The sequence below is a fragment of the Ruditapes philippinarum genome, unplaced genomic scaffold (assembly GCF_026571515.1).
Source record: "Ruditapes philippinarum isolate M1 unplaced genomic scaffold, ASM2657151v2 ctg5859_1_1_1_1, whole genome shotgun sequence".
Taxonomy (NCBI): domain Eukaryota; kingdom Metazoa; phylum Mollusca; class Bivalvia; order Venerida; family Veneridae; genus Ruditapes; species Ruditapes philippinarum.
In genome coordinates, this window is record NW_026862582.1 from 15,426 (window position 1) to 157,484 (window position 142,059).

The following is a 142,059-nucleotide window of genomic DNA, read 5'->3' on the forward strand; positions in this document are numbered from 1 at the left end:
AAACAGCTGTAATTGATTGTGTTATTAAAAGCGTGTGTCACCGCTTCTAAGGAATGAATTGCAATAACCCTTGCCGTAAACAAATTAACCAAGACTTAACATTCTCAATATAATCGTACACGTCTCGATATTTTATTGTTGTGATGACTTTGAATATCATCATTTTATCTTCACAAATAGAAACAAAACATTGCATTGAGAGAATGTCGCGTTTTTATTTGAAATTAGGGTGGAAACTTATCGAATGTTTATTTATTTCGTATAAAAAAAAGAATAGGTAGAGGACATGTTTTTATATAAATACCAGTTTCATTTTCAAGTGTTATGGAATATGATAATTTACATTACAAGAGATGACAATAAATTGTATGTTTATCATATACTTATTAACCTTAAGATCCGACCGCAAGATAGCAGTTAAAATACGGAAAAATAAGTTTCACTGTAATGGAAAAATAAGTGAAAAATAAGTAAAATTAATATATGCATTTTTCAGCAATATTTTAAATTCTTCATAAATAAGTGTACAACAAACAATTTCATTATTAATTTTACCAGTCAAACAAAAGAATTTCTATTATGTTTTACATCACTGACTTGTAAAATTAAATTGTATTAAAGCGATAATTATTATATGACTACCAAATGTCCCCAATTGCAATTGATGGTCAATAGAAGTGACACTAAACACTGTTGGAGCACCACACTGTATACCGTTTCCCGGCATATACCGGACAAGGAGCTTGAATAATTAGATACTTAAATCTCGCCTTTTCACCCGACAAAATGCACTTTAAGAAGTTTACTTTATCTCCTAATGCCGATTTATTTACAAATATTATGACTGAACAATGTAAGAAAGGCCGAAATGGGTGTTTTTTTCTACTTTTTGCTGATTATTTCTGCTAAGCGGTTACAGGTTCTGCTCTAACATTGTAAGAAGTGACTTAAATCCAATAGAAAGAGATTTTTACATAAGGATATTATTGCAAACAAACTTCATGAAGAGTTGCGTTAAGTTGCAGATTTATTCAACGTTCTTTGTGATAAAATACAAGGATAAGGTAGCACACCAAAATAATTGACGCCACAGCCTCAAATTTCCAGGGAGGATTTCTTGGATATTGTGACCGGATTTCAAAAATGACTGACTGTCTTTCAAAAGCATTTTCTGCATGAAATTTTTCTTGTGACATCTGGGTTGATCACTGCAAATTCGGGGAAAAAAGCCAGAGACCACATGCTGTTGATTATAAATGTCAAGTCCGCAATTTGTTGTAAACATTTCTTTTAAACAGCATGGTTGGTAAACAAGTCATTTTACAGGCGGAGGTACAACTTTTAAGCAGTGGCAAACAATCTACAAGGCAAAGTACCAGTTTCTTTGTGATACTTTGTGATATTTTTTCTCAACTAAACGTGTTTTCTTTTTCAGGTTATGTAGTTTGGGATGTTTCAGTATTGCCATTTTGTACTTCAGTGGTATAGCACAATGGTGTGGCATTATCTTATTCATATTTCTGTAATAAGTGCTCATGTTGACCTATGTGAAAAATAAAATTTTTATGTTTTTAGGCTTATTTACCTCAGTGGAGTTCCTTTAAAGGAACCGAATGTCAGCGATGGGATTCGAAAACGCCGCATAAACCATATGATAGTTATACAGTTAACGAAAAATTTTCAGAAAAATCAGTGCACGCAGTAAAGAACTATTTCCGTGACCCGAGCAATACCGGAAGGCATTTGTGCTACACGAGTTATGTATATGAGCGGTGGGGCTACTGCAATGTTCCGTCTAGTACGTAAGAATTTTAGTCTAGACCATTGTAATGATATTGCGTTAAAGGTTGACAGGAAATGATTACGTTTAAAAATCCTGTAAAATATTTTTGTATGGTTTTATATCATAAATATAATGCTGAAATTGAGATTTATCAATATTGTAAGTTCCGAAAAGCATTATTTGTACAGATATTACCGTATTTAATTGGAAATTCATATTCTATCAAGTATAAGTCACATTTGCAATAAGAAAAGTCTTTCGAAGATGCAGAAAACTTCTGCCAAAATCCCATGGTGCTACACGACCGGATCTAAACGATGGCAATATTGTGATATTGAGCAATGAAAGTTATTGTACACTAATGTTATTATAGTTATAATGCATTAAATGGCATTGGTTCATTGTGGAAGGTAAACAATGCATTAAATGGAATTGATTCATTGTTGGAGGTATGTAATACCATAAATAATCATGTTTGTAGCTTTTTGTTTTCACACTAGACAACTAAACACGAAAGAAGTATAGAATTATGGTTGTTGTTAGTAAGTGTGAGGTTATGCAGGTAATAAATTGTTCTCGATCATTTTGTTTTGTTCTTACTTTCAAGGACACAAAGGTTGAAAAAAGAAAATGACCACTAAACTTAAAAAATTTGTATTGATGTTTTTTAGTTTACTTAAATCTAATTGTATTAAAATTTATAGTGCGACAACTTTTAGGCCCATTTAAATATTACTTCGACACAGACCTATCTGAAATTGATGTTAGAATGGCAAGAGCGCAGAGTGGCATAAACTGTCAGCATTGGGATTCCCAGTATCCGCATAAGCCCACATACTGCAAACCCGAGAAGTTTCCAGAAGGTGACGTCAGCAAGGCAAAGAACTACTGCCGTGATTCAACCGGACACGGGAAACCCTGGTGTTACACTACTGATCATAGCAAGCGATGGGAGTTGTGCTGCGTTAATAACTGTTCAGATTTAGATTAATGCTTATATTTGCAAACAACAAATTATTATGCTGATGACTCACACAAAAAATAATAACAATAAACATAATTAAAGCGCTGCGATTTGTCTGTCGAAAATGTTTCTTTCTTATTCTTTTATTTTCATGTTTCTTTAAAGCTTATAGAATGTTTCAATATCTGGCCATCAAATTTCTAATAAGCTTATAGAATCATTGACATATTTTAACAACTTTCTTGCCGTAAATCATCGTGTTCTCGAGATCATATATATGTATATATAAACAATAACATAGTTTTTGTTTTGATCATATCAAACATAGTAATTACAAGATAAAGCCATTAATAAACACTATTCCTATTCATATACTAAAAAAGACGTTTTCTTTTAAAATATTATTTTGTGCATTTGTGTTTTCTTTTCATTGACGTTGTAATTTTTTTTTCTTTTGTGTGTTATGAATGAGGTTTTTGAGAGTACGTGTGTGCGTGTGTGTGAGTTCACATTATCATATTTGTTCACATTATTATATTCGTTCACGTTATTTCATTTGTTCATGTAATTAGATATGTTCATGTTATTAAATTTGTTCACGTTATTAGATATGTTCACATAATTACATTTGTTTACGTTATTAGATAGTTCTACAGCAGGAGTGTTCATGTTATCACATTTATTTCGGTTATCACATTTTTAATGATTACGTCCCGTGTCTAAATATAGAACGTCAACAGCGATTTTATTGCATAATAACATGCGGTCATGTTAGAATCGTTTACATTGGTTCACATTATACCTTTAGCATGATTTCCTATAAGGGGTTATACCTTCCACTTCAACGCGCTGATTTGCATGTTTGTAAAAAGAAATGTAAAGTTACAGGTACAGTTAATTAATCCAAGACATACACTTTATTTCATGCAATTGTTGGTAAGAAATAAAATGTGAAGATCGAATCATTCATATATATGTGTTCCCGAGCTGTTTTAACATATTACTATTAAACAGCGTACTCAGAAATTAGTTTGTTTATTAATGTTATTGTTTGTTGTTGTTGTGTTTTTTTTTTTTTTTTTTTTTTTTTCTTGTTGTTTCTGCTTCGATAAACATCACTCAAACCGATTTTATTTCATAAATTTATTTCTATAATAGTATTTAGATTAGATTCTACGGATAATAAGTAAACATATACAAAACCTTTACTGTTAAGAGTATTCATGAACACGAAGAATATCAATACTGCATTGTGATGGCATCATAATAATTTACTTTATGATATCTTAATCATTTACTTTATTACATCTTATTAATAATAATATATCATGAATATAAGATTTATTCATAAATTCTTCACAGAAAATTGCCAATAAACCATTACGCTTCGTAAATTCATAAAGATGCCAGATCATATTGAATAGTTTTGTTTGTGAAACATGAATCATCTGAATAATAAAGAAAATGATATATTCTAACATAAAAATAGCTATTTATTTCAATGAAAGCATTTTATATATATTATAATTCCTTATGTCATGTTTTACATTATAACGGTCTTTCTATAAAACCTTTAGTTGTTTAATGTTTTTCTCAAAGCGTCCTGAATTCTAATTATAACAGGTGCATGACATAACGTAGAAAGACATTTCATAGAATACGACACAAAAGTTCAAATACAAAGAGTAGAAAGGAAATTTCATAGCAAAGAAAAAATACGATACCATATTTATTAAACCTATCGGCGGCTGTACGCTTTTAAGTACACCTTTACTTTACAGTAATGATTGCCATTATTGTTTGTATAATGACATCTTGATTGTATCAACCCGTTAGATAGCATAATTCACTAAAAACAAATTTCGGAAATAATAATTCCATTTCGGGAAAAGGATATAGCGAAAAGGTAATGTTCCTGAAGTTAAGGGGGCAGGCGACCTAAAAATGAAAATATTTGTATTTCAGTGTGACCAGAAACACAATTCCAAATATTTCAAAATCTGTTTCACAGTCAGATAATTAGTTGCACAGCATTATTCAATGATATATGACATACATTGAAGAAAATAATAGTTTGCATGCATTGCTCCGTCACAAAATGACTGACAGCAATTTATATTTACCCCCACCCAGCCAAAATCACACATAAAATATACCAATATGGGCAATCTTCATGAAGGTGCAGCATACTCCAGAATCCGCCCGATTCATTAAAAAAATATCAGTAACACACAGTGCAAGCTATGGCATTTTCAGAAATGACCAATAAAGTGTCTATCATACGTTTAGATTTTTTACAAAATTTATCTGAAATTGGCGCCAACTGTCAAAGCTTGATTTTTTACTTTTTCACCTCCATTCGGAGAGTCAGAAATACATACAAAGCTACCAAAATGCTTGGTTTTGGGTAAAAACCCAAAAGTACTTCTCATTTCCTACACACAAACAAGAAAGAATTACAATGACAGAGAAATATCAGAAGTTATCAGTACCTCCAAAACACCATGTCTGAGTTATTAAAAATATTGACCGGGGCCATCATTCGAATATGTCCCCTGCCCCTTATATTGTCGCGGCGTCAATTTCTAGCTTTTCTCTTTTTTCTGGATAAGGTGCGTATGAAAGTCTTTTTACTGCAATTTATCACAAGAAGTGCTAATTACTTGAATAAGTCAACATTTTACGTACTTTATGTCGTGAACGCGCTTAGAGAGTCCATTTTCGAGAAAACTTAAGTTCGCGAAACTTTGCATTGGTTGAATGGTAATTGGTAGAAACTCCGAATGTCAATTTGAATGGGAACCATAATGAGAAAGGAAACCAGAAAAGCTGTTTCCCGATTTGCTTTGGTTAACAATAGTACAGGTAAGCTGTTTGTCGAAAACACATCAAGAATAACAGAGAATTTAAAACAAAAGATAATCGGCGTTCAGAAAGGTATAATAAAGATTAGCTACACTTATAATTCGCCCTAATTTATATTAACATTATAGTTGAAAAAAAAGTATTTGGTTGCTTACATTTGGTATATTTTAATAGACCAGTATTTCACTGCAATATTCTAAATCAATGGGGTATCAGGTGTCTCAGTTCTTGCAATTATTAAATCGTGGAAGATAATTGCTGCACTGTGATGCAGGCAAACAGGAGCTACAATTTACAGTGTAAAAAAACAGGATGAAATTTTGGCAGAAATTATCTTCCATAATTTATAGACGTTAATGACTTACATCCTTTGTGTTTAAGATGCTGTGTAATTGATGGTTACTTAAATAAGGATATATTAATACATGTATCTGAAATAGCTGAATTACAAATTATTTCCCGCTTGATAATTTAAGCTCCAGATTAAAGTTGTGGCGGGAGGCGTGATTGACCGCAGTGATATGTGTCAATTCAACCTGACAGATAAATCCCTAATCAGACCTTTGATTTGAATAACAATAGTTTTAACGACAAACATTTTGTTGTGAAAATCTTATTGTATTCACTAATCTGATCATTATAATTTGACAGGTCAGGGATCTGTGCATTGTTGCGTTCAGGGTGTAAAACCCGACAAACAAACAGACAAACAAGCAATTAAAACGTGATATTTTGTCTCGAAATTTAATATCTGCTCTGTTAACTGGTTACCATTGTCAACATTTTAGATGTTCATATATTTGTTTGTTTTTTTTTTCAATAAAAAGTATAATGGATGATAATAACAGTAAGTCATTTGTATTTTTTATCTTATCTTACTTAATATATTTATTTATTGAATCATTTATTTTATTTATTTATTTATTTATTTATTTATTTATTTATTTATTTATTTATTTATTTATTTATTTATTTATTTATTTATTTATTTATATATATATTTATTTATTCATTCATTCATTCATTCATTCATTTATTCATTCATTCATTCATTCATTCATTCATTCATTCATTTGTTTGCTACTTAATCATGGAAAACTAAATAATGTCTTATGCATCTTTTTTATAATTTGACTTTTGTGTTTTTCTTAAAATAACAAAATTAGCCGAACCCTTAAATTTGAAATATACATTTTTTAGTTATCACTCACTGCTTCTCATTTTTTTAAACTATTAACGATATATTTTACTTAAAAGCATGATTTTTAAACTCGCATAAACGGTAAAGAGATTGAAAAATTAACATATTTTCGTATTTTTTATTTCTTATTTCTTATTCATATAAATTAAAAAATGTATGTGATTCCTAAATAATCTTATTCAAAAAATATATGAGCCGCGTCACGACAAAACCAACATAATGTGTTTGCGACCAGCATGGATCCAGACCAGCATGCGCATCCGTGCAGTCTGATCAGGATCCATGCTGTTCGCTTACTAACCCTATTACAAGTAGAGAAACTGATAGCGAACAGCATGGATCCTGATCAGACTGCGCGGATGCACTATGTTGGTTTTGTCGTGATACGGCTCAAATGGGTAAGCTGAAGATGTATTCAAGGTTTTAAACGAGACTCGCTAGTGGTATACCCTTATTTGCGTCAATGCACATGTTTATAAAAGTATAAGAATATTATAATGTTAAAATATATCGTCAAAGGAATTTAAATGTAACATCCATTCATGGTCACGCTAACAAGGAAACAAAACAATACAAAACTAACACCACATGGTCATATATAAAATACCCGCTTATTTCTTGTATAATTGTAAAATGATAAAATGAGGGCACTCCACTATGGCTTGTTGACACTATCGCGTGTTTCAAACGCGCCTTTTATGGATTAATTGCGTTTTTATATGACGTCATTGTGCTATTATAAATGAAATTGTACCCATACGCTACAAAATTAAAATATTGTTTTCGTATTTTGTTTTCGAAAATATCCTTAATTTGTAATAGGCAAGAAAAACAATCTAACACCGGCTTTGGTCTATCTATCATACTATCTAGATCTCGGGTAACTGTTTAGTGGAAACTCGATAGAGCCTATGTAAGCAGGCAGGCAGGCAAGTATGTTTGCGTGCGTGCAGGCATGTATGTGTGCGTGCGTGCGTGAATGCATGCATGCATGCATGTATATATGTATGTATGTATGTATGTATGTATGTATGTATGTATGTATGTATGTATGTATGTATTTATGTATGTATGTATGTATGTATGTATGTATGTATGTATGTATGTATGTATGTATGTATGTATGTATGTATGTATGTATGTATGTACAGTATGTATGTATGTATGTATGTATGTATGTATGTATGTATGTACAGTATGTATGTATGTATGTATGTATGTATGTATGTATGTATGTATGTATGTATGTATGTATGTATGTATGTATGTATGTATGTATGTATGTATGTATGTATGTATGTATGTATGTATGTATGTATGTATGTATGTATGTATGTATGTATGTATGTATGTATGTATGTATGTATGTATGTATGTATGTATGTATGTATGTATGTATGTATGTATGTATGTATGTATGTATGTATGTATGTATGTATGTATGTATGTATGTATGTATGTATGTATGTATGTATGTATGTATGTATGTATGTATGTATGTATGTATGTATGTATGTATGTATGTATGTATGTATGTATGTATGTATGCAAACATGTCTACTACACCAGAAGAAACATAATTGTCCACACTTCTTTTTGCAGCATCATCTTCATCATTTACTTCTAAAATATCTAAGATATACATTTGCACCTTAAAACCACCATTGTTACAAGGAATGTCCATCAGATCTGATTTTTCTTCGTTTGATAAAAAGGGTAGCAATGTGGTAACTGGTATGAAATTTCCTTTTACAGGTGTTAGTTTCAGCTGTAAGCGAATATGGCTCAAAAACCATTTAAGTGCAAAATACCTGCAACCAATTTGAGTTCTGGCCATTCCTTCAGGACAGTTTACTTTCAAACGAACCATCTGTAAAATTGACAGTACATATCTATTCAACCTTTTTTCTAAAGACATATTTTCTATACAGTGTATTGATTATTATCTGTCATAATTATTGTTTACAATCATAAATATATAAGTCGCTCCGTTTTAAATTTTTCGAGCAATACACGACATACTTATTTTATTAAAAATGTTCAATCTTCAAATTTGATAATTATCTACTACACAAACTTTTCTATCTCCAACGTTTCGAGGGGTTAAACCCCTCTTTTTCAAGGAGTTTCCAAATTGAATTCAAATTTGATATTTGAAAATATTGATTATTGCTTAACTAATCTTTATGATTAAAAACAAAAATTGCAGATAAATATAGATATCTTATTTTTTCGAAGTTTTTTTGACATCGTTTAATAAGTAAATTATCATATCGCTTTTTCGGGGTAGCATTTTTTTAGGTTTTTTTTAAGATGCTATTAGACCTACAAATAAATCTGTTAAAAGCCACAAATAAAAAGATAAATATATATCCCAATAAAATTTTATCATGTCCCTGTACAACCCTAGTGTTCACTAAGAAAAGTATTAGTTCCTTTTGTTATATTGTCTATGATACATCATTTGTATTTTCTTTTTATTCTATTTACTATCGCCTTATCACAGATTATTGTCAACATGAAACTGCCTTCATCAACTTTCCATGACAGTCTATGCGCTATGCTTTAGCTACTTTGTGATAAAAATGCAACAAAAGATTAGAAATTTGAGTTAAATTTAGAGTTTAATATGTTTGTATACTAGAGATAGCTACTAACACGACCTGCATTTTTCCCTATTTTTAACCTATTGAATAGAAGAACTTGAAATATTTGCTATAAAATCACTGTTGATGTTCTATATCTAGACAGGTGACGTAATCATTATGAATGAAAAATATATCCAAAACAGTGATTTTACCGCTCAATAAAACCGCTGTTTGGAGTTCGGATGCGTGGAATAATATTAATGAAGCGCATTCGAATGACAATCAGTGATTTTATCAAGCGATAAAATCACCGATTTGGATACATTATTAAGATTCTAACACGACATCAACAAATAAATGTCGCCGTACCCAATATTAAGCAAAATTGGGCCTTATTTGTTTCCGTGCTAATTTTCAACGTGTCGAATTTTTATTGGTAATGCACATGTATAATGATGACGTCACATGTCCTTATATATAACGTCAGACAATGATTCATCATCATCATCATTATTATTATTATCATTATTATCATATACGTATTATAACCAGTAGATAGGGATTAACATTACATACGTTCGATGTAAGTACGTTTGGCCATGACGTAGCAACTCCTGCCTTCCCTTCCAGTGAACTTGAATCATAAATCACCGTCGAATCCAGCAGTAACATCATCTCTTCTTTTGCCCCTTTGATTGATTCTTTTGGGCAAAAAGTGTAACGTGCAATGTCACTGAGAGATGGCATTTCGCAAAGCCAACAGAAAACATTCTTGTACGGTGGCTTAAAGACAAAGAAAAATGGAGCATTGAGATTATGACATAGCTGAAGCCAGTCTTGGCGTGAACATTCTGACTTATAGTTATCAAAACAACGCTTATGTGACCAGTTTTCGTCCTCTGGCGGAACATACATTCGTCCCCATAATATGTTCTGGCTCTCGTAAATGTTCACGTTCTTTACGATGTAATTCCATCGTCTCATTTGTGTCGTACGTACTCCGTTGCACATTGCACATTTCGTGTTTATAAATATTAAATTAGTGTCTATTGAAGAAACGGGCTCAACCAAAGATTTGCCATTCCTGTCAGTTTTCTCACAATAATCAACTTCATTTACGGTATTATTTGCATCTAGTGTCATTATATTACACGCTTGAATCATATAAAAACCTTTTTTCATGATTGCATTCTTTGATCCTCCGTCATATTTTATTTCCGTGTCAATACATGCGGCTTTTTTCTGATCAACAAGTTTGTATTTATCAAGATGGTCAAAGCAGCAATCTAGGCGGGATCCACACTTATCATCACAGCGGCATGGTGTGCAGCAAGGAAAGGAATCTTTCGAAATGAATTTTTGAGAAGCTTTGGTGTAGCATATGTCCGATGATGGACAAAGCTCGTTAACTATTTCCGGAATTGAAATATTTTCCATTGAAGAAGCAGTATTACATTGGAGAAATATTTTTAGTGTTAATAATAGAAGAATTATTTTGATATCCATGTCTTCACTGAGACGAACTTTACTTGTGCACAGATGTATTCTAGAACTGTTTTTAAACTGCGTATACGCTACCTTATAAAAGCTCGCTAGATTATCAATTTATCCAAAAGTTATGCTGTTAATGGCATTGTAATTATTAGATTTATCTTAATATAATATACAATGTCTGTAAATTTATGAATTGAAACAACCAATGACAATAAAACACCTCTAGATAAACAACAATTTAGAATTCTTATACGTAATTGACTCCATTGTACTAAGATAAAGAGAAATTTTGAAAAGGGAAGGGAATAAAGAGGACCTATTGCAAACATATATATTACAATTAATGTTAGTTTCAATCTTCTTCTGTGACGCCAATCAGTCAAGTAGTATTCATATTAAAATTATTATTAAGGAAAGATGCTCATTTCGAATTCTTTATCATACATCTATTGTACATGTCTATATCATTTTATTCGAACAATGGTAAATAGTACCTTATTGTGTTCATTATACTTTGAGAAAAAAAGAAATTTGAATGGATAACAATTGATTTACAATTTGCTCTTTGAATTATTAGCAATTATTATTAAATCAGTGAAAGGAAGGAACATAATAATTGAATCTATTTTGATATGTATAAGGTATTTTTATGTAAATACGTATTTTTGTAGTGTTTTTCGACATGACAAAATTCAAATTGGTTCCGACCGATTACAGAAAACTGTCAAACTGATGTTTTAAATCCGAAATGCTGTGAAACATGCTGCGTGACCCCTAGTTTGTTTAGACTAAAATTGTTTGTCTTGGATTATACTATAAGCACAAATGACTTTGATTTGGATGGAAAGTAAGTAAAATTGTCACTGGGTTTAATCTTTATATAGAACATATAGCAACAAAATTGTGGGCTTAGGTCGGATTTGGAGCTTAGTTGAACGTGCAGTACATTCTCTTTGACAGGTAATGAATTTATCATTTTTGGAGCAACTTTAATGAAATTTGGTCATGAAACAGAAATCTGATGTACAAATGATTTTGTTAGTAAATTTCAAATGTTATTTTATTTCTGTGTATTATGTAAATATATATAATTATAAATATATTTGTTAAAAAGCTCACAAAATCTACATTCAGTTTGAAATTTCAGTTTAAATATAGCAAAGAAGTCATTTTTTGTATATGTTATTGCCTTACATTCAATAGTTAGTGCAAATGGAAGCATTTTTCAATAAAATACGTGGAAAATAAACAGGAAAATCTGCGAGGAGTTGACTGACTTTTGCCGCGAAGAGTTGGCTGACTTTTGCCGAGAAGAGTTTACTGACTTTGTCGCGAAATAAAATGTCCATAGGAAAAAAAACGTTTTAAAATCTGTCATTTTCTGTTAGTGTGTGGAACATTATAATTATTGTAAAACAATGCTGTAACCATACTATAATAATCTGTAAATAAATTCCAGGCCTTATATAATACTCTTGTTCATACTTAATCTTATTCTCTTTTGTTTTTAAATGATTTACTTGATGTTGAGTTGGAATTTAGCTCAACTAATTTTTTAGGGATATTTGAAAACTTTCTTAGCAACATAAATATATAGAAAACTCATTAATTCGTTGAAAATGTTGCTTTAATTCCAAAACGCCATATATAGTTCAGTACGATGCAGATAACCTTGTCATTTTGCACGCTTGATTCATGAATGACAAGAAGCTATAAAATTTATAGGTACTTAAGCGGTTAGAAATGCAACGTTTCAAAAGCGATTAAACATTTCCTATATAATTATGCATGTTTGTGAAAAGGAAGGTAAAGTTACAGGTACAGTTGCTTAATCTAAGACATACATTTCATTTTATGCAATCGTTGGTAATAAATAAAATGTGATCAAATCATTCATATATATCTTTTCCCGAGTTGTGTTAACATATTACTATTAAACACTGAACTTAGAAATTAGTTGGTTTGTTGTTGTTGTTTTGTGGTTCAAACTCAAACCGATATTATTTCTTAAAATTATTTCTATAATAGCATTTGGATTAGATTTTTTGGATGATAAGCGGCTACAAACAAAACCTTTAATATTAAGAGTATTCCCGAACACGAAGAACATCAATACTGCCTACAAATGGCATCATATTTTACTTTATTACATCTAATTTATAAAAATATGTCATGAATATAAGATTTATTCATAAGTTCTTCACAGAAAATTGCCAATAATCCATTACGCTTCGTAAATTTATAAAGATGCCAGATCGTATTGAAATAGTTTTGTTTGTGAATCATAAATCATCTGAATAATAAAGAAAATTATATATTCTGATATAAATACAGCTAATTATTTCAATGATATCATTTTATATAGTATTATCCCTATTGTCATCATTCACATTATTACGGTCTTTCTATAAAACCTTAAGATGTTTAATGTTTTTCTCAAAGCGTCCTGAATTCTAATTATAACAGGTACACGACATTACGTAGAAAGACAAGTTAAAGAAGGGAAAAATGGTCAAATACGACAAAGTATGAAATGAAAATTTGATGGAAAAGAAAAAATACGATAACTACATTAATTAAACCTATCGCCGGTTGCACGCTTTTAAATGACCTTTACTTTACAGTAATTGTTACATTATAATTATGTCAATACGGCCATTTCATGTTTTATACGATATCTCTACACTATTGTATGTCGAACGTCAATGGTAAAGCTGAAGATTCATCAAGTTTAAAAGACATCGCTAGTGGTATACTTAATTTCGTCAATTGCACATGTTTATAAAAGGTATAAGAATACTGATAATGTTAAATATATCGTCAAGATATTTAATGTTAATTCTCATTATGGTCACGTAACAAGTGAAAAAAACTATACAAAACTAACACACATGGTCATCATATAAGATACCGCTTAATTACTTGATAATTGTAAAATGATAATGTAGGACACTAGCTGTTGAACTATCGCGTGTTCAACGCGCCTTTTATGGATAATCATTTTATATGACGTCATGTGCTATTATAAGAAATGTAACCATACGCTCAAATTAAAAATTGTTTTCGTATTTTGTTTTGAAAATATCCTTAATGTTGTAAATACGCAAGAAAACAATCTAACAACGGCATTGGTCTATTATCATAACTAATCTAGATCTCGGCGTTTATAAACTATTTAAATCATTTTTTTAATTCATTAGGGTTAACGAAAGTATTTACGTTTGTTATTTTTCGCTTACTAACCCTATTACAAGTAGAGAAGCTGATAGCGAACAGCATGGATCCTGATCAGACTGCGCGGATGCACTATGTTGGTTTTGTCGTGATACGGCTCAAATGGGTAAGCTGAAGATGTATTCAAGGTTTTAAACGAGACTCGCTAGTGGTATACCCTTATTTGCGTCAATGCACATGTTTATAAAAGTATAAGAATATTATAATGTTAAAATATATCGTCAAAGGAATTTAAATGTAACATCCATTCATGGTCACGCTAACAAGGAAACAAAACAATACAAAACTAACACCACATGGTCATATATAAGATACCCGCTTATTTACTTGTATAATTGTAAAATGATAAAATGAGGGCACTCCACTATGGCTTGTTGACACTATCGCGTGTTTCAAACGCGCCTTTTATGGATTAATTGCGTTTTTATATGACGTCATTGTGCTATTATAAATGAAATTGTAACCATACGCTACAAAATTAAAATATTGTTTTCGTATTTTGTTTTCGAAAATATCCTTAATTTGTAATAGGCAAGAAAAACAATCTAACACCGGCTTTGGTCTATCTATCATACTATCTAGATCTCGGGTAACTGTTTAGTGGAAACTCGATAGAGCCTATGTAGGCAGGCAGGCAGGCAAGTATGTTTGCGTGCGTGCAGGCATGTATTTGTGCGTGCGTGCGTGAATGCATGCATGTATATATGTATGTATGTATGTATGTGTGCGTGCGTGCGTGAATGCATGCATGCATGCATGCATGCATGTATACATGCATGTATGTATGTATGTATGTATGTATGTATGTATGTATGTATGTATGTATGTATGTATGTATGTATGTATGTATGTATGTATGTATGTATGTATGTATGTATGTATGTATGTATGTATGTATGTATGTATGTATGTATGTATGTATGTATGTATGTATGTATGTATGTATGTATGTATGTATGTATGTATAATAGGCTTAGTCCATCCACCATTTCAAGCACATGTATGAACATCATTGTTAAGCGGCCAAAATCCTGCTTTAAAATATAGCAGCATAATATCTAATTCCGGAACATTATACTGTTAACATAAAATATAAATGTGTGTTAATTGACAGAGACGTTTTATATCTCTTTTAAAATCTTTCATAGAATCAAAACTATTCATCAAAAACAAATCATGATATTTATTGTTAAAATAAATATTATTATTATTAGTAGTAGTAGTATTGTTATTATTATTATTATTATAATTATTATTATTATTATTATTATTATTATTATTATTATTATTATTATTATTATTATTATTATTATTATTATTATTATTATCATTATTATTATCATCATTATTATTATAATAATTATTATTATTATTATTATTATTATTATTATCATTATTATTGATATTATTATTATTATTATTTCTAATTATTATTATTATTATTATTTTAAATCATCGTCATCATCATTTTAATCAAACAGTTTGATTATTATTTATTGCGGAGTATTTATATAAAACGAATAACCCAACAAGTTGAGAATTGCAATTGAAATCGATTTTACTAGCTATCTTCTTTTCTATTCAGCGTCCATTGTAAACGTAAGTCCTTAAGTATCTACGAACGGATATTCATATATAATAAGAGGAGATCTTGTGAATTGTTAATTAAGAAAACCATAAGATTTATCTGAATGAAGAACAAATAGCCTTCAGAAATCAACAATTCTTCATGTAACTAATCTATGGCGAATTGGAAATAAAATGGTTTAATTTTTAGTTTCCAAAAATGTATTTAATTATTTGGAATCAAAATATTCTCAAGGTACGTCATAGATTAGCTTAGTGTTACAGTTGAATGTTGATATATTTTCTTGGTACTTCTTCATCATTAGACCAAATACTTAAAGCCGGTGAACATGGGCGTAAGACTTATTGAACCTTCTTCTTTCATTAGTACATTTATACTCATATAGTATGGGAATATTTTCTTATACTTGAACAGCAACGCACTAAAAATTTGATGTTTATTTCCTGAATATTTCAGATATTGGCGAATATAAAAATTCTAAGTTTGATTGAATGTGTTCATAGGAGTGTTGTTAAAGTGCGATAGTTTGTCACTGCTACAGCACCGGCTCAAACGTGACTAGTTGAGTACCGCTCAAGTCGGTGCTAGGGGGAGTGTGAGTTGCGCTTTTTATTATCCCTTATGTAAAGACTAAATCAAATCGAGTCTGCAATTTTAATGTATTTTTGTTGTAATTAGTGCTTCAGAGGGATCACTGTTTAAATATATATCCAGATTTTAGTACCAGTATTCAATCTTTAACACTTGTTGATGAAGATCCTGAAACACTATTGTCAAACGTCAGTCTTACAATACGTAAAATATCACAAGTTATAATGAAAAGATTATTTTCATAAACAAACAAAAAGAAACTTACAAGCAAACAACAAATCGATATTTTTCCTGACATATACAAATGAAACATATGTTACTTAAGCGTAAAACTTAACATTACATGCACTTTTTAAAAAAGCACTCTTTCAATAATTTTATTTGACACAATTAAAAGGCACATTATGCCTCGGAAATGAATAAATATTTACTTTTTTATAAAGTATAAACACGAGATTTACAACGTTACAATTATGTAATTGTAAAATTATATGTCATTAATGCAGCAAAATGTAAACAAAGTAATGAAAGTAGTACACGTATTTCGACATCCATACACAATACTAAATCACTATAAATGTACTAATTGACAAAAAGCAACAGAAGAACAAAGTTCAGGTAATTGGACAATGAGTAACTTATCGAAAACTATGAAAAAATACCAAAAATAAATAGATTTTGGGAAATAAAAATGAAAACATTTGTGGGGCATAATTGACCTTTAAAGTATGTACAATATTGTTATATAGCAATGCATTCAGGGTGCATGCACTTTATATAGATTCTTTAAAAAAAATGAAAATATTACATTCATACACTCCAGGTAATCAAAACGATTTCTATTAAATAAACTTATAAGATAATATTCTTAACCAGCGTTGATCAATTTATAACAGCACAACATTAACTTTATTAACAGGAAAATTCAATTAATGTCAAAACAAACATACAACGAATGTTGATCTATTATTTTTTACAAACAAAAATCGAAAGTAATGCATGTAAATTAATTGAATAAAACTTAAAAAGATATTAAATATATATCGATTTGCTCGATCAATTTATAGGTGAAATATCCCGCACTTATTCTATGGTTGAAAACATTTTGTATTATATTGTTTGGCAACATTGACCTGAGACATTTGAATATTCAATGACATTTTGTCGTAATTATCGGATTCCAAAGTAAATCATACGGATGGCATAACGGTTAATTGTACATGGTGTATGTATAACTTAATGTTACAGTCACAACACTTGCCGAAGTAATTTAGTTTTTAGTTTACAATTGAATGTTGTAGGTTCGAATCTTTATGAAATGTGAAAAAATATGCATCCACTTATGATGTATATAGTAAAAAGAAATGATTAAAGAAATGTGAAAAATAGTTTGTTTAAGATTTAAACCTGCAAATTTTGGATTTCTATGCTATAATACTTACCACTTTGCCTTAAATTTAGTATCGAAAACTTTCCTATCATTAACACTCAGTTAGTAAATCGTTATAAATTACGGAAACTAACGAAAGGGCTTACAAAATTAATGAGTCTCAGGTCAATATTGCAAAAACTAATAAATATATAAAACGAATTAATATTTCAATTAAACGTCACAATATTCGTTCACAATAACTTACATTTACAACAAAATTCGGCTCACCTATGACCTCCTCGTCCTCATTATCGCATGTTATGTGTACCCAACATTTATACCTTTCTTAATGACAATAATAGTAATAACTGCAGATGTTTCACAGGATAATGTTTCTTATAATTTATTGTCAACCCATAAATTGCTTTTAAAAAATCCGATTAGTTTGCCTGTTACACGTAGGAACACATGTTAGTGACGCCCATTGTTTGTAAATTAATCTACCGGTTTTCTTGTAAGTCATTTACCAATGCTATAAGTTTTAAATGGAGGGAAAAGTCATGTGTGAAAATTGACGGAGACGGATAAAATAATTTAAAATGCGCTTGAAATTATTGGAATAGAATAGTTTTAACAGTAAAGAACTATAAAAACTATAGGTAAGAAAATCAAATTTTTAATCATCATTTTCTTGCTATTTTATTATTTCTTCAAAAGCAAATAATGTAATATTACTAAGTGTTTAAGCTTATTTTTTGTCCTATAGGATTGCAGTATTTCATAGAATCGTAACACATTCACTTTAATAAATCGGAAAACTGTTAATCAGTCTAGGAAATCGACTGTTTGTAAATAAAAATTAAAACACTAAGCCGATTAAAATTTATTAGTACTAATTTACAAAATTAAATTGCTCGCGACGCTGCGCCGCGCCTGGCCAATTTAATTTTGTAACTACGTACTTATAAACTTTAACCTATACTTAAAGGCCCAAAATGCCTTAGAATATTTTTTGTTCTTTATCAAGAGCTTTTTATTTTTGGTATTCTTTTATAGTTTCCCAAAGGTTATTCATTACCTGGACCATTTTTTTGTAGTTACTGGTTTAGATAGTTTGTACAATTATAATGATATAGATTATTGTATGAAGGTCAAAATACTTCATTGTTTACATTTTGCTTTTTTATGGCACATTTTTTTTGCATTTATCATTTCTTTCCTCGGGTTACAAGCATCTAACTTGCTCTTAAATCAATTAGATGTTATAAAGTTCATGCTTGCCTTTAATAATTTATGCTTATTGTATTGCTTATTTTGTTTATGGGAATCAAATGCAAACAAGTATGTGTTTCTTACTTTTGTGAGCCCTCTCTCTCTTGTTTGCGGGGTTTTTTTTGTTTTGTTTTTTTTGTTGCTTTTTTGTGCGGCGCGCTACTGACCACATTTCTTGTGGTCCTGTGTCGAGGGCTGTGTTCTGTGAACGTGGCAATATCTGGGCGGTGTTTATTCGGCCTTTTAGAAAAGAAATGATTATATATAGAGACCAATTTAAGAATCCATTGCTTGACGTTATCTGATGATCATGTACAGTGTACATTATTTCCATCATGATTTACACGCACAACACTTTACTATAATATTGAAAATTTCTTTTGATAAATAATTACATTGAATATTTTATATTTTTGTCTGATTTCATTTATCTATAGAATAGACTAAAATCGGACTATTTCATTTAAAAGAACACCAATAACGGAGATATTGAAATTATTGCATACCTGTTCATGGTTGGTAAAGGTAAATTAAAGCAACAGTCCACGCCCACTAGCATCTAATTTGAAAATTTATTTGCATTTCGTATCAAAACGTCCTATTTAATTAATGAATAAGCTACACTGAAATGAAAAATGTTCATTTATTGCATTCACTTTTATTAAATGTGTTCAAGGTGAACAAATGTACAGTTGGTAAAGTCAAAGTAACGGCTTTGTTTAGGAAGAAAATAAAACAGCAATTGTCTTGTATCAGGAATACTGTAAAGCGCTTAAAATATGCGATATCAACTTTCAGCGGTTTTTGTCGTTCACAAAGCCAATCTTATCTATTCTATTTTATTTGAATGAAATATCTTCTGAGGAATACGCGATTCAACACTTCAAACGTTCAATGAGGTTGATTCAAATGTCTTGTCCAAAAAAATGACCTACTGCTAAATCACACATGTGTTTTGAAACAGCGTCGACAGGTATATGTAAATTGTATATTTTTATGTTCACACTTATGAATTTTGTCATTTTTACACACATTTCTATCTTTGAATATAGTTAATTTTCATATGTTAAATAATTTACAGACAATCAAGAACTTCTTTGACAATATGGCTGAGATTGGTTTCACGAACTACTTTACCATGCGTAAGACTGGTGTAATAATTGCAGGACTGCTTTGTTTGGCTATTCCATCTGTTTATATCGCATCTGAGAGACAGAGACTTGTATATTATGATCCAGGTAAGAGATCAGTTATTTAAGGTAATCTACACATGCAATATATTCCTAAATATTATAGGCAGGGACCTAGAATAATAAATTTTGCTGAAGAAAACGGAGAACAAACGATTACTTCATAATATCGCATAATACTTGTTTTAAAAAAAAAGACAAAAGTATCTAAACCATGATCAAAATATAGTATATACTATATATATAACAATTTTTTTGTCATGCATTGTGTGTACGTATAAAGTGTTTGTATATGTAAATATGGTGTATCATGCATATGACGAAATAAACTTTATGTTCTGTTCTGACGAAAGAGATTTTGCCGAATAAGAAGATATCGCATGAGTAATTCAGATGCAGATTGTTCGGTGATGGTGAGGGAAATTTTTTCCTTGAAAAATGACCCCGGGTTTTAGTCGAACCATCATTTTATCTCTCTCCTCTTATTCATAAATCTTATGGGATTAAGCAATCGGTCACATGCAGAAACAAATGCTACTATTTGAATATTAATCTAGCAAAGGCCGTATAGTTAGGCCTACAGCAGAGATATAATGACAAAAGTAATTGAATTAAAGTTGGCGTAAAAAGCAAACAAATAAACGATTAAATATTCATTGCCAAATAATAAAATGTTATCTTGAATTGACAAAATGTCATGCAAGTAACAACATCTCAATTTATAATGAAAATATGTATATACTTGCAATCCTTGCAGATATTACTATTTTGGGTGACAAGACGTATGGGCGACCAATGCAAAGGACACAACTTATGAGCAACTCTCAAAAACGAAAAGATAAAACTGGCCAAGAGGAAAGAACTATATCCGATTTTACAGAATACATATCTTCAGCAAAATCATCTGTTTTAACAAAAGAGTCGCTGCCAGAATTGTCGAAATCAACTTCTGTTATTTCTACAACAGAATATGAGTCCAGTAGCTCACTCTCTTTGGCAAGTGTCAGCTCTGTAGTAGACTCTAAACGGTCTAATATAGAAAATGGCACCACGAGTGAGAAAGCCGAGTCCAGACAATTACAAATAACGAAAAAGAGAGAAAATGAAATATTGTACAACAGAAATTATTTAAATGTTTCACAAGATTTCATTCCTGTTGTCATAGATTCAAATAAAACTATTGTTTCGATACGTACGGATTTTGAAAACATAGCTTCGATAAATATGAAGGACGAAAACTTTGCCACTTCGGAGGAAGTACATAAGGCTCGTATCAAAAGAATACAAGATATGTGTAAGAAGAAAGACTTCCCCCCGAGGGGGAAAAAGAATTTGGAAAAACAAAGGGGTTTTTTAAAAAAAATTTTTAAATTGGAAATTGGTTTTTACAAAAATTTAAAAATTCTTGTATTGTGAAATTCCATTTTTTGACAAAAAATTTGGGGAAATTTGGAAAATTTTTAAATCTTAAAAATTTTAAAAAATAAAATCTTTTCCAATACCTTAAAATTTCGAAAAAAAGGGGGGAAATACCCCCGAAGGGAAACGGGGGGTAAAAGCTTTTAAATTTCGTCAATTTAAACCAATTTTTCCCCCTTTTTTTTACATAAAATAAATTCGTTATTTTTTTAAAAAAAACAATTAAACCTGTACAAAAATTTTTTAAAGGGAAAAAAACCTTCCCCCAAAAATTTAAAAATTTTAAACCCTAGCCCTTCCGTGTTTTACAAACTTTCTAAACCAGGTTTCCCAAAAACGGGAAAACCCGAAACAATACAAGGTTTACAAGAACTTTACAGACAAGATTTTGAGTTATTCGGATATAGCAATTTACCACCAACAGAACAAATGGAAATATGACAATAAAATGATATGATAATTAAAGATAACGTAATAACAAGACTTGTTGACTTTCATTCCTTTCCAATAAAAGTAAATGAAATTATAACTCTGACATATCATTTTGAAAGTAAAAATACTAGAAAATAGATTTATCATTGCGTTTTTACGGTACATATCCATATCTGTACGTTTTTGCAAAATCTACTAAAACGGTACTCTTTATGCCCATGTACAGGTCATTCTCTGCAAAATCAATTAAGAAAAAATATACAACCAAGTAAATGTTCACTCTACTTATAAAAGGTGATATGTCGAGTGAAAAAGAAGTATACAATAAACAATATGACTTTCAATGAAAATGTGTCATTTTTTCAATTACTACAACCCTGCACAATCAACAGTAACTGATGTTTCACTTCAACCATCGCCTCGGCATGTTATCTGGGCTAAATTAGCCAATGAATTAGCTGTCAATTGTTTTGAGCAAAGCTGAGCAAAGAGGTTACCGTTTTATTAGATTTTGAAAAGAGGGTATCGATGTGGATGTGCACCGTATATTTCTTATCAAAACAATTTTTCACTTTGATTTTACCATAAAATACGGAAGGAGAAAAAATGATATAACATGTATACAGAACGACCCCCACTGAGCGACCTTCTGTTGATAACTTCCATTCAACAATAGTATCAATTCTTTCCAAAGTAAGTCTTCACAACATATATTTATGGAGCAGCTAAAAAAGAGAAAATAAGATTCCCTAAATGAATAATTTGAATTTAGAAACATCCGCAGATGTCTTCATTCGGCGGTTATCATAGAACCTTCTATGTGACACGTAAGTGTCAATCCTATCAGCAATAGTGCAGCAAAACGATGTTGCTCTGCGTAGATAGTGCTGCACTTTCAATACTAAGGTAACGGGCTTTATTTCAAACATTGTTTTCAGATGTCAAGAAAAACAGAGTTGATATCTTGATTATTTTTGCTTCCTTGGCTTTCAGAATTCTTATATCATACGGTATTATATCAATGTACAATGATCCATTATGCTTATTTAACAGTGTCCAATCTGTCAAATAAAGTTCTTTAATATTTTCCTTTATTATCTTACACATGTTTTGCTGTCAGTAATCCCAGATTAACTCTAATAGCTCATTTAATAGTATCAATATAATCCGATTTCCATTAGAACACACGTTTTTGGGATTGGCTTCATTGATTCTTGGAATAGCATGTTTTATTAGTAAATGTCACTCACTAGTCCTAGTTTTATACAAGTGCCTACGTTGGGACACATAACACATGCAACAATGTATGCTTAATACATCATTTAAAAATGAAAATTGTTTTATTTAAAGCTGGCATTATCGGTTCTTTTAACACTTGAATGCAACGGCCGAATACTTGTGCTATTGGCAAGGTGATGCAAGACTGCATTGATTTTGAAAAGTCATATTTGGGGTAAAATTATATCTTCCAAAAATTATTTCACTAAAAAACAAATATTTCACCAGGGGTTTAGATTTCCTTATCCGAAATGTTAATATACCGATAAGATATGACTATACATTTTCAAATCAACCGCGTTACTACGTACATTTTGTATTGCGGATAATTGTTGTTTTGTCCTTACCGTGGTTTATAAAATTTGGTTTGGGTAATTTTTTTGCTCGACTGGGGGTCGGAGTCACTAAAAATTCAGTTTTTTTTCAAAGTATTTCACAGAATCCCTTTTCCCCTTTTTAAAATTTTCAAATTCACCCTTTTTCGAAAAATTGATGACTTTTTTAGAAAGCATCATGAATAGGGTTTTTAAAAAGCATTTTTTTGTTGATTTTCGTCAGTTTTTAATGTCAGGCCCTTTTTTACAGACAGACGTTGATTTTAAAACCCGGGGGTTGATGAAGGGGGACTTTTTGACCGGAAGATTGCCCCCTCCCGCCCCTGCGGGTTCGTTGTATTTTTATATAACATGTAATTCTTCCAGACGGGTTGCGAAGCCCGCTCGCGGTTAACCTGGTTTGTCTGCATATTATCCGAATGACTGTTGAATATAATGGAGCACTTACAAGTATTTGTGTATATATCATAAATTATTTATACATGTTTATATTTGTACCATGCATATAATTTGCTTATGACAGCCTTCTTCATGCTGTTTCTCTCAATAATCAATTCCCGAAATGCACAACTGTGTTGTTATTTTATATTTAGGTAGAGATGCGACCTATACATAACAATTTGTTATCAAAGTTTTTCTCAGGTTAAATCTTTCTAAATGTATCAGATTAGGTCATAAAGTAAGTCGCCACCAAACTAATACCGTCGTAATATCGTCATTGCAAAATTACCTAATCAAATACACAGAATGAAATTATAGCGTACCATCGGGTAAAACAGTTGAGTTCATCTTTAAATAATATACAGGTTAAGTAACTAAAGGCATATATGATAATAAATGAACCTGATACTTTTAAATCAATATATCATATTTTATAAATCAAAAATCGACATTTCAAATTACAAGTCAGGATTTGCCAGAGCCCCTAATGGTCAGTTTGTGATAATGCATTTACAATTTGGTTGTTTGTATATGACCAAGATTTCAGTCCCCATAAATCATGATGATCATTAACAGTTGTGATTTTAATTGGTTTTTTACCTCGCACAAGCAAAGTATAGGTCATGTGGTGACTTTCCAGCTGCACTGGTAGAAGAAGACCTCAGGTGTCAACCCGTGAAATATTTCAGACACAAACGGATACCCGAGTAGAGAACCACCGACTTTCCGTACGCTAGAGTTCTGATATGTATAAAACATTAAAAGAAGTACATGTATTTCAAAATACTAAACCATGTAACGGAAATTTAAAATGATTTTTTAAAACAGCAGTAGAATACTTAGAAATCAGAAATTCGAAATAAAAACTTACAATTGCATTTAATACATATGCATAACATTTGGTAACAACAAAACTTTATTTCTATCAATCACTGAATCGTGTAAATTGTGTTTACAATAAAAAAAGAAATTTCTTCATCAAGCTTGTAAATGTCATCAATGACCTTTAAAATTTCGAAGCTTATTAAAACCAAACAAACATACTTTTTACCTATACCAAATTGCAACTAGTTGCTCTAATTCTTGTCTTAACCATGGAACGTGATTATATATATCATTCTTTGTTGACCTATATATAATTATTATGTTTCGTGACATATATCATACGTTTATGATATCAATGATAAGCTTATTAACAACATATTAACTGTTTTGCAACACAACACGTGTTAACGGGATTATTACAATAAATATGATGTATACATTTTATACATTTCTTCATATTTTTTATACCGCTTTGATTTTTGCATCTTACCGTCTTGTTCTCTTCATCATTACATTTTCAGATCATGACGTTACATTTTGAAAAATATTTTTAGTTGTTCGATTATGTAAATTCAGGTTGTATTAGGATACATCTCTATGTGTAACTTTGTTATCAGATATTTTTCCTTGCTATTTATTACATGATTTTGTCAAGTGCCTTTCCGTACATTTTTTTAGGTATAAATCTTTTGCACGATTTCATTCCTGTATTCTCCGTAAAATTTCTGGGTTAATACACTTTTCAACAAGTTCTCCAAGATGGTCAAATCAGCAATCCAGCCAGATCCACACTTATCATTGCATTGGCATGGTGTTCAGCGAGGAAAGAATCATTCAAAATATTTTTTGCAAATCACTTGTGTAGCATGTCAGAAAATGGACAAAATTTGTTAACTTTGTTCATAAATATTATAAAAAACTTCTTTGATATCCATGCTACGAGTTTATTCACATTCTTACAAAACCTAAATCGAGCCTTTCTCATACATTAATATGTTTTTGGAACAGCTGCAGTATAAAACGTGCTTAATCAATTTAACATGATCTACTAGTTGTGTTGAAGTTGGCAATGTGAATGTCATTGTAATCCAAACATTCAGAACTCGACAACTTATTACCTGTTTATCAATTGAAACAAGCAATGACAATTAAATTAATCGTGATACACGACTTTATAGCAATATCACACTAATTAATTTCATTGTGCTAGAGAAAGAAAATTTTGAAATCAGAACGAAATTGAACCCTTTAATTTTTAATATCACAATTCAAATTAATTTGATTTTATCTGTCAATACCATTTATGTTGTATTTCAACAAAAAAATGATTCATTTGATAATTTAATTATGGTTGTTTGAATATTGCTTTTTTGTCGGTAATTTCATTATTGTGTTACAGTGGTCAGTGGAGAACTATTTCGTGTGTATTTTATACATACAAGGCTATTGTATATTATTAAAAACATTAGCTATGGCTTAATATGTAATTTTATTTCAAATGTGGTCAACTACCAAGTTTAATGATTTAAACATCATAACGTTTGGATAACAAAAATTTGTTGAGAAATAAATACAAATTTAAAGCTAATCAAATCAGTTAGTATTTCCTTGGCCAAAATGGCATATACCATTATAACAAAACGGCAAATATTTCAAGCAAAAAATACACAGTGCTTAACTGCAAAAGCTAAGTCAGTATTTGAACACACTTTCCCTTTTTCATGAAAAAAAAATTACTTTGGGCCCTGGGACATTGTTTTTAAAGAAATAAATTCACGTTTTTCCCCCCAAAAAAAACGTTTTTAGGGCAATAAATCTTTAAAAAATTTTTTAAAAATACCATTCCCATTCGCCCTTTGGGTCTGTAGTGTAAAAACCATGGGTTGTAGTTCCCCGTTTTTGGCCAGAAATAAAATTGCCCCCGTTACTACCCCTTTGTGTAGGGAACATGGTGTGAATTCTTGGGGTTTCTAGTTTTTCCAAAAAGAGTCAGGGTATGCTCCAAAATCATTTAATTTTTATCATTTCCCACAATACTTTTTTTGAAAAATATTTTAAAACATTAATTTTTCCCTCAAAGAAAAACACCTCGCTTATCTTTTTTGGCCAAAAAAGGAAAAACTTAATTTGGGGCTTTTTAAATTTTAGAAAGCAAAAAAACAAAAAAACGAGAAACCCAAAACTTTCAATTTATGGTCTAATTTTGCATGGCGATCGAAACTTAAAAATATACCTTATAATTTTAAAAAAAACAAAAAATTTAAAAACTGAAAAAAATAATAAGGATTCCCCGAGCTTTCTTTTAAAATCGCCTTGTAAACCCTGCAAATGAAAAGGCCCATTATTTTTTTCCCCTTTATACCTTTTTTTCTTACATTTACATTGAACAAACCTAAATTTTATAAAATTTCTTTTTAAAACCCCGTTTTAACGAAAACCCAAAAAAAAATGTTTAAAAAGCACACCGGGAAAATTTTTATTAAACTGCTTTAACAAAATTTTTTGTTTTAATGACAATTTGCAAAAAAATTTTTTCCATAAAAAAAATACTTCAAAGGGTGCTAACGGTTATTTTTTAAAATAACAAAAAGGGAGGAAAATGTAGACGTTTTTCGATGCGAGCCATTGTTTTGATAAAGATCCCCATATTTATCGTATTAATTTTATAACCATTTTATAACGATTTGAGAAAAGGCGAGGCCAATCAAGGAAGTAATAGCTCTTGATTCCTTCATGTTTCTATTTGATGATGACATATAACTAGGATCATAATCCTCAATGCATACAGTAAATGTTGTCAGGTTCCAAAATGGATGATCCGGATTGCCGTCCAGATCCGGAGAATTTTTAATGAACTGGTTTGACCCCAGCGTAATATTGTTTGATAAAATTCTTATTTCTGCGCCTTCTACACGGACATCGAACATAGGAATTCGCACCTGAAAAACAAAAACACCAATTATTTGTCTTGTAAATTGACATATTGAACAACTTTGAAAATGTTGTATACATGCAAGTGTTTATTGAACTATTGAAGTTTTTGAATTATTTAAATGTGCGAGATAGCATAATACGTTGCAATGCATTTCAGCTTTTTATTTTCAAATTTGTTACCTCTCAGGATTTGACGATATCCAGATATATCGATATAAATTTGGCGGTCTCTTGAATATCGTTATAAACGGTGTTCACGTATCAAAACTAAATATTTTTTCGAATAACTTCTTAAAGCTGTCTTAGTAGTTTACAAAGAAGATAGGGTTTAATACATATTCAAACACTTCTTTTTCTTCTCTATGCACAATTCCTGGTCATTTATTATAAAACTCGTCTGCAGTCCTTTAAAGGAAACAGACATTTGGATAAAATATGAAAACATCCTATAAATATTAACAAAGCTAAGCCTGGTGAATCAACAGGAAATGTTTGTTGCAAATAGCTACAATATTGGAGAAATAACATTAAAAAATAATAACTTTACTTATATTAACAATTTCATCAATGATTAATCGCGGTTAAGTAATTTGAAAAAAATATTTTAACCCCGACAGGAGAAAACGACCAATAACGTCATTTAACATGTAACGTTAAAAGACATTGAAGATGTCTTTGAATTTAAAGTTAAAAAAGTAAATTACTTCTGAAATGTTAAAGATAAATATGAATATGTAACAATAAGCAAATCGCAGAAGATTTTACTAGTTTCAAGAGCAAAATCAATGGATATTTAAAAAATCAAATATGTCAATTAATAAAAGTAGTATACATGACGTTATGGCTTGTTTTCTTAAGCCAGTGGTCAATTTTACAAACGAGAAAGTGATACTTACGTTGTTACAAAAGAAAGGTTTACTCAATTTGAACATGTGCTTATTCAAGGTTCCTGGAAACTGTGATTCATATTTTGAAGATTCGTATCCAGTTAATTTATCAAATGAAGCAGTTAACTCGTATGTTTTGTTTTCAATATTTAGTTTCCAACGATCAGTTATGCACGTTTTAATAACTGGAACAATTCGAGATGGATCCAACCCTTCAAGTCCAAATTTTGCAGACATGTCTAATACAGCAGAAGATACGAAAGTGTTTTTACTTCTATTTGCAGCATCATTTTCATTACTCAGTTCTAAGATATCTATGATATACATTTGCACCTTAAAACCACCCTTATTACAAGGAATGTCCAACAGATCTGAATGTTTCCTGAGAGGTAAATATGGTATCAATTTGGTAACTGGTATATTTCCTTCTACAGGTGTAAGCTTCAACTGTAAGCGAATATTCTCCAAAAACCATTTAAGTGCAAAATATTTGCATCCAGTTTGAGTTCTGGTCATTCCTTCAGGACAGTTTACTTTCAAACGAACCATCTGTAAAATTGACAGTATATATCTATTCAACCTTTTCTAAAGATATAGCAAAATGAATTGCATGATAACGTATACAGTGTATTCCTTACTATCTGGCATAATAAGTGTTTATGATCATAAATATTTATGTAAGTCTGTCAATTTTACATTTGTCGAGCAATACACGACATAATTATTATATTAAAAATATACAATGTTCAAAATTGATATTTGAAAATATTGATAACTGCTACTGTCCTAAGATGATAATTTGGTCTAAATGGTACATGGGAAAGTCGAAAAACGGGGTTATCTGGATTATTATCCGATATCGTAAAGTAAACACTTACATATACTATATAGCATTATTCTTACAGAATCGTTTGTGTATTACCATTATGGCTCTGTCGGTAGGTCGGAGTAATTGTACCTATTAGTGTTTTGTACTCATAGGTTCGAACCCATTTTAGTGTCATTTTATAACCACAGTTTTTTCTTCTTACTCTGTTTTTTATCATTATTCTTTATTTATTTTTCGTTTTCCTTTTTGTTTTCTTCTTAAAATATAATTTTATAGTATATATTTATTTTTTTTAAAATTCCATTCTATTTTCTTTTTGTATTTTTTGATTGCAGTGTAATAAAATATTCGATATCATATTCATGTATGTATATGAAAAAAACGGTCAAACTTGTTTTCTGAACAATTGGCTGTTCTGAGGTAAAAAAGAAGTGTCTTACCAGTAGTCGAACTTTGCCTGCACGGGCAAAAGCGCATTACCGACACGGTTGCTCTACCTACTGCGCTTACAAGTCATATGATTATGTAGTTTTATTTTAATTGTTATAGGTTGTAGCATTGATCTGCCTCACCTATTTTTCGCATTGTTATTGGTCTTTGTTATGTAAACAAAGGCTCAAGTTATCATCCTAGGACAGTACACGGTCTTTTTGTAAATATAGAATATACATGTTTGGACTTCACACAAAGTATATATTTTTATGCTTTAAATCCTACGCACTATAACTAGATATGAATATATGGTGTCATTAAAAACCTGACATGTTTGTTTCTATTTCAGCTTATAATTTATTTAGCTTCACTCACCTTTACGATTTAAATTAAAAAGTCAGATATTATTTTTTCAAAAGTTTTTAGACAAACATTTCATTAGTAAATGATTTGGTCGCTTTTTCAGGATAGTAATTATTCAGTTTTTAAAAGATGTTATAAGACCTACAAATCAATCTGTAAAAATCCACAAATAAATAAATAACCCATTAAAATTTTATAAAATATCCCTGTACAATCCTTATGTTCTATATTGATACAAACTAAGAAAATTATTCGTTCAGTTTCTTATATACCGTCTATGATAACATAATTTATATTTTCCATTTATATTCTATTTAACATAGCCTTATTACAAATTAATGTCAACATCCCCATGAAACTGTCTTTAACAACTTTCCATGACAGTAAATGCACCATGCTTTTGCTAATTGGTGATTAGAAATGTTGAATCAGAGTTAAATACCGATCATACTTCAATATATGAGATAACATGCTAATAGTTTCTTGAATATTTAACATACCTTATACATACAGGATGCGATCGTTACATTCTTGCATTTCTTTTTATTATAATCATTATTTCATTCTTTAAAATGTTCTTTTTAAATGGGTTTTTCATAGGTTTTTGACGGTGTTAGATTTGACTTTGTTAATTGAAGTTTGAAATGATGCACTGAAGAAAGTAATTATGTTAAATGATAAAATGAATGGTATGAATGTTCAGTATGTTAAGGTTTATGTTAACACTGTGAACATTACAATCTAATTATTTCTTTAACATGTTATATTTTCTTTCATTGGGGTAATTTTATTTAGAATGCTGCGTTATAAATAAGGTGCTACAAATATGTATATGTCTTAATGTTGTTTGTTTATTATTATTATTATTATTATGATGATTATTATTTCATATGTATTATAAAAATTAACAAATAAATTTGAATTGATATTACGTACGTTTGATGTTAGTACGTTTGGCCATGGCGTAGCAGCTCCTGTCTTCCTTTCCTGTGAACTAGAATCATAAATCACCGTCGAATCCAGCAGTACCATCATCTCCCCTATTGCACCTTTGATTACTTCTTTTGGGCAATGAATGCGACCTGCATAGGAACTAAGAGAGGGCACATCGCAAAGCCAACAGAAAACATTCTTGAACGGTGGCTCAAAGACAAAGTAAAATGGCGCGTTGAGATTAAGACACAGCTGAAGCCAGTCTTGGCGAAAACATTCTGACCTATAGTTATAGTTATCAAAACAACGCTTATGTGACCAGTTTTCGTCCTCTGGCGGAACATAGATTCGTCCCCATAATATGTTCTGACTCTCGTAAATGTTCACCTTCTTGACGATGTAATTCCATCGTCTTATTTGTGTCGTACGTACTCCGTTGCAAATTGCACATTTCGTGTTAATATATATTAAATTAGTGTCTATTGAAGAGACGGGCTCAATAAAAGGTTTGCCATTCCTGTCAGTTTTCTCACAGTAATCAACTTCATTTACATTATGATGTACATCTATTGTGTCTATATTACACGCTTGAATCATATAAAAACCTTTATGCACGATTTCATTATTGGGTCCTCCGTCATATTTTATTTCCGTATCAATACACGCGGCTTTTTTCTGTTCAACAAGTTTGTATTTATCAAGATGGTTAAAGCAGCAATCTAGGCGGGATCCACACTTATCATCGCAGTGACATGGTGTGCAGCAAGGAAAGGAATAATTCGAAATGAATTTTTGCGAAGCTTTGGTGTAGCATATGTCCGATGACGGACAAAGCTCGTTTACTATTTCCGGAATTGAAATATTTCCACTGAAGAAGCGGTAAAACATTGGAAAAATAGTTTTAGTGTTAATAATAGAAGGATTATTTTGATATCCATGTCTTCACTAAAAATCCTACAATCACTGAGACGAACTTTACTTGTACACAGAGATATTCAAGAACTGTTTTGAAACTGCGTATACGCTACTTTATAAATCTTGCTCATCAAATTATCAATTAGTCAAATAATTATGTTGTTAAAGGTAATGTAATTATCAGAGTAATCTAAATATAATATACGATTCAATGTATCTAAATCTATCAATTGAAACAACCAATGACAATAAAACGCCTCAAGATAAACTACACCTCGGAATTATTATACGTAATTGATTTCATTGTACTAAGATAAAGAGAAATTTTGAAAAGGGAAGAGAACAATGAGGGACCTATTGCAAACACGTATAATACAATTAATGTTAATTTGAATCTTCTTCTGTGACGCCAATCAATTTACGTAGCATACAGATTAAAATAATTATTTCAAATTAATTGTTGTACATTAAAGCTATTGTACGAATATATCATTTCATTCGGGCAAATAATGGTAATGGTAAATATCACCTAATTGTTTCCATTATACTTTGTGAAAATAAGAAAAGGTTTCAAAGAAGAACAAAAAGAAAACAAGCTGAATAACAATTTATTTACAATTTGCCTTTGAATATTTAGTAATTTAATCAAATCAATCAATGGAACATAATCATTAAAAAATCTATTATGATATGTATACTGGATATTTATTCAGCCCTTATCAGTCAATTATGCCACAGAAATGCGTTGTTTTTTATTTTTTGAACTTAGCTCGTAATGCTTGTTGTCCAGCTCTAGTTGCAAAAACGTTACCAAGTGGCCAATATCTTGAACTATTTTTTGGGTCTGTTGATTGTTGGCAAATAGTATACTTAGAGCAATTGTTTTGCTATGGTTGTAAAATACCACTTTATTTACATTGTCCTACTTTTGAACAAATGTACACTGCTTATTTCTCGCTTCAAGTTTTTAACCTGCTCTAATCCCTTTCTTTAGACGTTTTAGAAACCATGTTTGTCCTTCTTATGAAGGAAAGAATATATGTTTCTGGGGCATAATGCCTTCAAGTAAAGGCTATAATGTTTTTTCAAATAGTCATACTAACTTTAAGAACTATGCAAAACAGCTGTAATTGTGTTATTTAAAGCGTGTGTCACCGCTTCTAGGGAATGTATTGCAATAACCCCTGCCGAAAACAAGCACAATTTAACCAAGACTTAACATTCTCAATTTATTATTATATCGGTGGGTGTATCTATATCTGTGTACTCGTCTTGATATTTTACCATTGTGGTGCCTTTGATTATAACAATTTTACCTCACAAAAAGAAACAAACCATTGCATCGAGAAATTTGAAAATATGGTCGAAACTTATCAAATGGGTATTTATTTCATGTCAAAAAAAAAGAATAAATAGAGAACATGTTTTTATATAAATACGAGATTTATTTTCCAGTGGTATGAAATATGATAATTTACATACAAAAGATGAAAATAAATTCAGTATGAACTTGAATTGGTTGTTTGTCATTTACTTTTTACCTTAAGATCAGAAAGAAAGTGGTACCGCAAGATAGCAGTGAAATTACAAAAATAAAATTTATTGTAATGAAAAAAAATTAAGTGAAAATAAGTAAAATTAAGATACTCATTCTTCAGCAATTTTTTCTATTTTTTTTCATAGATAAGTTTACATTCTACAATAAACAATTTCAGTATTAATGCAAGGATAAGGTAGCGCAACAAAGTAATTGAAGCCACAACCTCGAATGTCCAGGGAGGATTTCTTGGATGTAGTGAACTTTTTTGGACTAACATGACTGGTTGTCTTTAAAGTGCATGAAATTTGTTATTGTTATATCTAAATTGATCACTGTCAAATTCGAAAAACAAAGCCAGAGATCACATGCTGTTGATAATTAATGTCAAGAACGCCATTTGTTGTAAACATTGCCTTTAAACATCATGGCCGATAAACAAGTCATTTTACGGGCTGAGGTACAAACTCTAAGCAGTAGCAAACAATCTACAAGGCAAAGCACCTGTTTTTTTATATTTTGCATGTAAAGGCAATTGTTAAAGTAGAGACAATGTGTCTGTATTCTGTGCATTTGCAGGTATTTGCCAGGGGGTAGAATTGTGTTGTTTTTGGTCTAGGACCACGGTAGATTTTGGGCTTCAACAGAATGCATTGACAGACAATTGCAAATGGTATACTTTCATTGTAGATTTGCGATGTTATGTCATATATTTCGTCGACAAAACGTGTTTTTTTTCAGGTTATGTAGTTCCGGATTAGAATTATCAGAAGTTTTGCTCACAATGACGACAGGAACTTACAATTTAGTTTGGCGTGCTACCTAAACTAAAAATGCGTTTTTGCTTTCCTTTCTTATGAACTGTTACTCGCTATAAATTGAACCGAATGCCAAAAATATTCTGCGCAGTAAGTCCGCTTATTCCGGTTCGTTTTCATGAAAAAGGAACACGAGGCCGATGTCGTATTATATTCACTTCATCATCATATAATATTTGTTTGGTGGGCAAAAAAATGTTAAATTATATTTGTTAGCTAAACACTGGGCGGGTAAAACATGTAACAATTGTGGTTTTTAACTATACATTTGTAAACTGGTTTTTCTTCAACTACTAATTAACTAATAGGTCACTGAATGAACAAGCAACAAATATTTTTATAGTAAACCCTTAACGCTTTTATCAATATTCAGGTGACAGAATTATGTCGTTATATCCGGACATACGAGAAGCAACTAATTTAAGATCAATAGTCAGGACCGTTATAAGCATCGTTACAAGCGGTATATCGTTATAAGCGGTATATCATTATATGCGGTGTTTATTATATACGATAATAATCTAACATAATGTCCTCTATGAAGACTTTAAGTATAAAAAATCACTATCGAAAACATAACCATTATACATATTATAAATCTGAACAACTATTAATACAGCACCAATCCCATCTCTTCTTTGGATCTGTAGTGTAACACCATGGCTTATAGTCCCAGCTTGGGCTGCGGCAGTAGTTCTTTGCCTTACTTACGTCGTTCTCTGAAAATTCATGGGCATGTTCCCGTATATGTGCTTATGGGGGTACTGCGAGTCCCAATTCTGACACTCGTAACCACCCTGCGTTTTTGATACTGTTCCAGTATACAGCCAGGATTCTTTTGAGTTATAGCAATAATTGTATTTACCTAGCAAATGAAAGCATGTAAAAATGAATATTGAGACTGTTATGAAATATGCAAACAGTGCGTTGTGGTTAATAAATCTAAAATAGTATGCAAAGGTGAAGTTAAAAGAGGCTTTCGAGTTACTTAAAGCAAACAGCTGTGAAAATATCTTTTAAAAATGTTTATCTTTCGATTCTGTTAAGGCGGTCTATATTCAAAACAACCATTTTGCTTATTCGTTCAAAAATACGAATAATGAATAAAATTAGATAAAAGTAGTAAAAGTTACATGAAGTTTTAAATCAACATTGAAGAACAAAATACAACAACTAACATGTATCAATGCTGCAATATTGCCATTTTGTACTTCCAGTGGTGTAGCACCATGGTGTGGCCGACTTTGAAGGGCTTCGGCAGAAGTTGCCAGCTTCATCCAATGAGGCATCTGGGTATTTGTCTGGGTCTATGTAACTGTTCCTATGTGGGTAACATGCATTCCATCTTTGGCAAGGCACATTGTCCTTTGTCACGCTTGTATGTCCTTCATATAGCCATGCATAGCCTCTTCTAAAACAGTTGAGTCCTGAACCTTATTCCAATAAGAATTAAAGAGATATAAGTAGGACTTGACGCATGACCTTGACCTTGAAGGCACAATTATTTCATTTTTGCTGATTGTTAATTGGTTGTAACTTTGTAATTAATCAATTGACTATTTTTATCCTTGGAAAAAGCAACCTTTTGGACAAGAAATTTTAAAAAGTTTTTAAAAGATATACATGATAAAATTTTATTTAAGAAAATATTGATAATTGCTACACAGTCTCTTTGTAAATATAAAATATACACTTTCTGACTGCACAAATTATACACACTTAAGGTCGTTACAATATGGATATATATGTATCAATATATATATATGTATATATCGTGTCATTAAAAATGACAGTTTCTTGACCTGTTGTAGGGAACGCAGCTTCCCATACATAGTTTATTCATTCTTTTGTTCAAATTAGACATATTCAGTAAGAATTTCAAAGATTCAATAAATTTCTGTGATTAAAATATTTTACTGAGAAGAATTTTGTCTTCATTAACACATGAAAGAGATAGTCAGCAGTGAACGAAAGTAAGATACAATATTTGAAATATTTAAAAACCTATTGCGCCCGTTTAGAACAAGAGTTCACAAGAGCGAGCATCGAAAAAGTAATCCAGAACTTGCTGGTGCGATCTTCGGGTGAGATGAAATATCTTCGTGACATCTGTTTTCGGACATGGTCAAGTGGTTATTTGTCTCGCACCGATAATTGATGTTATTCGGAAATCTGCAATTATGTTGTTTTGTTTTTTCAAGCTTATCCTCCGGTACAAACAAATTTATGTTGTTGTATTTTTTGTTTATTAATCATTCATTACTTCGGTTTTAAAACTAATATCTTCATGGAGTCCCGTTTCACTCACCTTTGTTATATAGACCAAAAGCAGTATAACATGTTTACAGACTTGGGTAGCAGTATGATAATTGGGAACACATTGTTTTATGTCATGTACATGTAATTACTTGTAACGATCTCTATACTAAGAATATGTTATAGTACTTTACGAGATAGAATGAATAGCTAAATCTGGAAAAATGGTAGTCCCTCGGAAGCAATTAAAATAAAGTATTATAATAATTGAAAATGCAGACTTGGTTTGATTTAGTTTGTTCATGAGAAATAAACTGATATTACCATCTCACATGCCCCCTAGCACCGGCTTTAGCGGTATTTAATATTTAGCGAACGGGATTTTAAAACTGTATCGTCTCATTTAAAGATATAGTCTAATCAAAAATAAACTTCATTTGAAAACACATAGAGAAATTATCTTTTAAACCCTGCACACTAAAGAAATGCATAGTGTAACTAAAAAGTGCAATTTCTTTTTTCCAAAGGACCGAACTAACTTGATCAGTAATAAGGAATGCAGTTTTCCAAACATAGCTTTGCATTCTCTCATCCAAATTAAACAATTTCAGTAGAATTCCATTGATTTAAATAAATGTATGCAATAATTGCTTTTTGTACATTATTCATTGGGGTATATTCTTACGTACATGTATATTGTTCTAACATACATTACAGTACATTATTCATCGGGTTATATTCTCATGAATTTTATTCTTAGGGTCATATACTCACATAAGTTATTCATAATGTTATATTCTTACAAACATTATTCACAGGGTTATTTGTTCAGATACATTATTCAGGGATAGGGTTATCTTCTTACGTAACTTTTTCATAGGGTTATATTCTTACGTATATTTTTCATCGGGTCATATTCTTACGTGCATTAATCATGGGTTTATACTCAATTTTTTAGGTACATTAATCATAGGGTTATGCTTTAGTTTGCGTACATTACTCATAGGGTAACCGGTTATATTAAATTTGACGTACATTATTCATAGGGTTATTATCTTACGTACAAGACGGCACTTTGCAGAAGTCCCATCGATCGTTTGGGTCGTTCGTGTAGCACCAAGGTCTTCCGGTTTTGCTCGGGTCACGGCAGTAGTTGCTTGCATCCGCTACTGAATATTCAGGGAACTTATCAGCGCGAATCAAACTGCTTTGAGGTTTATGGGGCGTGTTCGAGTCCCAACGTTGACATTCGATCCCATTTACGGTTTCCGATACTCTTCCGTTGTATAGATGAGCTAACCCAACTTGATAGCAAGTGTCTGTGTAATCTATCCGATTTAAAAGAAAAACCTTAACATTATTCATTGAAAATGTACATTAGTTTCACAAAGAACCAAATCAATTGTGCGGCTATATTAACATTTTCATACATTTGAATGGACTCCACTGAGATTTTTTGACATGGCGGGACTTAAAACAAATTTACGAGATTAATTCTGCTTTGAACAAGGGAGTTGAAAAACTTCTGAACTTAAAAAATAACTTAATGTAAATTGTCTACTCTGTGATCAATAAATTAATAATTCTTCTTTGTGATCAATGAAATTATAATTCTAATATCACCTTACCGCTGATAACGCACACACCGTCGCCGATTTTTCTTTTTAGATTGCACCGATATCCCGGGGGACAGGACTGAAAAATCAACACTTAGTTATTAATTAAAAACGGCTCTGAAAGTAATGCTTAAACATTAGGATATGACATTTCTATGGATATGACGTCATACTGTTGAAATAGATATTTGGAGATGCGAAGAAAATTAAAACGTTCTCTCTTTTGTTTCTTTATTTTAACCACTACAGTGTTGGATCAGTACCTACATTATCTCAAATTAGAAACATGTCGCTTTTTTACCGCCTATTGATACATTGTATCATTCATTATCGTATATAAATCGGTGTGAAGAGATGGGTTAGACGTCTCAATGCTCATTTCATTGGGTGAAAAGGCGAGATCTTAACATTTTATCATTCTAACGCCATTTCCGGTATATACCGAAATACGGTATTTAGTGTGGTGCTCCATCTCAGTCTCTAAAAAGAAGTACTTACAGTTGCCTTTGTATCACTGCATGGCATTAAGCATTTGTATTGTTGCTTATATCGCTTCCAAATGCCCTCAAAAGAGAATCCGTTTGAGATTGAAAAGGTTATGAACTGCAAAATGAAATAAACAAATGTAATGACGAGATGCTTAGTTTATACAAATTGATTTTAGCCCGGTTGTGTTGAAACCTTTAAGCTTTTTGAAACACTCTCAAATCCGGTCCTGTAACCAACAAGTTCAATGAGTGTAAAGTTTCTTGCTCAAACATTGAAGATGTGTCAAATATGTACTGCAAATATGTGTAAATATTATATGTAATCATTACAAAATATGTATTCATTTCTTATTGAAAAAAATTGACTTAGACTTTATAGAAAATATTGTTATTACCTCCCTTTTTTTACAGGAAATGTTCAATTCGGTAAAAGCTTTATAAATAATGCCTTTTGGAACTTACCAATTTGATAAATCTTAATTTGAGCATCATATTTATGATATAAAACCGTATAAAAAAATTGTGTTACAGGATCTTTAAGGTAAACTGGTAAAAATGGTCTCAATCAACTTGTCTGCACCATAACTCTTTTACTAGCGGGTCAATTTCAAATAACCTGGCACAAATGTTCAACATAATGAGATGACGTGTTGCTCGCAAGAACCGTGTGGTTAGGTCAAAGGTCAAGGTCATACTTCAAGGTCAATGCCAAAAATGTGTCTCGAACAGCTTGTCCGCGCCTAGCTTTATCACTAGCTGGAGGAATAACAAATAACAAGGCCCTAATGTTCAGCATCATGAGATGGTGTGTTGCGCCAATGAACAGTATGGTTAGGTCAAAGGTCAATGTCTTACATTAAAGTTAAATGCAAAAAAATGGCTGAAGCAGCTGGTCTGTACAATAAATCTATCAAAAACTATAGGAATTTCACATGACCTGGCACAAATGTTCATCATCATGAGACGGCGTGTCGCGTGCATGAACTAACTTGATATACTGAATTTAACTAAGTCAAAGCTCAAGGTCAGACCTCAAGGTCAGATGTGACAGCTTGCCTATGCACAGTAAGCGGGCTCCACATGTTGCCCTTGGTCATCTTGCGCATTTAACTATGCAAAATAATCGAAAATACACGTGACCCCGATGTTTCTATAAATAACATTCGTAATGTATCGGTAATAATCAATTAAAAGAGGGGAGGGAGAGTTGGCCATACCTTTTAGAATTTAAATAGTTTTTATATTTCATCCTCAATATTTTTCGTTATCAATTATTGGCCAATCACCATTATGGTAGCGGACCTCCTGAATCACATAACATGTAATATTACAAATACATTTGACAGCGAAACAAAATTAAATTAATATTGCGACGAGAATCCTGGAAGTTTGAGAGAACCCTTTTTGTTTTAAAATTACGGAAAAAAATGGATATATTTTCTTTAATATCCAGACGAAATTTTTAGAAGACAACAATTTAACAACATAAAAAGAGTTAAATGGATTACCAAACTCAGTGTAATAAATCTCAATCCCATTGTGTTTTCTCCAAATCCTTGTTCACAACTGAAACTGGTGCAGGAGTCTAAATCACTAGATCATGCAAAGCAAAACCATTATGCGGGGTACACTATTATGATTAATATCGTTATTTAAAGCATATCGTGCGCAGATTAAAGTGACATTTTGCATATCCAAGGGTATATAGTGAATGAATAGTTGAAATCAAAATTTAGTCCTTCCAATTTTATCATTTACTCCGCATGAACATTAAAATAACTCACATGGCACAAGGAAATTTATATAAATACGCATCACGTTTAATTGATACAGACATTTTATATTTTAGAAAGAATTATATTTTATCCTAAACGTGTTCTATACCAACTGTTGGTCAGTCATCATTATAACAAACAATGTTTTGAAATATATATGTAAAGTCAATACAGCTTAACTTAACAATACAAAAATGTGCATAATGTCACTATATTTGTTTGATATAAAGACTGGATTATATTCAATCTATGTAATTATTGTAAAACCATACTATAAAAATCTATAAATAAATTCAAGGCATTATATAATACTATAATACTCATGTTCATACTCATTTTCTTTTATTTTTAAATGATTTACTTAATGAATTGGAATTTTTACTTATCTCAACTAGTTCATAGGGATATTTGAAAACTTTCTTAGCAACATAGATCTATAGAAAACTCGTTAAATCATTGAAAATGTAGCTTTATTTCCAAAGCGCCAAATACTCGTATTTCTGTACGAAACAGGTAACCTTTTCATTTTGCACGCTTGATTCATAAATGACAAGCAGCTATAAAATTTATAAAACATATAAAATTTGAATTAAGCGGTTAGAAATGCAGCGTTTCAAAAGCGACTTAAACATCTTCTATATATGCATCTACTTAAATTACGTCTAAATATAGAATCGCATAGACTTTCTATCATTTTGAGCAGAAAGAAAGCTACAATTGTATAATTTTCATGTATATCATCCACGCATTTATGATTTTAGACCCTGGATATGTTATTTGTACAATAATTTAATAAAAACAGCTTTATATATAATGTAGATCCGGTAACCATAATTACTTTTTTGAAGGCGTTATTTATAATAGACATAAAATTTGCATATTTTGGCATGGGTAAAAAAAGTGTATCCTGTTTGAGTGCATTTATGATGATTTATGATGAGAAAATAAACGTGTGGAATTTAAAAGAAAGATTGTAGGGTGATGGTATGTTATATTAAGCGTCACTTCAGCTTTTCTAGAGGTTAAATATATTTTATTTAGATAAATCGTTTCATAAAATTATCAAATCAAAAGAATTAAGGTGGAAAAAAGGAATTTGCTACCGTTAAAATACAAAAACAATAAGGAAACCCTCGATACCTATTATCTACCGGTTAGCTTTCTAAATTTAAATTAGTAAAGCGGACGATTTGATTTCCAATCTTCTATTTTTAGAAACGATCGTCCTTATGCGTTATACATGTAAATAGATCTCGGAACGCCGTTTTGAAGAAGGCTTAACAGTAATATGGTGCATTTTTCTAAGATAAACTTATTGAAATACTGTCTTTGAAACGACATTGCGACAACATGCCGCAAGACAACGCACCGTTTGGCGTGTTGTCGCTAGCGACATGACGACAAGACTAAAGGCCGACAACGCGCCGTTTGGCACCAACTAGACGGACAAAAGCGTACCAAGTCAGCCACCATTAATGAAGGTCTACGACACATGCTGTTCAATCAGTACATATTTTGAATCAAAGCACTGAATGTACTGATAGGGAGGCTATGACAGAATTTTTCAGACTTATAGTTTCTTTTCTTTTTGCTTAAAATGTGCTGTTATTTCAATTATTACCAAAATAAGAAGATTGCACATTGCGCCATTTATCCTTACTGTTGTGTTCAACCATTCATATATATGGTTAATATAGTTGACTATTCATTTTGTTAATATTCCAGAACATTTCATTGAGGTCTACATTCGGACCGTTAATCATGCAAATTTTGAAAAACCTAAACTGTCAATAATAAATGACATACCAGCAAGTATGACGACTGTTCATTATAAGATAACAATACATTTTACAACTGACGGTTCCTTATCAAAATAATATAGGACTGTTCATCATAAATACTTTATGTCATTTTAATATTATTGAATGATAATAACAACTGCAAGTTATGCAACATTTTTATTGAACATAAAAATTATAAATATTTACATGTACCATAATTGAGATCAATAAGATACTGTCTTGTGATGAGTATTAATATTTATGCTCTACGGACAGAAAGTTGTCTTCTCCCGAAGCAAATTTCGAATAAAATCACGTTTCAGAAAATTATTCCCATTTCATTACTCGTCGCTGACTTTGAGGGCTTCGGATAATATTAAAGCTAAATATTTCTTGAAAAAATACATATTTGCAAAGCTTATTCAAAATTGAATCAACCTAAGTGAAAATTGATAAGGAAGTTATATCTTCTTTTTTTACCGCCAACACTCAACCAACTTATGGTAGTTAATAGATAGATTCTACATGTATTTTTAAACCTCACTAGCTTGAAATATATACTGCGGAAAATCTGTTGTTAACAGGATGTGCGGTTATTACGTACGGTTTTCCCTGTCGACCATTTCCCGCAAATAGATGAGAACATCGAAGCGTCAGTGCTATGAATGGTGTTATAAATAGCGTGTTTTGGAAGTTTTTGTTGAAACTTCTCCAAATCCCTCCAGAGGCGTGCACGTCGCGGAGAAGGCACACGGCAGGTCAAGGTCAAGTCATCTCAAGTACAAGAGGATTGGTTGGGCTGTCGTGATTAACTCTGGTTTGGCGCTAATGAATGCCGTTTTTGTTGTCGTCAGGCAGGAAGTTGATGCCATGACAGTATTGTTGTCTCCTTAACCACCACCGAACGAAGAATGGGCTTCCAGGAAAATTCTGCTTGAAAAAGACGTCCCCGATGCTATAATCTCGGACATATGGTTATTCCGGCGCTGAGTATAAATAAACTTAAAACACACACAATTTTGTTGAAAACAAAACAAAAAACAACAACACATTTTCTGTAGTAATTTTTCAAGTGTTGTAAAATGAAAACGAAATTCCTCTTATGCCGCCGATTATTTTTAGAACACAAACATATAAGTTATTTTGATTTGATTTATTCAAATAAACATCAATCACTTCAGCGTGCGTAAATATCGTTTTCAAATTTAAGTTTCGTAAGATATGTTCCCAGCCAGCATTCTTTATCGGCCCGACATCAAACCGACATGGTTTTCTATGACGGGCCGATGTCGGCTTTAACCTCGGCTGCAAATAGGAATGATGTTGGCCCGACATCGGCAGCACAATATCGGGCCGATATCTTAACGATATAGGCCCGATATTTCTTGCCGACATCGGGCCTACATCAAAACTATAGCGGTGCGATGTCAGCCAACAGTAGAAAAATATTGATCCTATATCGACCAGGTATTATCCTTATGCTAGCATGTTAATGGCATCTAGCAGCAAGCATTTGGCATAATCTGCAAAAACACAAAATAAAAGATAATTATTTTACAAAATAAGATAATAAAGACATATATTTTAACTTAAATGTGCAAATGACAATCTACTTCCATGATAATGCATGTCGCGAAATCATGTGACAAATATTTTCAAACATAATTTAACATCTTAAAAAAAAGACAAACAGATAAATTGTATTTTTCCAATAATTTAAAGTGTAAAAATCGAATTATTAACAGCGTTTACAGATTTGTTGAATCATCATAACATTAAAAAAAAAACATGCTTTTCATCACCTTCCTTTGTTAGCTTTTCTTTTTGGCGCTTAATCTGCCAATTGTAGGACTGCAGTGAATATTTTCAAACTTTTCATTTAAAATATAATAAAAGAGTGTTTTTTATGTAGTCAAAACATAAATATTAAATTTAATTACAAACCACAAATCATTTCCAAACTCAACTATGATTTTTTTAGAAATTCATATCAAAATGTACAATTATTTGCTGCATGATTTTCAATTCAACAGAAAACGCAATATCGTACCGATGTCAATCCGATATACAAAATAGTTGCATTGATAGGTCATGTAGGCCCGACGCAGACCCGATTTACCTTTTTGATGTAACACGAAATGTGGATAATGTGGTTCTAGTAATTGAAATCATACACAGGACAATTTATTCACAGTATTAAGTAAACAATTCCATTGCAATTAGAATTTTTCAAAATACTCAATATGTCGGCACTGCAGCGGCCCGACGTCGGCCAATAGTCGGCATATCTTGCCGACATGCCGACATTAATCCTATATCGGCCCGATATGGTCATGCTGGCTGGGTTGTTTAATTCCCGATGCTCGACTGTAAGTCATTCGTATATACAAATGTATATGCGTTTTTTTTTTTTTTTTTTTTTTTAAAGCTTCTTATTCTTTAATATTTTTTATGTATCTCATAATCTGTATTGAAAATTTGAATTTTATTACGCATGGACTATCAAATTATGATGCGTTGCCCTAGAATTGAATAAACTTTCTAATTACACAATATACGGGATCATTCATTTGTTTGATCAAAGACTGATCTTTGCGTCTTACTCTGAAATAATTATTTCCTCAATAAAACATATTTGACCACATATTTCTGTCATTTAATTGATCACTTTACTTCCAATTTTTACTTACAGTTGTATGATATAGCGGTTTATGAGCGTTTTCCGCGTACAGCCTCCTAGGGTGTACATATAAGTTCCTTAGTTTTCTCGCAAGAATGATCCATGTCTCTGATGTAAGCGACAGTTTACCATTATTTGACTTTAAAAAAATATTAAAGACTATTAATGGTTTATAACAACACAAGAACATGCATGATATTGAGACTACGGTGTTGCAACGTTCTAGTTAATGACCTGTCATAAACAGTTGGTCGCTGCGTAGTAATTGAAAAATTGTTATCAAAATTAATAAAGAATATTTGCCACCTAATTAAAGCATTTACTTATAAATTTTCATTTAGGCTTTTTGTTAAAAAAAATATTGATAAAGATATTATATAGAAGGGTTTTCATACCAGAACTATTTATTACCAACGTACGTATGCCTAAACCTGATTACCGCGGCAGTATGACGTCACGGAGTAGTGATTTGAAAAAAATAACAAACAAGAATCAAGAATTTTTCAGAGAATTATTATCTTTACAAATTGCAGATATGAAATTAAAGAATGAAAATATTTTCATATTGTAAATGTCTGTGATGAGGGATGAGTCAGCTTAGAAAAAATCAAGGTACTATTTTTTTTACCTGATTACCGCGGCAGTAAGATTTGACGGATGGTTATTAACATTGGGGAGGCATAGCCTCCCCAAAAATGGTCCAGATTTTCAGTATGACACGTTTATCAATAGAATTTATCGTCTTCATGATTCAAACGGGGAAGTCAAAGACCGGACCCGCGAAGCGGGTCCGGGCTTTTGCTTGCCTGACTATATACTACATGTGTATATTTAAAAGAAAATCAAATAAAAAAAAACAATTAAAAAATATATAGAATTCTATACCTATCAATGAAATTTTCAGTGACAGTTCTAGTCGGGCGCCGCCATTTACAATGTAACTCAATGATAAAAGGCGGGGTATTCCGATAACGGAACAAATCTCAACTTTTCGGATAAATGATAATCGTCGAGGGTTCCGAGTGAAAACGGAAGCGGTGCATGTAATACCGAATGACACCTTTAAAATAGAAGAATGAAAGGAATTTTTAACAACTTCCCCGTTCATTGGCTTTGCCTAATTTCATATTAAGTATAACCGATGTTCTTTAAAAAAAAATCCAATGTATTTTCAGCGTTTTTAATATCACAATTAGACTAATCTGAATTTTATGAATTTTCTCCATTAAAAAATGATAAAAAAAAAACAAATAATGAAAACATGCTCAAGTAGTGAGAATCACTAGAAAAGAGGCTTGTACGCATCAGTGTACTTATAAAGGGAAGTCAACGCTGCGAGGAGTTTGGTTACTACCTTTGTCTGGATTACCTCTCCAGTAGTCCAACTAATTAGACTTGTCCGAGATGATTCTGGACGGGTGATGTCTTTTTCCAACGGTTCCAACGGGTAACGGTTTGACAATAAGAAAAAAAGTCTGTAAAATGGGTCGAACCGTTCACGCCGAATTAATTAGGCTACCTCTCCAGAAGTAATACTAAGAAAAAGTATGCATTTTACGCTTTAGGAAAGTCTTTAAAATTATTTTCTTTTAAGCTTTATGTTTTGAAAAGCAACTTTATACATGTTACATAAATGTAAGTTTTAATTAAGTGAAATGAAAAGTTTTATATTTTCAAAATTTCACACAGAAACTATAAGTTTTTTTTGTAATTAAACACTGACCTATAAGTAATAAATTAAAGTGACAGCAAGTTTATTTTATAGTATATTTTAACGCTAAATAAATGGTCTATCGGCGGTCCAAGTGGAGTGAGGTATTTATTTGTTTGAGATTCAGTTACACGATGCATATGTTTTAGTTCTCGTTAGCAGTTTAAGCATATATATTTTGTTGTTTTTTCCAGCCGAATCGGTTTAACCATGGTCTTTCAAATAGACTATCAATACCCTGGTTTAATACAACAGCAATGAAAATGTAACTAAAAAAACGTTTGTATGCTGTGCCGTTATTATAGATATAGCTTTAACTGAACTTGGAATCTGGCAAACCAGTGAGGATGTGCGAGTTAAGGCTTCATAACCTCAGATCCCCTCCCAAAATTCCATTGTATTTAGTCCCGCCCATTGTTTTCTCGTTTAGGGCACACGCATTTTTTTAAATTGGGGACCATATGCCGCTTTTCATGGAATGGCACTAACGTGTCACATTGAAGGTTCCATGATAACCGCCATATGAACACATCTGCGGATGTTTCTAAATTCTAAATTTTACCAGTTCATGTTAAATGTTGAATTCTGCTTAAGCCAGTGCTAGGGGGCGTGGACGGTAGTTTGCACTTAACAGTACCGTCCATGAACAGGCTCAATCAAACCGAGCCTGCAACATTTTAAATTATGCCGTGTTGGGCCGTCTTTAGGGATTCTTATTTCACTCTATTTTACATTTAATGAAAATAAAAGTGAAACAAAAATTCGCACATATTGCTTGTTACGTTATTTTGATTATGGTTTAAATGAATCATTTTTGAATGCCTTGGAATTATTGGTCTTTTGTTAGTGATCCAGGTCAATTTAAAAGGCCCAGATTATTGTATATTCTTTATTGATAAAATAATCAACTATACTACATGTATCTTTTTTTTAACTATTTGTTCGTTATGAATGCGGTGAAAAGTAGATCTCAGCAAAATATAATTATTTCAATCCTTAATTATATTCCTTTATTATTGTTGTGCCGGCTCGCCACGGCGAGTCGGTATTACGTTAGGATTGGTGGGGGGAAAATCCCGGGATCGCCTACAGAAAAGCCGGGATCCGGGATCGTATTAAACATATAGTAATCCCGGGAATTGACCACCAGTTCTCGGTGTCGACGATAAATTATCGATTATCTCATGCATTTCGTCAAAGATATGCTTGTGTTATGCTTGTTGACAATTTTAATGATGTTTTTTATTGTTGATTGCTATGATATATTTTTGTATTTGAATGATTTTCGGTACTGTATACATGTTTCTTGGTTGGTTATTTCATATGTTTAATAATGAAAACGTTTAATTAATAACAGCCGTACTTACAAATACTACAATTTGTACGGAAATAAAGTTTAGATTATTATTATTATTATTATTATTATTATTATTATTATTATTATTATTATTATTTGAATGTTTTTGTAGATCTTTTTGAATAAGTTTGATTTATTGTAGTAATAAAAAAAATAATCTGCTAACGTGTTTTTTCACACATGAGAGAGTTAATTGACATCAGAATGTCACACACCTAAAATCTTATTTTGGAAGTACATGTACTGGCAGTGGAAGTCGCTGTGTATTGGTTATCAAGACTGCGGGGCCCCTTATTGAACACGTGACTGTTGGTGTCCATCATATAAACATCATGATAAAAGTTTAATATACGTATTTATACATATATTCTTAAATTTTATCATAAAATGATAATATGTTATAAGGAAAAAGTAAATATAAGTTGTCAATCAATTCATTTATTGATATATACATGTATTTTCATAAATCATTAATGCAGGTGTCATTGGTAAATTATCGATTAGATAATTAACCTCTGCATTTTTTTACAGATGTGTAATGTTATGTCAGTGTTCTTTAAGAAATTATGAAGTAGACTTGTGTATCTTTTTTCTGACGGAGTTGGTTTTGATGGTTTCGAGATACTGACACAAATGACACGTGCCCTTTATAATATTAGAGTACATACACCTGTCTGGTGAACCAAAGTGTGATTGCTACGTAAAGTAAGATTAAGCCGGTTTTTTTTTTTAATTTTATTTAAATACATTTTGTTTGATTCGTCACGGAAAAAGATGACCTTTTATATAAATCTTTTTATTTTCCTACTTAGATATAAATATTTTAATTTTTTAGTGATTTCCACTTGTCAAATCATTTTACTACTATCAATAAATTAGTATATTGTACCTTTTAAAAAATCACAACAAACGAATTATCATTTTCTCTATTAAATCATTACGATACTTGAACAATATTTTTAGAATATCTTTGATCTACCATATCACATTTAGAAAAGCCGGGATTGTATTAGATATATAGAGATCCCGGGATTTGAGCACTGCCGTGTCATATTCAGAAAAGCCGGGATCGTATTTAACAAAGAGAGATACCGGGAATTGACCGTCTGCCATATCACATTTAGAAAAGCCGGGATTGTATTAGATATATAGAGATCCCGGGATTTGACCACTGCCATGTCACATTCAGAAAAGCCGGGATCGTATTTAACAAAGAGAGATATCGGGAATTGACCGTCTGCCAAATTACATTCAGAAAAGCCGGGATCGTATTAGATATATAGAGATCCCGGGATTTGACCACTACCATATCACATTTAGAAAAGCCGGGATTGTATTATCTAGATATATAGAGATCCAAGCTGGATCACATTTATAAAAGCCGGGATCGTTTAAGACAAGCAGTGTCTATCATCACCATCATCATCGTCGTCATCACCATTATCGTCATCACTAATAAATCAAGTTATTTATAATATAGGGGGAATTATTATTGATAGGTATGCGGCATAGTTTAAAAATATATATAATAATGGGTATATAACGAAGGTCAATACAAGTTGGCAATCAATTAATTCTATGTAATTAATATACATGTATCTAAATCATATATCAGTAAGGTAGAAGTAGCTAGTTCATTTTGAACAAACACAAAACAGAACAGAACTTTTATTTCGGATTTAATCACATACATAATAATATTCAAGTAACATGTACTTTCAGTGCAATCAATGTAAAGAAATCATGATATTAATAGTATAAAGAAATCAATAATTGTAATGGATCTTACGTTGATTGTTATTAGCCTTTTTTTATGAACATATTTCAGGAAGAAAATCAATATCAAAACTTTAAAAATAAAAATTTTTGATCTATCATTGAACATTGTTTACTAGTAAAGTTCTAAACAGTCATAGCATTTTTGTAATACAATGTTAATTTACATAGTTCATTTCTATTATTACTTCGCACCAATGCAATAAATTTGTACATACTAAGTCTTGGGTTAACAAAATAATATATTTTAATATAAAGGTTACGAATATTTGCATAACATGGGCATATAAGATCAAAATTACATTATCTAATAAGCAGAATTGAAAAAATATAAAAATATTAAGTTGAAAATATCACAATATAATTCATTGTACCTTTGATAAAATATGCAGTGCATTAATCTGGCGTGAAGTATAATTTTATGATAATGCCTTTTTATCTTTTTCTGAATTAATTCGCTTTGTGACACAATATTTTTATGTTGCAAGACTAAACTTGTTTTTATTGGCAAAAGCATTTTACAGTGTCAAGTTATTTGGTCTTTCTTTTACAATTGCCTTTTTATGGACCGTGTTTCACACTGTGTTTACTTATATCGTGTGTAAAGATAATATATCTTACATGTGTGCACTAAAATATGTTTATTTTACATTCAGAAAGAGAAATTATCAGTATAATATAATATCAATTTTAAGTGTAATTAATCTTTAATGCAATAGCTATTAAATTCGAATTAAGGTGTTGAATTTTTTAATTGCTTCATCATTATATTTTTCATTTACCATGATCTTGCACATATAAATTTTCATCAAGTTATGTAACGTGAATTACTATTTTCAATGTCATAACGAACCGCAAGGCCAGAAAAGCCGGATCCTATTAAAACATATAGGGATCCCGGGAATTGACCAGTCCAAGAATATATTTTCAGATAAGCCGGGATCGTATTAAACATATAGGGATCCCGGGATTGACCAGTCAAAGAAGATATTTTTCAGATAAGCCGGGGATTGTATAAAAACACATAGGGATCCCGGGTAATGACCAGTTTCAAGAATAATAGTTTTCAGAAAAACCGGGATCGTATTAGAACGTACAGATAAGAGTAAATTATTATTCGGTCTATTTGCCATAGTCGGAAGTGTCACTAAACACCTTTAATACACCAATGTTAATTAACACCAGGACGATACGTTTTGGGGTCCTGGTAACTGGACATATTGTTTAAGGAAAATGAGGTCCGTTACAGTTTTCTTTTTCATTCTATATTAAAAAATTGAAAAATAATTTGTTCTTTTTAAAAAAAAATATTCATTTTAGACATTCATATCTGTTTATAAGTGAAACATGTTATTTTTATACGATCCATGGAACTTGATTACTTGTTAAACATCTGTAATATATACCTTATGTTTTACATTTGTATTCTTTCTTTTTTTTCTTCAACGTGAAAGCCTTCTGGTATAGTATATATCATTAGAAAAACAACAAGACATTTAGAGATACTCTACCATAATGGTCACGAAAAATAGTTGATTTTCCTTATTAGAGATAAGAGATCCCTGATGATCGCATTAAGAAAAGCCGGGATCGTATAAGATATATATATCCCGGGAAATTGACCATTACCATCTTGCTTTCAGAAAAGCCTGGATCTATTAAACAGTACAGAGATCCTGGGAATTGACCACCTGTCATACACGTCAAAAGTTTGTTTTTTTTGTTTCCAAGTATACTATACTGTAATTATACAAGTAATGTGATTTCCGCATTTTAAGTGTGTTAATAAATAACTCGAAATATATTTAAATCTTAAGCAAACTTCTTTTACTGTTTATTACATACAATTAAAGAAATAAATAGTTAACATTTAATCGCCTCTCATTACGACAAAAATAAACACAAATATAGTTTATGAGTTTTCCCTATATATCTAATGGTGACGGCCCGGTGAATTTTCGTGTTCTTTGTTCTATAGTAAATCAGTCACATTTGAGGCTTAATTCTGGATTCCACTGTTCTTGATGAATTATATACTGTCTTCAACTTTAAACATCAACACTATTTAAGTCAAATGAGGCCCAAAATATAATAGGTTAGCCATCTACTTTTTTCAGAAATCTTAACTCTGTTTTGTAACACAGTTTAAATTCACCACTTTGAAAAACTCCCGCCTGCTGGTGGGTGGTACATCTTTATCCTTCCGCCAACAAATGAGTTCCTGGAGAATACACAAAAAACAACTTTTAAACACATCATATAACACACAAAAACTACACACATGCAATAAATACACTTTAATTATGACCAATCTAACTAGAGATGACTTAAATTGGGCCACTTCAAAATTTTAAAGAACTACTTTCCGTACCGGGTTGAGACCTAATACGATCCCGGATCCCGGGCGTCCCGGATCCCGGGATTTTCCCCCCCCCACCGTTAGGATTTTACTGAAAAACAAACTAAAACTCCGAATCCATCCAAAAATTTAATCGAAGCTTGGCTTTCAGCTTTCTACAAAATTTATTTATCAGGGTTAGGATCCAAAATCATTTAGGCCAATCAAATTTAATCTTACATAGCGTCAAAAAACCTTCAATTTTCAACGCCATTTTTAAAAAAGCAGCAAGTATTATTTTGAGCGCAAAAATTATAATGATGATTAAAATGTTTGTTTTCATGAATTCTTTTCAAAAATCATATTTACACTGACTTGTTTCAGCGATCTCACCTGTTCCTCTGTAGTAAGTTTTCGTTTGGTTAATTAACATAAGTGTACATCAGGTTCTGTGCATTTTTTTCTTTTTCCTTTTTTCCGGTCATTTTATCCTTTAGGGGGCAGGGGACCTAAAAATGAACAATTTTGTATTTCAGTGTGACCAGAAACACAATTCCAAATATTTCAAAATCTGTTTCACAGGCAGATAACCAGTTGCACGCATTATTCAATGATAAAAGAACATACATTGAAAAAAAATAGTTTGCATGCAATTGCTCTTTTCAAAATGACTGACAGCAAATTTTTTTACCCCCACCCACCAAATAAACCACTAAAAAATACCTTATTGGCTAATCTTATCGAAAGAATGCGCATTACTCCCAAGAATCGCACGATCTCCCCTTTAAAAATAATAAGTAAACCGCAGTGCAAGATATGGGACATTTTCAGAAATGACCAATTTAAAGTGTCTGTTCATACATTTAGCATCTTTTCACAAAATTTATCTGAAAATTTTTATTGCTTTCGGCCGCAACTGTCCAAAGCTTGATTTTATATCTTTTTCGACCATCCATTCGAGAGTTCAGAAAATAACATATAAGGCTTCCCCCAAATCTTAGTTTCGGGTAAAAACCCAAAAATTCTTCTTCTTTCCTAACACAAACAAACAGAAGAGTAACAATGACAGAGAAATATCAGAAAGTTCAGTAACATTCAAAACACCTGTCTGAGTTTTTAAAAATAATTGACCGGGGCCATGCATTTCGAATATGTCCCCCCGCCCCCTTTAAGGATTTTTTATTTGATCCGCTTTAAACGGTTTTCCCTTTTTTTTTCTTTCATTAAAGAAGTTTTTCGCTGAAACGTTTTAAATTCGAAAAAGGGGTTTTTATTGCGGTTAAAAATTTAAAAAAAAACCCTTTTTTCGGGGGAAATAAACATTAACCCAAAGACCCTGCCCGTTTTTATGATTTTTCTTTTAAAAATTTTAAAATGCCAGGAACCCGTGAGGGTGGGTCATTTTTCTGTATTCCCCTTCCCTTTTTAAAAAACCTAAAATATTTTCCGAGTATTTAAAGTTCCCTTTTTGGGAAAGGGGTTTCTAGCAAGAAAAAAAATATATTACAGCCACATTTAATGTCCCAAAATGAATTTTACAGCAAACCAGACCCCATTTACTTTGGCATACAGCTAAAAGTGCAGTAAAGATACCACTGTTGACTTATATGACATTATATACATTTTGTAACAATTGAAAGTGCTCAATTATGCATTATTATGTCAATTTGCACAATATAAAACTGTTTAATCTGGATAAATGTGCACATTCTGTGAAGTACAGTTTTTTGCCAAAATTCCAAATTTTTATTACCTCCCTTGACTTGAAAGTCTACTTACTCTACACAACTTGATAAATCCAACCAGTCGCTTCAAATTTTGACTAACAAGTGTAGAAGGAATGTTTATGGGCACATTTGGTTCAATTCCAACACATTCTATAAATTTGAAAATTTCCTTAAGGGGGCAGGGGACCTAAAAATGAACAATTTTGTATTTCAGTGTGACCAGAAACACAATTCCAAATATTTCAAAATCTGTTTCACAGGCAGATAACCAGTTGCACAGCATTATTCAATGATATATGACATACATTGAAGAAAATAATAGTTTTGCATGCATTGCTCCTTCAAAAAATGACTGACAGCAATTTTATATTTACCCCCACCCAGTCAAAATCACACCTAAAATATACCTATATGGGCAATCTTCATGAAGGTGCAGCATACTCCAGAATCCGCCCGATTCCTTTAAAAATATCAGTAACACGCAGTGCAAGCTATGGCATTTTCAGAAATGACCAATAAAGTGTCTGTCATACTTTAGATTTTTCACAAAATTTATCTGAAATTTCTTACTTGTTTGGCGCCAACTGTCAAAGCTTGATTTTTAACTTTTTCACCTCCATTCGGAGAGTCAGAAATACATATAAAGCTACCAAAATGCTTAGTTTCGGGTAAAAACCCAAAAATACTTCTCATTTCCTACACACAAACAAGAAAGAATTACAATGACAGAGAAATATCAGAAGTTATCAGTACTTTCAAAACACCATGTCTGAGTTATTAAAAAATTTGACCGGGGCCATCATTCGAATATGTCCCCTGCCCCCTTTTATCGGTATTTAGTGTATATATTTACTGGCCGGGGTCCGGGAGGCCCGGATTGGCCGGGATCCGGGATCGTATAAGATATAGAGGAAAAACTAATAAACTTTATTTGTATTGATTATTGTCGAAATGAAAGGACATTAAACGCTAAGTTTTTTATTGTATGTAATGAACGTTAATTTAATCAAACTTAGGATATAAATATATTTAGAGGTATTTATTAACAAACTTAAAATGCGGAAATCCATATACTTATAATTATATGCCTAATTAATTGGAAAAATCAAAGACTACATTCTTGAATTGGTCAAATCCCGGGATCCCTTTATGTTTTAATGCGATCCCAGCTTTTCTGAAAATTATATTCTTGAACTGGCCAATTCCTGGGATCTCTTTATATTTTAATACGATCCCGGCTTTTCTGAAAACTATATTCTTGAACTGGTCAATTCCCAGGATCCCTATATGTTTAATAGGATCCCGGCTTATCTGAAAAACATCTTAGACTGGTCAAAATCCGGGATCCCTATATTTTTTTAATAGGATCCCGGCTTTTCTGACAACTTATGTTTACTTTAGGACTTGTGTCTGTCACTCATTCCAATACTAAATAACATTTTACAACTTAACTTCGTATAAAGAGACATCTTTATGAATTCTACCTATCTAAGATTTATTTGGTCAAGGTCAACAGGCCATACAGTAAATGTGCATAGACATAGGGACTTCATTCTATCTGTTTACATGCATCTTCATATATACTCATATTCCTCTTTGTTAATCTTAGAGAACTGGCTTCCATAACTTTATTTCACTTTTATTTTGATGTTCGCTGAAGTCTCTTCAGCTAACAGAACTATCATTTTTACATTTCAACTGGAAAAGAAAATAAAGAATTACGAAGCGAGTAGCTACTAGCTTTTTTAAAAGCTAACCATGTTAATATTATATCATCATCATTATCGAATATTGCCCCTTTTCGTCTCAATAAATTCGTTGTTGTACATAAAAATTCCTTTCCGCTTATATGACTTATAAAATAAAACGAGTGAGCTGATTGGATAGTTATTTTGATATCGGCCAATTAAAATGAATGTAAATAACTATCTCAGGACGTAATTTTGCCGACAGAAAAGTTTTATTAAATTGAAATTTTAGGTTAGCTAGAACGAAGACAAACATTTTAAACATAATCGGTATGTAAGGTCATTCATTTCAACTTAATCTATTCGTTGATTTTAACACTGTTTATTTATTTGTAATGTAAATTGTATTTGTCATATATATTCGCGATGTTTACCCGAGTCGGACAAAAATCATTTGACTTCTTGTGGTAACAAACTGTTATTTTACTTCATTACTGAGTATCCAGTCACACAAAATATATCCCATATATCGTTGACAAACATTTTAGGACACTTGAACTTTAAATAGAAACAAATCTTATAGTTTCGGGCCCCAGTTCCAGTCACAGACACTTGTGGTTTGGAGCTCAAAACGCCTTTAAAATCCAAATCAGGGATTTTTTTAAGGATTTTGGGAACATGACCCATACCCATGGTATTGGGAATTTCAGCGATGTTTTGTTAAAAATTGGGAAAAAATGCATGACTGAAATTTTACAATTATTTAATGGATGCAAACAAATACTGTCTAGGATGGCATCTACAAACATTTAAGCACTATTACAGTGAATGAGCACTTAAACTTTCAAAGATTTTAGAATTTTTATTCAATATTTTTATTTTGTAACTTTCAATTGGGATTTTTTTTACTGTGGATTGGGAAAATAATATACTATTTTTAATTGGGAATATGACCGAATAACGGCTATAAAATAAGCCAAAATAAATCCCTGCAAATAAAATGCATATTTGTCAATCCCAGCACATGTACTGATCATATATATCAAAAAAACTTAATATAAGCCGTTTTGAAAAAAATTCATATTTCAACATCTATAATAATACACAAGATAAAAATGTTCGCCGGATAAAATCCGCACCCCTACCGTCATAATCACCATGTATTTTATTCCATTTCCAATATTTTCACATAATCCTTTGGTCCATCGACACAGAAGATATAATTCTTCACGATGATGGTCAATTTTTAACTTCAATGGTAATATAAACAACGCAACAGCCGAAATAAACATCAATATTATCGCCGTTTTCCTTCCATGACATTATCTTTTGATAAATTCAAACGTGCCAGTCGGCTATGACAGAAGCTATCTGATTATGTGGCCCCAGCTTTGCCGTGTGCAAAATGCGCAGCGCTTTTAAGTTTGGGAACCAGGCCCCTTCACAATTTTGACAAAAAATGCCCTGGCAGCTTTAAAAAATTTTCTTTTAACCCTAAGAAACAAGATTAGAAATGTATATATAAGCTAGCTGCTGTTACGGTTTGGTTCTGGTGAAGGTTGTGCACAGGTCATATCAGAGAAAAATATAGCATTTTTATTGGGAAAATACCTATAATAGTTTAGATAAGTGGAAAAACCCTTAATTTAGCTGTACAATATAGGAAAAATATTAAATGTAATACACTAAAGATCCTGAATGTTGTAATTATGGTTGTTACCATTTGTGTGTATTTGATTTAATTTATACTTGCCACCCGTTGCCCATATGGGCGAGTCCTCTAGAAGAGTATTAGTCATTTCATATTTTTGGACGATAGTGCAAGAAACTGGAAGGTTCTTTAATTCTGGTTCTTTTACGTGCCAAGTGTTTAAGCACTCATACCATGGTACCTCAAATTCATCCTAAAGACTGATTAGTAATTTTAGTTGACCATTAGGGAATCAAACCCACAAAGTTGAGATTACAAATAGCGCTTGAACCCATTGAGCTATGCGGGCTGGCTTGGTTCTTACCACACTTAAGTGAAATAGTGTATATATATAAAATTATGCTTCTAAAACAGTTTTAAAACATCGAAAAATATGTAAAAAATGTACTGCAAACATTTGGCCACATTATATGTAATCATTAAAACATATGCATTCATTTCTTATTGAAAAATTTGACTTAGACAAGAAATAAATTTCTTATTACCTCCCTTTATTAATATGAAATGTAAATTCAGTAATATCTTTACAAATAATGCTTTTTGGAACTTATAATATTGATAAATCTTCATTTGAGCATTATATTTATGATATAAAACCATGAAAAATTGAGTAACAGGATCTTTAATTTATAACGTTAGCCATGCAGAAAATTAATGTAGCCCTTTATTAAGTTTATTGGAACTTTTGAAAAATAAACAGCACGAAACTTGGAATATTTGCTAATCATGAGAAGGTAAGGGGCATAATTCTGAAAGCAATATTTTGGAGTTATGTCCTTATATATACTGTATTTAGAAGCATGAAACTTGTTTATAAAGGGAGGTAATAAAATTTGTTACTTACGTTAATTATTATGACCTGGTTCAAGATAAAAAAAATATGAATAAAAGAGGCAACACTTTTTAAATAGTACTTTTGTCATGGGTCAATAAAATTGCATTTCTTTTCTTAAATAATGGCAAACTTTTTAGCATGAATGATTAGATATATATAAAATTTGTGGTATTCTACATCATCCGAGGTTTTCATAGAATTTTCACAGAATTTTAAATTCTACTAATTTTGGCGGCTAAAAAAGCCATATTACAATTAATGTCATTGCACTAATTGGCATAGTCCTTTGGGTTTTTGCACATTTTGACAGCAAGCTTATTTCACAGAATGGCCTGTTAAATTAAAGCATCATGTCTCCAGATTCATGCTAATTTTCAAGAAAATTTTGAAAATGTGCTAAAAAGTAAAATATTGTAAAATCAATAAAGAAAATAAAATTGCAAAAGTGCAAAAAGCAATTACAAATTTCCATGTAAATTACCACAAAAAAGGTCAAAATAGGCAAAAATAGCCCTTACTGAGTTAGTAACGTATAAATATGATAAAAAATTCTGCAAAATTGGTAATAAATTGCACATAACATGGAAATTATTACTTTTATTTTGAACCTTTTTACTTTTCATAAAATGTCATTACCTTATTCTCAAGTTTGATTTTCTTGAAATATTTTGGTTCATCTGGAGGCATGAAGCTTTAAACTATCTTATTTTTAGTACTCAATGACATCTGTTGTTTACAGTCAGATATGGTATCAGATGTTGTATAAAAGGGAGGTAATAAGATAAGAAATTTATGTAAATAGGCATGATATTTTACATTAAAAATAACATTTGGTAACATTTTCAGAATGTTTTAAATAGCTTTGTTATAATTTAAACATTTTAAAAAAATGTTTGAGATCATTTAAAGATGAATGTGTTGTTATGTTATCAAAGGTATATATGTTAGATAATGTTCAATTCCATCACTTTTAAACCTATTTAGTAAATATTACAATAATTTTGCCAGCCTTATAGGCTTAATAAGTTTCTTGGTATTTCTTTACAGGGACAATGACTGCATTGGTCAGGGCTGACAAAATGTAATTTTGACCTACTTACCTGTTTTAATCTGAAGCATTTCTGAACTTACCCATATGGTATTTATAACACAAATTCTTCAAAATTTTCTCTGGCCCCAAAATGATAGTTACAAAGTACAAGCTTGTGTGTCCATTGTCGAATTTTGGTCAGGCCCATAAAATGTTTCAAATATTACTAGCCCACAAACTTTAAGAAAATTGCCCACCAATAACCTCTCTGAAGATGAAATGATTTAAAGCTTTCAGATGGGACAACTAATTTATCCTGGATTCAGGAAATAGAATTACCAGATAACTGTATAAGACAATTTATTCTTTAATTTTCTTTCCACTTTCGAAGTTTAACATAAGAAACTTTATAGGGTTAGTAGATATTTCCGACAATAAGGCTTGAATGGCTTGTGGTTTTCTGGTCCTTAAAGTAGCTTCACTGCCCACGACATGTTGTGCCCTAATATAGGGTTTATTTTGCAGCATATGCACTGATATTTAACCTGTGTGCAAGTTTAATACTACTTAAGAGCTGAATTTTGAGTCAAAATGTTTTACAAACGGTCACAAGATCATATAACCCAAGCCCAGAGGGCCACTGCTGATAACTGATAATTATTATATGTTTCATTTAATTTGTAGGGTCGTCCATAGCCAAGTGAAAAAGGTCGTTGACTTCAATGCACTTGCTACTCACCGTTGTAGGTTCAAATCCCACCAGGTACTTTTGACCCTTTTATGTAAGGAAGCTATCCAAAAGGGCCGGCAAAATCAATTGTCCATATTGCCCAGGTTGTCCCACAGTCTGTACAGACAAGAGAAATTTTCAAGAATAAACTATGGTCCTGTCCAACCTACTCAGGTGCTTGCTTGTGCCGTAAACAATGCATGAAAGGTTACCTGAGATCTTCCTCCACCAGTAGAGCTGAAAATTTGCTATATGACTTTTACTGTGTTATAAACTTTGATCATATAATAATTATGATAGTAACTGGTGTTTGTTTTTATGTTTTATAGTTACATGCAGCGATGTCCCTGTCAGGTAGGGAATGGGATGATTTGAAGTCTTTACTAGACAAGGCGGTGAATAAATTTCTAGGATTCAGTGAACCCTCACTAGTGACTGCCGCCCTCAACTGTATAGACAAAGGTTACGATGAAAGGAAGACTTCAGGTATGGAACCAGACCAGCTTCACCTTTAACTAACCCGGCTTTACCTTTTATCAAAACTTTTACCTGAACCGGCTTTAAACTTCAATGGAACCAAGTTAACCTTTTACTGAATTGGCTTAAATTTAACCGAACAAAGTTGACCTTTAACTGGGCCAACTTAAACTTTAATCAAACTAAGGTAACCTATCACTGAATCGGCTAAAATTTTACCTGAACCGGCTTGAACTTCAACTGAACCAAGGTACCTTAAACTCTATTGGCTTACTCCTGAAAGCACTATTTACCAATGTTTCAATCATATCTATATTCAGAGTTTTCAGGGTTTTTTTCTGGCATTTTTAACTTGTATTCTTGAGATTGACCGGCAAAATGACTGTGAAATTTTCAAATTTACAGATAAGTTACAGACAATCTTGAAATTTTCAAATTTACAGATAAGTTACAGACAATCTTGAAATTTTCAAATTTACAGATAAGTTACAGACAATCTTGGACGAGAAGCAAGCCCCACTATTTGCTGAGAAGTTGTTTGACGTCTGGGATCAATACAGGGCAACAAGTAAATCACATCGGAGTAAACGTAGAAAGGTATCTGTAACCCTTAACCTTCTCGATTATTTGAGCCGTGTCACGACAAAACCAACATCAACAGTGCATTTGTGACCAGCATGGATCCAGACCAGCCTGCGCATACGGGCAGTCTGATCAGGATCCATTCTGTTCGCTATTAGTTTTTCTACTTGTAATAGGGTTGGTAAGCGAACAGCATGGATCCTGATCTCATCCTTTCGAACAGGTTGCTTTATTCATAGTTTAGTACATAGTTGTCACCCCGAGAGGGCAATCACAGTGAAGTTATTTGATACAAAATGTAATATATCAATATCTGGAATTGTATACATGCTCATTATTGTCCTTGACCTTTATGTCTATTTATAGATACAAAATTAGAAATTATTACAATGCATTTAATTCCGCGAATTTTGTGAATCGAAGATTTCCGCAAAATCAATATTTATTTTAAAGACTAATACATTTCTATCTTTGTTCAGTTTCAGGATGATAGGGACGATGCCGAGGATGGAAGAAAGAAAGCAAAGTTTGAGGAAATTCCGGTTACGCCTGAGGGGCCAAGCCCGGGACAACTTACAGAAGAAAAGGTAAAACCATGATCGAAACTTTAAAGGCCTCCACAGCCCTGTGGTTAATGTGATAGATGCCTCACCATTCATCACACTGAAAGAATTTGGCCTAATATTTTGAATGTCTTATTAAGATAGCTTACCAAGAGATCAATTTATCTGCTTTGGTGCATGCCTGAACATTCCTTAAAGCTGCTTTTACATTCTCTTAAGCTTATGAAGGTCAATTTATCTACTCCGGTGAATGCCTGGACATTCTCTTATTAAGCTAGCCACAAGGATTAATAGTTCTACTCCGGTGTGCCTGAACATTCTCTAAATTAAACAAGCTTATGAAGATCAATTTATCTACTCCGGTGCATACCTGAACATTCTCTTAATTATACCCCCAAAAACGAAGTTTGGGGGGGTATATAGGAGTCACCCGGTGGTCGGTCGGTCCAGACGTCCGTTGCATTTTCCTTGTCCGGAGCATTACTTGAAAACTAATGGTTGGAATTCAATATAACTACATACAATGGTCAAGCACATTGAGAGGAAGTGCAGTGCACAAGAACCATAACTCTATCTTGACTAACTACAGAGTTATTGTCCTTTGTTACTTTTCCTTGTCCGGGGCATAACTTGAAAACTACTGGTTGGAATTCAAAACAACTTCATACAATTGTCAAACACAATTAGGGGAAGTGCAGTGCACAAGAACCATAACTCTATCTTAAGTTATTACAGAGTTATTGCCCTTTATAACTTTTCCATTGCTTTCTTTTATCCGGACCATAACTTGAAGACTAATTGTTGGAATTCATTATAACTTCATACAATGGTCCAGCACATTGAGAGGAAGTGCAGTGCACAAGAACCATAACTCCATTTTGACTTTTTTACAGAGTTACTGCCCATTGTTTATTTTCCTTGTCCAGAGCATGACTTTAAAACTACTGGTTGGAATTCAAAACAACTTCATACAATGGTCAAGCAAAATAAGGGGAAGTGCAGTGCACAAGAACCATAACTCCATCTTGACTAATTACAGAGTTATTGCTCTTTGTTACTTTTCAATTGCTTTCTTTTGCTCCGGACCATAACTTGAAGACTTATTGTTGGAATTCATTTTAACTTCATACAATGGTCAAGCACATTGAGAGGAAGTGCAGTGCATAAGAACCATAACTCCATCTTGACTAATTACAGAGTTACTGCCCTTTGTTACTTTTCCTTGTCAAGAGCATGACTTGAAAACTACTGGTTGGAATTCAAAACAACTTCATACAATGGTCAAGCACAATAAGAGGAAGTGCAGTGCACAAGAACCATAACTCCATCTTGACTTATTACAGAGTTATTGTCCTTTGTTACTTTTCCTTGTCCAGAGCATAACTTGAAAACTACTGTTTGGAATTCAGTACAACTTCATACAGTTGTCAATGACATTCAAAGGAAGTGCAGTGCACAAGAGCCGTAACTCCATTTTGACAAAATACAGAGTTACTGCCCTTTGATACTTTTCCTTGTCCGGAGCATAACTTAAAACATACTGGTTGGAATTCAAAACAACTTCATACAATGGTCAAGTACAATTAGAGGAAGTGCAGTGCACAAGCACTATAACTCTATCTTCAGTATTTATAGAGTTATTGCCCTTTGTTCTTTTTCTTTGTCTTTCTGGACTTATTACAGAGTAATTCAATTAAACTTCATCAATGGCCAACCACATTGAAAGGAAATGCAACATACATGAACCACAGTTATCTTTAATTGCCCACAACCATAACTCTATGTTTCAATTCTTTTACAAGGTATTCTGTTACTAGTAACATCCTCATTTCCGAAGCAGACTTGTGGGGGTATTAATCACATTTAGTGATAGTTCTAGTTAAGCTAGCTTACTGAAGATCAATATATCTACTCTGGTTCATGCCTGGAGTTCTGTAGTTCTACTCAGATGCAAGCTAGCTTTATCCTGAGTAATTCAAACAAGCACAGAGGATGTTTACTTTCCAATGAAATATCTTTTTGTTGCCTCGTTAGATTTCAATTTCATTTTGTTACCTGTCTAATAATAATAATTTACTATACTCATGACTTCCTTAGATTGCAATTTCATTTTGTAATTTTGTTTATCAGATGCAAAAATTATTGTTTGAATTTTTAAAAGTATCCTTCCAAAATGCTTGTATGAAATAAATATGGTAATTTATTGCCTGAAAGCAATTGGTGCATGCTAAAAGTCATTGGGAAAGCAGCTAAACAGATAAAACCCTACTTATATAAGCAGAATAATATTTTGTTCCAGAACATTTTTTTTTTGTTTACGTTCATAATTCAAGTGTATTAAAAAACAGTGGCATTCTATGTTACAACTTTTTTGGGGAATCAACCATATGAAAATGGCACCAATATAATTTTACTGTTGATCAACTTTATTAAAATATTTCAAAAGATATAGATTTATACCCTTTAAAGGGACTCCACTGAGGTTTTTTGAAGTGAAAAGACCGAAAATATTTTTTCAAGACTTTAGTATAACTAGATTTTACTTATGTCTAGACAAATAACTCATGTACAATATTTCAGATCATTCACTCACTCCATTTCCCAGAAATAATCAATTTTATTGTCCAATTTGGCCAAATAAATGAAAACCCTTAAAACGCTTTTCACTCAAATCGGCCAAAAATCACATAAAAAGTGATTATAAATTTAATACCGTCTATATTTTTATATCATCTATTGCTTGGATTCAAATTTAAATGTATGTACCAGTTGATTTAAAGTGACATTATGCTCATATTTTCATAGTCAAGTTGAGCTGCACTGATTACCGTATATATTTCAAAAGATTGACTGTTTAAATGGTGATTGACCAACAGTTCATATTGGAAAAATGTTTCGGATAAAATTTAAATCTGCCTAAAATATAAAAAGGCTGTCCCACTCTTTTTATGAAATGAATGTTACAGTGTATTGGATATTTACGAAAATTTCACTTGAATGCATGCGTTGTTTATTGTTTATGTGAAATAAATTTGTACATCAAAAGGAATTATGGCAAAATGAAAACCTATTTTGACATTCATTTGTTCACCCATTTATATCCTTTGATGGGCATAATGTCACTTTAAGAAAGAAATTAGAAATTTATTATTTTAGGCTATTGGACCTCAGTGGAGTTCCTTTAACCTCTGTAATTATGATAATGATTTATTTATCACCATGTTAGATTAAAGAGATGATGCAGGCAGCACAGAAAGTAATTCAGGAGAGAAAAGCACAAATGTCAGCACAGTTGCCTTCCGGTCCACCGCCACCCTCGACAAATTCGCAGGTATTTACAGTTTATTTTTAAAATTTAAATTTTAACTTTGAAGGGCTACTAACCTAGGCTTTGTTTAGGACATTGGCAGCTGGTCTCCAGTGAAAGACGAAGTAAAGGTTTAGTGTTGTTATGTACAGATGGGTGAAAAATAAAGTAGAGGTTTCACCAGATAAACCACAAATTTTCTGTTGGTGCCCTGTAATTCTCTACGACATGCATATACTGAGGGGATGCATGATTCAGAGTAATGCTAACTTTAAACAAAGACCAACATATACTAAAGAAAAGTTACCTCCATCTATTCTGTTTCTATTGGACTTATATAAACATCTTCAAAACCCATATAATTGACAACTGCACTGTCATCCAAAAGAATTCAGTATCAAACTCATCATAATATATCTAATTTAAAAGATATTTTGACTGTCTTGTGTACCATCATTATGCATAATGCAGGGTGGGGGTATTTATAAAACTAGACTATCTAAGGTTTAAATTTATACAATTCTACAACACCCCCCACCCCCACCCCATCCCAAACCACCTCCCCCCCACCCAAACCACCTGCATTACATAGTGAATTTTATTGAAATATGAATATTATATTATTTCAAAATTAAAGGTATGTTATTTATTGCTAAACTCAGGATTTGCTACAGCTAAAAAAAAGAACTATAACTATAAAGGGAGGTAATAATATCACTGGAAATCTAAATTAGAGAAAGTACATGGACAGTTAGGAAAGTTATTTGTGATGATTAACAATTAAATAACAAGTTATTTTCAATATTAAAATGCTAAAAATTTGATATGTACATCATTGAAAACTGTGAATGTTATTCTAATTTTTTTGTTTAAAGCCAACTGTGCTGATGTGAAATGAAATTTCATTTGATTTAACAAGAATTTTGGTGCCATGTTTGTTAAACATGGCTAGGGAATTAAAATGGGCTTGTCTCTTTATGGAACTGTCCATTTTCATTTTATAGGGATGGATATTCAAAGCCTCATTACCGCACAAACTGGGGCCCTCACAAACTGGCATCGGCCCTCGGAATTAATGTGTTTCACATGGTACTGTGCATGTAACACAGGCAAAAGTTAAAGATTGATCTCTGGTGCGTTTTGGAGCATTCTGGGTCAAGCTTTTTGACATTCTGAACCTTATCATCTTTATATTATTAATTTTGGGATACATATAATGTTTTGTCTTCGCCGTCCGTCCGGTTGTCCATCCGCATTAAGCTTGTCCGCCCTTCACAAGTTAAACTACTGGTGGGATTTCAACCAAACTTTACAGGAGTGATAAGTACCATTTTTAGTTGTGCGATGTCAAAGTTCAAATAAGAACCCCCTGTCTGGAAAAATAAAAATTTTGGGGCATTTAATAGAGACAATACAGTACCCTGTTACATTAAAGGGAGATAATAGAATTTACAAAATTTAAATTTTGCAGGGCCAAGTAAAGTTCAATGATTAAATTTTAATGAATTTCACTTCAACATTAATATGTGTATCATTAATAAAGAGTCCAAATCATATATTTGACTAAATTATAAACTTTGTGATTATTGATGAGTGTGTTTTTATATAGATTGAATTGAATTTTTGTGGTGGTGTAGGGGCCTCCGTGGCCGAGTGGTTAAGGTCGTTGACTTGAGATCACAGGTCCCTCACCGCTGTAGGTTCGATCCTCACTCGGGTCGACATCTTTCATGTGAGGAAGCCATCCAGCTGGCTTACGGAAGGTCGGTGGTTCTACCCAGGTGCCCGCTCGTGCCTGAAATAATGCCCGAAGGGGCACTTGGGGTCTTCCTCCACCAATAAAGCTGGAAAAAATCGACGAAAAAATCTCGGCGGGACGCTCTAGGATGGCCCGACTTGAGTGTACGGTCGCCCATATGGGCTTTCCGGCGGCGACCTTAAATAAACGCATTAAAAAAAAAAAAAAAAAAAAAAAAAATGTGGTGGTGTATAATTATGTGTGTAATAAAATTATATTTTTGATAAGCCACATTTGGCTAATACCATGAGTTTAATATGCAGGTGTAATTGGCACATTATACCAAGGTGGTTAAGGTTGTTGACTTGAGATCACAGGTCCCTCACCACTGCAGGTTCGATCCTCACTTGGGTCGAAATCTTTCATGTGAGGAAGACATCCAGCTGGCTTATGGAAGGTCGGTGGTGGTGCTCGCTTGTGCCTGAAATAATGCCTGAAGGGGCACTTGGGGTCCTCCTTCACCAATAAAGCTGGAAAAAATTGACGAAAAAATCTCGGCGGGATGCTCTAGGATGGCCCGACTTGAGTGTATGGTATATGGGGCGACCTTAAGTAAACGCATTAAAAAAAACCCAAAAAACATTATACTAAGGACAGGTGATAGACCTTTCCAGTGTTAACAGTTTTATAAAAATTGGTAGCCTACACTGAGATAATACTGTTGAAATTTATTTATTTGAGAACTGTTGTAAACATAGCATGGATCAGTGCTTCTTTAGGATAGGTAAATCATTTGTGTATAGGTAGTAGTGGTAGCGTGCTAGTCTATCAACTATACAAGTGTGGGTTCAAATCCCAGCATTCCCATTTCTTTAAATATATTTTGTTCAATGCAAAAAAGATTTAGCCTCGTTTCCATTTCTACAGTATAAAAATCCATATTAAATGCATATCACACCCCATAGAGCCTCATTTTCATTTTCAGAGTTCATAATGTCCGTATCAAATGCATATTGTACCCAATAGTTAGCCTCATATCAATTTTCAGGGTCAAATAGAATTACACCAATGAAGTAACAAAGTCCTGTCAAAATGTTAAAAAAAGTGAAATTAACAGGTCATTATACTTGTTAAGAACTATGCTGATTCTATTGGACATATATGCATGTACGAAACCTTTAAAATTGGCAACTGCATATTCATACAAAAGAATTCAGTATCAAACTCATTGCCATAATATGATTAATTTAAAATATATTCTGACTTTTTTGTGTACCATCATTATTCATAATGTGGCAAGGGTGTATTTTTAAAAAAATTCAGCTGTTGAAGGTTAAATTTTTACAATTCTGCGCCCCCCCCCCCTACCCACCTGCACTACATAGTGAATTTAAATAAAATATGAATATTATATTATTTCAAAATTTAATGTATGTTGCTAAACTTGGAGAATTTGCTACAGCTAAAAAAAATACTATAACGATAAAGGGAGGTAATAAGTTCACTGAAAACCTAAAGTAGAGAAAGTACATGGACATAAAGGAAAATCAATTGTGATGATTTACAATTAAATGTAAAGTGTATTTTGATATTATAATACTAAAAAAATTTTACATATATTATTGAAAACTGTGAATGTTATTCTAATTATTTTGTTTAAAGCCATAACTGTGCAAAGATGAAGTGAACAGGGGCCTCCGTGGCCAAGTGGTTAAGGTCGCTGACTTGAGATCACAGGTCCCTCACTGCTGTAGGTTCGATCCTCACTTGGGTTGAAATCTTTCATGTGAGGAAGCCATCCAGCTGGCTTACGGAAGGTCGGTGGTTCTACCTAGGTGCCCGCTCGTGCCAGAAATAATGCCCGGAGGGGCACCTGGGGTCTTCCTCCACCAATAAAGCTGGAAAAAATTGTGGCGGGACGCTCTAGGATAGCCCGACTTGAGTGTACGGTCGCCCATATGGACTTTCCGGCGGCGACCTTTAATAAACGCAAAAAAAAAAAAAGATGAAGTGAAATTTCATTTGAGTTAACAAGAACTTTGGTGCCATGTACTTTAATTACGGCTAGGGGAATATCATGAGAATTAAAATTGGGCTTGTCTCTTTATGGAACTGTCCATTTCCATTTTATAGGACATATATTTTTATCTGAGCCTCATTTCCTCACAAATTTGGAGCCTCATGACCTCACAAATTCACCCTTGGGAGGGAAGTTCCTGTCCGAACCACAACATATTTACAGATATTATTAATCTGTTTCTTTTCGTGCCATGCATGTTACACAGGCAAAAGATAAGGAACGTCTCCGGTGCGTTTTGGAGTACTCTAGGACAAGCTTTTTGACATTCTGAATCTTATCATCTTTATATGACATATTGTTCTTGCCTTTGCTGTCCGTCCGGTTGCTCGTCCATCCGCGTTAAGCTTGTCCTTCCTTCACAGGTCAAACTACTGGTGGGATTTCAACCAATCTTTACAGAATGATTTTAATAAGAACCCGCCTGTCTGAAAAAATGCAAAAAAATGCAAAATTTTAGGGCATTTAATTCAAACAATACTGCAACTTTTCAGTGTACCCTATTATATTAAAGGGAGGTAATAGAATTTACAAAAAGTAAATTTTGCAGGGCTAAGTCAAGTTCAATGATTAAATTTTAATGAATTTCACTTCAATATTGATATGTTTACCATTAATAAAGAGTTCAAATTATATATTTGACTAAATTGTAAACTTTGTGATTATTGATGAGCGTGTTTTTATATAAATTGAATTAATTATATGTTGATTAGCATATAGAGTGTGATGAAATGTATTTTTGACGCCAAATCTCATTGGCTAATCACAAACATGCAGCATGATTGGCTACTGTCTTTCCTGCGCCACATATTTTTGACTAAGTCTATTGTTTGGTCTTAGAATGTCAGAAAGGTGAAGGTTGAGAGGTTATAAACCAATTTGTTTTTTTTTTTGTATACTGTAGTGCCACTATTGTCTTCCAGTGATGAAAACCATATAATTCTGAGCTTAATATTTCCACACTAAACCTGTTGTTTTACACAGATGTAAATAATCATGGAGCTTCAAAACCTATATTGGACTAGGTAGCTCAGCTCGACAACTGGGTATTTTCAATAAAAAAAAATCATTTTTGACCTATTATAATAATAATGACCAAATATTAAGATATTTTGGCTTTTATCTGTGCAGATTCATTTTGGGAGTTTAAAAGAATGCAACCAATATTGTTTCAATTCAATTTTTCCACTCTGCACTTTAGCACACAGTTATTTCAATTAAACATATGAAAATCATGTGTTTTTAAAGGTACACTATTTAGCTATAAATAAAGGGAGGTAATAAGCTTACAAAAAAGCTAAATTTGAGAGATTACATGGACAGCCAGGAAAATAAATTTTGATTATTAACAATAAAGTATTAAGTAAATTTTAATCCTAACAAGCTAAAAACTGTAAACATTCATCACTGAAAACTGTTCATATAATATTAATTATTTTGTTTAAAACCAGAAAGGATTAATTCGGGAACGAAATTCGGTTTGCCAATAAGGCTAATTTTGGCGCCACGTTTTTAAACTGGCCATGAACTCCTAGTAATGACATGTCTTAGAATTAAATTGAGACTGTCCTATCTTGACAATGTCCATCAAAAGATTACTGTATAGTAGATGTCAACTTTAATTTGGACAGGGTTCCGAAATTTGAATTAAATAGGAAATGCATCATAATGTATTCTAAGCTTTTAAGCAGTCCAGCCAATTTGCCCACATACCTACAAACAATCCAACAATAGCTTTCTGAGAAGTTTGTAGTAAAGGAAGGTAAGAGAAATAAACTAATTTTAAGGCTGTAAAGGGAGGTAATAAAAATGTGAAAAATTTAAAGAACCTTTCGTAATAAAGGGAGGTAATAATAAATGTCAAAAGTTAATCAAATTACAAGCAGGGAGTCTGTATTTAAAATTTGTTGAGGAAAACTATAAAATACTGGGTAGTTATTCAATATAAGGTTGCTTGATCTACTTTTGTATGTCTTTTTATAACCAGGGGTAATTTATAAATATAGTGTATATAATATATTTGCAAAGGTTGTGTAGGCAAGTCAAAAGTCATAAGACAAATAAGTCATAAAACATTTTTGATGCCCATGCAAAAGGGCCTATGTAATACCACTGAACTTGGGGAATTATGAATTATTTTAAGAATAGAAGTAAATATGCCATTAACAGTAACTGTTGGTAAAATCGACACATGAATTTCATGTAAAAAATGACAAAAGCTGTGGAAAAAGCATCAATCTATGGTATATGGTTTCGACAGATAATTAAGGGTAAGTCTATTAACTCTTTCTCTCATGAGCATTTTGTGAAAAATGGCTGTTTACACTGAAAAGCCTCCTGGTACAAGTTCAAACTGCTATGAAACTGAAAAATGCTTCACCACTAATCAAACTTGGCACAAATGTTGACTGTAAGTAACCATGGTGAGGGGACATCTCAAAACTGCCAAAAATCACTATTTTGCCTCAATTTTTTCCATCAAAATTTATTTCAAAGTGCTGCAACTTCTCAAGGGATTGAGGTAGAGTCAAAGGCTTTTCAGTCTTGGTTACAAATTACCTTATGATCGACCTGGGGTCATTTTTAGCCTCTCACAAGTCCAAAATTCTCTTGGCGATGAGGGGGCATATCCCCCTTCTGGCAACCCACTAATGTATCTTTTGGATGGGGGGCGGCGCCGAAAAGTGCTCACTTTTTTTAGCAACATTTCTCAAACGAAAAACATGTGTTTAGGGCCCAAATGGGACATTTTTGCTTAAAAGGGGGGGGGTGGAAAGTGCGTTGTTTCGCGTATATATGAGGTAAAGGGTTAAAGATATTGGTTCGAAGTATGAATAGTAAAAATAAATAAATAATAGGAAAATATACAACTATTCTTTAGTATAATTATGGTAACATAAAGGAGAAACCTGATTATTAAGGGAGGTAATAAAACATTATAAAAGTTAATCTAATAGCAAGTAGCGAGTCTGTATTTAAAATTTGTTAAATAAGTCTTTAAAATACTGATTAGTTATTTAATATAAGGTTGCTTGAACTAGTTTTGATTGTCTTTTTATAACAAGGGAAAAGTTATAAATATGGTACATTTATTGTATTTGTCAGGGTTGGGATAATTTATAACTATATAGTCATAAGTCAAATAATTATTTTTAATGCCCATGCAAAAGGGCTGAATAAACTTATCTTGGGGAATCATGTAAGTTTTGGGGTTTTCCCAGCTAGGAATTAAGTATAAATTGGGTTTTTGTGCCCCCACGTTCACACCGTACAATCAAATGGGCAGACAGCTGTTCCAGCGTCCACAGCTGTACCAGTATATACATGTCGGCGCGGGGAATACATTTGACGTACGGAAGGTATTCATCTATTTTTAACATATCCCAACTGTATTCGAGTAAATCAATGTTATGGATTCATAGTCAACATCCAAAGGAGCATGCTAATAAATTTCTGGTCCTGTGCAAGCTTTACTTTACATGAATTTAGACTGAAAAGAACCACACTATCCGATGAGATGCGGTATTTTTAGTTTGAAGTCACAAAAACATATATTTTCTCATGATAATTAATCCTTTTTTCATATGATTCGTTAACGTCAACAATTTGTCATTAAACATTCAAAACCATACCTTCAAAAAAGCTTTTCTGTTAAAGTTATAAGGTATTTAACTTTGTGTGTCATCAAAATTTTAGTAACGTTATCAGCTGTTCGCCTCTTTTTAATGATAACATCGACAGCAATTTATCGGCATGAACGAATAACGCTGAAAGCTGTTCAAAGAAACAATTACATGTATTTACCACAGCGCTTTTGTCCTACAGTAACTAGGAAAGAGTAAAACTTTTTTGTGAATTAAGAATATTACTTTATTCATGATACTTTCTAATTATATTCTTTTTATTATTACTTTCTATTATTTGTTATATCTTAGGTTAGAGACCTTGATCTCCATTTACCGCACCGTATTTCAATATAAAACGGTAGAAAAACCTATTAAAGGGACTCCACTAAGGTTTTTTGACATGACGGGACTGGAAATAATTTTTGAGATTATTTCTCTATTTGATGTAGATCTATACTAATAACTTACATGCAAAATTTTCGATCATTAACTTGCTCCGTTTTTCCAGAATATTTTAAAAGTGAAAAAATTGACCCAAAATTGAAAAGACATATGATTTTCAATGTATTTCTCCTATATTTCTTGGTTATATTTTATTAATATTTATGTTTTAGTGCTCATGTTTTTTATGTGAAAAAATAAAATTTCATGTTTTTAGGCTTATAAATTTGCGTTAAATTTGTCTTTACTTTCTTTGAATTTAACATTTCAGAAACATATTAATAGATATTGCTTCCTTTTTATATAATAATAATAATAATAATAATAATAATAATTAAAATAATAATAATAATAATAAAAATAATAATTATCTTTATTTAAAGAAAGTTATACATTATTAACATACAATAACAATCATATATATCTAATTTCCAATGTAGCCTTCTGAAATTGAAAACAACAACAACAACAGGACATGCATAGGAGGAAAAATGAATGTATAATATTATGTAATTTTTAGAATATTACAACTCATATACTTTCTACAGACAATTTGTTTTAAAATATACGAATATTGCATCATTTGTTCGCTTGTTCATTCATTCGTTCATTTATTAATTAATTCATTCATTCATTCACTCACTCATTTATTCATATGAACAATATCAATATTGAAATACAGTGCAGTTAATGGAGATATAGGCCTCTCAGCTAAGATACACCAAATGATAGAAAGTAATAATAAAAATGATATAATTAGAAAGTATCATGAATAAAGTAATATTTTAAATGAACAAAAAAGTTTTACTTTTTCCTAGTGATTGTAGGACAAAAGCGCTGAAAATTGTTTCTTTGAACAGTTTTCAGCGTTATTCATCCTTGCCGATGAATTGCTGTCGATGTTAGCGTTAAAAAGAGGCGAACAGCTGATGACGTTACTAAAATTTTGATGACACTCAAACTTAAATACCTTATAACTTTAACAGAAAAGCTTTTTTGAAGGTATGGTTTAGAATATTTAATGACAAAATGTTGACGTTTACGAATCATATGAAAAAAGGATTAATTATCATGAGAAAATATAAGTTTTTGTGACTTCAAACTAAAAATACCGCATCTCATTAGATAGTGTGGTTCTTTTCAGTCTAAATTCATGTGAAGTAAAGCTTGCACATGGCCAGAAATTTGTTAGCATGCTTCTTTGGATGTTGACTATGAATCCATAACATTGATTTACTCGAACACAGTTCGGATATGTTAAATATAGATGAATACTTATCGTACGTCAATTGTATTCCCCGCACAAACATGTATATACTGGTACAGCTGTGGACGCTGGAACAGCTGTCTGCCCATTTGATTGTACGGTGTGACGTTAGTGGCGGGCATTTAGATTTACCCTTGTCTGTCCGTCCGTCCGTTCACTTTTGTGTCGCATGTAACTCAAAAAGTATTTGACCTAGAGTCATGAAACTTTACAGGAATGTTGATCAGCATGTGTAGTTGTGCACCTGGGTATTTTCATCTGGATATTTTTAGTATTTTCAGAGTTATTGCCCTTGACTTTGTAAAATTTTGCAATTTTCAACTTGTGTCGCATGTAACTCAAAAAGTTTTTGACCTAGAGTCATGAAACTTTACAGGAATGCTGATCAGCATGTTTAGTTGTGCACCTGGGTATTTTCGTCTGGATATATTAAGTATTTTCAGAGTTATTGCCCTTGACTTAGTAAAATTTTGCAATTTTCAGCCTTGTGTCGCATGTAACTCAAAAAATATTTGACCTAGAGTCATGAAACTTTACAGGAATGTTGATCAGCATGTGTAGTTGTGCACCTGGGTATTTTCTTCTGGATATTTTTAGTATTTTCAGAGTTATTGCCCTTGACTTAGTAAAATTTTGCAATTTTCAACTTGTGTCGCACGTAACTCGAAAAGAATTTTACCTAGAGTCATGAAACTTTACAGGAATGTTGATCAGCATATGTAGTTGTGCACCTGGGTATTTTCATCTGGATATTTTTAGTATTTTCAGAGTTATTGCCCTTGACTTAGTATAATTTGGCAACTTTCAACATGTGTCGCACGTAACTCAAAAAGTATTTGACCTAGAGTTATGTATCTTTACAGAAATATTGATCAGCATGTGCAGTTGTGCACCAGGTATTTTCGTCTGGATTTATTTAGTATTTTTAGAGTTATTGCCCTTCACTTAGAAAATTTTGCAATTTTCAACTTGGATTTGACATAGTCATTAAACCTTATGGGCAGGTTGCTCAGCATATTTTAGATTTGCACCTGGGGTTTCGCTTGTGGATTTATCAAATTTTTGTAGAGTTATTTCCCTTGACTTAGTAAAAAGATTGACAGAACAGTGGCGCGGTGGGGGCACCCGTGTCTGGATAAAATCTATTCAGTAGACTGTACTATTCTACATTTGATGATCACAATGTTAATTTTGGGAAATAGTTTGAAATTAGTTATAAGGTAATTTTGATAATTTTTAGAGTAAGGAAATTCATTTTGTTTTCAGTTGTTTGTGCAAAAGCATTATTATTCGTTGAGTACTTATTTCCGTGGTTTCATGAAAAAGGTCAAGATAAGATTATTTTGCATCACATTATTTTTATAAGAACAAATTTGAGTAGACCATGAAGATGTTCGTTGTGACAAATCCAGAAAGTTTCATGTGAAAATGATAACTTATGTGTATTTTTAAATTTTTTGACCTGTCCTAAACAAAGTTTGGTTTGAAATTTTGAAGTGTCCTAAACAAAGTTTGGTTTAATATTTTGACCCGTCCTAAACAAAGTTTGGTTTAAATTTTGATCTGTCCTAATCAAAGTTTGGTTCAAAGACCTAACAATTAACCTTTGTACTACAAAAATTATTTATGAAAAATAGAAACTGGTACTTCTTGAGGTATGAAAGCATGTGTCTTTTTTACCCCACAACAGTACTTCAATTTTCATATAAATATAAGCATCAAATAAATCTGTGATTAATTGTTTCGTCCAGATATGGGTTTGTCTATTAAAGATGTTGGTTTGAAGTATGGATAGTAAAAATAAATAAATAATAAACTAAAATCAATTATTGATATGCATAATAGAAAACTGAATATAAAGGGAGGTAATAAAAATGTACAAAAGTTTAATTTTATTCCAAACAGAGAGGTATATTTATTAGTTTCAGGAATAAAACTTTAATTTAACATACTTTGTAATAGCAGATGTGTTTTAGATATATATGTACACTTCTTTAAACTTGCACTAAAGTTATAATATTTAGTTTATATATATATTTTGTCTACTTTTGATGAACATAACAATTAAAAGCAAAGATTATACTAACTATTTTTGACACCCATTATATAATGGGCAAGAACCTATGACTGTCAGATAAAGCTTAGGCCTGGGAAAAATGTGAAACATGTAACTCGGGGCTGGATGGTGAATGTCATTTTTCTTTGTGATTGGACATCAAATCCTCTCTAACTGAACCTGTGCAATAGCATGTACAGAAGTTATCAGTTCCAGGCAACTGAACTGGTTCTAGTAAATTACTTGGCAGGCCAGTTCAAAGAACGATGTGTTGGCTGAACTGTGCTCTGATTATTTCAATGTGGCTTACTCATAGATGTGATCTGGGGGTAAAAACCACCAAAACCACCGCGACTTGTCAAGCTTGTCCATAAAATTTTAATGGTAAAACAGTCTGATCAAAATGCACAAATTGTGTTTTCTAATGGTCTATAAATATGTCTATGTGTGATAATTACTGACCTTCTACACTGGTGTGATTTATTTCCAGAATGATAACACATTTTGTATTTTCAGAATGATAACACATTTTGTATTTTCAGAATGATAACACATTTTGTATTTTCAGAATGATAACACATTTTATATTTTCAGAATGATAACACATTTTATATTTTCAGAATGATAACACATTTTGGATTTTCAGAATGATAACACATTTTGTATTTTCAGAATGATAACACATGTATATTGCCAGATTTTTTCCCCCCAGAATGAAGACACTCAGATAAAATGTGGCAAATAATTTTTTTTTACTATCATGCTAGGTAAAAGGCCTCTCTTCAGCCTTTTTTTTTTTTTTTTTTTTTGTGTGTTTTTGGTTCTCAAATTTTTGATGTTTTTTAATTTTCAGGCCCAAAAGTTCATGAATGATGCCAAAGAAAAGGCAAAAAGAGCAAATGAGTTACAGGCACAGATTCAGGCACGAATGGCCAGTCTAACTGGACTACCAGCACCTATGAAGGGAATGCCGCCCGTCAAATCATTAGGCGAGAAAGCTGTCGAAGCTCAAACGTAAGTTTTGCCTTGAATTGTCACCCGCCTTTTTCGAAGAAAAAAGGGTGATATAGAACTAGTTTTTTTTTTTGTATTTCTTAAAGACCCGTAAGCCCCTAGAAAATTGTATGTTATCCTAATGACAAAATTTTGTTGAATTTTTAAAAGGACTTTACAACCCCTGAATTAATGTATGTTTTCTTAGTTACGCAATTATGCTGAATTTCTGAAAGGCCTTTTCAACCCCTGGAATAATTATGTTTTCTTATTTAATCTTAAATTTTGTTGAATTTCTTAATGACCCATTAAGCCCTTGTAAGAACGTATGTTTTCATATTTTACCGTTGAATTTCCAAAAAGTTACTAGTCGGCCATATAAATGAAATAAAATAATATATATATCATTTACTTCTTATGCATTTTAAGTAGTTGGTATAATTTGGTATTGGAGGCAAATTTTTTTGTGTGTGCCCAACTTCTACATTTGTAGAAGGATAAAAGGATATGTCAACAATCATGGAAACCCTTCTTTGAACTATTTTTCACCCAAGTTCCTGTGGCACATAATATATTTTGTAAGTTTGATAATATTTTATGGCAGAGTTATTCCAAATTTGATTTGTATTCATTTGCATATGTTTGTCTGAAAACTTAATATGTTTATTTTGTAATTTTGTTGATTATTTTGTACACTGTTGGTCATTTTACTCTAACAATCCTTTTATATTTTGTTCTTCCAGAAAATCGACTCCATCTTCAAAGTAAGTATGAATTTAATTTATGATGAAAGATTATGCAGCAATTTTAAGTTTCTGAAAGAATCCCTTTGAAAATTTCACTATAAAATTGTAATTTATTTTGAGTTACACTTTCAGAGCTATTGATAAATGAAGCTTATAATTGATTTTTAGTGAACAGGGTGAGCTATTGTACTGTCCATTTGGTCAGTGTAACCGTTTAAAATTTTTGCGTGCAATTTACCATCTTGAAAACTACAGAAGGGAGAATGTTGAAACTTCACACACCTGTTCTCTGTAAATATCTAATATGACGGGCTTAGGTTCCGTCACTTTTTATCTCCTGTATTACAGAGGTTAACAGAGGCCGTTGTCTTTCTTTTTTTTCAGTCCGACACCACTGATTTTGGACAGCGAGGGGCGAACCATTGATGCAAAGACTGGGCAAGCCATTACCCTGACCCATCATGCGCCTACATTAAAGGTACTGACTATTTTCATTTATACAGTCTTAAACAATGCTTAAATTTGAGTCCCTTTCTTAAAAAGTGCTTTAAAATTATAAAAAAATTGCTTAAAAGTCCTTGAATTTGATTACTCTCTTAAAAAAGTGCTTAAAAAGTGCTTAAATTTGCTGCAAATATGCTTGAAAATGATTTAATGACATGCATAGTGCCGGTAAAAAAAATAGACAGTTTACAAACCACCACCCACCAAAAATTTTATTGGTGATTACAGGTAAGTCTCAAAGAAATGTTGTGATAGTTATATGAATTTACCTTGAAAACAAGCAAAACTTGTTATTTATGCATTAACTTATTATTATATCTATTTATAGGCAAACATTCGAGCTAAAAGACGAGAACAGTTTAAAGGTTTAATAGACGCACCACCGGAAGAGATCAGCGCGTCCAAATATTTTGATCCTCGTGTTAGGTAAGATCTGGTCTTTAAAATTCTAATATTTTGATCCGCGTGTTAGGTAAGATCTGGTCTTTAAAATTCAAATATTTTGATCCGCGTGTTAGGTAAGATCTGGTCTTTAAAATTCAAATATTTTTATCTTCGTGTTAGGTAAGATCTGGTCTTTAAAATTCAAATATTTTGATCCGCGTGTTAGGTAAGATCTGGTCTCTAAATTTCAAATATTTTGATCCTCGTGTTAGGTAAGATCTGGTCTTTAAAATTCTAATATTTTGATCCGCGTGTTAGGTAAGAATTGGTCTTTAAAATTGGGACATTTTAATTTCTAAAAATAAAATCAGGACCAGTGGAGATCCGTTATGAGCCATGTTAACAAAATGTAAAAATTGAAGACATAGTTTGGTTTATCTAAAAGTGCAACGTTTTCTTATGCCCCATAGCACCAGCTTCAGGAAGATAAATTTTCCATACAGTTTTGTATTGGAAAAGAATATCACCAAGATGAAGTATTGGGCAACATTTAAGGACAAAAAAATGTGCATTTAATATAGGGAAATACAGAGTGATAAATAATTATTTTGCCAAGGGGAGCAACTCAATTAACACTGAAGATTGAAACTGTGTAGCTTATTTCCCTTCGCTGAGGAAAACCTTAACTATGGGTACTGGAGTCAGTTTGTCCTCTTGCCAATATTTCTACACTTGTTATCTTAGGAATGCTTCTGTATGAAATTTCCATTGCACTTATTCAATATATAGTATGCAAATGTATAACTTTATGTATGCCATTCTGTATAAGTGGATATTTCTGCATGTCCAAAAGTCGGCAAATTAAAAATTTCAGACATTTTGAATTATGAAATGTAGGCGAATCATGCAAGGGTAGAATTTAATGACAAGTTGTTTTTAAATTTACAGTAGAGTAAATTTTTGGATTTGTCAATAGACGTTATCCAGAACTCGGCAAATGTGTGTTTTTCCCAGCTTATCTAGGTATAAAATAACTTTTACCGTTAAAGCTTCACGGTGCACTACCCGCCACAATAGATTAATCAACCTGTTTTGCTTATTTTCGAGGCTTTAACTGTAAAAGTTTGTTTGTACCTACATTATTAGCTGGGAAAAATCCAAATATTATTAATTCCAGAGTTAGTCTATTCACAAAAAGAAGTTTTGTGATAAAAATAATTCAATTTCTCAAATTCTGGATTTATTTTACTTATTTTCTCAAATTTGAATGCAATTATATTTTTGAAAGTTTTATTTTTTTTTTGAAGATTTGTGATACTTGTCTTTAGTCATGTGACTTTTAGTTACAAAATTTATTGTTCAAAATTTTAATGTTTATCATATAACAGTTTAATGGGTGCGCAGAGGCAAAAAAGAGGCTTCCGTTTCCATGAAAGAGGAAAGTTCGAACAACTAGCACAGAGATTGAGGACAAAGGTGAGTTTCCATATCTTTCATTATGACCATTACATTAATGACTTGTTTCATAAACAATACAGTAATGCCTTTCCATAGCTTTCATTATGACCATTACATGTTTTATTAACAATACAGTAATGGCTTTCCATAGCTTTCATTATGACCATTACATGTTTTATGAGCAATACAGTATGGCTTTCCATAACTTTTATTATGAACATTACATTAATGGCTTTTGATTAAGGAGCATCTGTTGCCGAGTGGTAATGGTCATTGACTTCAAACCAATTGCCAATCAGATCCAGGCAGAGACTTAATTCTGTCATGTGCTAACTTACGGAACATTAGTGGTTCTACTCAAGTGCCCGTTTGGAAGTCGTACGTCATCATATGACCCATACTGTGTTGGTGTGACGTATATGCCTACCAAACAAACAAACTTTTGATTTATGAACTTTACAGTTATGGCTTTCCATAGCTTTAATTACTAATATTAGAAAATCTGCTTTCTATAACTTGTATTGTATTTGTTACAGTAATGACTTTCCATAGCTTTCATTTTAATGTATTCATTTGATAGCAGTGGTTTATTTTATGTAGCTTAGATTTTTACTTACTCTGTGCAGAAGATAAAGCTTGTTGATGAATTTTTTAATCTCCCTATATGTATAACAGAAGAGTGTCAAGATATGAAATAAAATTCCAAATAAATTTCAAAGGTCACCCTTTATGAAAGTTAAACTTATTAATGCTATATTAAGTAACGAAACAAAATTCTGAACAATTTGCACCATTATGAAACTGAAACAAAGTAATGCTATATTTAGTAACAGAATGACATAATGATGATGTAATTTTCTAAAAATAGGCACAACTAGACAGATTACAGAGTGAGATTAGCCATGCTGCCAAGAAAACTGGGATTGCGTCTGCTGCGAAACTCGCAACCATAGCACCGAAGAAGGAACTGGTATGTCTTAATTTTTTATATTGTGATAAAGGTTTAAGTGAATAGTTCTTTGTGTTACATTATGTTGAAAATGGAAAAGTGGAATTATGTTCGTAAAAATAAAATGGCATCGTGTTCACGACTAAAGTGGAATTTTGATCAAGACTAAAGTGGATTTATGTTCACAACCAAAGTTGAACCCATGTTCATTGGTTTAGAGGCAAACACATTACCATAATTCTTTCGTGTTGAATTATGTTCGCGAAAAAGTGGTATTATGTTTACGACAAATGTGGAACGCATGTTAGTTTCTTGAGAGACAGGCACTTAAATCGATAGGCCTCGTGTCCTGTCTTCTTGACACTTGTTCATATTAGACATACATTTTTTGTATTCAGTGAATATTTCATAGATTTTGATAAATTTCTGTGATTAATATATTTTACTCAAGGATGATCATAGTAAATGTTTTAATAAAGTTATTGTGTCCTTTACAATAATAGATTAACTTTATCATCTTTGTATGGCTATTTTGTTATAGTACTTATATGACTGAAAGTTTTATGGTATAATTGGATTGTTATTTTTTAAGGTTGAAGGAGAAATTCCAGACATAGAATGGTGGGATGCCTATATTTTGAGACAAATTGACTCGTAAGCTATTCAAATTGTTCTTCATTTTCTTTACGCACATTATAACATAAATAATTTATTTATTGGTTATGGTAACCAGGTATATTTGGCCTTTCATCAAGTACTCGAGTTTGTGTAATGGATATATCAATTAGATAATAGACTTTCAATTAGATGCATATAATATTTTTAAAGTTCTTTGATTCAGATTTTGTCAATAATTATACAGCAACTGTTGAACTTCATTTGCTCGAACTCGGATTGCTCGAATACATCCATTCACTCGAACTCATCGCCCAGTCCAGGCAAAATTCCTATATAATATGTATTTTTCTACCTGCGATCACTCGAACACCGATCGCTGGAACCTGATTTCTGGGTCCTCCAGCAGAAATATAGTAAAAATCACACCTCTGGCAGAAATAAAGTGAAAATCACACTTCCCACCACAGGGTATCCGAACAAAGTTTGACTGTTTGTTGTTCCCCCTACATGTATGCTGTTGAACCAGAATATTTTGTCCCTTGAGGAAGGGGACACTTTTTTAGGGTTTTTAAGTGGATCCCTGCTGACTATTAATTTCTGATTATTTCTGAATCATAGATTCGATATCTGAGCTCAATTGTCATGGAGTTTTGCCACACAAAATAATGATGCAACTTATTACTAATTATAGTATGTAAAATGATAATAAGTTTATATCTATTGTGAAGGTATGATGCTCTTTCGGAGAATGAGGATTTGAAAGCCCGATTGGAGGGTGTAACTCATCTTGTGGAGCATCCAATTCAAATGAAACCTCCAGGTAAATTTTTAGCATAGATTCATGAAAAGATGAAATTATCCGTCTGTTAAGCTAAAGTCTTGAACCAGTCTGTTGTTATTTAGAAGGTGAATATATCAGAAAGTTTGTAAAATATTCAGTAACCAGTCTATTTTTTGTTTATTTACTTAAAACCAGTCTATTTATAAAAGTTATGTTCAAAACCAGTCTGATTTTGTTGAAAGGGCTTGAACCAGGCTTTTATTACTTTGAATTAATTTTGATATGAAATTATTTAACCAGTCTAAAAATTTCTTTATTTAGCCGAGCCAGATAAGCCCCCGGCTGTTCCTGTGTATCTGACTGCTGCAGAACGAAAAAAATTACGGCGACAAAACAGGACAGAGGCTCAGAAAGAACTTCAGGAGAAAATACGACTTGGTTTAGCCCCGCCTATGGAACCCAAAGGTTTGATTTTGTCATTGTGTTATTATGCTAAATTGATTTGTATTTCTTCTTAACCATTCATTTTCTTATCTTTTTACTTTTAAACTTTTGCAAAAGATTAAATTTAGTGAGTTAAAGAGTGTCTTGAAAATAAATGTTAGTGAAATATATATGAGAATCAAAAGTTATGAATTCAACATAACTGAAAGTGAAAATGGAAATAATTTAACTTTTCTGAATGAATTTATCTTCTGAAGGTTTGATATTCTTCATTTTGTTACAGTATGTGTGTATTTAAAACTTTTATCTGAAACACAAACTTTTTCAGTGAGAATGGCCAACCTGATGCGGGTGCTTGGTTCAGAGGCCGTTCAGGATCCTACTAAGGTTGAAGCCCATGTTCGAGCACAGATGGCCAAAAGACAAAAGTAAGACTCGCTTACCCTTAAGCTTATTTCGCTGCTCTCTAATTTGTTTTAGCTCATTGCACACAATCATAATTGAAGAATAGGGAAAGCTGTTGTATTCATGTTGACATTGACATCTCACTTTGGTTAAGTTTTTGCAAGTTGGTATCTCCAAATCTGGGGCGTCAATGGCCGAGTGGTAAAGGTCATTGACTTCAAACCACTTGCCCCTCACCGCTGTGGGTTCGAATCCCGACAGGGAATTTGGATTCTCTAATGTGAGCAAGCTAGCTTACAGAACGTCGGTGGTTCTACTCAGGTACCCATTCGTGCCTGAAATAATGCACGGAAGGGCACCTGACGTCTTCCTCAGCTATAAATGTTTACAAATAGTTAACAAGATGCCAGAAAAGGTGTGAAAAATATTTTGAGATCAAAGGTGTCAAATAATCATAGGGCTACAACTTATGTATGGTAATACGTACATGAATTATTCTATTCAGACCATGTAAAATCTTTTATTCGCATTGAAAAATTCACTGCCTAAGAAATTAGGCTCATACATGTATATTGGTTTTTAGCTCACCTGTCACAAAGTGACAGGGTGAGCTTTTGTGATCTCTTTTCGTCCGGCGTCCGTCCGTAAACTTTTACTTTAAATGACATCTCCTCATAAACCACTAAGCCAATTTCATCCAAACTTCACAGGAATGTTCCTTTGGTGGTCACCTTTAAAAATTGTTCAAAGAATTTAATTCCATGCAGAACTCTGGTTGCCATGGCAACCGAAAGAAAAAACTTTAAATATCTTCTTTTAAAAAACCATAAGAGCTAGAGCTTAGATATTTGGCATGAAACATCTTCTAGTGAGTGTCTACCAAGTTTGTTCAAATAAAAGCCCTGGGGTCAAAATTGGCCCCGCCCCGGGGGGGTCATTGATTTTCCCTATATGCATATAGTAAAAACTTAAAAAATCTTCTTTTAAAGAACCCAAAGAGCCAGAGCTAAGATATTTAGCATGAAACGTGTTCTTATGGGTGTCTACCAAGTTTGTTCAAATAAAAGCCCTGGGGTCAAAATTGGCCCCGCCCGGGGGGTCATTGATATTCCCTATATGCATATAGCAAAAACTTAAAAAAATCTTCTTTTAAAGAACCCAAAGAGCTAGAGCCAAGATATTTAGCATGAAACATGTTCTAATGGGTGTCTACCAAGTTTGTTCAAATAAAAGCCCTGGGATCAAAATTGGCCCCGCCCCGGGGGTCATTGATTTTCCCTATATGTATATAGTAAAAACTTAAAAAATCTTCTTTTAAAGAACTCAAAGAGCTATGGCTAAGATATTGAGCAACAAACATGTTCTAATAGGTGTCTACCAAGTTTGTTCAAATAAAAGCTCTGGGGTCAAAATTGGCCCCGCCCCAGGGGTCATTGATTTTCCCTATATGCATATAGTAAAAACTTAAAAAATCTTCTTTTAAAGAAGCAAAAGAGTTAGAGCTAAGATATTTAGCATGAAAGACATGTTCTAATAAGTGTCTACTAAGTTTGTTCAAATAAAAGCCCTGGGGTCAAAATTGGCCCCGCCCCAGGGGGGTCATTGATTTTCCCTATATGCATATAGTAAAAACTTTAAAAATGTTTTTTTAAAGAACTCAAAGAGCTATGGCTAAGATATTTAGCATCAAACATGTTCTAATAGGTGTCTACCAAGTTGTTCAAATAAAAGCCCTGGGGTCAAAATTGGCACCGCCCCGGGGGTCATTGATTTTCCTTATATGTGTATAGCCAAAACTTAAAAAATCTTCTTTGAAAAAACCCAAATAGCTAGAGTTAAGATATTAAGCATGAAACATCTTTTAGTGAGTGTCTACAAAGTTTGTTCAAATAAAAGACCTGGGGTCAAAATTGGCCCCGCCCCGGGGGTCATTGATTTTCTTTATATGTGTATAGCAAAAACTTAAAATCTTCTTTGAAAAAACTAGAGCTGTCATCGATATCGACAATATTGATGTATCGTTGATATTTTTTTGCCGATCAATAATCGATACACATTTTAAAAAATCGATACTTTTGACTTATAAATTAAATGTCTAGAAATTATAAAATTCACCCAAAATATATACAGAAGCAGTAATTTATATCTAATGTTATGCTTTTGTTATATAGTGGAATTATTTCATAGCAATGGTGACAAAAAATATTGTCTGGAAAAAATCATGCAGTGGACAAGACACTGTACAGAACATGTTTTTGACTGAAATCATTGAAACAGGTATGGAAGTGAATGACAGACAAGTGAGTATAGGATATTATCGATATATCGGTGTATTGTTGATTTTAGTCACTTGATATCGATATATCGTTGATATGCTTTGCACTGAATCAATGACAGCTCTAGTTCAAATAAAAGCCCTGGGGTCAAAACTGGCCCTGCCCCAGGTATGTGATTGTTTTTGAATGTATGTGTAAAGAAAAAACTTAAAAAAATCTTTTTAAGAAACCCAACGACTTAGACCTTAGATGTTTAGCATGAAACATCTTCTTATGGGTGTCTACCAAGTTTGTGCAAATAAAAGCCCTTAAGTTAAATTGGCCCTGCAACGTTGGGGGGGGGGGGGGCTATATACAGGTGAGCGACCTCAGGGCCATCATGGCCCTCTTGTTATTTGATAAGATATATAAGGGAAAAACCTGTTCTTTCTTTCTTTCTTTTTACTTCATCACATCAACAAAATGAGCTAATTATTGACACATAAAAGTTCTTGTGTGTCTGATTTTTTAACATCATTTTTTTATGTCCATGTTTTCAGAGCTCATGAAGAGGCAAATGCAGCCAGAAAATTAACGAAAGAACAGAGGAGAGAAAAGAAGATATCAAAAATAAAGGAGGACACTTCATTAGGTGTCCACATAGCAGTTTATAGGTACCTGTTTTTAGCTCACCCGAGCACTGCATATTCCTAGTGTTTTGTAGTGATACCCCTTCACATATCAGTTTATGGGTACCTGATTTTACCTATTTTTAGCTCATCTAAGCACAGCATACTCATGGTGAGCTTATGTGATTTCCCTTCACATAGTATTTTATAAGTACCAGATTTTACCTGTTTTTAGCTCACCTAGGCACAACATACATTTAGTGTGCTTTAGTGATCCCCATTCATTTTGCAGTTTATTGGTACCAGATTTTACCTTTTTTTAGCTCACCTGAGCATAGCATACTTATAGTGAGCTTATGTGATTTCCCAAAACATAGCAGTTTATTAACTTTATAGGTACCTGAAATTACCTTATTTTAGCTCACCTGGGCACATACATTTGATGTGCTTTAGTGATCCTTCTTGAGATAGCAGTTTACAGGTACCACATTTTACCTGTTTTTTGAGCTCACCCGAGCACAACATGCTCCTAGTTAGCAGTTGTGGTTCCCCTCTGTCCTTTGTTGTGCATCGTTCATAATCAACAATATCTTGAAACAACATCTCCATCCAAACACCTGACTGTATATTTATTAGTCACATTTTACAGGAATGATGCTTTAGTTGTTTCATGATATAAACTTTTTTCTGTTGAATTGGATTGTATTGCTTTGAAAGTCTTTTGTCCTCCAGTATCAATTTCAAGGGTGTCAAAATTAATCATTAACAGTATAAAAGTTGATAGTGAGATCATTGATATAACCTTTTTTAAAATGTAGAGTAAAAGTAGGAATACTGCTCTTCCTTTCAGGGTGAAAGATCTCAGTAATCCATCAAAGAAATTCAAAGTAGAAACGAACGCAAAGCAGCTCTTCATGACAGGGATTGTTGTGCTGTTTAAAGATTGTAACATTGTTGTGGTAGAGGGAGGTAAGTTGAGCTATAAATAGATTGTAACATAGTTGTGGTAGAGGGAGATAATTTGAGCTATAAATAGATTGTAACATAGCTGTGGTAGAGGGAGATAGTTGAGCTATAAATAGATTGTAACATTTTTGTGGTAGAGGGAGGTAAGTGGAACTATAAATAGATTGTAACGTAGTTGTGGTAGAGGGAGATCAGTTGAGCTATAAATAGATTGTAACATTTTTGTGGTAGAGGGAGGTAAGTGGAACTATAAATAGATTGTAACGTAGTTGTGGTAGAGGGAGGTAAGTGGAACTATAAATAGATTGTAACAATGTTGTGGTAGAGGGAGATAAGTTGAGCTATAAATAGATTGTAACTTAGTTGTGGTAGAGGGAGATAAGTTGAGCTATAAATAGATTGTAACATAGTTGTGGTAGAGGGAGGTAAGTTGAGCTATAAATAGATTGTAACATAGTTGTGGTAGAGGGAGATAAGTTGAGCTATAAATAGATTGTAACATAGTTGTGGTAGAGGGAGATAAGTTGAGCTATAAATAGATTGTAACATAGTTGTGGTAGAGGGAGATAAGTTGAGCTATAAATAGATTGTAACTTAGTTGTGGTAGAGGGAGATAATTTGAGCTTATAAATAGATTGTAACATTGTAGTGGTAGAGGGAGGTAATTTCAGCTATAAATAGATTGTAACATAGTTGTGATACAGGGAGGTAATTTGAGCTATAAATAGTTTGAAACATTTTTTGTACTAAAGGGAGGTAATTTGAGCTATAAATAGATTGTAACATAGTTGTGCTAGAGGGAGGTAATGGGAACTATAAATAGATTGTAACATAGTTGTGCTAGAGGGAGATAAGTTGAGCTTTAAATAGATTTTAACATAGATTTGGAAGAGGGATATAAGTTGAGCTATAAATAGATTGTAACATTTATGTGGTAGAGGGAGATAATTTGAGCGATAAATTAATTGTCAAATAGTTGGGGTAGAGGGAGGTTATTTGCAACAGACGCAATACGGTTTTATATTACAAATCTAATGCTCAAATAAAGATTTATCAATATTTTCAGTTCAAAAAAGCATGCTTTGTATAGATATTACCAAATTTACATTTCATGTATTTAAAAGGAGTAATTAGAAATCTATTTTTGATAAAGTTTTAGTCATACATTCTTTTCAATAAGAAATGAATGTATATATTTTAATGATTACATATAATGTTCACAAGAATTTGCAGTACATATCTTACAGATTCTTTGATGTTTGGAAATTGTTTAAGAAGAATAATTATATACATATATAAATTCATTTAAATGTTGTCACAACCTAGCCGGTTAGCTCAATAGGCTTAAATTCAATGTGGCTTACTGCTGTGATCCTGAGTGAAAACTACCAACACCACCACTACCACTTGTGACATCCTTTATTGTTAGGGTAAACAAACCCAAACACACTTGTTACATCCTTAATTACAACATACAGGACCTTTAAAAAGAGATATATTTTAAATTTTTCTAATTTTATTTAGGACCTATTTAACACAAATAGAGACCGTATTGTCAAGCAATGTATACCTCAGTGCTTGCAGCGCTTTGATTTTATTTTAGGACCTAAACAACAGAGGAAGTTCAAGCGACTTATGATGCATAGAATAAAATGGGAGGAAGACAAACAGAGAAAGAAGAAAGATGGTATATCTATATTTAGATCTTGATTTATGTTTGAAACAACCTTTTTCATTGGTCGTAAACCTTGCACTATTATAAACAACCTTTTTTAATTGGATCTTCGTTGATGCCTTTTCGTGCCAGAAATAAGGCAAGGAAGGGCACCTGAGATATTTCCTCCACCAGTAAAGCTGGAAATTGGCGATATGACCTTTACTGTGTCGGTGTGACGTAAATTTCAATCAACCAAAGCTGAGTTAGGCTGCACTTATTTTATACAAAGAGGAAAATTTAAAGTTCCCCAACCTTCAGTATAAAGCCAGGTCAGACTGCATTGATAATGCCATAGCGTAATTTTGGTTAGAGCGGGATAAAGGTCTTTTGTTCTGTAATGAAAACTTTTTACTCCCCCCTTGTAGCTGAGGGGTTGCCTTTAAATATTGAGGCATCAGAATTGTAGTCACTGTTTATCCCTGCTTGCTCCTAAGCTGCCAATGAATACATTCAAAATACTGGGGTCTATACATCTCTTTGCTCCAGCAGATGAGGTGGTTTTTGACACCTGGCCTCAAGGTTATAAAACTTGTCCGAGTTCTGTCTCAAATCTCAGGATTTTTATAGGTCAGAGTACATTCTATGACAATTTCTGACCAATCAAATACCTGAGATCTGAGTTTGAGCTCAGAGAATTACTTTATAACCTCTGGGCCTTGTGTTGCTTATAAGTTTATAACGCCTGAGGATAGCCAACATCATCTTTTCCATATGGCACATATAAAATATATTGATGTGCTGTAAAAACAAATCAGAGAAAAATCATTTTATTTTCAGATGACGGTGATGCTGAAGATGCCGATGTTAGAAATAAATGTGTTCTAGTGTGGGAGGTTTGTAATTACGTTTATATATCTCTTTGTACATCATGGTCACTGAAGCAAGCCTTTATAGATAAAATTGTCTGGTCTTCCAATCTGACAATAGTTCAGATCTATTTATTTCTTACATGAAGATCTGATTACCACTGTATATGTTTTGTCTTTAAGATGATTCAGATTTCCTTAGAAAGCTATTTTTTCAGTCATGCAATCAAATCTGTTTTAATAGTCTGTGAATGTTCTGTGCATTTCTTTTATACAACTGTTAGACATTGACCTTCATAAATGGACTTCTTGACTTATGTGTACATTACATTTCATTCATACTTCAATGGCATTGCAATGTTCTATATATATTTGGGATATACTATGAAGTCAAAGTAATTACAGAATCAAATTTTTTGAATAAATCTATTGAATTTACATATCAATTATTAGTATATTTCTAATCCAGTATTAATGGCTTTAACAGGGTACCGCAAAGAACCGAGCATTTGGCGAGATGAAGTTTAAAGTGTGTCCAACAGAGGCGTTTGCCAGAGAACAATTTAGAAAACATAATGTTGAATCATACTGGGATCTATCATTCAGCGGTGCTGTTTTAGAAACGGCAGGAGAGGAAGTTTAAGTCCAGCGCGGGACGTGACAGTCGGACAGGAGAAGCCGAGAGGGCTGTGTAGATGGACTTGGGGGTGGGGGTAGTAGGGGGATGGGAAGTGTTAAGAAAATGCTTGTAATATTTAAAAAAAGATCAAAGTTTTTTGGTTGATGATGGAATATAATTTTTGAAATAAAATAAAGGTGGAAGTTTTAAAGAGAAGACAGAATTTCAGAAGTATGAAAATTCTTATTTTAAATGAAGTTACACAAGTTAATGTTTGTGAAATTTGAAGATGGCCATAGAGTCACTTTAAAAAAAAGATTGGTGGCTCTTCTCAGGTGTCAGTTTGTTTTGTTTTCTTCTGAAATAATGCACAGGTTATATATAGCTGGAAAACCATCTTATGAAGTGCACGTGGTTAATTTGACATAATTAAAAACCTTACCCGGTTCTTATTATGCACGTAACTTTACCACGTCACCTTCACTGTAGCAGGAAACCAATGCAAACAGTATGGAATTAAAAATAAAAAAACTTGTAGCATAATGTTAAACCAGTCTGGAAGAGAGACAGTTTCACTTTTCGATAAAGATAAAAAAAAACGATAAATATTCTATGTATTTGTTGTTTACAAGAATTAGCAGGCTCTATGCTTTATCTCTTATGAAATTATGAACAGTCTAAAAAGTTTTGGAAATAAATATTACATGAACTTCTTTTGTACTGGTCCTCTGCACCAGACATTCTTTATTGAAAATAGGCGATTTTTATCCTTCCGGCTTCGCTTAAGCCAATTAAACATGCGAAAAATGGTTATTTATCAAATATATGTTAATGAACTTCGGGTATCTACCTGGGACATACGATAACGTATGTCCCAGGTATCTACGGAGTTACTCTTGTATGATTTTTTGTGAAGAAGTTGTTTTGTTGATGTAAAAAAACATTGTTGTAAAATACCATGTATTATGAAGTAATAAACGATGAAAAAATATGACGCATTGTTTTATGTGTATATTTTTTGCTAATTTACTTTGCTGAAACCGAATCTGATAAGCCATTGTCACCACTATATAGCCAAGTCAGTCGTCAGTTGTGAATTGGGGTGTCATGTTAGAAAACCCTCAACCGGTAGCCAAGGTTAGTATACGTCAAATTCATTAGATGTTTAATGACAATATATGACGTTCTATTTGTATTTCACTTGTTTTTCTCCGATTGCATGCTAGTTTATCCTGAACAATACTATCCTTACGGAAAAAAATACTTTATAATCGGACTTTTATTGTAATCATTGTTGAGTATAACGAAATACGAGCAAAATGTTATATAAAAACAAAGAAAATGTTGAAAATCTAAGAATTTTATTACAACGGTCGGTTAAACGTTAAACAAGGTTAATAGGATGCGTTAACCGTTCATCATTATTATACACGCCTGTTTCAAAAACGGGTCGTATAACAGTCACCCCCACCCCCGGCGGCCAGCCGTGTTGCGCACATGAACCAGGTCATTGAAAAACGTTTGTCCGGAGCAAAACGTTTACATGCAGAGAGGGATTTCAATATAACTTGGCTACTGTGAGGTGGAGTGTCGTGTGCAAAATTTATGTCCCAGCGGCCAAGGTCAAGGTCGCACATAGGGGTCAAAGTTCAGATGAAAATGTGTATTTGAACCATTGAGTCATAATTTATTGAGGGATTGAAACAGAAATGGTTATTATCATGACTACTGGTGTGAAACATGTAATTTAGTTTAATATATGCAAGGTCAAGGCCACTAAAGATGATAAAGTATAGAGATTTTGTCCAGAACATATCTCCTACACATATCGAGGGATTCTTATGAAACTTATTACTAATGTTCACCAATATGAGAAGCCGTGTCGCATGCATGAACCAGCCATCTAGGTCAAAGGTCAAGGTCACACTTAGAGGTCATAGAAAAATGCTTGTCCGGAGCAAAACTTCAACATGCATAGAGGGATTTCAATATAACTTGGCACACATGTTCACTATTGTGAGGCGGAGTATCGCGCACAAAATTTAGGTCCCCGCAGCTTAGGTCAAGGTCACACATAGGGGTCAAAGTTAAGATAAAAAGATCACTAGAGATAATAATATATCCAGATATATTACAGATATTGTCCAGAGCATATCTCCTATATGCATATATAATGCCCACATCTCTCTCATTAGCTTCTGTGACGGGCGATTCTTGCGACAATGTTGCCCTTGTTGCTAACGGTGAAAACTCTTACTTGTGCAGTCTGACCAGGTCCTGTATAGTATTTGTAGCTTTCACACTGAATCACGGTTGTAAGCCACATTGAATTTATCATAGCACAATTCAACCGGGCAGGCTGTCAAACAGGTTACCAGTGCTAGTTTGCCTTCACTTTTATAAGGACTGATAACTTACTGTACATGCAAGGGTAGAGGTATAGTGTGAGTGACTATAGAAATCAACGTAGAAAGCTCGTGACAACATGACGCACAAAAGTGTTCCAAATCAGCCACCATACAAAACACTTGTAAGTATTATACCACAATACCACATAAGAATAACACGTTTTTAAAAATTTGAATGGTAGTTTGTATTAATAAAAATAATGTGAAGTGTGCCTTGTGCGTTCACGGATACAACCAAAAATACTCTATTCTGGTACGTTTTTACAAGCACCTCTGAAACCATTATTTAAACATTATAAAAATCATGATTGCCCTCTTCTTCTTCCAATATATATACTGGCCACCTTCAACTAACTGAAGTTTACTGCCAGGTTAATGCGCAAGAGGGAAAGAAAGAGTAAAAATAGGAATATATACAGTGGAGGTTAAAAACGGACAAGAGTGTGGTTTAGATATAGAGTTGGGACTGATGAGTACGGAATGACTCAACTGTACCGGCTGACGTAGCATCCGGAGGTAGGCTGTTCCAGTCTTTGATGGTGCTTGGGAAGAAGGATTGTTGACGATATTGTGTACGGCAGTAGGGGATATTGTAGGATAGGTTATGTGTATTTCTTGTAGATGTGGAGTTGGAGGGTATGAGTTGTGAGTTGTCTAGAGCGACCTTGTTGTTGACGACTTTGCAGAGCATGCTCAGTCTGGCCTCCTTGCGACGTTCTTGTAGTGCTTTCCATTCCAGGTCTGCAAGCATGTCTGTGACGCTGGACCTGTTGAGATACTTGTTCTTAACACCGTGCAGCACGTCGTTGGACCATGTCTAGACGGTGTATGTCTCCCTTCTCGTGGGAGTCCCAGACAGTGCTTGCATACTCCACAGCCCTTTCCACAGAAGTAAACATCTATTAGTTTCTGAGTTATAATGTGCTTTGTTGGCCAAGTGGTTAAAGTCGTTGACAAACCACTCGCCCCTAACCAACGTGGGTTCGAATCCCACGAGCAGGGAGTTTGTTTTCTATCATGAGAGAAAGCTAGCCAGCTGCCTCGGCTATTATCTATGATATCCGAAGACTGTCGGAAAGGGCCGAGTAGTTGCGATTGCCCATCGGTATTTCCACCCAGGTGCCAATTTGTGCCTTAAATAATTCACGGAGAAGCGGCTTAATTTTATTTTTAATCACTTGTTCAGGGAATGATTTATCAATTTCTGACTTATATCACGGATTTATATTACATAAATCCGTGCTTATATCTATCTTTTTATTCAGTGTGCGTTAGGTATATTAAATATTTTTTCTTAACTTGACAATTATTTTGCCCGCTTCACCATTAGGCCAAATCTCATCAATTGTGCTATAATTATTCTTTCTTTCTTTTTTTCTTCCTTTCTTTCTTTCTTTCTTTCTTTCATTCATTCATTCTTTCTTTCTTTTGTTGTTGTTTATTTGTTTTTGTTGTTGTTGTGGTGGTGGTGGTGGTGGTGGTGAGGGGGCGGTGAGCGTATAGGTTAGACCGGAATGCTTATTCTTGCTATTGTGCTTTTCAAACAGCAAGTTTTTGCATATAAAAGTGAGGTAATAAAAAGGTGAATTTTCTTTTTAAGTAGATATATTTCAAATTTAATTTGTATTTAAACATTGTAATATCTTTAATTTACTATCACAAAATTAGCATTTCTTACAGAATATTTGCCGCTAAACTGCAGTAAATCAAATTCAACAGAATCGTACAGAGCAAATGTGGCTAAGGCCTATTGTCGTGATCCCATCACCAGTCCACCACCAGTTCACTACCACCGTTCATAGCAAATGTGAAATTTTAACTTTTATTATAGAAATGTAGAGCTGTTATTATAGATAAAACTATAAAACTGTTCCTGTTTGACCTTGTATTTAACCTTTCAAAAGGATTTAGTAAGCTATGAGCTGTACATAGCTAATACATGCATATATGAGAAGAACGAACGACAACTCTGCTACACCAAACTGATTCATATAAAAGGGAGGTAATAAAATATGAAAAATAAAGGTAAATTACCTTTATATATAAATACTTTAATTAATTCAGTTTAACATTGTAATATTTTATTACCATGGTATTATATTTGCATTTCTTACAGGATAAAAAGTATTGTATGAACTTTATATTTTCTATGTATTTGTTGCTATAAATACAAACAAAATTTAACAAAGGTATTGATGAAAAAGTCATTTCCAGGTTTAATAATTATTCTTAATTTTGACGTCTTTACAGACTACAGTACTATTCTATGAAATCAATTTGAAGAATACAGCGCTGCGTAAAACTATTAATTTTTGTTAATAAAATTGTGATGCAAAATATATTATGTTACCATTATTGAAAGAATGTAATGGCAATTTATTTATTAAAGTCTATCAAAAACTTTATTTTAAAATTTGTTTATCATTTTGTCTCTTATATACTTGTATACTTCAGAAAAAAAGTTATGTTGACAATAAACGTGTATGTATCAAAACAAAAAATTACACGCCAGCTTTTACACTTTAACTCTGTTTAAAGCAACACGCCTCCAGATTTATCCTTATTTTCATGAAAATTTGGAGGGGGGGGGGGAGGGACAGACAGACAGACTTCGCAATTGTAAATCAGCTGTTCGGTCTTCTGATTGGCCAATAGCAACGAAATTGAAACGTTTCGCAGAAGATGCATGATGGCGTAGCAAGCAATCATGTACAGAGGTTTGAAGCTCGAATTTCGCGTGTATCAGATGCTATTTGCGGTTATGAGTGGTCCTTATTAATGTATTTAGTAATAAAATGTTGTATATTCAAGTTATTTCGACCCGTTCTTGGCTGACCAACATGTATTAGTCTAGATTTACGTACCGTTCGAACGTTGTGCTACCAGGGTTTTTAGCACCGCTCGTGTCCAAATAGATATTTCATGACCGAGAAGGGAAGCTTAATACAAACGTAAAATAGTGTAATTGTCTGGGGCCGTATTCACAACTGATCTTAAGTTAATTTTTTTACTTAAATATAAGATTTTTCTTATATTTTGAGAAATTATCTTAGATTTAAGATAATAATTCGCAATTTACTTAAGCGGTATTCACAACTGTTTTTAATCTTAAGTTTTGTCTTAAGATGGACAATTTTTGTCTTAAATATAAGTCAGCTACTAGCCTATCTTAAAATTAAGAAATTTCTTAACTTGGCAGTAAATCATCTTAAAAATGGCGGACGGTAAATCGTCGATTCGATTTAAACCTGCGTTTTTTACTAGTATTAGATATATCATTGAGGTAATCAACACCAATAATTACAGCAATAATGATTTCGTTCAAAGTAATTTATACACATGATAAATGTGAGGAAAACAAGGGAGTTAAATCGGCAAAATTTGAAGACGCAAAGGAGACGCTCATTTCACAAACCGGAGTATGATCGTCAGTTTCTTGCTGGTAAGTACTTGTAAAGACAATATTTGTGCACAGAAAAATGTAAAATGTCGGTTTGTGTGTTGTTCTTTGAGAAAAAGATAACCGCTAAACGCTTACGAGTGTTTATTTGGAATGTCACTGGTTTTCGCGAGAATCACTTATGGCTATCACAAGCTACAACTTGCAATGCTTAGCGGATAATTTTAATTGAATAATTTACATATACAAATTGAAAATGTTTTGTATTACCGATGTGTTTATTGAAAACCTGACACATGCTGAATTGATAATGATTTGCATGATTAGAATGATCCTTTTAAACATCCTTTAGGTTATTAAAATGTAGTTCTGGCTTCCAAAACTTTATAAGCCGCTCTTTAACATTTTTGTTAATCATCTGATGCGGCATTAAAGTTTTGGATTAGACCCGTTTCGAAACCTAACCAGAATAACACAAGTTGATTTATTCTTGTTTTTCACTTGCAAATACACTTGACCCAATCAATTCTTGTGCATTTTACGATAAAACAATTATTTTAATATCGTTCTATACCAATTTAAATATCAAAATATTAATACAGTCATTAAAATTGCCTATTTAACTGTAAAATGTCAATTTACGCCGACTACAACTGTTGGCCATGACATTCAGGTGCCACGCGAGATCTCGTATGACGTCATTCGCGGGAACAGATTTGAATAGAGTAATCACGTGATCAAACATTTTGGCAATATGGCGGCCAAGTGCCGAAAATTTTACCTGTCGGAAACTATTAGGTAGTTTATGTTCGTAATAAGATTTTTATTTGTCCATCCTCGGCTTATCAACAGATTATACATGTATATAGTTTTATCAAGGTATGCTTCACTTTACTTCATGGCATGTTCGATGAATAAATACGAGCGTGTCAGATTCCTGGCACGATTATTGGTGGACTTTCCCTATGGGGTTATCTTCAGCGTTCACGTCATGTCATAGTATATAAACGGGTACGCTGAAGACCTTAAGCTAATTAAAATGAAGAGATGAAATGTTTCTTTTGGTAACCGTTTATTTGTGAAATAAAATGTTCTTTGTATTTAGCAATTGTGTTACCTAGTCAAAATATATTGACGTGCCAAAGCTTGATTCTGAGATATTTTCGTTCTGGGGCAGAATCTCGCTGTAGAGGCGAGATATTGCCCAGACACGAAAATAGCACATAATCCCGTCGCGCAGTACAATTAGTTGGACTAGTGTGTTACCATACGCGCCCGTACTGGGTGCCAGAAGTTCTAGCAGTAGCTGTATGTGAGTCACATATATCTAGCCAATACACACTGTTGTGGCTAGCCGTACAGTAGTTTTTCAATAATAGATAAATGCAATGATGAAGTCAGTAATTTGCAGGTCTTATTACATTTTCACACAGAATGAACATACATATTTTTTAAAAATAATATTACCGATGATGTTCGGCCATTATATTATCATGATGACAAGGTATCGGATAGATCCAGCAGGTTTTTTCTCTCTACTTTGGTTATTGGTGCCGGTACCAGACTGATTGGGAAAAATGCGTTATTTTGAGTCAAATTTGACTCAAATTTTATTAAGCATCTTTTCAGCTACAAATAAGATTAGCCATAATGAATAAAGACAGTTAACATCTTCCAGTGTCCAGGTAGAACTATTGAGTGGTAATTAATATAAATATAATCATTTTAGAGAAATATCATGGCCTGCTGGAATTTTGAAAAGTCATTTTGAGAATTTTCTCATTAGAATTTGGGAATTTTCATGTCTTTTTACCATTGGGAACAGTACCTTTTTCGAGTAGTAGTTATAACTTATATAAAGAAGAAAACACTGTGATCTATCAGAAATAAATTCACCTTTAATTGAAGAGTTTTCGTTAGCCAATGGAAATTCTGTGCATGTTATTTACAAGTTTTAATTATTAAAAATACTTTGTCATGATCTACATGTAACTACTGCTGGGTATTGACCCACAGACTTTAAGGTCAATTATACGGTAGTGTTCTTGTGCAGTCATGAAAAACAGACCTGTACGTTTCATCTTGTATTGGTGAGCAAACAACCAGCTTGTCATTTTCAATGCCCGCTATAAGCGTTAGAGATAAAAATTTATTACAAATGTATTATAACTAGAAATGTGTCCATAGGACACGGGTGCCCCCACCGCGCCACTGTTCTGTCAATCTTTTTACTAAGTCAAGGGAAATAACTTTACAAATACTGGATAAATCCACAAGCGAAACCCCAGGTGCAAATCTAAATATGCTGAGCAACCTGCCCATAAGGTTTAATGACTCTAGGTCAAATACTTTTTGAGTTACATGCGACACAAGTTGAAAATTGCAAAATTTTACTAAGTCAAGGGCAATAACTCTGAAAATACTAAAAATATCCAGACGAAAATACCCAGGTGCAAATCTAAATATGCTGAGCAACCTGCCCATAAGGTTTAATGACTCTAGGTCAAATACTTTTTGAGTTACATGCGACACAAGTTGAAAATTGCAAAATTTTACTAAGTCAAGGGCAATAACTCTGAAAATGATAAAAATATCCAGATGAAAATACCCAGGTGCACAACTACACATGCTGATCAACATTCCTGTAAAGTTTCATGACTCTAGGTCAAATACTTTTTGAGTTACATGCGACACAAGTTGAAAATTGCAAAATTTTACTAAGTCAAGGGCAATAACTCTGAAAATACTAAAAATATCCAGACGAAAATACCCAGGTGCACAACAACACATGCTGATCAACATTCCTGTAAAGTTTCATGACTCTAGGTCAAATACTTTTTGAGTTACATGCGACACAAGTTGAAAATTGCAAAATTTTACTTAGTCAAGGGCAATAACTCTGAAAATACTAAAAATATCCAGACGAAAATACCCAGGTGCACAACTACACATGCTGATCAACATTCCTGTAAAGTTTCATGACTCTAGGTCAAATACTTTTTGAGTTACGTGCGACACAAAAATGAACGGACGGACGGACGGAAGGAAGGAAGGACGGACGGAAGAACGGACGGACAGACGGACGGACGGAGAGACGGACAAGGGTAAATCTAAATGCCTGCCACTAACGTGGGGGCACAAATATGTTCCATACAAATGATATAATATTGTTTCAGTTTTTGCTCTTCATTATGTTAGTATGGTTTAGGTTTCCGCTCATTCTCTTGAAAGCAATTTATCACAAAGTCTTCATATTTCTAATTTTGATTGGTCATAACTATTAGATGAACCCTATTGAATTTGGGTCACTAGTTCAAAGGTTAAGGTCACACTGAGGCCTTTTAAGTCAGAATGATGTCTGAATAAATAAAAGCCCTGGGATCAAAATTGGCCCCGCCCCGGGGGGTCATTGATTTTCCCTATGCATATAGTAAAAACCTAAAAAATCTTCTTTTAAAGAACCCAAAGAGCTAGAGCTAAGATATTTAGCATGAAACATGTTCTAATGGTTGTCTACCAAGTTTGTTCAAATAAAAGCCCTGGGGTCAAAATTGGCCCCCCGCGGCGGGGGTCATTGATTTTCCCTATATGCATATAGTAAAAACTTTAAAAATCTTCTTTTAAAGAACTCAAAGAGCTATGGCTAAGATATTGAGCATAAAACATGTTCTAATAGGTGTCTACCAAATTTGTTCAAATAAAAGCCTTGGGGTCAAAATTGGCCCCGCCCCCGGGGGTCATTGATTTTCCCTATATGCATATAGTAAAAACTTAAAAAATCTTCTTTTAAAGAACCAAAAAAGTTAGAGCTAAGATATTTAGCATGAAACATGTTCTAATAAGTGTCTACCAAGTTTGTTCAAATAAAAGCCCTGGGGTCAAAATTGGCCCCGCCCCGGGGGTCATTGATTTTCCCTATATGCATATAGTAAAAACTTAAAAAATCTTCTTTTAAAGAACTAAAAGAGCTATGGCTAAGATATTGAGCATCAAACATGTTCTAATAGTTGTCTACCAAGTTTGTTCAAATAAAAGCCCTGGGGTCAAAATTGGCCCCGCCCCAGGGGGTCATTGATTTTCCCTATATGCATATAGTAAAAACTTAAAAAATCTTCTTTTAAAGAACTCAAAGAGCTATGGCTAAGATATTGAGCATAAAACATGTTCTAATAGGTGTCTACCAAATTTGTTCAAATAAAAGCCCTGGGGTCAAAATTGGCCCCGCCCCCGGGGGTCATTGATTTTCCCTATATGCATATATAGGCCCCAGGGATGTCATTGTTTTTAACTATATGTGTATAGTAAAAACTTTAAAAAAAAATCTTCTTTTAAAAAGCCCATTGAGCTAGAGCTTAGATGTTTAGCATGAAACATCTTCTTATGGGTGTCTACCAAGTTTGTGCAAATAAAAGCCCTTGGGTTAAATTGGACCTGCAACGTTGGGGAGGGGATGGGGGTTGGGGGGCCTATATACAGGTGAGCGACCTCAGGGCCATCATGGCCCTCTTGTTTAAATACATTTTCAAAATTTTCATGAAAATAAGCATGAATCTGGAGGCATGCTGCTTTAACATACATTACAGCTGATGGGAGTTTTAGGCTGATGTGATAGGGGGATGAAAATTTTGTTTTAACAAATGGTGCCATTTTCAACATATTTGAACTTCTCCCGTAAGATATCAAATTTTTTATGAACTCTTGACTTACATGTACATTACATTTCATTCATACTTCCGGCATGCAATTTTCTATATATTTGGGACATTCTATACTATGAAATCAAAGTAATAACAAATCAAATTTTTGGAATAAATCTATTGAATTTACATATCAATTATATTTCTAATCCAGTATTTATGGCTTTCACAGCTAGGGAACGGCAAAGAATCGAGCATTTGGGGAGATGAAGTTTAAAATGTGTCCGACGGAGGCATTTGCCAGAGAACAGTTTAGAAAACATAATGTTGAATCATACTGGGATCTATCATTCAGCGGTGCTGTTTTAGAAACGGCAGGAGAGGAAGTTTGAGCCCTGCGAGGGATGTGACAGTCGGACAGAAGTTGTCGAGAGGGCTGTGTAGATAGATTTTGGGGGATGGGAAGTGTTAAGAGGATGCTTGTCATTTTTAAAAAAGATCAAAGTTTTGGATTGATCATGATGGGCTATAATTTTTGAAATAAAATGAAGGTGGAAGTTTTAAAGAGAAGACAGAATTTCAGAAGTAAAGAATTCTATTTTTTTGGCAATAGATCTACACAAGTTAATGTTTGTGATATTTGAAGATGGCCATGGAGTCACTTTTTAAAAAAGGTTGGTGGCCCTTCTCAGGTTTTTTGATTGTTTTCTTCTGAAATAATGCACAGGTTATAGGTGGAAAACCATCTGTTAAAATTATGTGGTCAATTTGACATAATTAAAAACCTTATCCGGTTCTTACTATGCACGTAACTTTACCACGTGACCTTCACTGTAGCAGGAAACCAATGCAAACAGTCTACGTATTTTTTTTTTGTAAAACTCTTCTATGGTAAAGTTAAACAATGTCTTTAAATCTTCCGTAAGTTACCCAGTTGCACGTTACGAAAGATAAAAAATGAATAAACATTCTTTCTTGAATTAGCAGGCTCTCCCCCTTATCTCCTGTAAAATTTTGAACAGTCGAAAAAGTTTTTGAAATACTAGTAAATATCACATGGTACTGGTTTTTTGCACCAGGCCTTCTGTAATGAAAATACGCCATGTTTTATCCTCGACTAAAGCTATATAATTGGGCCATAGGAATGTGTATTTTGATTTGATAATTAAACATGCGCAAAATGGTTATTTATCAAATATATGTTAATGAACTTTGGGTATCTACGGAGTTACTCTTGCATGAATTTTTGTGAAAAAGTTGATTTTTGTGAAGAAGTTGTTTTGTTGATGTAAAAAAAAACGTTGTAAAATACCATGTATTATGAAGTAATAAACGATGAAAAAAATATGAAACATTGTTCTGTGTATATATATTTTGCTCATATACAAATTATTAAAATGGTCCGGTTTTCAGATGATTCCGGTTTTCAGAGGGTCCGGTTTTCAGAGTTTTTACTGTACTTTGCTGAAACCGAATCTGATTAGCATTTGCAACCACTATAGAGCCAAGCCAGTCAGCACTTGTATAGTCTGACAAGGTTCTTTATAGTGTGTAGTTCTCACTCCGGAATACAGCAGTAAGCCACATTGAATGCCTGCAGGACAGGGCGGACCGTACCAGGGCGGACCGTGACTCGAGACTAGGCGGACCATATTTTGGGACAGGGCGGACCGTCACTCGAGACGAGGCGGACCGTGATTTAAAAAAAGTATTTATATGTGGATTAATGTAATAAAAAGTATTTTATTATATACTTATAAATGAAATATTGAGTAATATTGATGAAATAAAATAAAACTGTGTGTATTTTCAGTTTCCGTCAAATTTAAGGGAAAGTCTTTCAAATTTAAATGTCAAAAATGAGAAAAATGTATATAATAAACAGAAAATTTCAAGTTTTTTCCATAAATACATGATGTATTTTCATCTTGTGGCTACCGCCACTCATGAAATATTTATTTTCATACCACTCATGTATTTATAGCAAAAACTTGAATATCCTCTATAAATTATTGATGTTTTTGTTCTCCGTATTAATATTTAAGTAAAAATATAAAATAAGTTTTAAAAGTTCATGTGTAATTGTATATTAATTTGCTGAATGGAGGATGTCATTCGAGACGAGGCCGACCGTGATTTAAAAAAGTATTTAAATATTTAATTCAGAATTAATTGTGGATGATTTTGATTTTCTTTATAATATTTCAATCTAAACCCTTCTATGTAACATAAGTTACATATATATTAGAGTAGTTTAATACTCTTTTTTTTTTCAAGAAATTATTTGTAACTGCGTCGACTTACGCAGGTGATAATTGGCCAATTATCGAGGTATTACAATATCATTGAATAAGTCGCTAACGCTGCTAAAATTGATAAACTTTATTAAACGATAAGACACATAAAAACATATATTTTGTTGTACAATACACGAAATAACAATGATAACGAATTACGTCACTGTGCGTATTGTAATACAAACTGTAAGTCTTTGATGTGTTTTATTGTTTAATAAATTCTATTTCAGTGTTCTTTCTATTCCATGTGTCTGCATGTGCTTATTATGTTAATTTTTAATAAAATAGTTTTGTTCTTTAAATATGTCACTTCATTTTTTGTTATTGTGTTGTATTGCAAATAATTTTAATAAGCACATATAAACAATAAAACACATCAAAGACTTACAGTTTGTATTACAATACACACAGTGATGTCGAATGACGATTTTATATACAAATTTTACATCACAACACATTATTTACAATACCAATACAAGATTAAATTACATGACATGATATAAGATACAGATATACGGAAACGAAATGATGAACATGTAACAATTCAAAACATCAAATATATTCACGTACATTGAACATTCATATACAATGTATACAGTAAAAACTATGAAAAACGGACCCTCTGAAAACCGGAATCCACTGAAAACCGGATCATTTTAAAAAAAACCCGTATTTTCTCCTTATATGTTCATTGAAAAAAAAATCCTCTGAATACCGGAACCTCTGAATTCCGAAAACCGGACGATTTTCTAAGGTTTCTAATGCTAAATATAAATACTTTTTTAAATCACGGTCCGCCTCGTCTCGAGTGACGGTCCGCCCTGTCCCAAAATATTGTCCGCCTAGTCTCAAGTCACGGTCCGCCCTGTCTTACGGTCCGCCCTGTCCGTAATTCCATTGAATTTACCAGAGCACAGTTCAACCACTGTATCCTTCCTGGCCAGGTTGTCAAGCAGTTTACCACTTCACTTTCGCAAGGACTGATAACTAAATGTACATGCCACAGCAGAGGTACAGTGTGATGGACCATAGAAAGGATTTCATGATCAATCACAACGAAAGTGAGCTGCGCCGTCCTGGAACGAACTCTGGTCGCCCGATTCACAATCCAACCCTCTACCTATTTAGCTAACCGGACGGCTATTTCGGCTCTATATTGTTAAAAGCTAAAGTTTTATACATGTATTTTGATACTGACATCCCTGAATGTTCGAATGAGTTATATAACACTATCAGGAAAGAGTTGTCTCCCTTGTTTATCAAACGTCAACTACGTATAATTATACAAACTTCTTTGTTGACTTTTTTCATACTTCTTGTCCGTTCTTTCATCCAGGTTTGTGTATGCTAATATCCGAATGTAGATGTATTTGCTTGATTTGTTAACATTTTTTAAATCAAAAACCTCTTATCAAAGTTTTCACATTTGATCAGTTTAAAAGCAGTTCTGCCATGAAATTTTGGAATAAATGTATTGTTAATTTATAAGATTTGGGCGGTGTAGTGTAGATTTGATCGCAAAGGACTTTGGATTATTTCATGTTTGAAAGCTATCCAGTTAGCCTAAGGGACGTCGGTGTTTCTTCTCGGATGTCCATTCATGCCTTAAATAATGCACATGTTTAATCATAGTTTATTGCTATATACATGTATATACAATATACAGATACAAATTTCATATGTATTCTAGACAGCAAAAGCAAACGGGTTGGGCCCAATTTCTTAAAACATTAGCAGTCGGCAAAGAGGGGCATCCGAGCTTTTCCTTCATCAGCAACGCTAGAAAGTCGCCAAATGACCATTATTGTCTTGCTGCGACGAAAAAACCCAACCATTAACAAGAAATATCTTTGAAGAAAGATATTCGGCCGAAGGAAAGCTTGTTAACTTGAATTATGTTAGTTCTTACTTTTCCATGCAAATTAGAATTTAAAGCTCAGATCTTGTGTAAAATACGTGGCTTATTTCTTTACGTAAAATAAACTGTTCACTAGAAAATGCAATGAGGTCTGAATGCAAAGTTTTAAATATCCGAGCAATTAAACCAAAGAGTTAAAGAGCTGTCATGTACGTTTCATTTTAGAACTATCCTTTACATTTTTACTTCATAATGGCAAGAACTCTCCTTTACATTTTAGTTTACAACTATTTAAGAATGCCAGAAATTATTTACATTTTATTTCAGAATGGCCAATGAAATTCCCATCGGTAGCCCCCCTCATCGCCAAGAAAATTTTGGACATGTGACGGGCTAAAAATCGCCTCAAGTCGATCTTAGGGTAACTAGTAACCAACGCCGAAAAGCATTTTACTCTATATTAATTCATTGAGAAATTGCAGCACTTTGAAATCAGTTTTGATGGGAAAAAACAATGCAAACTAGTGATTTTTTTGGCAATTTTGAGACGTACTCCGGTTGCTATGGTAACAGGAAATTTAAGATTTAGCAAGCTGCTACAGAGGCTATGGTCTAGTTAACATTTGTGCCAAGTTTCATGAGTATTGAAGCATTTTTTATAGTTTCATAGCAGTTTGAACTTGTTACAGGATGTTTTTCAATGGAAACGGCCATTTTTTGCAATATGCTCATGGGGTATAAGGTTAAAGGCCCATAATTATCATGCCTCAAAAAACAATATTTTTTTAAAGATGTCAAATATGTGTGTAATCATACTTCTATAATGTATTTCTTACATGTTAGATTTAAAAAGAAAAAAATTAAACTGAAGAAAGTAGAGCTGGATGTGCAGTTCTGTGTCTGAAAGATAGGAAAATGTAAACAAAGCAGTTTTGCCCTTTCCACAGAAGTAAAAATCTATTAGTTTCTGAGTGCCGACTTTTAAAAATATGGACAAAGAAGAAATTATGTTTGAAATAACAAACAAACAAACATTCTGACGTTTCCATAATTGTACATAATTTTATAATCATCTACCATGAACATGCTACCAGGAACATAGTTGGCCTAGTGGTTGGTTTAAACATATTTATTCAACAAAACATTTAACAAGTGAACAATATTTACAAAATACATTTTGGGATTGGGCAGAAAGCTATAAAGCTTATAAATGTCCTCTCCCAGTTATGATAATTTACAATAACACAGTTCATGGCATTATCATACACAACGGTTAGTTGAAGTATTCAAATACATTCACATAATAGTTTTAAGAGTTAAGTATTTTGCAATGTAACACAATTATGTAATAGCAAACAGTAAAAAGGAGGAAAAAATGATTGAAGAATAAAGCAACTCACAAAAAAGTACAAATAGACAAACACCTATTTTAGTATTTTTTTGTTTTGTTTTAGAATTAAATAAGAAGAATTAAAATAATATCTTATTTGATTGCTTACAGCTGTATAATATTAGCAGATACGCACAATAGATATACACTGAATATTTAAAGAAAAAAATATTAGAAAAAGGAAGAACAATGATGGAACAATAACGAGGAACTAAGATTCATAATCTAGTAAATGTCAAATATGTTAAGACATCTCTGGTTTTAAGTACGCTAAAATCGTTTTGTATCTCGGATATATTTTTGAACTGATTTAAAGATTGATACGTAAAGTAGTGGAACCAGTGACATTGATGGAAGGATTACAAACTATAGTGGTTAAAGTCGTTGACAAACCACTCGCCCCTAACCAATGTGGGTTCGAATCCCACGAGCAGGGACTTTGTTTTCTATCATGCGATGAAGCAAGCCAGCTAGCCTCTGGAACATTTATAATATCCGAAGTCTGACGGAAAGGGCCGAGTAGTTGCGATTGCCCAGCTAGCTTTAGGCATGTCGGTATTTCCAATTTTCCACCCTGGTGCCAATGTCTGCCGGATGAGCGCATAAGTTCCTTTACTTCCTTCGTTCAACTGACATTACATTATTATGCTATTTAATTTTTATAAGTTGTTTGGTTTATTTATTTTTTTATTTTTTTTTGGGGGGGGATGGGGGTGGGGGGGGGGGTAGGGGCAGTGATGTCAGCCTATCATAGCATTTGTGTAGTGTTACATGTATGATCTATGATAAAGAATTTGTTACTGTTAATAAAGATAAAACTATTTGGATCTTGTATTTAACCAGTCTTAGCTATGAGCTGTAGCTAATACGGTATGTTAGGTGGAAATCTGTGATTCGATCGTTAAATATGAGAGGAACGAACGACAACTCTGCTAGCAATCTGTTCATATAAAAGGGAGGTAATAAAATATGAAAAATAAAGGTAAATAAACTTTAATTATAGAAATTTTTTATTGATTTATTTAAATGTTTTAATATTTCATTACTACGTTAGTATGTTTGCATTTGTTACAGGATAAAAAGTATTATATGAACTATATATTTTCTATGTATTTATCGCTATAAATACAAATAAAATTAATTATTGTCGTAAATTTGTTGCTGAAAAAGTGAATTTCAGGTTTAGTAATTTTGACGTCTTTACAGACTACAGAATCTGTTAAGCTATGGTTCAATTGGAAGAGTTCAGCGCAGCGTAAAAATAATACTGTATTGTAAATAAAATTGTAATGTTACTAGATCCTATCTATTATTGAGAGAATGTGAACTTAAATCTATCAAATACGATGAGAGAATGTGATGGAAATTAATTTACTTAAATCTATCAAATTCTTTATTACTACAATATTACCCATTTAACGTTAGTTTATCATTTTGTCTCACTTCAGAAAAAAAAATCATTTTGACAAGCATTTTTTTATGATAAACATGTTTGTTTGTTGTTTGGGGTTTTTATGCCACATCGACACATTATATAGGTCATATTCAGAATATTTTTCTTACTCAGGAAAAAGTGGAATGATGCATGACGATTTTCATGAATACTTGTTCAAAGATTACAAAAAAAGATTACAAAAATGAAATAATTCCACCGAAGGTAGATCTATTAGCTGCGTATTTTTTTGTTTTATTCATTCAAACCTATATAAAGGGAAGTAATTCAAGTTAAATGTTTTCCTATTTTTCATTCTACTTTAGGGGATAAACTTTTGATATATTGTTTTTATAAACAATATAATAATGTTCTTTAACTTTAAAAGCGAATAAAAACTTTAAGTCGATTACATTGACCCATTTTATATTAATAAATACAAAGTATATAGTAAACACACACCAATTAAGCGACAAGTATTTTCCGGTATTTCGGTAGCTATTCGGTATATTTGGCGTCATGGTATTAACATGGCAAATAATTACAGAACAATAGTATGACATTTAAAATTAAAGGGAAAACTATTCAGATTTATTTGATTCTTCAAAATTGGTCTGTGTCTAAAAATATGAATTTCTTATAAATACGACCTTTATTTTTTCATTTATATACTGTATACATACTACAGAACCTACTATGCTATGTTTCACTATGTGCGTATTTTGTTGATATAAGACGAACAACTAGGGTTTTTTTTTAATCTGGTCATATTTTCTTCCCCGGATCGCATCACAGGCACGAGTATCGGACCCGTTTCGGTTCTGTTGGCAAAATGCACAAAGAGCATAACAATATTCGGAATATTTACTTGGAAAAAAGTCGAATAACCCGGATGCAAAGATTACAAAAAAAAGATAACAATCCCACCATATAAACGTTATTAAAAATCTATATAAAGGGAAGTAATTCGAATTAAATGTTTTCCTATTATTTATTCTACTTTTAGGGATAAACATTTGATATATTGTTTTTGTGTACAATATTATAATGTTCTTTAACTTAAGAAAGAAATGAAAACTTTTAATACGATTACATTGACCCACTTCATATTAATAAATACAAGGTATATAATAAAAAATACAACTTTCAGTATTAAAGTGCTTTCCGGTTAGTCCGGAGTTATTCGGATTCTTTGGCGTCATGGAAACATGACAAACAATCACAATATAAAGTCGTTGGTCATGGCGGAAGTGCGTGACGAGAAAACTAGTCAGGCTTAGCTGGTCGTTGTCTGAATTTATGATTTTATAACATTATAAATACGAATTATTGATGCCAGCACTATTAAGTGTTGAGACTTTGAGTACCGCTCAAGCCGGTGCTTAGGGGCGTCAGGGATGTTGCACATTTTCATTATCCCTAATGTACAGACTCAATCAAACCGAGTCTGCAATTCTCTTGTAATTTTGTTGTGATTAATGATTCCGAGGGATCACTTTGTTTCCAGATTTTTTTCTTTTCTCATTTATATCTTGTATCTATTTACATGTATACTGTATATATATGATCCTTTGTACGAACTTTAACATACATAAATATTATGTAAATGCTCTTCAGTTTTGCAGAAATTAAGAAAATGAATGAATGAATGAATGTTTAACCAGGCCAGAGCAGTATAAGGTTAGTTTAATTGGTGTAAATCGGGCAACCGGGGTTCGATTCCCTGGAGGTGCAGGTCACTTTTGTTGTGATTCGCCGTGTATATCTAGTACTTAACGCCAGAATGTGAAAGTAACGATTCTTGCAAAAAGTAACACGGAATTGTGCAATAAATGGCGGATACCTGAAAGGATTTCCAACGCAGTAAGTAAACTGGCCAAAATAGTTTTATTTTAAAGCAGCATTAAATAAAATATGCAAGGACTTCAAATATGTTTAATGCATCCATAAAGGGAGATAATTCAAACTTCAATTTTCCTTATTTTTTACTATTTTCTCTGTACAAATATTGTTTAATACTACTTAATGTTTACGCTTTTTAAAATATATTTGTGTTAGATAACTATTAAAATTATCAAATGATTTTATTGACCCATTTCATATAAGAAAATCAAGGTATATTTATTAATATTTTTTTGCCGATAACGCGTCGATTCCGGATATTCCGTAAATATTCCGGTACTTTTTGACGTCATGACAACATGACTATAACCCAAAGAGCAGAAAATTACGATAAGAGATCTATTCCCTTTCCAGGTAGACAGTAAATTTTTAATACAGAAATCTTGAATAAAGTTATCATTTTTATTTATTTCATGGAAAAAAAATGATTAATACATAATATCACAGTGTATAGATTGATTTAAAATCAATGAATTAATATTCTCGTTCAATCTTGAACATGAGGAATTGCCTCTTAAGTTATATATTATTAATATGCAGAATGGCAAGAAATGTGGGTAAATGGAATATAGAAAATTCCGCTTTAGAGACAATAATATCTAATATGCATTTAAAATTATGATATTATGATTTGTTTTGTATTTTTTTTTTTAATTTATTTTTTATTATACAAGAATAATGGTTATTTATCTATATACTAACTTACTAGCCTGAGTGCCAACGCCTGATGAATCCCAGGCTTATGTCTAACATGCATTTTGAAAAAAAACAGGGAATTTCAATGCATACTTAAAATCTGCAAACTTGACTGTTCTTTGTTATTTACCCTGAGGCCCTCTTGTCAGCAGGAGAGTGGTATAATGAAAACAGTCCCTCTCCGAAAATACCAATATATACACAGCATGACTTGAGATTTTCCTCTTCAATTAAAGTATTCCCTTTATACATTAGATTTTTAATATTGAAATCATGAATAAAGTTATCAAATTTACTTATTTTAAGAATAAAATTTTAATTATTTATATCTTTAAAACAAGCCTTACACAGTTGAATACTAAATTATACACACGTTTAAGCAGAAAATAACCTTATTTATTATGGAAGATTCCACTACGTCTGTTTTAGTTTATTGATTTCATTATAAACAATTTTTTTTGAATAATTTGCAATATACGAGTATATTAAACAAATATTGATAATTTTCAAAAACATCATTTTTTTTTCACCTTAAACGGTTAAAAATATAAATATCTCGTAACTGTGTTATGTACGTACTTCATTTGGTGTAATTCCCCAGAGCTAAAACGGTAATGTACCGGAAAACGGTGTTTAGCTAGGTTTTCGAAAAGGTCAATTGATTGTTTTAAAATCTATGTATTATTATTCTCTTTTGATATTGAACATGAGGAATTGTCTCTAAGTTATATATTATAGAAATAATATTTTAGCTAAAATATAAACCTTTCCTTGATTTGTTTGAGATTATGAAAAAAAAGTTAATGTTGTTACAAATTTCTAAATTAATTGGGCCAGAATAATCACATTGATTTTCCCATTTGTACACTAGAAAAATTGAAATACATGGCCATTAAAAAAAAGCTTTAAAAACACTTATTTAATTATCCATTACGGAGCATATTTAAATTTAACCTTACTAATTATATAAATTTGATTTTAAGGGGTATTATTTTACACTTACAGTTAAATACTGGTAAATAAAAAAAATTGTCACAATAAAAAAAAAAATTTTTTGTTAAACAAAAACTTTAACATGATATCACCTACAATGTAAAAACTGCAAATTTTAAAATGTACTTTTTTATATTCATGAATAGGCCATATATTCCCAAAGTCTTTTTTTCTTACAACAACTTAAGTATAGGTTAGAGTGCATATTGGGTGTTCTTCGTAAATAAGAAAGCTAAAAAGGAGCGGAGCTTGCGAAGCGACTGTAGCTTTCTTATTTACGAAGAACATCCAATATGCACTCTAACCGGCTTAGTGCTCCGCCCATTTTTTTCCGCCCACACACTGCGTGACGTCACACGATAGCCTAAATGTGTATAACCATATTTGGAAGAGGTAGCAGTACACATTTTCGGGTCACGTATTTTGCTTAGCTTATTCCCGCATTCTGTCTAGGTAAATCAGACAATATCACGGTGCATATCCATATCGGTACCCTCTTTGCGAAATATTCTCAAACGGTACCCTCTTTGAACATACACAGGTCATTCTCTGCTAAAAACAAACCAGCGATGGATAACAATGCAGTAAAAATTCATTGTAATAAGGAAAGGAGGTATGACACATAGAAAAGATGTATACCACGGAACACTTGAATGTTTTATTAATGTGCTGATTTGTCATGTGCCCTATTTTTATGTACTGCAACTTCACAATAAGCTACAAAAAGTCGACATGTCTTGCCTCGCCCGTCACCTCGACATATTTTTCGGGCTGAAATGAACCTGTAGCTTGATTATATATGCATCATGCATATTTATTATGTTCATATACATATCATCTTCGGACAAATGGCAGTATATTGTAAAATTAATAAAAACATCCTACTTTCGGTTTTGCAGCTGCACGGGCTGTAATATTTACATAAAAAGTAAGAAATATTACATACATACTTTGTTGGAATAAGTGAACTTTTTATTTGGAAATTATAAAATGATACTGGTTCCGTAAGTAATAAAACATTTTTACTGTTATTTTGCCTGTTTTCATTTTAATGAACCTCTTTTTTTAATTATATGCCGTAGTGACGATATACACGTGCGTGTAAGGAAAAACATGATGCATAAATATTGATTAGTAGGAGTAAACTTCAAGATCTCTGCACATGCGTACATTTCACTTTAGCGCTCTTCGAAACTAGCTCCGCCCACTTGCGTTTTATAATATAAAACGTCCAGTTTATATAAAATCTGTTCTATTAAGATTTGTAACCTGAAAATTTGAAAAATCCTCGTCGGTGATTGGCTTAAAAAAATTGGCGAGCACTATCACTGGATACCCCCTGTCACTGGATATGTAATTATCCAATATACCATTTAGTTGTCACCTTCCCTGGCCAGCCTGGTCATATGGTCTAGTGCACTAGAAGTGCACACGGTGTGCACTTCTAGTTCAGCTCTAGTGCACTACAAGTGCACATGGGTGGGAAGTTTAGTGTGAACTCAACTGTATGTATGTATGTGTATGTAAGTTAAAGCTCAATAAGGGTCCATCCGCCCTTTCGGGTACAAAATGCAGCTTGCGCTGTCGAGTACGGACACCGGACATGTCACCAGTCATGTCCTTAAAGAGTTAATTTTGAAGCACAAAATGGTGATAATTTACCTCCATGCAATTTCCACGAAGTATTAGCCAAAGATATGAATTTTGAGCCGAAAAGTAGGTCACTGTACGGCGGTCAATGAGAACCTAAATGTACAGTAACCTGTGATAATAGAAAAGGGCTTTTGTGCCAGCTATATGCCTGCCTTACAAGCCGTCTATCTGTACTAGGGGCTCACGCACCCTAGTACACCATCCTCGTCGTCTCTGCCTACATTGTAGGGCCACTCGTTTCGGCATAAGTCAGGACATCGGCAGCTGGTCCGCAGAAGTGACGAAGTAGGAGTTCCGTAAGGAAAAATTTAAGTTGACTACCAGCCAAGTAGTAAATCTTCTGCCGATGCCCTGTGCCTTCTTAGCGACGTGCACGCTCCGAGGGGAAGTGCGAAGTGAACTCAACTGTATATAAGCACGCTCTTTTATAGTAACATACTTTTCTTACACTACCACGCTACTACGCAGTGTAGTGCATCATATTGCATAATATTTTGCATAGAAACAAAAGACATTAAGACGAGAGACAAAGCCTAATAAGATTTTAGAATGAAATTCAGATTTATTGATAAATGGGAAAATGATCATTTTCACAGATGTCACCATATCAAACAAAACATTTTAAAAATGACAGATAATAAGCAAGGAAAAAGATCAAAGAAACTACCGCGTTAAGATCAAAGAATCGAGAAAATACATCAAAGACGCCGCCGTCGAAAATGATGAACGAAAAGCGCAATCTGTTAAAAGTTAAAATTCAATAAAACAGGTTTGTTTTATAATCTTATAGAAATCATGTTTCCAAATCTGGATAGTTCCAAAAAGCATTATTTGTAAAGATATTACAAAAAATGAAGAAATGAATGCATATATTTTAATGATTACATATAATACGTGTTAACATTTGCAGAACATATTTTCAATGTGTTTGGATCTTTGGAAATTGTTTTTAAAAGGATAATTATATAAATGTATAAATGATCACTTAACTATTTATACATCCTTAATTACAAAATAATTCGAGAATTTATTTGTTATTTGTAAATAAATAGCCACGGGATTCCGAGAATTATAGTTCTAGTACAGTAACATCCCGCTACGTAGACCTCTTTTGGGACTGGGAATAAACGGTCTTAATAGTATGGAATGGTCTTTAATTTGGGGTGGAAAAAAGAGCAAAACTACAAAATATGACATTAAAATAGTGGTCATAATGGGGTGTTTTACTGTACATTTACATAAAGTTAACGCCAGACAAACCCAATGCCAAGTAGGCTTTATTGCTGGACTATGAATCGGGCGACCCGGGTTCATCTCCAAGACGGTGAAAGTCATTTTCCTTATTATTTATCACGAATCCTATCTACAATATTTTGCACTGTACCACAGCTCTAGTATGAACAGAAGTATTTTGCAGCTTCTTGCGAACTTGAAGGCATATAGAACTGGTAAACTGCTTAACAGCTTGAAATGGAATGGTGCGCTCGTGAAGCTCATTTCAATGACACTCACAAATCGTACAATCTGGTTCCCTGCATTGTAACAATAACAATGCCAGTACCAAGGTTTAGAAATATAAATGTTATAAGCAAAATGCAAATATGCATCTATCGACTTGCTGATAGTTCACATGTACAAAAGTCTATTTTCAGTCTAAAAGGAAAATATTTTTGTTATGACATGCTTTTTTGACAATCTCGCGAGGGTAAATAATACTGTGATCATAAAGTACCATAATAATACGAATTCTGTAATGAGTGCAAGCAGGTTTAGTCACGTAAGGTACAATACAAAATGCATTCTATTGTAAAATACAGTTATATTTCACAGATTACAATGAAACCAATAAACTTCCAGTATTTGCGCCACGCGGTGCATTAGCAATAAAAAAAATAACTTAGCATTTAACCCTGTGATTTAGTCTCGTTCTCATTTACCGAGTCCAACAACTCCTTATCAATTCCTTATTGTACCCCGCCTGCTTGTTTGCATTTTCCGAGTCCACAAATGTCATATTAAATCTGTATTGTACTCAAAGTGTCTTCAAAAAAGCGGACTACTTTCGGCATTTGCAATTAAAAGCATCAGGGTCTGAAATTTCGCTACCATTATTTGTTTGGTCTGACGACCATTTTTTGTTGTATCATAATTTCGGTATAAAGCTTCCTGACAGGTTATATGACCGTATATAAACGGTTATTTGCAATACAAGCGCCGCCTAGCACCTTTGGTTATATATATATGCAAACAAACGTTTATATAGCGCCAAATAACCTGTCAAATATCTTATATAATAAATAATGTATTACCGGCCATACATCTTTGTTACTGAGAAATGACACATTTTCTACGTTAACATATTTCAGACTTTTCAAACTAAATAATCGAACTGAAATGTTCACTCAAACAAAGCTTTCATTTCACTTTCATTATGTGTTTGCAAGCATTTTAAACTTCTCCAATGTTTGCATTTATGATTTGTTATCATACGGTTAGCCGAGGTTCCAGTCTGTCAATTTTTATGTGCTTCTGTTCGGCAAATCGACACTACTTTGATACTATCAAGAACACGATCGAGTAAGAAATAGCGTGTATGCTATGAATAAGCAAAAATATCCAGACTAATCATGCGTGTATAATCAGAAATGCATATAATAAAAAAAATATTATTTTTCATTTAATTACAACATTTTGTAAACTTTTCCAAACATTTTGTACACTTCTGTTTGCATTCATGATCACCGGAAACGGTATAACTTCCTCTCTATCCCGATCTAATAAATGGTTTCCACCAAAGCCAGTGTTTTTATGAAAGACGGCCTTTCTAGACGGTATGGGATATGTATCTACACCGGGTACATTGTGAAGTGATACAAAATCCACTTCCGCTGTACGGATGATGAGTTTTGACATCTCGTCACCTGAACTCAACTCCGTTCTTACATTTCGCTGTCTTTGTTTTAATTTTACTGTTCCGGGACTTGAATTCCCTTTCACTGCTTTGGGCTTGTCTTTTTCTGACGAAAAATTTGTCTGTTGCGATACTGTTCTTGTCACGTGATATACCGCAAAATTTCTTTTCAAGTTGGTTACCATTTCGTAAATAGTTTCATTTTTAGACAGTGGTAGAATAAATTCATTAAAACCAATGTCTGTGATAAAGTGCGATTTACTTTTACTTCTATACATGCAGTCGTTTAGGGCCACTGTTTGGCCGAAGTTGCCAAGCTCAACAGGTTTAATTTCACTGGGAAAATTGTCATCGGCCATTGGCGGACGCCATTGTACCACTTCCGCTAAGCCTCGTTTTGAATAATATTTAAGAACTTGGTCTATATTTGGACCGGATGAAAAATTATACACGACAAAGTGATCCACTCCGAGCAGACGGTTGATTTCTATCCATCTGACGAAGTCTGCAGTTTTGTCATATTGAAATACTAAGGGTGGTAAACACACTGTTAATTTTCGTTTGTAGAGGACGCCTCTGGTCGCATTTTGGATTTCTAAGATATTTGTTTGCGTTTCACAATGTCTGGTGGTTAGTGAAACAAAATGAACGGTAGTGTCCATGTTAACATAACATTCGAAAATGGTCGGCGCATATCTGAAAATAAATATAAGTAAATAAATAAGGTGAAAATTGCAAATGAAGCGGCACACCTTTGAAGTTAATAGCAAATACATTTGTGAACTAATCAAAAGCACGTGCATCTAATGCGAAAGCTTGAATATGAATAAAATATTAAATAATTATAATATACATATATAACTTTTCAACATACTGAGAAAAAAAGGGACGATTAACGATATTGTCTCTTACCGCAGTCTAGTTTTGGGGAATAATGTTATTATAAACAATGGAATATTAAATACAAAAAATTTGGCATTATTACCGTACACGTGTTTGTGAGCGCATGTCATCGATTCTTGTACACAATATTTTTTTTTTTTAAGTTATAAGTTTCAAACAAGATTTTATATTATTCAATTCACGAATGGACGAACATTTTGTAAGTCTTGATTAACAAATTATCATATAGTTTATAAAACTTGTTAAAGAATTCTACCTGTATCCTAAATCATCCAACAGCGCTCGTGCATCAGCCTCGGTTTCGTACATTAGTTCTGCAAGTCCCTCGTGCGTTCGTTTCCAGAACTGACAATCTACGTTAACCTGATTTCTTGGCCTGACGCCTATAATAAATACAGTACTTCTGTCTTTCACATAATACGCCGAAAAACAGTACATACTCCGTGATTTATCAATAGGCTGCCATCTTTCTTTTGCAGCTACTGAGATCGGGAACGAAATACGGTTACATGTTGAATTAGCACTTCCGGTTGCGTTATCAGAACTTCCGGCGGTGTCGTAGTATATTTTTATTCCTGATCGTTTTATCTCCTCCTCTGTGTCGTCTGCAAGTCTCTGTCCCTCTTCTGAGGAAGAAATGGTCGACAATAGAAATAAACCGTATGCGAAAGTAATCCAGAATATTCCCTTTGTTAATACAAATAGAAATTTTATATACACACGTCTTTTCATTGTATGAACACAAACTCAAAGTTAACTTGATCGACTGCTTTTAACCAGTTAAAATATAACTTTCAATATATGTTCAAACACACGAAAGCTGTCGCACAGGAATGAACAGTTGGCGTGTATAGTTATTAATGTAGAAAAAACCCTAGGACAGTTTTCTATACAGTTTTATTATAACGTGCAAATATGAATTGAAATGTAAATTAGCGAATTGAACGAAACGCCTGAATAGCACGTGAATGTAAGCATAAAATTTTCTCAATTAAGTAAATGAACATAAAATAAGATTTAGTGATGCTTATATATAAGTGGTGAGCGATCAATTGAAAAAAAAAAAACTCATAAAAATTATTATATCGCTAAAAAATGTATGTTAACGTTTTTACAAGGTTGACTGGATTTAAGCCAGAGGAGTGAGTTCATTTTGATAGATTTTATATTGGCCCCATTTAAATGCTTACACAGATATATCTGTTTAGAGAATTCCCGTACCAGTCATTAGGCAGTCAACCATGAAATATCGTCATTTGTGCAAGTTTTTTTTTAGTTTTTCGTGATTTACCAGGCCCGTCGTCACGCTTTTATGATTGGTGCGGCCAATTTGGTAGGTTTTAGTCAGATTCTAGGGGGGTACGGGGGCATGCTCCCCCGGAAAATTTTTTATTGTAGGATGCTCTCAGGGGCATTTTCCCGTATATTTGGCACAGTTTACAGCCTGTCGCTAGTACATGTTATTATAATATGTCAATGATTTTTTTACAGATTTAAGTGCGTCGTAAGGGTTTTAAGGGTGAAATTCAAGGTTGTTTAACATAAATCACACAATGGTATAAGCTTAAATAGAGAATATTTGTTAAGTTCAGTGTAAGATCGGAAAATATTTCACAGAGTGAGCACCTAAAGGTATATTTCACGAGTGGCGCAGTCACGAGTGAAATATGAACATTTGGTGTTCTCAAGGTGAAATATATTTCAATCTTACACTATACTAAACAAATTTTCTTTTTATTACATGCAAAGAAACGTTTTTAAAAAGACATTAAACCTTATACTGAATGAAAAGCGCACGAACTAATAAAATAATTTACGACGTCACGTCATTAAGTTGGTAACCAGTATTGCGCACGCTGGTATTTCACTAAAACAACGTAAGGGGTTTAAATTCAAAACAGTGAAATAATTTCACTGTTTCAAACAGTGAAATAACCAGTTTTATATCACTGATATATTTCTATAAACCACCGAAAAGCATGTAATAAATAACAATCGATGCCATGATGGAAGAATAGTACATTACGAGTCAACAATAACCGCTTTTTTTGTTTAGCAGTAACTTGTATTTTGTTCACAATAATCTTACAAAACACAGAGTCTCATTTTATGTAAATTTTCCAAAAACACATCGCCGTAATTCTCTGGTGGTAACGAACTCATCGGCAATTACACGTAAGTTGAGTGAATCTGTCCAGTACTTATAAATATGTAACACCATTACTTAGATTGTTCAAATGTACTTGAGACATTGTCGATCTTAAATATGTCTTTATTCTTTTGAGCGCCGAGAATGTCCTATCACTGATAACATAAGTAGCAGGCATCTTTAACAAAATGACCTCAGAGAACAGGGCTCTTTCTAGCACTGTCTGTTTTGACACAAATTTCAAAGAGTCAGGTACAGTAACAGTAATATTTTCTGATTTGTCAAAATGACTTCGTAGGACCCCTACATGTATACCTGGTCAATTAACAGTGTCCAGTCATTTTCTGATATTACCGCTCATTGCATAAGGGGCCAGTTAAGTGTCAAATTGCTAATCAGCGATGCGTGTTTTTTTTTCTGTTTTTGTTTTGTCTTTTTTACTCATATTTGGCCAAAATATTGGTCCGGCCTTGGCCGGACCGGCCGGACCATCGACGACGGCCTTGAATTTACGCGGATTTAAAGACCATGTATGTTGTTATTGAGGTTGTGTACCACACTTAAGTGAAATTATATATATAATCCGCACAGTCTGATCAGGATCCATACTGTTCGCTATCAGTTTCTCTACTTGTTAGCGAACAGCATGGATCCTGATCAGACTGCGCGGATGCGCAGGCTGGTCTTGATCCATGCAGGTCGCAAACTCAAATTATGTATATAATTATGCTTATAAAGCAATGTTCAAACATTGAAGAATATGTAAAATATGTACTGCAAATAGCTGTATATATTATTATGTAATCATTAAAATATATGCACTCCTTTTTTCTTTCTTTTTTTGAAAAAAAATTGACGTAGACTTTATAGAAAATATTTTTTTTATTACATGAAATGTTAAATTCGGTTATATCTTTATAATGCTTTTTGGAAGTAACAAAATTGATAAATCTTAATTTGAGCATCATATTTATGAAATAAAACCATGAAAAAATTGTGTTACAGGATCTTTAATTTTAGTTAGCCATGCAGAAAATTAATTTAGCCCTTTGTGTAACCTGTTTGCGCCTTCTTTCTTTTCTCCTATGTGTACCAAAATTGCGTTGCAACGCTTTTGCTAAAATCGATCAAAGGATAGAATAAAATATGAATTTTCAAATTATTTCTGAGTATATTTCCTAATTATCTTGTGCAAATCTTTGTATGCCCGTTCGAAGCTTTATGTACCTGCTAACAAAATTTATCACACACCCGTGCCGCTTTTGCGACTCCTTAAGGATGGTATTGCACTTGGGTGCATATATTTTGACGTGACGTCATTTTCGATATACATACATTTAAGTGTAAATGACGCGCTAAATGTTAGTGTTATGTACATTAATGAAAAGGATTCTTTTTCACTTAAACATTCTTTATTATGGTATGTTAATATTATATTCGAATAGGTTCATGAAAGTAATTTATTGAATCCGTTGAATAAAATATTATGCTCCAAAATATAATTGTATCATAGCACAGGAACTTGAAATTCTATCACTATTAACGATAATATGCAAAATATACCCCCTATATACTATAAAAATTTTTTATAGTATATAGGGGGTATATTTGGATATTATAATTAATATTGGTTATTTGATAGAATTTCAAGTTCCTGTGATCATAGTTTGGGGACCTTTCTGTTGAAAATGTGTCACAGTTAAATCGTATACATATACATGCACAGTGCGTTAACTGGAGTGCAGGTATTAGTTACCCGCACTCCAGGGCATGCCCATTGATTGGCTCATTTTTGCTGGGGTTTACATATTGTGACGGCAGACAGAGTGAAAGCGGCAGAAATATCATATTCAGATGTTCGTTCATTGGTTCCTTTTTGCCGGGGTTTCATATTGTGACAACAGGGAACGTGTTTTTATGCTTGACTAAGATACAAAAGAGAAAGAACATCAAAACACTCGGCAATCTGATTAATACTCGGGGCTACGCCCCCTCGTACAAATTAGATAGCCTCGTGTTTCGATGCTTTTTCTATTACTTAAATTCAACTCGATCAAAAAGTAACACAACATTTATATTAAAGTCATAATTAATATGACGTCAAAAATCATTCGAAATTTAGCGTCCGAAGCGTCTCGGATACTGAAAATTCAAACTATAATTATATTTATATCTTACTTTCAATAAATATATTTTAAGTTTATAAAATCGTTTGAAAATTATATATTTCCTTTAAAACATGAAAATATGTCAAATGCATCATATAGGTCAAATTCTATAATAATTTTCACACAGAAAATGGAAATATTTGAAGTAAACCTAATTTGAATTACTTCCCTTTATTTTTACAAAAGATACGAATAACTTTCGCAGTGTTTTGTATATCTAGTTAAAATTCTTTTTTTTTTAATTCAAGCTGTTCTCAAGTTAACTACAGGCAGCAAATAACTACAGGCAGCAAATGTATAGAGAATGTTTAAGTTTCTTCTATAAATACAGGATTTATTTTCATCGAGTGGTGTGACAATTAATATTTCACATGTCGCAATAGCCACTAGTGAAATATGATAATTTTCATACCACAAACCTCATGAATAGGAAGAATTTCCTTTTAATTTTGTGTAGAAGAAATTAAGTAGTCCGGCAAGACGCTAGTGAAAATACGGAAATATGTTTCACTGTAGTGAAAAATAAATTTTTAAACATACGCATTTTATTTCATCAATATTTCTCAATATTTCATTTATAAATATAATATAGATCTAAACAGGTATAGAATCTTGGGCAACTATGGTGTCTTTATCAGAGATAAGGAAATTGACCGCCAAGGTCCTTAAAGATCCTGTATGTTGTAATTAAGGTTGTTACTACACTTAAGACTCAACCATGTTTACAACCAGTAGGCAATTCGCGTGTAATTAAATGACCTGCTAAATTTTATTGCACGTGAAAATCGTGCAAAAATAGACTGTTGCATGGTTAGAAAAAAAATCAATAATATTCCCAATAGAATAATACACATGCACTTCACGTGCAAATCATGGATACTTAAAATATGCTCCTCGTAAAGCCGCAGTCTGCAGTTTCGAACAGTAGTCTTCAAGGAGTTCTTCCTCTACTCATTTCAGGCAAGCAAATTTATGCTAAAAAGTTATTCTTAAAATGTTTATTTATATTAGTTCATTAATAAGTCTTTCGAATTTGACAAAATTTGAATTAAAATATCATTTGATTGTATCAAAGTTTGGGGACCTTTCTGTTACATGCACATTGGGTTGGAGTGCAGCGCTACAGAGCATGCCCATTGATCGGCCCATTTTTTTCTGGGGTTTACATATTGTGACGACAGAAATATCATAATTGTCCTTGGTTACCTTTTCCTGACCTGGGGTTTCATATTGTGACATTTTATTTTGGCTTATAATTCAAAAAGAGAAGAACATCAAAACACGTGGCAATCTGATTCTGCCCCTCGCACAAATCAGATAGCCTTGTGTTACGATGCTCTTTCTAAGACAAATATATAAAACAATAGAAAAAGAAAATATGTAAAGTGAACTTAATTTGAATCACTTCTCTTTAAATAGTTTCGAAAATACTTAAACAACTTGACTATATACTAGTACTTGCTACACGTATGACTGGTTAATTATCTCGATCGCACCACTTAGTTACTCGTGCGCACAACATAGAAAGGTCTCCTGTCCACGACTTAATCATCTCGTGTGCGACACTTAGTAACGATTACCTCCCTTTACTGTACTGCATCAAAACCTTTGTAAATATTAAAGGTTCATTATGCTTTCATGTTATTTCTGGTGGAGTCCTGTTATATAGTTTATTTGGCCAAATGACTCAACCGTTTTTTTATTGTGGTGCACTTTGGAAATAAGTGCAATTATTATAATAATGATTTGGTGTTTTGTAATGAAAGTCAAAATATTTCTTTGTTAACATTTTGCTACTTTTTTTACTGAGCACCCCTGTCTACGGTGTTCTGTTAGAGCCAGCGCGTTTTCTCTGAGAACGAAAGGCGCGAAACATTACAGTTCGATGGTGACAGTGCAACTGTATGATGATGACAATACGACAGTACGATGGTGACAATACGACATTACGATGGTGACAATACGTCAGTACGATGGTGACAATACGACAGTATGATGGTGACAATATGACAGTACGATGGTGACAATACGACAGTACGATGGTGACAATACGACAGTACGATGGTGATAATACGACAGTACGATGGTGACAATACGACAGTGCGATGGTGACAATATGAAAGTACGATGGTGACAATACGACAGTACGATGGTGACAATACGCCAGTACGACGGTTACAATACGCCAGTACGATGGTGACATCGTACTGTCATGTTTCGTGCTTTCTGTTCTCAGAGTAAACGCGTTGGTCCTAACGGAACACCGTACCTTTCTTAACATGCTCTAAAAAAACCACAGGAGTTTGACATTCAATCAATAATTGAAAAATATATTAAGCAAATAATTTAAAAATAACGGCATATATACCCCTCTATATTTGCCGTTATTTTTTTTAATCATTTGCTTACAGAATGTCAATTTCTTGTGAAATAACATAACCCAATTGTTTTTATTTTCGATTCAAAACTTTACATTTTGTCAGTTTCAGTACTATAGCCATTCTTTGGTGCGCTACTTTATTTTTTGATATTTTTACTATTTCTCATAATAAAATTGTATTTTAACTTCGAGTCGACGGATTTTCTGCAAAAAAAGGTCCGAGCGGACATTTAGCAGGTGCGCGATGACGTAGTATCCTACCAACGAATAAATGCAACAAATGTTGCCGTCCTGTTAGCTCAGTAGGTAGAACGTTGGCCTGTGAGTGTAAATAATGAATTAAAACTTGAACTTTTTGACTTTTCTTAATAATTATCTTAATGCATTAAAGATTGAATACTATGAAATATTTTGCCTCATCTGGAGGCGTGCAGCTTTAATACTAGCAAGGCTATAGTCTGATTTTATTGACCTGTCAATTATGAATACATTACAGGACTCATTTAAATATTCGATCCCACTTCGGTTTGGACGACCGTGTAGTTTACGAGAATTAATGTTGAGTATATTAGTCATGGATTGAAAGTCACACCAGTTTAATGTTAATTCACAATAGCACAGTCGGTAAAGAGAATGCCTGATTATTGAGAGGTCTGTGGTTCGATCCTTACTCTTGCCACTAGTACTCTTTCTTTATTTTTGCAGTATATTTTAATTGAAAAAATTTGTTGTGTGTTTTTCGGCATTGAAAAGACATTTATTGATTTTAATCCGTTTTAATTTTTTAACATGAATTCTTAAAACATGTTATTTTAGTCTACATAACAAAATTAAGTAAAACATAATAAAACAAAACGAACAATATAAAATAATCATATATAGCATCAATAATGCTGAAAGTATTAATAAGAAAAAAAACATGGACCAACGCGGTCTCGAACTTAAAACACGTGTGGCAGTTAGATTATAAACTCGTGCCTTACCCTATTGCCCTATAACGCTGAGTTCACTTAGTTTAAATTAAATTCCATCGTACAACGTACATCTCACGGAACTTACCGAAAATCTACCGAAGATTAATATACTGTGTGCATCGACCGTGTAATCAGTATGTAATTGACAGGTTAATAAAACCAAACAATTATAGTATAGTAACAGCGTTTATATACATGTATTGTTTGGTTTTATTAACCTGTCAATTACATACTGATTACACGGTCGATGCACACAGTATATTAATCTTCGGTAGATGTTCGGTAAGTTCCGTGAGATGTACGCTGTACGATAGAATTTAATTTAATTTGTATCTCTAAAAGCGTTATAGCGCAATAGGGTAAATCAAAAGTTTATTATCTAAGTGCCACACGTGTTTCAAGTTCGAGGCTGCGTTGAGCCATTTTTTTTTCTTATTAATACTTTCAACATAATTGAATCTAATGTTGTTCGTTTTTTAGTATTTGGTTTATTAATTTTGTTATGTAGACTAGTATACTCTTTTTAAATAACATGTTTTTTTTAAGAATTCATGTTTAAAATTAAAACGGATTAAACTCAATAAATGTCTTTTCAATGCCGTAAAACACACACACTACAAATCTGTTCCATTAAAATATACTGCAAAAATAAAGAAAGAGTACTAAAACAATGGCAAGAGTAAGGATCGAACCACAGACCTCTCAATTATGAGGCATTCTCTTTACCGACTGTCCTATTGTGAATTAACGAAAACCTTCACATTAAGCTGGCGTGACTTTCAATCCATGACTAATATACTCCACATTAATTCTCGTAAACTTCACGGACCAAACCGAAGTGGGATCGAATATTTAAATGAGTCCTATTATGTATTCATAATTGACAGGTCAATAAAATCAGACTATAGTTTATACTTAAACTGATCTATGTCGAAAACAAGAGACGTACGTATACAAAACAAACATGCATGTATATGTTCTTTTCTTTACTACAGAATTAAAACAACCTGATAACCTCAAAGATTTACATGTAATGTGAAATCTTGTTTTTATTTCTAAAAATTTGTTTGTGTTATTGTGTTTTAACAAAATACTTGTTGGTGGTGAGCGTTTTGTCAGCAATTATTATAATCTATGCATTATACACAATAATACATTTCAAATCCAATGGTTGGTAAGCGGTAAATTCAATCATATGTAGGATGACTGAAATTTTGATTTTCTTATTAATATTTAGCCATTCAATTTTGGCGCCAAAATTCTTACTAGGTATTTCTAATAATTTTCTCAACACAGACGTCGTTCAATTGCTCTATAAATTTTTCCTTTATTTATATCCGTAGGTTTATATAAATTATGAATATAATAGTTTTTTGTTCATTTCAGGGTATTTTCTATTTACATTATACATTTTGTAATTATTTTATTTCTCAACCGTTCCTATTCCAAATCAAATGAAGATTTCATTAAATTTATTACCTCCCTTTATTATACCAGTCATTACTTTAATTGCTCAGATCCCGACTCCGCAATAGATTAAATTGATTATAAAGTTTTACTTTATTGATATCCGTAGACCAAAAATAATTTCTGATTGTAATTAAAGTATTTTTCATTCTTAAATTTATATGAAAAGTTAAAAACTATAGATTCTACATTTCTTTTAACCTTTTCCCTTATATAAGCAGGTTTCGACGGCTTTTTGCCCCCCCCCCCCTTTTGAGGTCTCAATCAGTGAAAAAATGCCCTACTTAGGCCCCAAACACTGTTTTTCGTTTGAGAAATGTTGTTAAAATAAGTGACCACTTTTTCGGCGCCGTCCCCCATCCAAATATTACATCAGGGGGTTGCCAGAAGGGGGATGTGCCCCCTTCTGTTTGGGGGTTTGAAGGGGGCGGAGTGCCCCCATCGCCAAGAAAATTTTGGACATGTGACAGGCTAAAAATGGCCTCAGGTCGATCTTAGGGTAACTAGTAACCGACGCTGAAAAGCCTTTTACTCTATCTCAATTCATTGAGGAGTTGCAGCACTTTGAAATCAGTTTTGATGGGAAAAAAAACAATGCAAAATAGTGACTTTTGGCAATTTTGAGAGGTCCCCCCGTTGCCATGGTAACAGGAAATTTATTATTGAGCATGCTGTTACAGAGGCTATGGTGTTGCCAAGTTTCATTAGTATTGAAGCATTTTTCATAGTTTCATAGCAGTTTGAACTTGTTACAGGAGGCTTTTCAATGAAAACGGCCATTTTTCGCAATATGCTCATGGGGTAAAAGGTTAAGTGTTCTTGTTCTTTATGAAAATGAAGATTTTATTAATTTTATTAACTCCCTTTGTTGTCAAAAGTATGCATAATAGTAAAATAAATGTTACAAATTGAAATAACTGATATGTAAAAAAGGTGTGTTAAACATGTAGTCACGGATTTATATTACATGTTCCTACATAAAAATCAGTGATGTACTTTATATTTTAACTTTACTCTAAACATACAAAAGTAAAATTAATGTATTTTCTTTCTTACACGCCCTTATAGCCTCATAGTCATACATATAAAATGCTATTTTTATTTTTAAAAAACCTTTATTTTGGTCATTGTTTTATAAACAAAACAATCAGACTCGTTGGTGTTGAGCGTTTTGTCAGCAATTATTATAATCTATGCATAAAACACCACTACGTACTGTATACATTTCTAATTCGACTGTTTGATAGCGGAAAATAAAAATGGTCTATGACTTTAACTTTTGATTTTCCTACTTAATTAATTAGAACATTAAATTTTGTGATTATTTATAAGCCAATCAGTTTTGGCGCCAAAATTTTCTACATAATTTCAGTAATTTTGTGCTGAATATTACGTTAAATTGGTTTATAAAGTTTTACTTTATTTATATCCACACGTTTATATAAATTATTAATTTAATTATTATTATTTTTATTTCAATGTATTCTATATTAACATTATACATTTTGTAATTATTTTATTTCTCAACTGTTCCTGTTCCAAATCGAATGAAGATTTTATTAAATTTATTACCTCCCTTTATTGTCAAAATTTGTCTAACTGTTCCCATTTTAAAGCGCCACTCAGTAGAACATTTTAAATTTCTAAAAACCATCATGTCAATTACTTTCCATAAACAGTCATAACATGCGTACAAATATAATTATTTATTTACTAGATCTACTAAAGCCCCATGATGTTATTTCTGAATTGTTTCTGGCGCCCTTTGGAAATGAGTACAATTTTTATAGTTTTGCATGAGTCAAAAATATTTCATTTTGCTACTTTTGTGACAATCATTTCACAATAAGCACCCCTTTCTACCGTGTTCCGTTAGGGCCAGCGCGTTTTCTCTTCAAACGAAAGGCGCGAAACATAGTACGATATGGTGACCGTGCTTACACTACGACAGTACGATGGCGAAACACGACAGCACGATGGTGACAGTGCGACAGTACGATTGTGACAGTGCGACAGTACGATGGTAACACTACGACAGTACGATAGCGAAGTACGACAGCACGATGGTGACAGTGCGACAGTACGATTGTGACAGTGCGACAGAACGATGGTAGCAGTACGACAGTACGATGGTGACAGTGCGACAGTGCGATGTCTACGACAGCACGGTGGTGACAGTGCGACAGTACGATGGCGAAGCACGACATCACGATGGTGACAGTTGTGACAGTGTAATAATATTCGGCTAGAAACATAGCAACAATTCAAGTAAAAAATATCATTAACTTCTCCTACTATGTAAATTATTACACGTCTGTTTGAAATATCAACAAATTCAATGCTACTATCAAATGATATCTAGACTCTATATCAATTTTTCAAAAGTAGATCTATGCACTTGTCAACCGTGGGTATCCGACGATGCGTTTCTGTCACAATTTTATCTCTGGATTACAGACCATAATGTATTCAATATAATGGTTTGACAGCGGACAATGCAGTAATAGTGGGGGATAATTATGTCCTAATATACACATGGTAGAATATTTGCCAAGTTTTGGCGCCAAAATTGTTACTATATAATTCAATGTAAATTAACCTTCATTAATGCTTAAATTGCATTATAAAGTTTTACTTCATTAATATCAACAAGGTTTAGTGATTTATAATTGTTATACAATTTTTCAATCCTGTACAAGATTATATTAAAATTATACATTTTTATCATGTTTTTATCTTTTAGATGTTCAGTTTTTTCTAAAATGAAGATTTTATCAAATTTATTACCTCCCTTTATTGTACAAAGTTTTCTAAATCAATAAATTTTAAAGCAGCAGGACTCCATATTCATGTTAATTTTCATGAAAATTTTAGAAATGTATTTAAATGTAAAAGATTGCGAGATGAACAATTAAAGTAATTTACGTATTGCACTCGGCACTAACAATCAAAGAAAATTACCAAAAAGTCGTTAACATATGCAAAAATAGCCCTTACTGTGTTAGTAACGCAGTAGAAATATGGTGATATTTTAAAATACTGCGAAATCAGTCTTAAACAGTAGATCTACATAACATGAAAAATATCACTTGGATTTTGAAGGTTTTTACCTCTTTTAAAAATCTAGTACAATTTTCTCAATATTGATTTTCTTGAAATAGTTCGTCCCAACTGGAGGCGTGCAGCTTTAAAGAACCATTCATCTAAAACAGTCGTAACATTATGTTGGTTTTATATTAACAAAGACAGTATAGCAATTTTTAATATCTTTTTATAAATACTGTATGTGAATATAGGGTTAACGCACGTTTTTCTGTGTTATAACGTCTGCAGAGTCCCGAGGAACGGTTGGTACCCGAGCCCGGTAGGGCGAAGGCTCCAACAGTTCCGAGGGACTCTGCAGACTTTATAACACGAAATGAACGTGCGTTCACGCTATTATAGCATAAAATTTTAAAACAGATTCGTGATGAATAGATCTAGTTAATACAAAAAAAAAAAAAAAAAAAAAAAAAAAACAATTAAATTTAATTCTTGTGCCTGGACGGTATTTATCCAATTCTACATGTTTTACGAATGCGTTTTTTTCCGGGGCCATCAACTTGGAAACTTCTCAGAACCGAACGAAATTTTGAATTTTAATTGATTTAACAAAGCTTGACATTGGCGATTTATTAGATTCTATCTCAAGAAAAAAACAACGTTACATTACTCTACCCTCTACCCAAGACAAAACATGACCCTCAAACATTCTTAGAATGATTTCAGATTGACGCTAGAAAAAAGATCAGTGACATCAGAATCGGTTTTTTTTTTCAAGCAAACAAGTTTTTAAAAAAAATCAGGCACTAAGCATTATTCTCTCAAATAAATATAGAGCATTTATCAACATTAACATAAATAAAACAACATTTTCTCATATTCATTTTGTGTTATCTAGTTTTGTAAGTTAACTGTATTTGTTTACATTGACAACTGTCCGTTTCTTAGAAAGGGCGACAACCAAGATTAGCAACAATGTCTATACGCCGTATTTCCGGCATAGTTACTTGATGCGACTGAGGCCTTCGAATCAATAATTTCAATATAACAAGAGCGCATGACTCTTTGGCAAACAGGCCAAATCGTCATTTTTTTGTTTGTTTACTGGGCCCTGTATGTATTGCGCATAGGTGAAACCGGGCTATAACAAGAGCGCGTGACTATGTTAAATAACACATGGTTTTGGTCCCCTTATAACATGGGCAAAATAGAGGAGAATAGCCGATTTTATGCTATAATATTTTTACGTCGAATGTCCGAATCGGACTTTTTGCTTGCGAAAATATTTATAAAATCATTAAAGACGTTGAAATATGAATTTTTTCAATACGGCATATATTAAGTTTTTTTTTATATAATAATTATATATTATCAGTACATGTGCTGCGATTGACAAATATACATTTTTTTTTATTTTAAAGGCGTTTTAAGCTCCACACCACACGTGTCTGTGCAGATGACATATTGATCGAGGCGAGGTGTCTGTTATTGCTATTTAATACTCGGCAATTTGCAATGATTTGTTCTTGAAAAACAAACAACCTTTACATAAGTATTTTTAAATTCAAACAATAATGTTGTAAACTACGGCATCAGCTATACATATTATATGTATATAGCTTTATGTGACATAAACATTTAACTTCAACGTCTTAATATTAAGGGTACATAATGCCTCAGAAAATTCTTCATTCTTTACAATGGATATATAAGAGTTTAACAACGTTTAATTAATGGTTTATGGGCATTTTAAACAAATTAGTATTTTGACTTCCATACATAAAGTGACATTATGCTCATATTTTCATAGTCAAGTTGAGCTTAATTGACTTTATATTTCAAAAGATGGACTGTTAAAATGGTGTTTAACCAACAGTTGATATTAGAAAACGTTCAGGATAAAATTATAAATCTCCCTAAAATACAAAAAGACTAAAAAAGACTGCCCCACTCTTTTTATAAACTGAGCATTAGAGGTAAATTCTAATGGATATTTACAAAATATTTATCTGGATCTGTGCTTTATTTATTGTTTATGGGAAGTAAATTATTAAATTAAAAGCTATTATGGCAAAATGAAAACTTATTTTGATATTCGCCTATTACACTCACTATATACCCTTTGATGGGCATAATGTCACTGTATTTTTACTTATTGCAAACAAGGAAATGGTTGTAAAATTGCAGTTTCGACTTCCAGCCCCCTTTTGAGGCTTTAAATAGTGAAATAATGTCCTATTTAGGCCACAAACATCAGGGAGTGCCAGAGGGGGGATGTGCTCTCTTCTGCTTAATGTTTTAAAGAGGGACAACAGCCCTCCCCCACCCCCTAACGCCAAGAAAATTTTTGACTTGTGAGATTCGCTAAAAGCCTTTCACTGTATCTCAATCCATCCAAAAATTGCAGCACTTTGAAATCAGCTTCATAGCAATTTGAACTTGTGAATGGAGGCTTTTTAATGAAAACAGCCATTTTTCACAAAATGCTCATGGAGTAATGGGTTAATAACATGTGCATTTTTCTTTAGAGCATCACCGTTTGGGAGTAAAAGAGTTTGATTGTTGTAAAGAGGTGGTACTTAAAGTCTTTCATGAGGTAGAATTGTTTGAATTATTGAGGGCCGCTCAGGTGAAGAGGTATTGCATGTATATCAATGAAGAAATTCTAAATGTGAACAACGACGAAATGATTGAGGAAGTATTCCAGTTAGATTTTGCCGTGAATCACATATTTAAACAAACTGCAACGATTGCACAGCGATTATTTATTTGCGCCTCATCTGAACATTCTAGATAATATACATTGTATTGCTAAGAGGGATAACTCCACGGCACTAATTACCATTGCACTGCAGATTTATCTCCCTTCTCTTACGCACATTTCAATTATTTGTCAAAGTAGGCATGTTACCGTTGAAAAACTGCATGCGTCCAGATGAAATAATGCAAAATGGGACATTGTTGGTCTTCCTCCACAAGTAAACCTCGTTTGATTTTTAATGTGTTAGTGTGTCATAAAAAATAGATAAATAAATAAATAAATAGATAAATAAATGAATAAATAGATAAATAAATAAATAAATAAATAAATAAATAAATAAATAAATAAATAAATAAATAAATAAATAAATAAATAAAAGAATTAATAAAAAAGCTATGTTTTTAAAATTTCGATAGATAAACATTCTGTACGATCGTTTTTGCTCCATTATGTTCAATTCAGATATTTTTCTTCTCATCCTTGAGATTATTCACTTTACACAACAGTCGGATAAAAATCTGGTATTAAGATGCCAGATGAGTCGCGTGCGATTTAATGGCGCCAATGAAACTGCACACTTTGGATGAAGCAATTTCACCGTTATGAACGAAGATTTATTATATACTTGTAATTGAAATATTGAGAAATATTTTTATTTTCCGTATTTTCACTGTACAAAATTATTTTTACACTGCAGTGAAGAATATTTTCCGTATTTACACTGGTGTTTTGCCGGATAACTTTCTTCTAAATTCAGCCAATACAAACTCTTCCTATTTAAGAAAAAAATGAATATAATAAACAGAAAATTCTAGTTTTTTCTATATATACAGGATTTATTTACATCTTTTGGTATGAAAATTATCATATTTCACTCGCATTAAATACACATTTTCATACCACTCGATGTAAGAAACTAGATACGGATATAATGATACAAACCATGAAAATATAATTTATTGAGATAAAGAATTTACAATATGATGTTTTTGGTAAAACATTTCAAAACAAATATCTAACATCGTGTCCTCGGGGGTTCAGACGAAATAGTTGAAATAAGCCACAGTACGACAGATATGGGGCGCCGATACGAAGATTTCTTATCGCCGACACGATAATTCTACAAAAGTACATCTCATGTCTCTGCCTTTTGGAATATTACATGCTTTGAGGTGGAAAGTGAAATTATATTTCATAATTTTCACTGTAGCCGGGCTATATTTGAATGCGGATGAAAATAATTGTTCATAAATAAAATTAATGGAATTATCAAGAAGGAATAAATCCGCCATATGTAAATTAAATGTATACGTTGGAATATCGTTATTTCGCCTAAAACGTATCGTGTCTTCGTCTTTGACTTAAGACGAAGTCACAAAATAGTAAAAATAAGCCGCCATAACAAGTAGAAAAATATCGCCCTTTTCGGCGATTATTATATTTTTCATTCATTTTCGTATAAAAGTCGGTGTGAGATGAATTAGCCGCCTGGTAGAGAATTATTCGTATTACGCTCCGTACTTAGATAGAAGAAGATCTCGGCGCCCGCGAAGAGTCGACAAGTGAACATATTCATCATGCCTTCGTATCTTCGCCCCACAAACTCCGTGTCTGTGCCTTCGACTTTTAAGGGGCGAAAACGCGAAATGGCAGAAATCAGCCACCATGCAAAAAAGATTTCCTATGGTTATAAAACATGTTTCACACACATGTAAAAAAGCGAAACTTTTAACAAACGGCCGAAAGTGCTATAAGGCGTGTATAAGTACAGTTGGCTGCATTTGGAAAACGGGAAAAATGTCAAGAATGAACACGTGATTAAAAGTTAAGAGTCGCCGCGAGAACAATAGTGTTCTTAATGTTTTGTTGTTGTATACATAAATGTTGTACCTTGAACCTCATTCAAGTGTGTGTGTGTGTGGGGGGGGGGGGGGGGGGGGGGGGGGGTGAGGAGGAGAATATTACTGTATTGATGGGAATATACTACTTAACTTACATTGTTTTACTACGCATTTCTCAAAATTAAAAAAAAAATGTTTTGAAATATTTTGCAAGATTGGGCGGAAGTAAGTTGAGGATGAGGTGATTTTAAAGCAACGGCCAAAATCCCACGCAGTGTAAGGTGACTGGTTATAAACCAGCTAGTTAAAGGCCCATAATGCGTTATTTATTCTATCATTCTTAATTCTTAAAAACATTATATCTTATTGCAGTTTCATAAAAAATCATACTTATTTGCCATACACATGGAATATCTGTACCTTCTTTTGATATTTCGGCAACTAGTGAAATTATAGGGAATAAGTTTTTTGTATGGAAGTCAAAATACTTATTTGTTTATTTATTTCTTCCTTTACGACATATTACTGCAGATTAAGCGCTACTTTCTTGAAATATTTTTCATCTACTCTTAATCCATTATCAGAACATAATTAAAAACACGTTTGACATTTCTGAAGAATAAGAAAAATGATTTTTTTCAAAGCATACTGTGCCTTTAAACAATACTTGATATTTTTCTTTTTTTTAATTTTCATATTTATGAAAATACAATCTCGGGTTTTCGAGCTATTTTACTCCATGTAAAACTGGCAACCATGCAGTGCTACCAAAGTGACATTATGAAAGTAACATAGTTAACGGATTACCTAGTTGGTTTATTTAAAAAGCAACGTTTTCTCGCATTATACTAGTATATGCAGTGTCCTCCAAAAGTAAACATATAAAATATTTCTCATGAAGAAGCTCATTGCAAATTAAAGAAAAAGCCCCCATTAAGGTTCCCGAAATTCACACCACATGCCCCTTACCGCCATATGTTTTAATCTCGCCAGGGACTTTGTATTCTTTTTCATGTCAGGAAGTTAATCAGATAACTTCGGTGTTTCTATTCAGGTGCCTTCTTGTGTCCGTAAATTTCAGGAAGGGACAATTAATGTCTTTCTCCACGAGTAAAGCTGAAAAGTCGCAGTATGACATTGACAGCATCGCTATGACATTGACACTCTCTTATAGCATAGACTGTGTCGCTATGACATTAACAGTGTCGGTATGACATTGACGGTGTCGGTATGACATTGACAGCTTCGCTATGTTATTGACAGTCTTTGTTATGACATAGACTCGATTTGATATTGGCGGTGTCGGTATGACATTGCGGTGTTGGTATGACATTGACGGTGTTGGTATGACATTAACAGTCCCGGTATGACATTGACAATCCCGGTATGACATTGGCAGTGTCGGTATGACATTGACAATCTCGGTATGACATTGGCAGTGTCGATATGACATTTGCGGTGTTGGTATGACATTGGCGGTGTCCATATGACATTGGCGGTGTCGGTATGACATTTGCGGTGTTGGTATGACATTGGCGGTGTCCATATGACATTGGCAGTGTCGATATGACATTTGCGGTGTTGGTATGACATTGGCGGTGTCAGTATGACATTGGCAGTGTCGGTATGACATTTGCGGTGTTGGTATGACATTTGCGGTGTTGGTATGACATTGGCGGTGTCGGTATGACATTGGCAGTGTCGATATGACATTTGCGGTGTTGGTATGACATTTGCGGTGTTGGTATGACATTGGCAGTGTCGGTATGACATTGACAATCTCGGTATGACATTGGCAGTGTCGATATGACATTTGTGGTGTTGGTATGACATTGGCGGTGTCCATATGACATTGGCGGTGTCGGTATGACATTAACAGTCCCGGTATGACATTGGCAGTGTCGGAATGACATTGACAATCCCGGTATGACATTGGTGATGATGATATAATTTTAAACTAATTCAATAGAGACGCTATGTTAAATACAAATAAGAAGAATTTATAAAAGCAATGTAAATAAAGCACTTGTTGACTATCTTGTTATACACTTAGAATAAAAAGTATGTCAAATGCTTGCAAATAACAAGTTTATTGTTATTCAAGTACCACTTGTTTTCATTTCACGTAAAACAATGACATAAACGGAACTAAGCAATTTATGAAATCGTTAGTAATGTTCATATATACTTTTTTGATACCGTATTTCCTCTACTGACCAACATACTTTGAGAGACAAAAAACTGGGTAGGGAAACGATGCTTTTTGTGATGATGATGATGACGATGTTGACGGCGGCGAGGGCGACAATGCTAGTGATGATGATTGTGATAGTAGCGGCGGCGAGGGCGATGGAAACGATGCTAGTGATAATTGTGTAAGTGACAACGGCGAGGGCGAGGGCAACGATGCTAATAATGATGATGGTGCTAGTGGCGAGGGTCAAAGGAAGGGCGACGATGCTTGTGATAATGATGATTTTAGTGACGGCGGCGAGGGTGGGAGCTACGATGCTTGTGATAATGATGGTGATAGTAGCGGGGGCGAGGGCGATGGAAACGATGCTAGTGATGATGGTGTAAGTGACGACGGCGAGGGCGAGGGCAATGATGTCAGTGATGATGATTTTGGCGGCGGCGAGGCGAGGCGATTAACAGTGATAATGATGCAACTTTTACAAGATAAATTTTACTGAAATACTTAGATGAAACAATGCAAAATTGTTTTTTTATTCAACAGAAAATAACAACTGGAGGGCGTTTTAAAAACGCGTCGTTCTTTCATTAATTTTGGAATGATCCGATGTTATATATACTATCGTCTGCTACATGTAACAGCTCAACATGGCCGTCGGTTCAAAACTTGCCATAGGAACAGTCCAACTCCCGCTTTAAATTTGTCCTAATGACGATCTCGATCTTGCTAAATTTTGACCCATTACCTCACCTAGGCACCTTCTATATATGAACACTCACACAAAACTTTTACTGTTAGCTATCTGGTCGTCATTTTATCACCTTAGTGATATAGAAACTGAAATCTTTTATCTTCCGCAAATGACAGATGTATCCTCAAGAGGTTTTTTCCTTATGAGTGAAGTGCGCATGAATAATACATAAAATTTAAAGTTTTGCCTTCTGGGCATTATGATATCAAGTAAACAAACTTGATTTTACCTTTCTGTATTTTATACTTCATGTTTTGCATACAGACCTTTTAAAACAAGGACTGGTGGTGACATTCAACTTACTGAATTGTCGGGTCCATCATTTCAAGGGCATGAATTCACGATTTTGAACTGAAATGTCCCCACCGGACTTTCGTAATTAATTTAACAAATATGTTTTGATCTTGTGTTTTTTTTTCTATTTATTTATCTAATGTTAAGTCGGCAATCGTCCTCTCGTTCCGTAACTGATATTTATTTAATAAGCGTCTGTTTGAGATTCTTTGTCATACGGATGCTTGGTTTACAGGGGGCAGGTGTGACCTCTTGTCTTAGATTTTTTTTCAGTGGTCTTAAACTTTTGCCAGTCTTATTACATGACGTCGTTTGATCATTATATACACCTCATTATATATATATATTTATTACCCTTCCAGATTTTTTCCGCCTTTTTGATTGGTTATTGATCACCCGAAAGAAATTGATATTACCGAGCAAGACGGGTAATATACACACTAAATTTCCCCGTTGGGTACCCCACGTTGTAAACAACATGCGCTGAGATGATGCGCGTACGGTTCGATTTTTCGCGGTGTAAATTCCGATTTACAAGCACTTTTTAACTGTCAAATGATAAATATTTAAGTAAAATATTTAATTTAATTTAATAATTTAAGTAAAGTAATGATACATATTCTTATCAGTATTGAAAACAAATATGACCTTGAAAAAGCTTGATATCAATTACAAAAAAGTGCGTTCAATAGACTACACCTTTTCTCTTGTTTACATTCGTTAAGTACGGGGAAAAAATACGTCATGTATTTATGTGACGTCATGTTGTGATGAAGGGGTACTCTAAAGGGAATCTTATTTCGACGTTTCATTTGAAACAACAATGATTTTTTAAAAAATCGTCTTAACTCGGCGGGGGAAGGGTAATAAAATTATTATTTTTGTTTTGGAGTGATATATGTGGATATATTACCTGCCAAGATAAAATATCACCCTCGCCTAACGGCTCGGGTGATATAAAATCTTAGCAGGTAATATATCCACATATATCACTCCAAAACCAAAATAACATATAATATTATGGTTTACCGACCCGCCGCCTCTCTTTTCGGGAATAAGACAAATCAAATCGGCAGGAAAAAAGACATAAGGGGTCTTGATGTCCGGATACCGTTTAATATTGTAATATAGCACTTGTGGAAAGTTGGCTGAATTGCGGCCTTGATATTTAATAGTATCTGGGAGTGGCAACAGCCGTAAACTGTGTGATTGCTGCAAACATCTTTTCATAAAAGTTTTTCTCAAAGGAAATGAATTTACATACGAGAAATGAGAAAAAAACTCATACAGTGTTCTATCATTTATTATATGAGTTGGAAAAACAACATGTAGTTATACCATATACTCATGCAAAACTCAGTGATATAAAATTGTTTTTTACATATTACAGTACAGACACATATATTATTATATATACATGCTTTGCATTGGAAAGTGAAATTACATTTCATTATCTTTTACAGTGAAATGATATTTGATATTTTTTACTGTAGCCGGACTATTTTTGAACGGGATTAAAAATAATATTTCGTAACTACATGTAAATGGAATTATCAACAGGAATACATTCCGCTGTATGTAAATTCTTTAGGAGAAGCTAGTAAATAACTGCATAGTGCATTGTTAGAATTGTAAGAAAATTCGAGAAATTTTACAGAATTGATACATGATGACGTCATGATGTAGAACGCACGACGTCACGCGGTCCAACAAAAGTGAAAATGACCTATTTTAAAGAAACATGAAATAAATAGAAAATTTGTTTGTTTTGCATGTAAAACTGAACTATATTTTCACCCACTAAAACACACACTCAAGATTATATACATGTGTACATAAAAACTACGCCACTCGTGAATAATTAATTATATTGCATCTGGTATCTACTCAGCCTAATATACATGTATTTCGATCTTACATGCAAAACAAACATATATCCTCTATCTTACCATAATGCTAAGAGAACCACAGCCAAATCACACAAATTTTGTAACATTGTAAGGCAAACGTCGAGACTCAGTCATACATTAACGTCATACTATGAATGAAAATGACGTCACAGTACAGTGCTTGTTCAATTTAAAATTCCAAGCGGCACTTAAGGGACGCAATGTTAATATGCACAATGCTTTTTAGAGACAAATAATAACATTTAGTGGAACATGAAATGGATTTATCTTACAGAGTGTTTCCTATAAAAGACCTGTGGTTACATTTCAACGTCTTGTATTATCGGGTTTGTCTTTACGAAATCACGATTTCAACATACAGATTTCACGACTTCAGCTTCATGAATTCACGATTTCATCTTCATGATTCATTTTCACGCACTCACGATTTCATTTTCACGAACTCACGAGTTCATGCTTTCACGAATTCATATCATTGAATTCACGTTTTGAACTTAACGACTTCAACTTCGTGAATTCACGTTTTCAACTTCATGAATTCAAGATTTCAAATTCGTGAATTCCGTATGTTGAAAACGTGAATTTACTAAGTTAAAATTGTTGATTCACTAAGATGCAATCGGTAATTCATGAAGTTGAAATGTCCGCACCGGTCTTTCGTAGTATCCTTTTATACAGTCATATACTAGTATTCAATATCAACATAATAATTGAATCATGACAAAAATGGGTGTTTGGCTTTTTAAAAAAGAGAAAATAAAACGTTAATATAAGTGTTGTGTGTACATGATATAGTTCCTATTAGCAATATTAGAAGATATTTCTGAAGGTATTTAGAAAGACACACGCGAAGGTCGTGATGACAGCAATGGTGGACATGGTTTCAATCGTGGCTGTGTTACACAAGTTTGACGTACAGACGCACACACTGACACCGTCCTTTTCCTCGCATTCGTCCTTCTTTATGATTGGCAGGCAGTTTCTAATTACATCTGAAAAACGTTAATGAAAGTTCATGTAATTTGATGTTGACTATTCAACAATGTATTTGTCATTTACAATAGAACTTCTATGAGTCGAACTTCGATTAGTCGATTTTCTCGTTGTGTCGAAGTAAAATGGAATGCCCGATTTCACCCTTTATATTCCTTATTAAAACCTATATATGAGTCGAAATGAAATTTAATGTTGACTATTCGGCAATATATTTGTCATTTGATTGTTTAAGCTGTATCCAAAGAAATGTTAACATAAACATATATTTTAGGCACAGTTCATAAGGTGATATAGAAATTTCGGTCACAGCTTTTAGTTTAATATATAGAATAGATTTTAGTTCAATGTGTTGGAAGCCAGAAGCTGATTGATACACTATCGAATCCTTGGAACCAACCAGTACTTAGCAATGAGCGGTGGTTTTGGTGTCCAGATCACGGCAGTAAGCCACATTGAATTTACCAGAGCACAGTCCAGCCACCGCATCCTTCCTGGGCAGACTGTCAAGCAGTTTACCAGTACAAGTTGCCTTCACTTTTCGCAAGGAGCTGATTACTTCTGTTCATGCAAGAGCAGAAGTACAGTGCGAATGCCCACAGAACGGATTTCATGATCAATCACAACGAAAGTGACATTCGCCGTCCGAGAACCGAACAGGGGTCGCCCGAATCACGGTCCAACGCTATTGAGTTGGTATATTTCTGCTCATGCGCAGTCGAGGATTACACATGTACTACTATGCTAAAGCATCAAGTCGCCGGATAGAAAAATGATTGTATTATCATAGATATAAGAAAATATAAGTTTAATGGTTAAAGTATAAAAATAAGAGGAACAATGAGTTGAGTAATGTTTGCCACTGAGGCTTGTAAGGCAAGTGCTATGCTGGTAATTCTTCTTGTAATTGTACTTTATACATACACTTAACAAATCTTATAAGTGTGCACCTTTTATGTCCTTATAACTTTTTCGTTTATCAATATATTTTTACAAAATTTTGTGTTCTGACTATTGGCTGCATTTTCACACATGTCATATGCTCAAGCATGTCAATTTTAATTATGAGGTGCGTTCAACCATGAACGAACGACATTCACACAATGCACGAAAAAAATGTGAGAATTGGTGAAATAAGATTGCACATGATATTCTCGGATACGATAGAGATCGACATATCAGAAAAACACCACATGTGTAGATTAGCTATACAACAGCGTGATATAGCCCTAAGATTGGTCAACGCTGGTGTACACCAAACAGAGGTTGGTAACATAATTTATTTGTTTAAATAATTATTTTAGTTCCTTTGCATTGTAAAAGCCGAAAATCATTTAAATTCAGTTTCTATCAAAGACGAACATAAAATGTATATTTTTATTTAGTAATTACATGTCTGTATCATTTGTAGTTTGCGCCTGGTATGGGTGTACACCAAACTACATAAGAAGGCTTATCATTAAGTACAGAGCAACTTCTTTGGTAACTTTCCTCACCAACCCCAAAATTATCTACAACGGTATGTAACATCGACGTGACGACGCTGACGGACTGTCATACACAGTCAGGATGGGCACACACAGTATAAGGACATCATTTTGCAACGTCGAATTTCGACATGCATTCACATTTTTTAGAAATTAAATCTTAAATTTGTATCTTGAATGAAAAGTACTTAATAAAAATGATAACATGACTCTTTTCTGTATTTATTGAAAATTTCAGCATGATCGGGCAAATATTGATACACCTTTGAAACCATTTACACATGCACACTTATAAGATTTGTTAAGTGTATACTATTGTACCATACATTGAAATCCGTATAGGTTACTAGTTCAGATTCAGATAATTACCGACAAATAATGACCGATCATCGCATATTTGCAAAGTGACTATGAAAATATATATATGTTTAATTATTTCATGAAACAATACAATTTTACTGTAAAAGTAATGTACATCATTATTATGTGCTATAGAAAAATTATATAATTTTGTTGAAATCAATACATGTATTCCCATCGTTACATACGATATATAAAATTAACGTTTAATTGCCTTTCAGTGCGATAAACTATCAACACAAAGATAGTTTATTATTTTTTTCTATGTATCTAATACGAGTCCGGACCCTTAACGTAATACCGTTTGGAAACCTGCGTGACGGAAACCGACGGAATATACCGAAATCAACGATTACCATTATATATTTCAATAATGTAACA

General features: G+C 32.8%; 6 protein-coding genes across 7 annotated transcripts; 3 read left to right on the forward strand and 3 right to left on the reverse strand.

Moving 5' to 3' along the window:
• Positions 1-19,937: 19,937 nt before the first annotated feature.
• On the forward strand, positions 19,938-22,002 carry LOC132719476 (uncharacterized). Its single transcript, XM_060703246.1, has 3 exons — positions 19,938-20,190; positions 20,900-21,490; positions 21,887-22,002. The coding sequence occupies exons 1-3, from the start codon at positions 20,016-20,018 to the stop codon at positions 22,000-22,002; spliced, it is 882 nt and encodes a 293-aa protein (XP_060559229.1). The 5' UTR covers positions 19,938-20,015.
• A 5,475-nt stretch (positions 22,003-27,477) lies between these two features.
• LOC132719479 (uncharacterized) lies at positions 27,478-32,627 on the reverse strand. Its single transcript, XM_060703249.1, has 3 exons — positions 31,254-32,627; positions 28,703-29,242; positions 27,478-27,811 (listed from the first exon to the last, which is right to left on the reverse strand). The coding sequence occupies exons 1-3, from the start codon at positions 32,136-32,138 to the stop codon at positions 27,536-27,538; spliced, it is 1,701 nt and encodes a 566-aa protein (XP_060559232.1). The 5' UTR covers positions 32,139-32,627; the 3' UTR covers positions 27,478-27,535.
• Positions 32,628-32,757: 130 nt separating this feature from the next.
• Positions 32,758-40,539, reverse strand: LOC132719480 (plasminogen-like). Its single transcript, XM_060703250.1, has 5 exons — positions 40,389-40,539; positions 38,891-38,995; positions 38,405-38,471; positions 37,841-38,104; positions 32,758-35,953 (listed from the first exon to the last, which is right to left on the reverse strand). Exons 1-5 carry the CDS (start codon positions 40,416-40,418, stop codon positions 35,694-35,696), a joined length of 726 nt encoding a protein of 241 aa, XP_060559233.1. The 5' UTR covers positions 40,419-40,539; the 3' UTR covers positions 32,758-35,693.
• Positions 40,540-55,892: 15,353 nt separating this feature from the next.
• Positions 55,893-101,498, forward strand: LOC132719482 (U4/U6 small nuclear ribonucleoprotein Prp3-like). Of its 2 annotated transcripts, XM_060703252.1 has the most exons (21): positions 55,893-56,043; positions 60,349-60,505; positions 60,978-61,093; positions 61,558-61,665; positions 64,868-64,972; positions 77,007-77,167; positions 77,890-77,910; positions 78,277-78,370; positions 78,725-78,822; positions 80,169-80,256; positions 81,107-81,208; positions 81,780-81,841; positions 82,534-82,625; positions 82,908-83,051; positions 83,359-83,458; positions 86,251-86,364; positions 87,170-87,288; positions 88,889-88,972; positions 89,780-89,835; positions 90,296-90,624; positions 101,424-101,489. In XM_060703252.1, the coding sequence occupies exons 2-20, from the start codon at positions 60,361-60,363 to the stop codon at positions 90,449-90,451; spliced, it is 1,965 nt and encodes a 654-aa protein (XP_060559235.1). In that variant the 5' UTR covers positions 55,893-56,043; positions 60,349-60,360; the 3' UTR covers positions 90,452-90,624; positions 101,424-101,489. The 2 variants fall into 2 exon arrangements, with proteins under 2 accessions (XP_060559235.1, XP_060559234.1); XM_060703251.1 differs by lacking the exon at positions 90,296-90,624 and having other exon boundaries at positions 101,109-101,498.
• A 13,621-nt stretch (positions 101,499-115,119) lies between these two features.
• LOC132719478 (uncharacterized) lies at positions 115,120-117,773 on the reverse strand. The gene is made up of 2 exons (XM_060703248.1): positions 117,164-117,773; positions 115,120-116,700 (listed from the first exon to the last, which is right to left on the reverse strand). The coding sequence occupies exons 1-2, from the start codon at positions 117,637-117,639 to the stop codon at positions 115,767-115,769; spliced, it is 1,410 nt and encodes a 469-aa protein (XP_060559231.1). The 5' UTR covers positions 117,640-117,773; the 3' UTR covers positions 115,120-115,766.
• Positions 117,774-128,152: 10,379 nt separating this feature from the next.
• On the forward strand, positions 128,153-136,382 carry LOC132719477 (aspartate and glycine-rich protein-like). Its single transcript, XM_060703247.1, has 2 exons — positions 128,153-128,230; positions 135,939-136,382. The coding sequence occupies exons 1-2, from the start codon at positions 128,153-128,155 to the stop codon at positions 136,380-136,382; spliced, it is 522 nt and encodes a 173-aa protein (XP_060559230.1).
• The last annotated feature ends 5,677 nt before the right edge of the window (positions 136,383-142,059 follow it).

Excerpts from the sequence above, each read along its gene's own strand:
- LOC132719476 (XM_060703246.1), top strand. The coding sequence starts at position 20,016 with ATGTTAAATAATTTACAGACAATCAAGAACTTCTTTGACAATATGGCT. Across the intron at positions 20,191-20,899 it reads ACTTGTATATTATGATCCAG|ATATTACTATTTTGGGTGAC; the intron begins GTAAGAGATCAG and ends CAATCCTTGCAG. Across the intron at positions 21,491-21,886 it reads GAATTTGGAAAAACAAAGGG|GTTTCCCAAAAACGGGAAAA; the intron begins GTTTTTTAAAAA and ends TTTCTAAACCAG.
- LOC132719479 (XM_060703249.1), bottom strand. The coding sequence starts at position 32,138 with ATGTTTTACCGCTTCTTCAGTGGAAATATTTCAATTCCGGAAATAGTA. Across the intron at positions 29,243-31,253 it reads CAAACGTACTAACATCAAAC|ATGGTTCGTTTGAAAGTAAA; the intron begins GTACGTAATATC and ends TCAATTTTACAG. Across the intron at positions 27,812-28,702 it reads AACCTTTCTTTTGTAACAAC|GTGCGAATTCCTATGTTCGA; the intron begins GTAAGTATCACT and ends TTTGTTTTTCAG.
- LOC132719480 (XM_060703250.1), bottom strand. The coding sequence starts at position 40,418 with ATGGGATTGAGATTTATTACACTGAGTTTG. Across the intron at positions 38,472-38,890 it reads GCAGTGATACAAAGGCAACT|TCCTGTCCCCCGGGATATCG; the intron begins GTAAGTACTTCT and ends TTGATTTTTCAG. Across the intron at positions 38,105-38,404 it reads CGGTGTGTGCGTTATCAGCG|ATTACACAGACACTTGCTAT; the intron begins GTAAGGTGATAT and ends TAAATCGGATAG.
- LOC132719482 (XM_060703251.1), top strand. The coding sequence starts at position 60,361 with ATGTCCCTGTCAGGTAGGGAATGGGATGATTTGAAGTCTTTACTAGAC. Across the intron at positions 77,168-77,889 it reads AAAGCTGTCGAAGCTCAAAC|AAAATCGACTCCATCTTCAA; the intron begins GTAAGTTTTGCC and ends TTGTTCTTCCAG. Across the intron at positions 88,973-89,779 it reads ACAGAGAAAGAAGAAAGATG|ATGACGGTGATGCTGAAGAT; the intron begins GTATATCTATAT and ends TTTTATTTTCAG.
- LOC132719478 (XM_060703248.1), bottom strand. The coding sequence starts at position 117,639 with ATGAAAAGACGTGTGTATATAAAATTTCTATTTGTATTAACAAAGGGA. Across the intron at positions 116,701-117,163 it reads TTGGATGATTTAGGATACAG|ATATGCGCCGACCATTTTCG; the intron begins GTAGAATTCTTT and ends ATTTATTTTCAG.
- LOC132719477 (XM_060703247.1), top strand. The coding sequence starts at position 128,153 with ATGGTAGCAGTACGACAGTACGATGGTGACAGTGCGACAGTGCGATGT. Across the intron at positions 128,231-135,938 it reads ACGGTGGTGACAGTGCGACA|GGAAACGATGCTTTTTGTGA; the intron begins GTACGATGGCGA and ends AAAACTGGGTAG.